The 139515-nt window shown below is 52.5% G+C and overlaps 6 protein-coding genes, 1 long non-coding RNA gene and 1 pseudogene across 11 annotated transcripts; 4 read left to right on the top strand and 4 right to left on the bottom strand.

Annotated features, from left to right (window-relative positions):
* The first annotated feature begins 5025 nt into the window (after positions 1-5025).
* On the top strand, positions 5026-12027 carry LOC100523670 (keratin, type II microfibrillar, component 7C). Its single transcript, XM_021091684.2, has 9 exons — positions 5026-5497; positions 7385-7593; positions 8652-8712; positions 8833-8928; positions 9492-9656; positions 9872-9997; positions 10242-10462; positions 11146-11177; positions 11651-12027. The coding sequence occupies exons 1-9, from the start codon at positions 5114-5116 to the stop codon at positions 11836-11838; spliced, it is 1482 nt and encodes a 493-aa protein (XP_020947343.1). The 5' UTR covers positions 5026-5113; the 3' UTR covers positions 11839-12027.
* A 4632-nt stretch (positions 12028-16659) lies between these two features.
* On the bottom strand, positions 16660-23672 carry LOC106507258 (keratin, type II cuticular Hb6). Its single transcript, XM_021091685.2, has 9 exons — positions 23238-23672; positions 22281-22489; positions 21539-21599; positions 20677-20772; positions 20286-20450; positions 19884-20009; positions 19420-19640; positions 17568-17599; positions 16660-17420 (listed from the first exon to the last, which is right to left on the bottom strand). The coding sequence occupies exons 1-9, from the start codon at positions 23604-23606 to the stop codon at positions 17239-17241; spliced, it is 1461 nt and encodes a 486-aa protein (XP_020947344.2). The 5' UTR covers positions 23607-23672; the 3' UTR covers positions 16660-17238.
* Positions 23673-33427: 9755 nt separating this feature from the next.
* Positions 33428-39121, top strand: LOC100523123 (keratin, type II cuticular Hb1). Its single transcript, XM_021091683.2, has 9 exons — positions 33428-34143; positions 34885-35093; positions 35775-35835; positions 36606-36701; positions 36926-37090; positions 37367-37492; positions 37736-37956; positions 38202-38233; positions 38504-39121. The coding sequence occupies exons 1-9, from the start codon at positions 33775-33777 to the stop codon at positions 38716-38718; spliced, it is 1494 nt and encodes a 497-aa protein (XP_020947342.2). The 5' UTR covers positions 33428-33774; the 3' UTR covers positions 38719-39121.
* A 7473-nt stretch (positions 39122-46594) lies between these two features.
* LOC100621024 (keratin, type II microfibrillar, component 7C-like) lies at positions 46595-52654 on the bottom strand. Of its 4 annotated transcripts, none has more exons than XM_084955782.1 (5): positions 52546-52654; positions 50613-50741; positions 48824-49044; positions 47801-47832; positions 46595-47309 (listed from the first exon to the last, which is right to left on the bottom strand). In XM_084955782.1, the coding sequence occupies exons 1-5, from the start codon at positions 52546-52548 to the stop codon at positions 47236-47238; spliced, it is 459 nt and encodes a 152-aa protein (XP_084811908.1). In that variant the 5' UTR covers positions 52549-52654; the 3' UTR covers positions 46595-47235. The 4 variants fall into 4 exon arrangements, with proteins under 4 accessions (XP_084811908.1, XP_084811906.1, XP_084811910.1 ...); XM_084955780.1 differs by having other exon boundaries at positions 46595-47097; positions 52546-52642; XM_084955784.1 differs by having other exon boundaries at positions 46595-47306; positions 52546-52633.
* Positions 52655-56218: 3564 nt separating this feature from the next.
* Positions 56219-62378, bottom strand: LOC100621639 (keratin, type II cuticular Hb6-like). Its single transcript, XM_003355394.4, has 9 exons — positions 61762-62378; positions 60920-61128; positions 59907-59967; positions 59445-59540; positions 59049-59213; positions 58658-58783; positions 58196-58416; positions 57307-57338; positions 56219-56742 (listed from the first exon to the last, which is right to left on the bottom strand). Exons 1-9 carry the CDS (start codon positions 62359-62361, stop codon positions 56630-56632), a joined length of 1623 nt encoding a protein of 540 aa, XP_003355442.3. The 5' UTR covers positions 62362-62378; the 3' UTR covers positions 56219-56629.
* Positions 62379-67570: 5192 nt separating this feature from the next.
* LOC100621844 (keratin, type II microfibrillar, component 7C) lies at positions 67571-75819 on the top strand. Its single transcript, XM_021091682.2, has 9 exons — positions 67571-68178; positions 70405-70613; positions 71469-71529; positions 72482-72577; positions 73059-73223; positions 73417-73542; positions 74278-74498; positions 74675-74706; positions 75209-75819. The coding sequence occupies exons 1-9, from the start codon at positions 67795-67797 to the stop codon at positions 75379-75381; spliced, it is 1467 nt and encodes a 488-aa protein (XP_020947341.2). The 5' UTR covers positions 67571-67794; the 3' UTR covers positions 75382-75819.
* A 1355-nt stretch (positions 75820-77174) lies between these two features.
* Positions 77175-92048, bottom strand: LOC100626722 (keratin, type II cytoskeletal 7). 2 transcript variants are annotated; one of them, XR_014803261.1, is made up of 9 exons: positions 91667-92048; positions 90030-90241; positions 87673-87733; positions 85693-86482; positions 84536-85649; positions 83390-83515; positions 80052-80272; positions 77859-77893; positions 77175-77490 (listed from the first exon to the last, which is right to left on the bottom strand). It is a non-coding gene; the product is annotated as a keratin, type II cytoskeletal 7 (long non-coding RNA). The 2 variants fall into 2 exon arrangements; XR_002343948.2 differs by having other exon boundaries at positions 84536-84700; positions 86387-86482.
* Positions 92049-100525: 8477 nt separating this feature from the next.
* Positions 100526-119409, top strand: LOC110260568 (thiol S-methyltransferase TMT1A-like; annotated as a pseudogene).
* The last annotated feature ends 20106 nt before the right edge of the window (positions 119410-139515 follow it).

The raw sequence follows: 139515 nt of genomic DNA, 5'->3' as shown, positions 1-139515 counted from the left end.
TTTTTTGTAATAGAGTCTTACGCTGTTCTCCACAAAGATCATACGCATACTTTGTTGCTATATCACAGCTTCTGCACTGTTTCTATCACTCTTGGGAATAGTATCTTCATTTTTCTTCTTATTTTCTAGTTGGTTGTCACTCATATGGAAAAACACTTTTGCAGTTCCCATTGTGGCTCAGGGGGTTAAGAATCCAGCACAGTGTCTGTGAGGATGTGGTTTTATCCCTGGCCTTGCTCAGTGAATGAAGGATCTGGCATTGCCACAAGCTGCAGCATAGGTCACAGAGGCCAGCAGTTATAGGCCAGCAGCTGTAGCTCCTATTCTACCCCTAGCCTGGGAACTTCCATATGCCAAATCTGCAGCCCTTAAAAAATAAAAGAAGAAAGAAAAACATTTTTAATTTGCTAAGCTGACATTGTAACTAGCAGCACTGCTCTACTCATCCTATTATTTCCAGAGTTTATTGGTTGATTTGTATTGGGGTTTCTCTGTAGCTCATCTCATTGTCTAGAAATAATGCCAGCCTTCTCTCTTCTCATAGTTGCATGTATGTCTTTTCCTGGCCAGGAATTCTGGCTTGTCAGGCATGGCATTGAAAGTGGGCATCCCTGACTTCCTCCCAGGCGTCACTGGATGAACGTCACTGGAAGTACATCCTTTAGGTCTGACGTCCTCTGAGCTCCACCAGTGCTGGTGGAGCTCATCCAGCCCTTTGCATAGTCCTGTGCTTTTCAGCCACTCTCCTCCTGGCAAAGGCTCCACCCTTCCGTTTTCCCTAACTTCTTCCTAAACTTCAAAACCCAGGTCAAGTCTGACCTTTCCTACAGAGCCTCCAGTGATGGCACCAGCTCACACTGCGCTCCTCCCCTGAAACAGACAAGGCTCACCCGGTGAGGAAATCGACAATCCCCAACTGCCTTGAAAAACCACTGCATCTACCACCCATTGAACTTGTACCTATTTACCCATCTACCCGACTAAGCGGTCAGCTCCTGGAGGACAGGGACAGTTGTGGAGTATGTGAAGATGCCACGTTTTATCAGCTCCAGTCCACAGGACTCAGTGTGTTCCAAGTTCAAGGCCAGAAGGCAAACCTGGAGGCAGCAAGGTTTTGGAGAACAAAGCAGGCAAAGGCGCAGCAGTCCCCGTCTTGGCTCGCAGGCGATGCAGGTTCACATTCCCCATTTCAGTCCACCCTCACGGAGGCCCAGGAAACCAATGTTCTAATCATCACATCGCAGACAAAGACACAAGGGACTCAGAAATGGACTCACTTGTCACGTAGTTAGTCGGAGCCAGAAATGGGATTTGCAGCCACACTGCCTGACTCTCAGATCCTCTATTTCACCGCAGCAGCCTCCCCACTTCCACGGCCAGACAGGCGGTAGACTGGCACAGCCCGGCCAGGACAGTCCTTTCAAACCCAGCGGTTCAACCTCCAGCAATTTATTTTAAAGAAATTAGTAGACGGAGGTCCCTTGGTGCCTCAGCAGTAATGAATCCGACTAGTATCCATGAGGATGCGGGTTCAATCCCTGGCCTCTCTCAGTAAGTTAAGAATTCGGCATCGCCATGAGCTGTGGTGTAGGTCACAGACGTGGCTCAGATCGGGTGTTGCAGTAGCTGTGGAATAGGACTGGCAGCTGCAGCTCCAACTCAACCCCTAGCCTGGGAACCTACAGCCTTCAAAAAAAAAAAAAAAGAAAGAAAGAAAGAAAGAAATTAGCAGATATGGGCGTGATCTATCTTTGAATGTTCACTACAGAGTTGTTTATCAAAAATCCATGAGGAAGAGACAAAAATCTCAAAGGTCCATGGATATTTAAGCAAGAAGAAATGACAAGTGTCAGGGCCTCCGAGGGTCAGAGGCCAGGCAGACCAGCAGGTGGCCACTTGAAAACCAGACAGTTATGAATAAGGCCCAGAGGTGCTCGCAGCTCCAGGGACAGAGGCAGGAATCTCAGCCCGGAGCTGCGGGCAGGTCATCATTCCAGGCAACAGGCCAGCCGTGTGAAGGTCGGTGCGCAGGCCTTGGCCCCTGAACAAGCCTGGGGCTCAGCTAGAGCCTTTATAGCCCACGGTGAGGGCAGGGGCCAATCCAGCCTGGAGCCCAGGTGGAAGGAGGCCGCCTGTCCGGCTGCTGCTCTCCCTTTGGCAGCTTCCTGTCTCCGTCTGTTTTCAAGGGGCTCATCCAGTCTCAGTTCTCTTTGTTCTGGGCCATTTACAAAGAGCTGTTCTGATTAAAGCTGGCTGAGGTGGCCATGATTGCTTTGTAATGCTGCCAGGCTGCTTTCTGCTCACACAAGGATGACACGTCCCAGCTGATGCTCACTGTCCCTTTGCATATCACCCAAACCAGTCATCTTGTCAGTGCACAGTCCTGGGAGGGGTGGGGGAGCCACCTCCCCCTCCAGACACTCACTTCATCCTCCCAACAGCCCAGCAGGCCTGGATGGCCATTCATATTTTACAGGTAAGGAACCTGTCCCAGGTCACAAAGCTAGTAAGGGGCCTTTTGATCGCCAGCGTTTGCCATCCCATCATCTCCCATCCGAACAGGAGCCTGGGCCCACTTGTGGCTCCCTCAACCCAAGGAGGTGGGTGTATCTACACAGAGACCCTCACTGAAGGGTCCAACTTGATACGGAGCCGCCTGGGTTGGGGCAGATGAGCAGGATCTGAGGACAGAGGCGCAATTACCAGGGCTTCATGGATGATGCGCCATCTTGCCCCCCTCAGCATCTGACTGGGAGTTAGTGCCACATAACCATTGAACTCACCGGGGGACCCTTCCAGATGCTCACCAGTTCCAGCTGAGACAAGAGAAGAGAAACGCCTGGTTCTCTCTTGGCAGATGTATGACCCAGCAAAGGCTGGGCATGAACGTACCCACCAGTCACAGAACTGGTCCAAAAATCGCAGCTGGAATCAGCCACCCCAGTGCCCCCAAGCCTGGTCTCCTCGTGTATCTCTCACACCAGAAGTCCCTGTCCTACAGCCCACAGCCATAGAATTCCCACCCCAGTCACAGGAGTCTGCAGACATCTTTCCATAGGGCTCAAGAGGAGGGGCTGGGAGGGTCCATATTTAGGATCTGAGTGGAGGTTAGCCAGCCCCCAGTGGCTCACCACAGCCCTCCCATCCCCCAGCCTCCCGGACCAGATGAGCCTGGGACATAACTGAGAGGCAGGAGGGAGGCCAAAAGGTGAGGCTCCGGGAGGAGGCCTGGAGGGCTATTTTTAGACCAGACCAAGTCAGCATTGGGCTGCAAGGCTGGTCAGGAGACAGGCCCATCAGAGGAGTCATCCCAAGTACAAAGACACACGCTTAGAAGGGTTTATGGGCTCAAATCCTCACGTCAGTGGAAGATCCTGGCTCGGCTCCACTGTCCACCCATCAAAGCCATCAGTGGTCCAAGCCCCAAGGGGAAGGGGCGGAGGAAGGGATCTTGACCTTCAGGACAGCTACACAAGCCCCCACCTCCACTCACCCCGAGGGTCCGGGGAGAGGCGAAAGTCACCATTTCAGGACCCAGGTAGCCTCCCCCCACCTCATCACTTTTCACCCTTCCCAGTGGGTGTGGACACACAGCCATCACTCAGCTTTCCTGCTGGGAACCCAGAGAACACCCACCCCCCCACATCAGACCCCAACTCAGCCTGGGCAGCAGGGGCCTCTCCCCCACCTGTGGCTTCTCCCCTGCCCCACTAGGCAAACGTTGGCACCCCCATGTGCATGCCACCCTCTCTTACGGAGCGAGGCAAGGGATCAAACCCGAATCCTCATGGATACTAGTCGGGTCCTGAACCCGCTGAGCCACAGTGGGAACGCCAAATAATTTTTTTTTTATTAGAAAAAAAAAAAAAGAAGAAGAAGAAGAATGTACGGAACAAATGAGGGAATGAGTGATGACACAGCCTAGTCCCCAAAGCAGAGTTGGACTCCTTTCCTGCCTCCCATCATTTCTATCCCTATCCCACCCAGTCTTCCTTAAACTCACCTCCAAGAAGTCTTCCCTGATTAATCCCTGTGGCTCTGCAGTATCTCATTCCCACTCCTGACCCCTGGCCCTCCAGCAGCAAAGCCCAGAACTCTGAAGAACAGCCCTGGTTCTCACCTGAACTCTCTGGCTCAGTTTCTTCCATGTCCCAGCAGGTGCCCCATGGCTCCTGTCTTCCTAGAAAACCCAAAGGACAGGGACCATGCTTCCTCCCAAATCTATCCCCCCACTCCCACCTCTGACTAGGCTCTGCGTAGGAACACGTTAGGAGAAGCTCATAGCGACGGTGAAGAAATGGACGTGCTTTAAGAGACAGAGAGTTCCCTTCGTGGCGCAGCAGCAGTGAATCCAACTAGGAACCAGGCAGGTTCAATCCCTGGCCTCGCTCAGTGGGTTAAGGACCCAGCGTTGCTGTGAGCTGTGGTACGGGTCACAGATGTGGCTTGGATCCTGCATTGCGGTGGCTGTGGTTGTCGCATAGGCTGGCATCTGTAGCTCCAATTGGACCCCTAGCCTGGGAATCTCCATATGCCCCGAGTGCGGTCCTAAAAAGAAAAAAAAAGAGAGAGAGAGAGAAAGAGAGAGACAGAAAGAGAGAGACAGAAAGGAAGACAAAGAAGCCCAGAGGTTGTTGTTTGGGACACTGCCCCCAACGTGGGACAGGTTAGCCCCTCTACTCCAAGGCCAGATCATAGGTCCAGGGCCATAGCCCAGCTTCCAGAAAAGGATTCGGAGACCAAGCTCCACCCAGGTCACTGCACCCATTCCCTGCACTCAGAGCACGGGGTCCACCTAGATGCTTCCAGGAGGTCTCCACTTCCAGGAGCAATGGGAGGGAGAGGCAATGAGGAAGCTCATAAAGGGCTTTGAAGATGAAAAAGGCCTGCAGCCAGGCTTGTTGACACAGCTACACTGAAAGGCAAGCGGGTTGACTCTTAAGAGGCCGGGGTGATGCCAAGCCAATAAAACGCAGCTATTGTCTCTTTGCTGCCCCTTTTACTGCCGGCTGCCCTGGTGCATAAAAGGGCCTGCCTCAGCCCAGGGAGCACAGGCCTTTAGCTCCGTCCTCTGCCAGCTTCTCCACTGTTCAGACACCTCCCTGTCTCCAGCATGACCTGTGGCTTCAGCTCCATGAGCTCTGGATTCAGCGGCCGTGCTTTCAGCTGCGCCTCAGCCTGCGGGCCCCGGCCTGGCCGCTGCTGCATCTCGGCCGCCCCCTACCGGGGCATCTCCTGCTACCGCGGCCTCACCGGGGGCTTTGGCAGCCGCAGCGTCGGCGGAGGCTTCCGCGCTGGCTCCTATGGCCGCAGCTTCGGGTACCGCTCTGGCGGCGTGGTCCGTCCCAGCCCGCCCTGCATCACCACCGTGTCCATCAACGAGTGCCTCCTCACGCCCCTCAACCTGGAGATCGACCCCAACGCCCAGTGTGTGAAGCAAGAGGAGAAGGAGCAGATCAAGTGTCTCAACAACAGGTTCGCCGCCTTCATTGACAAGGTGGGTGTCCTTGATCACACACTTCCTGAAGCCTACCTATGCTCAGGGCCCAGGCTGGGCATTGAGGAAGTCAGAGACAGACCTATAGCAGCTGTCCAGAGGGAGAGGCAGCCATACCTCTAGGACAGAGACAGAAAGACAGAAAGACAAGACTAGGGTCAAAAGCTGCCAGGTCTGATGGAGGACACACACTGAAAACACAGAAAGAGAGCTAAGGGTAGAACCTCTAGTGCCAAGAGTGACTATCTTATGAGCAAAGAGCTGCTATGTGGGTGTTCAACGCATCTGAAGCCAAACAACTGCTTACATGGCAAAGAGATGCTCCCTGTGCCCAGGGGTGGGCTGGTCAATGTGATGCTGAAAGACCTCCTGGCAGGAATCTCCTAGATCACACAGAGCAGCTTCTATACCAGTGGCGACTTGGCCACTGAGCAGGAACCAGAGCGGTCTGTCCAAGCCACTGTACCTGAGGCTCAGGATTCAGGGATGAGCAACAGACACGGTCTCCATTGTCTTGGGCCTCATGGGGAGGAAGGCAGCATGTTGTCTGGACATGGTTGAAACACCTGCAGCTGTTAGTGTCCAGCCCAAGTCTGCATCTGTCTTCATCAAATTCAGGCAACCACCACACAGCAGTGGTTTGAGGGGCCGAGGGAGAAGCCTTCACTGATGAAGAGGTTCTGGGGCCAGGGAAGGCTCTCCGGAGCCAACCTTGAAAGAAGTAACACTGGAGAGCCACCCATCAGGAAGGGCTGAAAAAAATCTGGAACTCCTAACAGCATGAGAAACCATGGATAGCACAAGAAAGGACTTACCAGGGATGTGACAAAGTTATCACACAAAGGGATCCAAATGGGGTGGAGGACCGACGTCATGGCAGGGAGATGGACATGAAATTTTCTTTGCACACAGTAATTATTACAGTAAGAGAAGTAGCACCCTGCCAGGCAGGAGATGAGTTTTTCTTCTGCCACTGTGAGGTCTCAGGCACTCAGGGAACCTCCCCAGGCCTTCAAGTCCTCATCTGTAAAAACGGAGGTTTGAAGCACACGACATCCCTGTACTAATAGTCCAAGCGTTTATTATTCTAATTGCACTGTTGTAGAGTTTTATTTTTTGTTTTTGTTTTGTTTTGTCTTTTGTCGTTTTAGGGCCACACCTGCAGCATATGTAGGCTCCCAGGCTAGGGGTCTAATCGGAGCTGCAGCCACCAGCCTACACCACAGCTACAGCCACAGCCACGCCAGATCCAAGCCGCATCTGCAACCTACACCACAGCTCCCGGCCATGCCAGATCCTCAACCCACTGAGCTAGGCTAGGGATCAAACCTGCAACCTCATGGTTCCTAGGCAGATTCGTTTCCGCTGCACCACAACAGGAACTCCTGTTGTAGAGTTTTAATAGTTGGCACATGCTTTACTTTTTCAACTTTTACGGTCTGCCTTTCTTAAATGGTTGACCTGTGCATTTGCACGCTGACAATCACACCTGTCTTAGAATAGTAACTGTTCAGCATATGCAGGTGCCCTTCTGTACCAGGGCTCATTAAACCCTCCTAGCGAAGTGAGCCCTCTGCACTGGGGTTAGGTGCTGGGCCCTTGGACACAATAGTAACAAGTGGCAGCAACGTCTGGGCTCAGCACGGCTTAGCTCTTTCCATGTCACCAGATACACTGCCTTAGAGGGGACGGAAATGAGCACACAGGAAGGACTTCCAGGTGAGCCGACCAAGCCTGAACGTGATTTTGAGAGAGGTGACATAAGCCTTGCCAGGGAGGACTCTGGGTCAGAGAGTCGGGGGCCTGTGGGTCCTGGTTCTGGGACCCCTGCTCCTTGCCCTCTGGTCCTGCAAGAAGAGATTCTCAGACTCTGCCTCTGGGCGGCAGGTGCGCTTCCTGGAGCAGCAGAACAAGCTGCTGGAGACCAAGCTGCAGTTCTACCAGAACCGCCAGTGCTGCGAGAGCAACCTGGAGCCGCTCTTCAATGGCTACATCGAGACGCTGAGGCGGGAGGCCGAGCTCGTGGAGGCCGACAGCGGGAGGCTGGCCTCCGAGCTCAACCACGTGCAGGAGGTGCTGGAGGGCTACAAGAAGAAGTGAGTGCAGGAAGGGGCCAGCTCTGGAAAGGGCTTGAAGGAGGCTCCCAGCACAGGGGCATGTCCAGACCTGTGGCTGGGTCTCTGCCTGAGGACGGGGAGGCAGAGACCTGCATCCCCTGCCTTTCCTTAAACCACATGGGTCCCCTGGGTGGGTCCTAGTTCCCTGGGGACAGACCTCACCTTGACTTTCTACCAGCAGGTCAGAGAAATGATGCTTGCTCCCTTTCTCCATCCTCCAGACCCTTCTCTCAGGACCCCAGAAAAATTAATCGTTCTGATCCCTATTGAGTCTAGCCCTCAAAGCCCTGACATTCTTCCTAAGTTCACTCTGTCACTCAGCTAACACTTTCTGAGCACCTCCCAGTACCAGCCAGGTGCTGGGCTGGATGCTAGCGATCCAGGGGCAAACGGTAGATTCAGTCCCTTCCTGATGGGGCTCACGGTCCCCTGGGAAGCAGGCGTAGCAGAGTCACAGACATAGACCTCCAGGTCTGATATGCTATGAAGGTGCACGCTGGGTGCTCTAAAGGAATCTGTTTTTGAGGGCTGATCAGCTTCCTTCAGTGATGCTCTCAGCCATCCCAGCCCACTGTGCTCCCCGCCTCTGGCTCTGACTCCTCTTGGCTAAGCGAGGAAGGGAATGACAGAAGGGAGATGCCGCTGCCTGTAGCTAAGCCAGGGGCAAGGAGTGGGGTCAGAGGAAAGGAAAATGGAGACCTGGGTGCAAAAAACAGGCACTTCCCGCACCCCAGGCACACACACATGCTCGTGCATGCACACACACTCACATACACACAGATCCTGCTCCCCCACCACACACACACACACACACCCACACTGAAAAGCTCAGAGGTGATGTGCAAGTGGCTAATTTAACTCTCCCATGTGACCTGGAGGCTGGACCAGCAGCCTGATTTCTTCGCGCCCCATTTCTCTCGGAGGTGGGCAGACCATCCAGGGAAGGGGCTGGGACTCAGGCTTGTCCGCGTGCCTGCTTCATGGCCAAGTTGAGAGCTGCTCAGGCAGACAGCTCCTGTTTTCCCCGCCCACCTCAGGTATGAAGAAGAAGTGGCACTTCGAGCTACTGCGGAGAATGAGTTTGTGGCTCTAAAGAAGGTGAGTGCCTGAGCCAAGCCCAGCCCTGAGCCCCTGGCCATCCTGTCCTCTCTGCCCGGCCACACTGCAGCCAAGCCCAAGAGCGCCTTTGAACCTCACACCCCCTTCAACCCCACACAGGACGTGGACTGCGCCTACATCCGCAAGTCAGACCTGGAGGCCAACGTGGAGGCCCTGGTCCAGGAGATCGACTTCCTGCGGCGACTGTATGAGGAGGTGAGCAGGCTTTGAGCCATAGCGGGCATCTCCCATCCCCTGCCTGGGCGTGGGAGCACAGGCGGAGGCTGGAGGGTTAGAAAGAGAAAGGAGAGGGAAGAAGGAAGGCAGAGGGACAGAATTAGTAGGGGGCAGGACAAGGCCATCGCTAGGACCACTGGGCCTTGGAAATCAGAATACAGACCCACAGCCTGGTTTCCCTGACCCAGCTTTTCTCTGGCAGCCAAAAGCCTTCCCTTTGGGTGGCTAGTCCAGGGGAACGGGAAGTGGGTCCCGACACACGGGTCTGGACCCCCAGAAAGTAGGTGCAGCATGCTGGCTGCAGGGACCCTGCTGAGGTGCAGGTGGCCGGAAGAACGCTCAAAGCAAGCATTTAAGAAGCAGTTGCATTTTCTTCGAAAGAGGACTTCTTACTTGTATAGAAAACCATGCAATTTCAGCAGAGGACTGACTGCTCCAAACCAGAGACTTTGGCTCCAGATGGACCCAAGAGATTATAGGCACCAGCAAGTGGGGAAAAGCCCAGATAACTTGCTTATTCTTCCTCTTTACTGCTTCCACAGGAGATCCGCGTTCTCCAAGCCCACATCTCAGACACCTCGGTCATTGTCAAGTTGGACAACAGCCGGGACCTGAACATGAATAACATCGTGGCGGAGATCAAGGCTCAGTATGATGACATCGCCAGCCGCAGCCGGGCCGAGGCTGAGAGCTGGTACCGCAGCAAGGCGAGTGGCCCAGGACACCTGCGTCCTGGTCATGACCGTGGGAGGAAGGCGAGGGGTATCTTTTGTCTGGGGATTCTGATTCCTAAGGATGGTAGGAGAAGGGCAGGCAGCTGTCAGGTTACAGTGGCAGGACAGGGTTGCCCTGTGTGGTGGCACAGGCTGAGCACTGTACCACCTACATCATCAGCCTCACAAACCTCTCTGCTTCCCCCCAGTGTGAGGAGATCAAGGCCACGGTGGTCCGGCACGGGGAGACCCTGCGCCGCACCAAGGAGGAGATCAACGAGCTGAACCGCATGATCCAGAGGCTGACGGCCGAGATCGAGAATGCCAAGTGCCAGGTAGGGGTCCCTGGAGGCCCACCCAGGCTCCCACAGCCCGTGTGCGCACAAATGGATCTCACCATTCATTCTCCAGCCCATGTGCATGACTAGGTGGTGGTCGCTCAGGGAGACCCATGTGATGAAGGGGAGAGGCCTGTTCCCGGGGTGATCCCTGCTGGCTGGGGAGAGCCTGGACACATCCAGGACGTGGGCACAGAGACCCAGGGACCACAACCCACCTTGTTCTCTTCTGGGCCCCCAGAACTCCAAGCTGGAGGCTGCCGTGGCTGAAGCTGAGCAGCAGGGCGAGGTGGCCCTCAACGATGCCAAGTGCAAGCTGGCGGAGCTGGAGGCCGCCCTGCAGAAGGCCAAGCAGGACATGGCCTGCCTGATCAAGGAGTACCAGGAGGTGCTGAACTCCAAGCTGGGTCTGGACATCGAGATCGCCACCTACCGGCGCCTGCTGGAGGGCGAGGAGCAGAGGTAGGGCCATCCCAGCTGCCCCAAGAATTCCTCTTGCATAGATCTGCCCACTTTCGATTTCTCTATACCCCAGTCTCAGTCCCAAGAACTGGCCCCAAGCTAGACTCTGGGGTCTTTGGAACCCACATCTCAAAAGACTAGAATTTGGTCATAGAATATAGCAAAGAAAGGAAGGTCAGTGCCACTATGTCCAGAGTCACTGAGAGCCCAGGGCCTTCCTAGGACTAGAACTTGGGTACTCTGCTTCTTGGGTAAGGACATCCTCAAATTATCCCATCCTCGGCTCTTGCAAGATCTACTACTCCCTGCCTAGTTTCTAGGCAACCACCCTGCCCTAGGGTGGGAAGGCTGGCCAAATTCTGATCCTGGCCTCGTTTCACTGCCCAAGAGAGAACCTCTCCCTTCCTAAAGCTGAGCCCATCCATGCATGGCATGTACAGTTGTTCCGGCCGTGCACTGCACAAAGGCATCTGGCTGAAGAGAATTTCAGCCTATACTCTGCTTGCCAAATATTGTCCTAGAATTGCTGTAACTGTCGGAAAGTCACTTTTTAAAAGTTACACGAAGGCATAAATATAGGCCAGAAATCGCCCTGAGATGATGCATCCCAGCTCCTGGGGGGAACGGGAGGATCTCATTCTGACCCATTTTCTCTTTCCTGTTTTCACCTTTTCTCCACTCAGGCTATGTGAAGGCATTGGAGCTGTGAATGTCTGTAAGTACCCTGAGCCCCGAAGAGGAAAATTCAAAGTTGGGCAAAAAGAATGCCCTTGGCTATGAGTATACAGAGATACTGGGAGGAGTGTTTCCAGTAATTTCCCCAGTAAATGGAAGCGGGCTGGTCATGCAGCAGGAGAGACTGAGGTTAGCTCATAGGAAGACCCTCACAGCACAGAAAGCGATTGGGAAGCAGCAAAGAATAGTATGTCCCTGAAGGAAGGGACCTCAGATGTCACCCTTGTATAGGTGAGGAAGCTGAAGCCCAGGGAGAGGAAGGGACTTGCCCAAGTTGGAAAAGCAGAGCCAGGGCCAGAACCCAGGCCTCAGGACTCCCGGGCTAAGGTTCCTTGCACACCTTCAGAAGTAGAACTGAAGGCCCTCTGAGTCTTTCCCAGGAGGGCTGGACAAATCAGAGAAGCCAAGGGTGCCCACCAGCTGGACCTCTTGACCCTGACCTTGTCTCTGCAGGTGTCAGCAGCTCCCGGGGCGGGGTCGTGTGCGGGGACCTCTGCGTGTCTGGCTCCCGGCCCGTGACGGGCAGCGTCTGCAGCGCCCCCTGCAGCGGGAACGTGGCAGTGAGCACCGGCTTGTGTGCGCCCTGCGGCCAGCTCAACACCACCTGCGGAGGGGGGTCCTGCGGCCTGGGGAGGTATTAGGCCGCCCCCATCCCCGGGGAGAGCCAGAGAGGCCCCTTCGATCCACCAGTCGTGCCACAGCCCCCACTGCCAGCTGAGAACAGCGGCTCCTTGGTAGATTTCCACCCGTGTTTCTGAGAATACATCACGGCATCCTTCGCATCAGCCACTCCTCAGTGCTTCTGGTCCCACTGGAACGGGTGCTGCCGGGGAAAGGACCCCTCCCTTCCTGGGTCTCCGCCCCTGGCCCCACCCAGGAAGAAGGGTTCTCCTTCCACGGAAAGAGCGCCGCTGGACCCCCTCCCCTAACTCTCTGGCCTCTTGTCCCCTGTTTTTCCAATAAACTGAGGGACCTGCTTTCTGTGGTGTGACATCCTGCTTTCTTGGAGTGACCCCCCTGCTGAGCACCCCAGGCACGGGAGGATGGCCTGAAGACTGGGGTGCTTCTGGCCTGCCCTCAACCCCTGCACTTGAAGGATGGGTTCCCAAACAGTGCCAGCCTCCCTTGGCCAGACAGTGCGACCTTCCACCTGTCACACTGTTGGTCTGAGGTAGCTGGGGATTTATTCCTCTGACTTGTTTTGAAGGGAACCAAAGGAAGTCATGGGATCTGCTGGAAGGCTGTGGGGGGGGGGGTTAGCCCCCTCTCCACCCCCACACCTTTTCTTGCCACATCTTCACCCTGCTCCACACACACACACACACACACACCCCACAGCAGCAACCACAAGCACCAACAGCCTCCTGAGGGGGCCACCCTGCGTCAGTCTGGACTCCACCCCACCCCATTCCCTCTGCTACCCAACAAACAAGGGCAGATGGGACCTTTGACATTGCCCTTCCCCCCATACACGCACCTCTTGTGCCCCTGGAACACCCTCCCCAGAAGCCCCGTGGCAGGTGAGGGGATCCCACCCATTCGCCTTCTCCACTGTCGTCCCACTCACTGCCCTCACCCCCGCCCCCGCCCCGGTACCCCGAGCTTCAGCTCCAAGGGTTCGATGGCCCCTGCCCCCTGCGTGGCCTGACCTTGCCTGTTCTCTGTCCAGGAAGTGTCTGCGGGCTCTCAGGAGGAAGGCCCTGAGGGGTCACAACCCCACTCTGGAAGCAGCAGCCCTGGAATGGCCCTCCCCCTCCCTCTCCTGGGCTGCCCATGACCTTCTCCCTGGTTTTTCGTGTCCCTGTGCCCAGCCCCAGCCCAGCCCCAGTGCTGCTCCTTCCTCAGGCCCTGAGCTTCCTACCCACTGTCTGAGGAGGACCCCCTCTCCTGGAGTTTCTAGGGTCCTCTCTGTTTGTCACCTAAGCCACTTCTGCTCCCCATTACCCTCCTCCTTCCCCTTCCTGAGCCCTGAGTCTCCAGCCTTTCCCTTCCTTGTTCTTCAGGCCAGGCCCTCGGCCTCCTTCTCTCACCCAGACGACCTCACCCTCAAGCATGAGCGTGCCCTGGGCTCCTGGGCTCACCTCTCTGCACACACGGCCCAGGCCATCACATCAGCCTCTTGCCTTCAGTAATAACAGCAGCAAGGATAATAAATAGCAATTTCTGGGTATTAATTGTGTGCCACACTGTACTCTAAACTTGGTATTGTCTCCCTGAATCCTCGGAAATGGCCCTGGCTTTTCCTCCTCTCAGAGACAAAGCCTGTCTCCCCTTCCCTTGAATCCGGCCAGCCCGGTGACTGCTCTGACCAATAGAATGTGGTGGAAGTGACATTCTGGGGCTTCTGCACCCAGGCCTCAACAGGACTGGCTGCATGGAGGAGAGCAGAGCCGCTGGCCACCACCCCCAGCTGAGCGAGCCCTCAATCGGTAGCCAGCATCAAATGTCAACCTTATGAGTGACAGCATGTGGACCTCCCAGAGCCCAGCCAACAGCATGAAGCACAAGAATCACTTGGTCAATCCGCGCAATGGTGCAAAATATTGTCGTTTTAAACCAGTTCTGTCTGGGGAGGTTTTCTCGTATGGTGCTGTTGCTGAACCACACTTGGGTCTGTTTGCCCACACACAGTAAAAGCCCAGCTACCAACACTGGGTTATGGTGAACGTAAGTGCCGTGTTTATTGCAGGACGCCAAGTAAGGAGACCTGGTAGCTAGTGCTAAACAGACCTGAACCCCTCTAAAGCTTTCCAAGGAAACGTTTTTAAAAACAGGGTGAGGGAGGAGGGTTTGGGGCTGTGCGATCAGTTCATGGACATTCTTCTGATTGGTTGGTGATGAGGTCATTGGGAGTCAATATCATCAGCCTTTGGGCTCCAACTGGTCTGGGGGCTGCGTGGTTGTGGGCAGAGTACAGTTAACTTCTTCCACCTGATGGGGGTTTCAGTACTTGCAAAACAGCTCAAACAGTAAGTCTCAGATTATCTATAGCCCTTGAGGAGGAGCTAAAGATCCTTGACTTTGTTTAATGGCTAAACTCTTGTTTTGTCTTGCTTGAGGGTTTTCCTTTCTTTCTGCATTTTCTCATTTCTCTGATTAATTTTACTCTTTGGAACCCGGAGAAGGCTTGGAGGCTGAAGTTTTTCTAGAGACGAGAGGCAGACAGGGGACATGGATGGGGGCAGGGGGTCCATGCTGGGAAGGCCCCAGAGGATCCTGCTTGGTTCCAGTATAGGAGTAGGTAGTGAAGGAGAAATTGGTACCTGGAAGTGGGATGCTACTCTAACAAAACCTAAAACCTATGATATTGATTTCAGGATCAGGCATCAGACAGACACAGGTGACCATTAGTGAAGGCTGGATGGACTATGAGAAAATTATTATTAGATGCTGGATAAAAGTGACCCATATTATGTAGTGGTAGAAAGTTTGGCAAAACTATTGCCTGTGGTTATATGGACGATAAAAAGGGCATCTAAAATTTGTGGATCTGTCTAAGGAGGTTTCCGGGCAGAGTGTTGAAAACACCCCTGGCGGAGTTCCATCATGGCTCAGTGGTTAACGAACCCACATCCATGAGCACACAGGTTCGATCCCTGGCCACATTCAGTGGGTTGAGCATCCAGTGTTGCCGAGGCTGTGGCATAGGCTGGCAGCTGCATCTCTGATTCAACGCCTAGCCTGGGAACTTCCGTATGCCTTGGGTGCAGCCCTAAATAGCAAAAAGAAAAAAAAAAGAAGAAAGGAAGGAAGGGAGGAAGGAAGATATCAGAGGAATATTGGAAAATATAGAAAATGTTAAATCAGAAACCACCCAGAAAGCTTTCAGCGCACAACATACCCTGCAACTTTCACAATAATGATAGTGCCCCACAAGAAACAAGTCACAAAAGACACACAAGAAAGAAAGAAAGAAGGAAAGAAAGAAAGAAAGAAAGAAAGAAAGAAAGAAAGAAAGAGAGAGAGAGAGGGAGGGAGAGAGAGAAAGAAGGAAGGAAAGAAAAGAAAGAAAGGAAGGAAGGAAGGAAGGAAGGAAGGAAGGAAGGAAGGAAGAAAGAAAGAAAGAAAGAAAGAAAGAAAGAAAGAAAGAAAGAAAGAAAGAAAGAAAGAAAGAAAGAAAGAAAGAAAGAAAGAAAGGAAGAAAGAAAGAAAGAAAGAAAGAAAGAAAGAAAGAAAGAAAGGGAAAGAAAGAAAAAGAAAGAAAGAAAACTGCCCAGTAAGCCCATCAAGTCAGGAGAAATAATAAAGCATTATTGTTTTAAGCCTCTAAATTTTGGAGTGATTTGTTATGTGCAATAGATATCTGAAACCCCTCCCTACAGCCCAGTAGATACCATTATTCCATTTTACAGATGTAGAAGCTAAAGCTCAGTGAGGGTCAGTGAACCTACCCACAATTACAGAGTTAGTAGGTGGCTGAACCAATATCCAAACATAGGTTGGTATTAACCAAACTCTTTTAAATACTTAATCTCACTTAGGGAGCCAGAGGAGACCTTAGGAATAGGGTCCAACATCCCTCATTCTAGAGCCAAAGAAACTGAAGCTCAGTGGGTAGAAGCAATTTGCCCAAGTCACACATTTAGGAAACAGCAGAGTCAGGACTCTGAATTACAAGCCTGGGTCACTTGACTCTCAACCCAAAGCTCTTCCTCTCCCTCAAGCTGTTGTCTCACATGCCTCCCTTCCATTCTCACCTTCCCCCATTTCCTGCCCTTCCCACCCCCCCCCCCGGGGGGGGATCACCTTGGTTGAGAAGACCTAGGGTACATCTGGCCACATCTAGAGTCATCTTTGGTTGTCACAATTGATTTTTTTTTTTTTTTTTTTTGTCTTTTTGCTATTTCTTGGGCCGCTCCCGCGGCATATGGAAGTTCCCAGGCTAGGGGTCTAATCGGAGCTATAGCCACATGCCTATGCCAGAGCCACAGCAACGCAGGATCCGAGCCGAGTCTGCAACCTACACCACAGCTCACGGCAACGCCGGATCCCTAACCCACTGAGTAAGGGCAGGGACTGAACCCACAACCTCATGGTTCCTAGTCGGATTCATTAACCACTGCGCCACGACGGGAACTCCCTGGTTGTCACAATTGAGATGCAGGGGTAATACAGGCACTTAGTGGGTAGAAGCCTGTGACACTATTAAACATCCTAAAATACATGACAGCCCCCCAACTAATACATCTCCAGCCCAAAATGTCAATAGCGTTGAAATTGAGAAACCTTAGTTTAGAGAAACGCATGACCATGCAAGGCAGGGAGGGACTCCCCCACCTCCATGGGTCTTCTCTTGTTTTCCCAAGGCTCAGGTTGCTCAAGGCCAGATGGGCAGCTTCTACTGCTGTCATTTCCCCCTTCTGAAAAATAATTAAATGAATGGAGAGGTCTTCAGGCAATCTCCGGCAGGGAGCACCTATCATAGGAGGGCCCTGGCATTTGCAAGACTCTGAGACACCAGGTTTGATTAGCTGCAATTAGTTTATTGGAAACAAAGAGTGAAACAAAGGCAAACAACCAGGCAGGCAGTTGAGTCACTGGCTTTTCAGAAGCTTCTGCAGGCATCCCTGGAAGGTGATGGTCTGCCCTCCCATGGGTCACGTGCCTCACAGAGGAAAACCACTGTCAGTGCTCCCCATCTCCATTCTCCAGGGACTAGCACATTCGCAGATTCCCAGGACATGCAGAAGGGGAGATTCGGTGGCCTTTCCTGTCTCCACGCTTAAGTGAATGGGTCAGGCAGGACCAATGAATCCAGCAAAAAACAAACAAACAAACAAACAAAAAAAAACAGAACTGGAAAAAAAAGATGAATCCTCAGGGCAAGAAAACAGCTACTAGGAAAGGTTACAGAAAGAGGCTAAGGGCACCCCAGCCTCCTCGGAGTTCAGGCGCTTGGGGGATGGCACACAGAGGGAGCAGGTGTGGAGGATGGGCAGAGAGTACCCATCTGGCCCCTGGTTCCGCAGAGGCAGGTGGTTCGTGGGACAGTGGGAGGGGTGTTCCAGTGGCGTGAGGTCTGGACTGGGCAGAGAGCGAGCCTAGCACCTCTTACAGCCCACGCTGCTGCTGACCACCGCGGAGCAGGGGCTGCAGGCGTTGGCGGTGCCCACCACCACGTTGGCGCTGCAGGGGGCGCTGCAGACGCTGGTGGTGACAGCAGGGGCAGCACCGGAGGCGCAGAGATCTCCGCAGACGATGCCACCTCGGGAGCTGCTGACGCCTGAATGGGGGCGGGGGCGCGGGAGAGGAGAGAACACGTTGAGATGCGGGTCAGGCACAGTCACAGCCAGGCGGCTGGGGGCAGCGGAAATGCCCCCTCCCCCAAGGCGCTGAGACCACCCTGCTGGAGAAGGGGGGGGTTACTTACAGACATTCACGGAGCCCACGCCTTCGCACAGCCTGCGGAAAGGAAAAAAGCGATCAGTGCCTGGGAAAAGCCGCTGGACCACACAGCCAAGGTGAAAGGGGAGGTCCCCCGCCTTCCCGCTGCGCATTTGGCCAGGGGAAGCATCGATGAGCCTTAGCCCGGTTACTGGTCACCATAGGGGTTCTGGAGACAGATGCCCTGGTGCTCCTGGCTCTCTACCCCTTATGAGCCGAGCAACCTCAGATGTGCTCTTCCTCAGCCTGCCTCCTCCTGGAGAAAATCCACTCCGCGATCTATTGTGAGGACAAACTCAAACGATGTGTGTGTGATGCCTGCCACACGACGCACGCTTCAGAAGCGGGAGCTGCTACTGTTTCTTTGGGTTCTGATTGACTTGTACATGCATCGGAGGGGCAGCAGATTGAAACTCCTGAATCTGGTTTGATTGGTGTCACTAAAAGGTGGGCTTCTGGACCACAGCAGTTTTTGTCTCTTCTTTTCCCCCTTGCAGAATCCACAGTGCCCTCCAATGATGCCTGGCTCAGGAAATAACTTGCATGAATGAATAAGGTGTTAGAACCCACTGAGAGCAGGCTCAGAGACTAGCTACACCAATTCCCTTACTTGACAGATAGAGAAGCGGAGGCCCAGAGAGAGGAAAATACCAATGCTAGAGGCAGGGCGATCACTCCAGCCACCTAACTCCACCCAGCCCGCCCTTCCTTTCCACACAACGCTGTCTCCTTAAGGAAAATACACGGAGGTCCTTCTGAGAGTCTGTGGCAAAGGGTTGTCAAAATCAGCTTCGGGATGAGGAGAATCTGCAGCCCCACCATCCACCAGCCCACGCCCGAGATTCCTAGAGAAGCCACACCATAGCCTCTGAGTTCACTCCAAGAACACTGCGGGGCGGAGGTAAGATGGCTCTGTTTCCAGTTCTATCTCCGTGTCTCTCCAAGGTCCAAACCCAGTCTTGAAAAACTGCCCCTGGAAGTCTTCACCGATGAAACACCCCAGGCCCGGCAAGCCCCAGCGCCTCCAAGTGCTCTGATGCAATCACATGAGTTTGTTGCGAGACTCACCATATGATCGCTTTGCTTCCAGCTACCAAACCTGTGTCCCCATCTCCCCAGGACAGAGGATGCTCCCCCTGCATCCTCACCCTCCACTCTGCTCTACCCAAGGCCAGGGGCCTGGCTGTATAAGAGACGAGGATGGCTCAGGGTGTGAGCTCCGGACTAACCCGGGGAAAGCAGCAAACACAGGAAGACAGCTGACCAGTGGGTCTCCTCCTGCCCCCCAAAGCAGTCAACAAGCAAAAACACCCAGAGTAAGGCATAGCTGTCTCCAGAGACTATTCCCCGCTGTCTGTCTACCCTTATTCCACGTGCTACAATGGAAACCACTTAGGGGCACTGTCTGTAGTTAGAATATATACATGTGTTCACTAGTGGTAGTGAAGCAGTCATTTGGGCATAAAGCTAAACTCTCAGGACTGGGACAAGGACCAGGACTGAGAGAGAGCTGGGATGCTGAGGGGCACGGGCAGTGAGGGCCCCAGAGGAAGGAGGCACTCTCACGGGAAGGTGGCCCCAAGCCGGACCCAGCTTCTCAAAAACAGCAATTACTATGGCCTTGACTACAGGGTTGGAGGAACAGATTTGCATAATCCCCCACCAGCATCCAGGTGGGCAGGAGAAACTTAAATGGAAGGCAGAAACATACCCGATGACATACTCAAATTGCCTGTCCATTAGCAGGATGGGAGGTTTGAGTCAAGTAGGGGTGTGAGGGTCACAGAGCACTGAGAACCCAGGCAGGGCTGGGAGAGGAATTTGGCAATAATACCCACCTCTGCTCCTCGCCCTCCAGCAGGCGCCGGTAGGTGGCGATCTCGATGTCCAGGCCCAGCTTGGAGTTCAGCACCTCCTGGTACTCCTTGATCAGGCAGGCCATGTCCTGCTTGGCCTTCTGCAGGGCGGCCTCCAGCTCCGCCAGCTTGCACTTGGCATCGTTGAGGGCCACCTCGCCCTGCTGCTCAGCTTCAGCCACGGCAGCCTCCAGCTTGGAGTTCTGGGGGCCCAGAAGAGAACAAGGTGGGTTGTGGTCCCTGGGTCTCTGTGCCCACGTCCTGGATGTGTCCAGGCTCTCCCCAGCCAGCAGGGATCACCCCGGAACAGACCTCTCCCCTTCATCACACGGGTCTCCCTGAGCGACCACCACCTAGTCACGCACATGGGCTGAAGAATGAATGGTGAGATCCATTTGGGCGCACACGGGCTGTGGGAGCCTGGGTGGGCCTCCAGGGACCCCTACCTGGCACTTGGCATTCTCGATCTCGGCCGTCAGCCTCTGGAACATGCGGTTCAGCTCGTTGATCTCCTCCTTGGTGCGGCGCAGGGTCTCCCCGTGCCGGACCACCGTGGCCTTGATCTCCTCACACTGGGGGAGGCAGAGGGGCCTGTGAGACTCAGGATGAGGCTTCCTACCCATTCAGGACACCACAGGTGTCACATTCAGGTGATGGTGCAGGCCGTACAGTGCTCACCTGTGCAATCGCACATGGCAGCCCCGTCCCGCACTATAACCTGACAGCTGCCTGCCCTTCTCCCACCAGCCCTAGGAATCAGAATCCCCAGTCAAAAGAGGCCTCGTTCATATGCCCCTCCCATCCCTGCCACTGCCGTGACGGGGACGCAGGTGTCCTGGGCCACTCGCCTTGCTGCGGTACCAGCTCTCAGCCTCGGCCCGGCTGCGGCTGGCGATGTCATCGTAGTGAGCCTTGATCTCCGCCACGATGTTATCCATGTTCAGGTCCCGGCTGTTGTCCAACTTGACAATGACCGAGGTGTCTGAGATGTGGGCTTGGAGGACGCGGATCTCCTGCAGATGGCGGGGGTGGAAGGATGCCAGGGGCTTGTTCACATCATGGCCTCACCCCCGCCTCCCCCAGTGTGGACCCAGCCTCCTCAGCCCTTCCCTGCCCCCCAGCCCTGCCCCCCTCTGACAGCCTCTCCCGCCCAGATCCCCGTCCAGCTGGGACCCCAGACCGACACGCGCTCTCGTCTAGGCCAGCTGCTGCTTTTCTGCCTGGACCACAACCGCTCACCTCCTCATACAGTCGCCGCAGGAAGTCGATCTCCTGGACCAGGGCCTCCACGTTGGCCTCCAGGTCTGACTTGCGGACGTAGGCGCAGTCCACGTCCTGGAAAGGTGGGCAGCGGCTTTGAACTCAGAGGTCCCCCGGGGATCATCACCTCAAACTCCTCTCTCTTCTCCCCCATGGCATGGAGGTGGGGCAGGGGGACCTCTCAGTGGTCCTCGTCCCTTCCCATCGCCAGACCCTCTGCCCTGCCCTGGAGGTCCGTCCCAGTCTACTCTCCTTCGGAGAACAAACCCCTCGAGCCTTGGAGACGGACCCAGCATTTCAGCCCCCACGTGAGACCTTTCCCCTCCCACCCAGCTCTCCTTCTTACCCTCCCCTGCACCAGGAAGCCTGCAGACCGGCGGACTCTTGTTCAGCCACCTTGACCCTTCCCTGTGCCCTAGCACTCCTCCAAAAGTCCACTCCTGGCTCTGTCCCATCCTGCCCCAGACCCCAGGACTATGCGCCCCCTCCTGGTCAGACTTCCTGCAAAGCTAGACAGCCACTGCCCCTCAGCAGAGAGGCTGAAGCTGCCACACCTCCAGGGGATGCCAGCCCCAGCCCCAGCCTCTGAAGCAGCACCCAACATCCCGAGGTCAACTCAGCCATCCTCCTGCCCCAGGGCAGGGGGCCAGTGGACCTTCCAAGGTGATTGCCCTTGGCAAAGCCCTAGCGAGCCCTTCGCAAGCTGATCTCTGGAATTTCCCATCGTGCCTCGGCAAGGTCACCGCACCCCACACGCAGCACGAGACCATGGGTCTTCCCAGCAGGAGCCCGGCATTCTCAGACCCCTCACGTGTGTGCGTCCCGATCCCGTGTCACTCACCTTCTTCAGAGCCACAAACTCATTCTCGGCTGTGGCCCTCAGGGCAACTTCCTCCTCATACCTGAGGCAGAAGGGGGCAGAGGGTGAGGTCAGGGAAGGGCGAGGGGCAATTTCAGCAACTTCTCAACCAGCCGGAGCCCTGGCAGCCCTGCCAGGTCCTCTCTGGTTGGGTCTGGGATGTGTCTGTGCTTCTCTCTCCGCTTTGAATTGGGGAGGGGGCAGTCTGTGGGGCTACTCCTCTGGGACCTCACAGCCCTGTTCCCAAGGCGGCTCTGAGGTCACCTCTGGGGGAAATAAGGACTCAGCCCCAGCCCCTGCTAGGAGTGGACACAGCACCTGGGGGGCACCGCAGCCCCGGCCTCCCCTCACCCAGCTCAGCTGTGGGAGGGCCTGGGAGTCCCAGAGGCCCTCAGTTAGGTCAGCACCTTGAACTTGGCAGCTCTGAGTGACACAGAGGCTCCTATCAGATCCAGGTGCTAAGGTGGGAGCCTGAGAGGCCAGGAGGAGAGAGCCTGGCAGACCGGAGGCCTCCCCGCTCTGAGAAGAGAAGCCCAAAGGAGGAGCGGTGGCTCCTGGGGGGTCACGGCCCTGCTCTCAGGCGTCTGGTCAACAACTGCGTGATGAGCACTCGACCTGGCCTGCAGGGTGCTCGCCCTTCTTGGAACTTCTTCTCTGGTCTCATCCAATGGGCTTTCACCCAAGTGCATTTCCTGAGCCCAGCATCACCCCTGGCCACACTCACTTCTTCTTGTAGCCCTCCAGCACCTCCTGCACGTGGTTGAGCTCGGAGGCCAGCCTCCCACTGTCGGCCTCCACGAGCTCGGCCTCCCGCCTCAGCGTCTCGATGTAGCCATTGAAGAGCGGCTCCAGGTTGCTCTCGCAGCACTGGCGGTTCTGGTAGAACTGCAGCTTGGTCTCCAGCAGCTTGTTCTGCTGCTCCAGGAAGCGCACCTGCCATTTGGGGTGGGAGGAGGGGTCAGTTGGTTCCTAGTGTCCCAAAGCCCATGGCGGGGGGGCGGGGGGGAGGTGAGGAGTGGGCTGGGGAGGGTGCTGATTGTTTTAAGACAAACCGCCAAACTGAGAGCTCCGCAGAGAGTAGATAGAGAGAAGCAGTGGGAGACAAGGCAACTTCTGGACTTCAGGATTGTGATCTCTGTTCAAATTTTCCAGCTCAGGAGTGAGAGCAAGGGGCCGGGAAAGATCATTCCTTGCTCTCAGCTGAACTGAATTATCCTGATCCATTGAGTCTGGGTGGCATGTTGGTTGGAGGTCTTTTTGCCTCTGACTCCACCATCAGTGCCCAGCCCGATTTGCGAATGGGTGGGTTCAGGTAAGGTGTGATCAAGGACACCCATCCAAAGGATGACCTGTGATCCGGTTCCTATTTCTTATGTGCATTCTTTGTGTCTTGTTTGCATGTGTGGCTTTCTTCCTCTGGCATGCCTTTCCAAGCCTTGTCCTTGTCTGTCTGTGGGGACTCTGCCCGTCTGGACAGAGGTTGTATATGATGACGGTGCTCTCATCAGGAGCCCCTGGCTCTGTACTCATTTCTCTGGTCGGTGTGTGCCCCGGATCTGTGTCCCTCGCCTCCATCAGCGTGGGAGCTCATCTGGACCCCATCTCTTCTGCGCCCTGACTACCCCCTCAGGGCCTGCCCAGGAAGGGAAGGTTCAGGAAGGGTGTGATGAAGGACACCCACCTTGTCAATGAAGGCGGCGAACCTGTTGTTGAGAAACTTGATCTGCTCCTTCTCCTCTTGCTTCACACACTGGGCGTTGGGGTCGATCTCCAGGTTGAGGGGCGTGAGGAGGCACTCGTTGATGGACACGGTGGTGATGCAGGGCGGGCTGGGACGGACCACGCCGCCAGAGCGGTACCCGAAGCTGCGGCCATAGGAGCCAGCGCGGAAGCCTCCGCCGACGCTGCGGCTGCCAAAGCCCCCCGTGAGGCCGCGGTAGCAGGAGATGCCCCGGTAGGGGGCGGCCGAGATGCAGCAGCGGCCTGCCCGAGGTACGCAGGCAGAGGTGCAGCTGAAGGTACGGCCAGCACAGTAAGATCCACAAGTCATGGTGCTCGTTTTGGGCACGGGAGGCTCTGAGGAGGGAGGCGTCGGCCTAATGGAGTGCACAGTGGAGGTGTTTACTTCTTCGACACCAGTCGGCTTTTTATACATGTGGGGAGCGTGACGTATCCCCGGGTTAGGAGCAATTAGACATATTTATGGGCTTCGGTTGTTTAACTGCTGTGGTGCCTTCCTCAATGCGTTTGATTGGGGGCCAGATGCGACCACATGTGGGCAGATGTTTACGGTCTTTTACCCGAAACTGCACGTTTTTGTCTTCAAAGAGCCAGCTCATCCTCCCCCACATCCACCGTATCCTCACCCTTCACAGCTGGCAAAACTCAGGATTTGGAGGATGGAGGAGCCGTGACTCAGGTTGGAAAGGGGGTGGGAGGCGGGGCTGTGGCTCCTCCCCACCCTCCCATTTGATGCTGTCACGCCGCTGTCCGTGGTGCTGATTGCACCGGCCCTGCACCACTGGGGGAGCATGAGATCAACAGATGATGTGGAACTTCAGGTGTGCTTGGTGATTTGCCTGGCAGCCATGGCCTCTTTCTGCATCTCAAAGCTCCGCACTTACACAGTCTACCACCTAATCACACATATGTCCCCAATGCCACCAGACCTGCTCCCAAATCCCTCACCTATACCCATCAACATATCCTCCATCCCCTCTCACTTTCTCTTTTTCCTCCCTCCCTCCCTCTCTCTCCCTCTCTCTCCCCTCACTTCCCCACCCACACATAGTGCACTCACATGCTGGCCTTTCCATCCAATCACACACACACACACACACACGTGCTCGTGTACATACTCATCTACCCCCAGTTGCACATAGACCAACTCATTAGACCTCTTGGTCAGCCTACGCTGAGAGGAGTTTCTCTCTTTCTTAGAGTCTCCTATGAGGCCTAAGGAGGCACACACTGGCTCAATGGCCTCAGAAATGTCCAACTATTTCCAACAAGTTTCCCAGGAACAATAGCATGACTGGATTTCACCTCAAGACACCATGTCTCCTCCAGAGCCCAGAAGGACCATCACTGTTGTAAATCTGTATAGCATTCAGCTCAGAATATAAGAGAATCATTCTACATAGAGCCATATGAGGACAGCATCCAGCCCCCTGCCATCACTTCCTTGAGCCTGTGCTGTTTTCTCTGCTATTGATACAAACCCTGCAACCCCCTTTCCTTTATGGCAGTTTGTCAGTATCCTTGAAAGATATCAGAACAGGTTTATATCGGTGTGTGCTATCCAGCCAGTGTGGATAGGTTTGGCCTTGAACCCGAAAGGGCTGGTTAGGAACCAAGGCTCTGTCTTAACTAGCTCTGTGTGATGGGACAAGGAATTTCACTCCTCTGGGAAATGAATTAAGCCTCTTTTTTACCAGGGCTTCCTTGGGGAATTGCAGAAATATGCACATGCTCAGTAAACTCCTGAGCACCATGTAGATATGCTTATTGGAATCATTAAAAAGCAGGAGGTTCTGGGGCTGCATTTTTTTTTTTGTCCTTTTAGGGCTATACCCATGGCATGTGGAGGTTCCCAAGCCACAGGTCCAGTTGGAGTTACAGCTGCTGGCCTATGCCACATCCACAGCAATGCCAGATCTGAACCACGTCTGTGACCTACACCACAGCTCACAGCAATGACAGATCCTTAACCCACTGAGCAAGGCCAGGGATTGAACCCACAACCTCATGGTTCCTAGTCAGATTTGTTTCTGCTGCACCATGACGGGTATTCCTGGGGCTGCATTTTTTTCAGAGTTCACATTGTGATTCAGCAATAGGAGCAACCAGAATTTTAAGGAAACCTATTAGGACAAAAATCAAGTAGAAGGGAAAATGGAAAATATCAGAGTGTTTCACATGTGGTAAAAATAACATTTCAGGACCTTTTTTTCAAAAATATATGACATGTATTATGTGTATATTTAGTCACTATGCAAAATAATTTCTTAATATAATTGAAACTAAAAAGTCTAAATATGTGACCTATCACTTAAGAATGCAGACCCAGATTCCAAACTACCTAGTTGCAAAGTCCAGCTCTGCCACTTTCTAGCCAAGTAAATTCTGGCAATGACTTAACCCCTTCATACCTCTTTTCGTGATTTGTAAAATAGTGATAAAGGTACCCACTTCATAAAGTTTTTATAAGGATTAAAAGAATTAATCCATGTAAAGCACTTAGAACAGAGCCTGGCATGTTCTAAGTACATGATCACATTACTAGTAGGGGCCACTGCTACTGCCACTGTAGTTATAGTGGCAGACTTGTTGGGGAGGTAGATGTAGGTGTTATTGTTGCTGCTGCTGCTCCTGTGGATGTATCAGCAGTTTTGATGGAATATACCTACCCACATCCCTAAACTGCTTATATGAAATTACCACTAATGGTGCCTCTCTTAAAGGACTAATAGAAGGACTGAATTTTAAAATATATGGACAGTGCTTAACACAACACCTGGCACATAATAAATGCTCAATAAATGTTATCCACCATTATTCTACCATGGGGGGAGGGCAGTCCAAGGGACAGGGAGAACTGGAGACCTTTGACTATGGTTACTTCCTTTATCCTGGAAAAGAACCTAAAATCAACTGTCCACCCTCAATCCCCACTCTAGCCTGTCTCCCCCAGGAAAGGCCCAATAAGAATCTCTCCTCTTAAGCAAAGAGGAAATGTCACCAATCCATGGGCAACCGCACTACTGGATGAAAAGAAAAGCTCGGACAGTCCTAAAAGTCTGTTATCTGAAATGATTTATCAATTTGTATTTCTCACTTGGGCTTAACCAACCGTCAGAAATCCTCAGCCAAAAATCCATGAGCCATAAATCAAGCTCATTCTTCTTGCTTTTTGCCTGATTCTGAAACCTCCCGATTGGTCAGTAGCTCAGGGATACCATGGAGTTGAAGGTAGGGGATATGACCTTGGTAATCCATCCGGGAATAATGGAATTCCAAAGAGGGCAAGAGAAGTCAGGCTGGACCAATGGAAGTTGGGTTTGAGGAAAAATCTGCCAGAAGGAGAGCAGGTATTTACGGTTTCCTAAGGAGGTTGCGTTATGTCTCCCACTGAGGGGAAACTTATGTAAAAGAGAAAACATTCTTTATTCTGGAGTGGCCGCCATGTTTGTGAAAACGGGTGAACCAAAAGGCCTCCTTATCTTGAAATCAGAGCCTCTTCTTTTAGACCAAGTAGGTCTTGTTTCAAGGGATGCCTGGAAAGAAGAGGTAGGTCAGGTGGTTTTAACATTGAGAAGTTCTTCCTTCAGTCCATCCTGTTCCTGTGAAGGATGTTTTAAGACAAATTCCCCAAGATAGACGGTGAATTAGACAAGACAACATCGTGTTGCTGGATTCAGGGATTCTGTGGTTGCTATGTCCCTGCAATATGCTGAACCCTGTCTTAATTTTGGATAGAGGGAGGGAGGCACTAAGAGGAGGAAAGAGACATGGATTCTGGAGCTCCTGATCTAATGGGGCAGACCCAGAAGTTCAGAAGTTCATGAGAAAGTCCAGACATCTGAAGAGGGCTGCCTTTCAGCTAGACCACCAGATGCTCAGGAAGACAAGTCCTACTGACAGTGCCTATTCTGGGGCGATGTCAAGTACAGCCAGACTGATGAGAAAGACAAGAAAGGCTCCCAGGAAAGGGTGAGGACAGGTTTCAGGAAGGCAGCAGGATGGACATTGTTGGTTTAAAAGATGTGCCTGGAGGTATTTCAGAGAGTGGATGGTAGGAGCCCTTGAGGGCCCTTGCAGAAGAGTAAAGGGTCATGAGCTGCTATGACAGTGGAGAGTCAGTTGAGACAGAGACCACAGAAGCAAGGCTCATGGCATTCTGCTCTGTGGTGACAGCCTGTGGACTCTACATCTGGAGAATATCAAAACTGTATTCTAGACTTGCAGATATCCAAGAGGTCATGACATTTCTACCCTGGAAGCACACGCTTTTTGTTCACAGAAAGCAGGTGCAAGGCCAGGTTCCAGTGAGGGAAATTGAGGGGTGAGGGCATGGCTATTCACATAACCCTTGGGCTGTTGTTAATCAGGGAGTTGACCTCAGATCCAGCTGCCACCAGGCAGCAGCACAGGGATTCGAGGAGAGCCTCACATCGGCCAAGAGAGCCTGGGACAGTGGCCAACTACCCGTGAGAACTCACCAGAGGACTGAGGGCCAAGGCTTTCATGGAGAGTCTGGCAGAGGATGAAGCCAGATTCAGGAGCTCCACCCTTGGTGAGGTCCCTTCTCATAAACAGGCTGAGCCCCTGGGCCTCCCCCAGCCATGTCCCTGCCCCGTGATGGTTCATTGTTTTAGAGCCAGAGCCAAGGTTGCCTACCTCTTGGATCAGTCTACACCTTGTCTTCAACTCTGTGTCCCTTCCCCCTTCAACCTCCTCCTCCCCTGCCCTTCCACCCCAGGAGTGTCCCCTGACCACCCTCCTCTCTGTCTGCTCCCTCTTTTTCCTCCACTATCTTCCACTTCCCTCCTCTCCCCTCTGTCTCCCCCAGTCTCCCCTCCCATTTTCCTTACCCCCAGCCAGTCTCTGTCCTTCTTCCCAGTGGCCCTGGAGAGTAATTGTCCAAGACCAAGCATCTTGTCCCTCCTTTTCTCTAGAAATCTACCTTCCATCCACTTCTCTCTTTCCTTCCTCAACCTTCCCCCATCTCTACTCTGGCCTGTGGCCTTCAGAATTCTTGCTTTTATTGGTCACCTCTCCCTACCATCCCCATCATCACTCAGGTCAAGGTCTTCACTTTGGTAAAGGGCACATCTGCTCACTTCGCCCTTCCTTCAGGCCCCAGCCAGGAACCTCTCCCCGCCCCCCAGGAATGGCCGCCCTCTGGTCTGCTTCATCTGGGCCCCACCCCATCCTACCAAAAAGCTTTGCATAGTTAATCTTCAAGCTTTGATGGCTCCATTACTCAGCACTTAATATGTAGCTGGTACTCATTTCATTCACACAACAAATATTTATTGAGCACCTACTATGTGCCAAGCCCTTGGACTATAGCCATGAACCAAATATTTGTACTCACTGGTGTGTTCAGGGTTTGCATTTTTATTCCTGATCTGGCTACATGTCAAGCTTTGCTCTTAGAACTGGAGGCTCCCAACAAACAAGGATAAGCTCTCCTCCAACCTCTGGTCCTGAACTCTGAGAGCACATTAAAGGGCTTGTACCCTGAAGAGGTACGGGATGAAGGCAATTAGTGAGTGTCTGCAAATGTGCCAAATATAAACCATCTACTATGTGGTGCTTTGATCGATGGCAGACAGTGAATAGGAGTGCAATGCAATGAGATTAAACTCATCCCTTACATTGGGATCAAACACAGCAGGCACTGAGGGCCAGCGCTGTCTCCAACGACACAAGCTGAGCAAATCTCTTAATCCTCTAGGCTTCAGTGTCCTCATCTGTAAAACTAGGATAATAACACCTGCCTCAGAAGGTAATCGTAACCATGAAATGCATTAATCCATGTGGGGTAATTAGAATATTTTCTGAAGATGAAAACAAACATCAAGAGATATTCTTTTTTTTTTTAGGGCTGCGCCCACAGCATATGAAGATTCCCAGGCTAGGGGTTGAATCAGAGCTGTACCCACTGGCCTACACTACAGCCACAGCAATGCCAGATCCTTAACCCAGTGAGCAAGGCCAGGGATCAAACCTGAGTCCTCATGGATGCTAGTCAGATTCATTTCTGCTGCGCCATGACGGGAACTCCAAAAGATATTCTTATATTTTAAGTTTGGAAGAATAATTATAAAACCATTTTCTATGCTAATCATATGCCACCTACATAATTTTTTTTAATAGCCACATACCGTAGAAAAACTCTTGCACAAATACACCAGAAGACATGGAGGAAAATGTTCACAGCAGCTCTGCATAATACAAACTCTGGAAACAACCATGAGGCCATCAGGGTAGAAAGATGAATAAACTGTGACCTATTCATACAGTGAGTACAATCCATAGTGAAAATGAACACAATACAGTTACGAGAGGCAACACCGAAGAAAAGAAACCAGAGATGAAAGAATACACACAATGTAATGGATTTTTATGCAGCTCAAAACCTGGAACACTAAATAGTGTATGATTTAGGGATGTGTTCCTTAGTCTTACAACTGTAAAGAAATGCAAGGGAATGATGCAACCCAAAAGCCCAGAGAGGAGCCATCCGTGGGTCAGGAGGGAAGGCGGTCCCGTGAGGACACGGCTCAGAGGGAGCTCCTGAGTTATACATATGTTCTATTTCTTCCCATAAATGGTAGACACACTACTGACACATTCTCTTCTGGGGGTGATATATTTCACAATAAGAGCAATTTTAACTTCCATTAAGTGCCCATTGCCAGAGCCAAGATAATAAAGTGGTGATTCTGCCAACCTCTCCCCTTACCTCTCCCCTTTCCCCACCACAAGCTTTTATTACTCCAAGAAAATCTACAGGGAGTTCTCATTGTGGCTAAATGAATGAAGAACCCAACCTAGTGTCTGTGAGGATGCAGCTTCCATCCCTGGCCTCTCCTGTGGGTCAAGGATCCAGCGTTGCCACAAGCTGTGACATAGGTTGCAGATATGGCTTGGATCCAGCATCGCTGTGGCTGCAGCATAGGCCAGCAGCTGCAACTTCAAGGTGACCCCTAGCCCCGGAACTTCCATATGCCACAGGTGCAGTCAGAAAAAGAAAATAAAATAAGAAAAAATAAAATCTACACATTAACTATCCTTTCATTTATTTATTTACTTATTTCTGGCCACACCTGCAGCATGTGGAAGCTCCCAGGCCAGGGACTGAATCCGAGCCATGGCCGCAACCTATGCCACAGCGACGGCAGTGTCGGATCCTTAACCCACTGAGCTGGGCCAGAGATTGAACCCGCGCCCACGCAGTGACCTGAGCTGCTGCAGTCAGATCCTTAACCCACCATGCCACAGTGGGAACTCCTTGACTGGGAAGTCCTTTTAGGTCTTTGAAAGGAGCAGACATTAATAATAGCAGAAGTTAAATAAAATGGGGTCACATTTGAATTTTTTAAATATCTTGTCCTAAATTGTTTCTTTGAAATTGCTTGGCAAGAGCCAGCCAAAAATAATTAGCTCGTGTTTATGAGTATCATGTTTATAGGGAGTAACACTGGTAGAAAACGCAAAGCGAGTGTGAGCTGCACTCTGACTCATGAGGCTTCTGCTTGGGGGATACCCAGCCAGCTGGCTGGGAGCACTACTGCTCCATGGTGGGCAGTGCCCAGTGGCAGATGAGGGCATAAAGGGCGTCAGAAGAGCTGGCCCAGCTCCCCAAACATATAAAGTGACCTCAGGAACCACGCCCTTCTCTGGGATGGCCAGATGGCTGACACAGTCCATGACCCCATGTCCGTCCTGTCACAAGGCCCCACTTCTGAATATTTTGCTCAGATACACTATTCTCTTCTCCTTCTTCCTTCTTTTCCCACCAACCCCATCCTCCCTCCTGCCCTAAGCTGCGCTACCCTAAGGCACAGCAGCTGCCAGCCATGGCATTTCACTTCTCTTCCCTGTACTTTAGGGGGTCACCTTCTTAGACCTGCTCTATTGGAATGAGGTGCGTCATGGGTACGTAGAACCCAGTACAATCTATCAGGGTACCTACAATATACCAGAGGTAAACAAATAACTAAAACTGCCCTTCTCCATCCCTCCCTTCAGTTCTCAGCCACAGGGCCCTGCAGTACTCCAGCCCTGAGCCACTCATTGCCCCGCGCCCCACGCATGCCCACTGGCCCGCCTGGTTCTAACCAGCCCAACCTCCTCTAACTCTACCCAACTTCCTTAGACTGACTCTCCCAACCTTCCATCCACAGATAAGCTCTCCCGAACAACTTTCTCCACCTCCCCCCCTTTTTTAGGGCCACACCCACAGCATATGGAGTTTCCCAGGCTAGGGGTGGAATCAGAGCAGCCTATGCCACAGCCACAGCAATGCCGGATCCAAGCCAGGTCTGCGACCTGCAGTGCAGCTCACGGCAAGGCCAGATCCTTAACCCCCTGAGTGGGGCCAGGAATTGAACCTGCATCCTCATGGATACTAATCAGGTTCATTACTGATGAGTCACACAATGGGATCTCCCTTTATCCCATTTCCCCTAGGAAATCTAGGGGTTGACATAGCCTGTAGGTGAGAAGGCATGGCATCTCCTGAGCTCCACGACTTACTAGCTAGGGGAATTTGGGCAAGTTATTTAACCTCTCTGTGTCTCAGTTTCCTCATCCGTAAAATGGAGATAATGATATATAGTTGATATGAGGATTAGAGATCATGTATGACATATAAGGATGGTCACATAGTAGACAGACAATGAAAAAAAAAAAAAATAGGACCTCTGTTGCCCTATAGAGTTCTTTCCAGTTGTAAAGGGGAAAGGTTCTCAAGTGATCCAATTTAGCCTCGCCAATAACAGGGCAAACTGACATTTTGTGCCTCCTTAGATGATATAAGAAGAGCTACATAGCATCATTGATGAAGAATTCTGCCCAAAAATGTTTCAGTTAAACCCAATCAAGCCTCTAGACCAGCGCTATCCAGTAGATGCTGGTGTGGTGGTGGAAAGGTTCCGCATCTGTGCTGTCCAGTAAAGTGGCCATTCTTCATGAGTGGCATGCGGCTAGATTTGGAATGTATTTCCTTTAATAATTAAAATGTCAATAGCCACATGTGCCTATTGGCGATCACATTGAACAGCCTAGCTCTAGACTACACTGCCAGTTTATAGAAAACACAGGATCGGACTTCTTGGATGGTCTAGGGGTTAGGATTTTGTGCTTTCACCGCAGTGGCCCGGGTTCAATCTCTGGTCTGGGAACTGAGATCTCACATCAAGCCACAGCACACCAAGGCCAAAACACAACAAAACAAAAAGATAGAGCCATATGTGAAATTATAGAAAAATCAGTTTTTTTAATTCATAGGAAAATTGGGAAATTTTAATATGGAATGGGTAGTAAAAGATTTATGGGGAGTTCCTGTCGTGGCTCAGTGATTAATGGATCCGACTAGGAACCATGAGGTTGCCAGTTCGATCCCCGGCCTTGCTCAGTGGGATAAGGATCCGGCATTGCCGTGAGCTGTGGTGTAGGTTGCAGACGTGGCTTGGATCCTGCATTGCTGTGTCTCTGGCGTAGGCTGGCAGCTACAGCTCCGATTAGACCCCTGGCCTGGGAACCTCCATATGCCGTGGCCCAAGAAATGGCAAAAAGACGGAAAAAAAAAAGATTCATGGCAATTATCATTTATTTTCGTGCATGTGAAAATGGTACTGTCCTTATTCTTAAGAAGTGCATGCCGAAGTATTTAGGGGTTATATTTCATGCTCTCTGTTATTGTCAAATAATTAGGCAAATGGGAAAAGCAAATATGGCACAAGGTTAACGGCTGAATCTAGGTTCCTGGGCAGAATCTATCAGGGAGGTTGTTATACAGGTACTATTCTTTCAGCATTTCTGTATAGTTGAAAATTCTCATGATAAAACCTGAAGAAGACATACAACACAAATAGTTAATAATCTACTGGCTGCTGGCCTGACAGGAGACGTCAGATGTAACTGAGAAGCCAAATGGACTATCTGGAGATGGAGGAAATATAGATGTATGTTATACTAACTAGCACCTTGGACAGTAATGGGATGAAATCATTGGTTGATACTGCAGTCGTTCCTAGGTCCCCCATTCTCACCCCCCACACACACAGGTCCCCAGCTTCTCCCACATCTGGCCTCCCTTCGCCTCCCCTTCACATGACCCCATTCCTCCCTCCCCAGCACTGCCCTGCCCTTCTCTGTCCAGGATCATCAGATGCGTTCATGCCAGGCTGGCAGGCACTTTGAAGATGAAACATGCTGAGTCCCCCTGTAGCCCAGGTATTGGCATCCTTTACACAGAGGAGGGTGCGGGCCACTCCACTATTAAAGCACATTCTAGAGAGGCGTTGGACCCAGCCAGCCACCCAAGCCCATAAAGCACAAATTGCCACAACCCCATCTGCATAGCCAAGCCCTTTCCAGATGAGCATAAATAGGACCGGGGCTCCTTCAGAGGCACATTGGAGTTTCCACAGGACTCCAGCTCTCCCATCCTGTGCTCTGCAACCCAAACACCCGGAAGAACCATGACCTGCAGATCAGGATTCAGCAGCCGCACCTTCAGCTGCGCCTCAGCCTGCGGGCCCCGGCCCGGCCGCTGCTGCATCTCGGCCGCCCCCTACCGGGGCATCTCCTGCTACCGCGGCCTCACCGGGGGCTTTGGCAGCCGCAGCGTCGGCGGAGGCTTCCGCGCTGGCTCCTATGGCCGCAGCTTCGGGTACCGCTCTGGCGGCGTGGTCCGTCCCAGCCCGCCCTGCATCACCACCGTGTCCATCAACGAGTGCCTCCTCACGCCCCTCAACCTGGAGATCGACCCCAACGCCCAGTGTGTGAAGCAAGAGGAGAAGGAGCAGATCAAGTTTCTCAACAACAGGTTCGCCGCCTTCATTGACAAGGTGGGTGTCCTTCATCACACCCTTCCTGAACCTTCCCTTCCTGGGCAGGCCCTGAGGGGGTAGTCAGGGCGCAGAAGAGATGGGGTCCAGATGAGCTCCCACGCTGATGGAGGCGAGGGACACAGATCCGGGGCACACACCGACCAGAGAAATGAGTACAGAGCCAGGGGCTCCTGATGAGAGCACCGTCATCATATACAACCTCTGTCCAGACGGGCAGAGTCCCCACAGACAGACAAGGACAAGGCTTGGAAAGGCATGCCAGAGGAAGAAAGCCACACATGCAAACAAGACACAAAGAATGCACATAAGAAATAGGAACCGGATCACAGGTCATCCTTTGGATGGGTGTCCTTGATCACACCTTACCTGAACCCACCCATTCGCAAATCGGGCTGGGCACTGATGGTGGAGTCAGAAGCAAAAAGACCTCTACCCGACATGCCACCCAGACTCAATGGGTCAGGATAATTCAGTTCAGCTGAGAGCAAGGAATGATCTTTCCCGGCCCCTTGCTCTCACTCCTAAGCTGGAAAATTTGAACAGAGATCACAATCCTGAAGTCCAGAAGTTGCCTTGTCTCCCACTGCTTCTCTCTATCTACTCTCTGCGGAGCTCTCAGTTTGGCGGTTTGTCTTAAAACAATCAGCACCCTCCCCAGCCCACTCCTCACCACCCCCCCCGCCATGGGCTTTGGGACACTAGGAGCCAACTGACCCCTCCTCCCACCCCAAATGGCAGGTGCGCTTCCTGGAGCAGCAGAACAAGCTGCTGGAGACCAAGCTGCAGTTCTACCAGAACCGCCAGTGCTGCGAGAGCAACCTGGAGCCGCTCTTCAATGGCTACATCGAGACGCTGAGGCGGGAGGCCGAGCTCGTGGAGGCCGACAGTGGGAGGCTGGCCTCCGAGCTCAACCACGTGCAGGAGGTGCTGGAGGGCTACAAGAAGAAGTGAGTGTGGCCAGGGGTGATGCTGGGCTCAGGAAATGCACTTGGGTGAAAGCCCATTGGATGAGACCAGAGAAGAAGTTCCAAGAAGGGCGAGCACCCTGCAGGCCAGGTCGAGTGCTCATCACGCAGTTGTTGACCAGACGCCTGAGAGCAGGGCCGTGACCCCCCAGGAGCCACCTCTCCTCCTTTGGGCTTCTCTTCTCAGAGCGGGGAGGCCTCCGGTCTGCCAGGCTCTCTCCTCCTGGCCTCTCAGGCTCCCACCTTAGCACCTGGATCTGATAGGAGCCTCTGTGTCACTCAGAGCTGCCAAGTTCAAGGTGCTGACCTAACTGAGGGCCTCTGGGACTCCCAGGCCCTCCCACAGCTGAGCTGGGTGAGGGGAGGCCGGGGCTGCGGTGCCCCCCAGGTGCTGTGTCCACTCCTAGCAGGGGCTGGGGCTGAGTCCTTATTTCCCCCAGAGGTGACCTCAGAGCCGCCTTGGGAACAGGGCTGTGAGGTCCCAGAGGAGTAGCCCCACAGACTGCCCCCTCCCCAATTCAAAGCGGAGAGAGAAGCACAGACACATCCCAGACCCAACCAGAGAGGACCCGGCAGGGCTGCCAGGGCTCCGGCTGGTTGAGAAGTTGCTAAAATTGCCCCTCGCCCTTCCCTGACCTCACCCTCTGCCCCCTTCTGCCTCAGGTATGAGGAGGAAGTTGCCCTGAGGGCCACGGCCGAGAATGAGTTTGTGGCTCTGAAGAAGGTGAGTGACACGGGATCAGGACGCACACACGTGAGGGGTCTGAGAATGCCGGGCTCCTGCTGGGAAGACCCATGGTCTCGAGCTCCGTCCGTGTGGGGTGCGGTGACCTTGCCGAGGCACGATGGGAAATTCCAGAGATCAGCTTGCGAAGGGCTCGCTAGGGCTTTGCCAAGGGCAATCACCTTGGAAGGTCCACTGGCCCCCTGCCCTGGGGCAGGAGGATGGCTGAGTTGACCTCGGGATGTTGGGTGCTGCTTCAGAGGCTGGGGCTGGGGCTGGCATCCCCTGGAGGCTTGGCGGCTTCAGGCTGTCTGCTGAGGGGCAGTTGCTGTCTAGCTTTGCAGGAAGTCTGACCAGGAGGGGGCGCATAGTCCTGGGGTCTGGGGCAGGATGGGACAGAGCCAGGAGTGGACTTTTGGAGGAGTGCTAGGGCACAGGGAAGGGTCAAGGTGGCTGAACAAGAGTCCGCCGGTCTGCAGGCTTCCTGGTGCAGGGGAGGGTAAGAAGGAGAGCTGGGTGGGAGGGGAAAGGTCTCACGTGGGGGCTGAAATGCTGGGTCCGTCTCCAAGGCTCGAGGGGTTTGTTCTCCGAAGGAGAGTAGACTGGGACGGACCTCCAGGGCAGGGCAGAGGGTCTGGCGATGGGAAGGGACGAGGACCACTGAGAGGTCCCCCTGCCCCACCTCCATGCCATGGGGGAGAAGAGAGAGGAGTTTGAGGTGATGATCCCCGGGGGACCTCTGAGTTCAAAGCCGCTGCCCACCTTTCCAGGACGTGGACTGCGCCTACGTCCGCAAGTCAGACCTGGAGGCCAACGTGGAGGCCCTGGTCCAGGAGATCGACTTCCTGCGGCGACTGTATGAGGAGGTGAGCGGTTGTGGTCCAGGCAGAAAAGCAGCAGCTGGCCTAGACGAGCGCGTGTTGGTCTGGGGTCCCAGCTGGACGGGGATCTGGGCGGGAGAGGCTGTCAGAAGGGGGCAGGGCTGGGGGGCAGGGAAGGGCTGAGGAGGCTGGGTCCACACTGGGGGAGGCGGGGGTGAGGCCATGATGTGAACAAGCCCCTGGCATCCTTCCACCCCCGCCATCTGCAGGAGATCCGCGTCCTCCAAGCCCACATCTCAGACACCTCGGTCATTGTCAAGTTGGACAACAGCCGGGACCTGAACATGGATAACATCGTGGCGGAGATCAAGGCTCACTACGATGACATCGCCAGCCGCAGCCGGGCCGAGGCTGAGAGCTGGTACCGCAGCAAGGCGAGTGGCCCAGGACACCTGCGTCCCCGTCACGGCAGTGGCAGGGATGGGAGGGGCATATGAACGAGGCCTCTTTTGACTGGGGATTCTGATTCCTAGGGCTGGTGGGAGAAGGGCAGGCAGCTGTCAGGTTATAGTGCGGGACGGGGCTGCCATGTGCGATTGCACAGGTGAGCACTGTACGGCCTGCACCATCACCTGAATGTGACACCTGTGGTGTCCTGAATGGGTAGGAAGCCTCATCCTGAGTCTCACAGGCCCCTCTGCCTCCCCCAGTGTGAGGAGATCAAGGCCACGGTGGTCCGGCACGGGGAGACCCTGCGCCGCACCAAGGAGGAGATCAACGAGCTGAACCGCATGTTCCAGAGGCTGACGGCCGAGATCGAGAATGCCAAGTGCCAGGTAGGGGTCCCTGGAGGCCCACCCAGGCTCCCACAGCCCGTGTGCGCCCAAATGGATCTCACCATTCATTCTTCAGCCCATGTGCATGACTAGGTGGTGGTCGCTCAGGGAGACCCTTGTGATGAAGGGGAGAGGCCTGTTCCGGGGTGATCCCTGCTGGCTGGGGAGAGCCTGGACACATCCAGGACGTGGGCACAGAGACCCAGGGACCACAACCCACCTTGTTCTCTTCTGGGCCCCCAGAACTCCAAGCTGGAGGCTGCCGTGGCTGAAGCTGAGCAGCAGGGCGAGGTGGCCCTCAACGATGCCAAGTGCAAGCTGGCGGAGCTGGAGGCCGCCCTGCAGAAGGCCAAGCAGGACATGGCCTGCCTGATCAAGGAGTACCAGGAGGTGCTGAACTCCAAGCTGGGCCTGGACATCGAGATCGCCACCTACCGGCGCCTGCTGGAGGGCGAGGAGCAGAGGTGAGCCATCCCATTCCCACCCTTTGCCCAAGCTCACCCTTGATCTTGGCTGCACTATCGCCCAAGGTCTGGGACAAACCCTTCGTTTATCACTTCGGGATAGGGTGGTAGTTTTGGAGGACTGTTCCTTCAGACCCTCTGCTTTTACTGTCTTGACCACGGCTGGACCTCATTTCTAGAATTTGTGGAGCTTGGTCTGCAACCCTGGCCATCACTCATGTTGCCTTTTTCCTCTTCCCTCTTAGGCTGTGTGAAGGTGTTGGCTCCGTGAATGTCTGTGAGTAACACAGGCCCTCCGTGGATGGATTTACTGGCTTCCTGTAAGGGATGGAAGGAGGGGGCTTAAAGATAAGAGTGCCTAAGACCTGCATATAAGAATGAGCTGGCATCACACGGGGAGGGATCTGGGGTCTGACAGCAGGAGAGGCCACAGCTTGGGACTAGAGAGACCCAGAGCTGTTAAGTAAAGATGCCTGGAGGGACCATCCCCAGGGAGGCGGGGGTCTCTACACTCCAAGAATTCTGACTCAGCCTTTGGGGTTCGCAGGTGTCAGCAGCTCCCGGGGCGGGGTCGTGTGCGGGGACCTCTGCGTGTCTGGCTCCCGGCCCGTGACGGGCAGCGTCTGCAGCGCCCCCTGCAGCGGGAACGTGGCAGTGAGCACCGGCCTGTGCGCGCCCTGCGGCCCCTGCAGTTCCGTCACGTCTTGTGGCCTGGGCACCGGCGGCGTGGGCTCCTGCACCAGCAACTGCCGCAAGTGTTAGGCGCCCCAACTCAGGCACGTCCCAGCACCTCTCAGGCGCGCAGCCCGCAAGCCCGCCCTGCCTGGCCGGGCCCCGCCCACCCCTGGGCGAAGCCAGCCCGGGGCTTCTTCTCTGGCACCTTGCAAAGTCCACCCCACTCCTGACCTCTCAAGCCTATGCTTGATCCCCTGTCCCTGGGCTGTGCGCCCGCGCTGGGAAAGGCTACCGTAGAAAGAAATCTCTTTGGCGCCCAAGGGAAGGACATCCCTGGGCAGGGAGGACCAGAACCAGGACCCTACCCTGGGCTGCCATGGGGACAATGGCCAAAGCCCCCACTCTGTCGCAGCATCTTCCCTTCCTCTTATGCCGTGTTCATCTCTTTCTTTATCTGTGCTTCCAATAAATCACTGTAGCCAACCCTGGACTTTGTCTGCACTTCTCTTATCCTTCTCAGGGCTCAGAGTTTGGGGGGTGGAGGTCCCCAAAGTCACATGGAGCAGAGAATCCCACCCCCCCAAATCTGGGGTCTCCACTCCAGTCCCCTGTCCCTCGGTTCACAGCAGTCTCAGATTTAGCCAAGCATTGCGCTGAATCACTACATCCTACAACTGTATCCCCACTTCCTTCACCAGATATCTTGCAGATGAAGAAATCAGAGCTCAGGGGCCCCAAGTAGATAGGACAGGGCCCCACACCTGAGTTCCGTGGCGCAGCTGGGATTTGAACTTCGCGTGCATATCTAGTGCTCATCTTACTTAATCCCACCTGCCTCCCAGAAGACAACTCTATGCATTTGTAAACTGATGGATAGATTCACCAGTCACTCAAAGCTTAAGGAAATATCACTCCTGGTTTTGGTGGGAAAGACTCATTCATGCCTGAGTCATTTATGAGAATTCTTTAAGGGGCGACTACATGAACATGACAAATTTTAAACAGCCTTTGATATGGCTACCTTTTTAAAAATAGAGTTCTTTGGGAGTTTGGAGAACTGCCATTAGCTGATAAATTGCCTCCAAGCTAGAAAACAGCAAGATTATGTGACATGCATACAGGTGAGCATGCAGACTCTGGAGCCAGACTGCCTGGATCCAAACATGGGCTCTGTTCCTAGCTGAGTGACTTTAGGCAACTGTCTTACCCTCTCTGTGCCTCAGTTTCCATATGTCTCCCATGAAAAATGATTTTTAAAAAAAGAGCACCTCTCTTTTTACCTCCTAGGGTTGTTGGGAGGCTTAAGGAATTTTATATATGTACAATATTTAGATGGCGCCTGCCACAAAATAATCCCAATACGTGTTTATCATCATAGGATTCTATTGTAGAAAGGAAAGCGCAAATCCTTCCAGGGACCAAGGCCATGGCCAGCCTCTCGTTACACTTCTATCTGTGATCAGAGATGGCAAGCCCATTGAGAGAGGTCCCCACATCTTCCAGGCCATCAAACTCCTTTATGCAGGCAATGCAGTCCCAACACTGATGAGGATCTTACGAGTGCTGGTGGGAGTGGGGAGATGGCCCCTCAGCTTCACTAAAGGTCAAGGAGAGTCCCTGAAGATACATCAGTACATAGAGTGAATCTCTAAGTTTCCAACTCCAGGCCCAGCAAACCGTAGCAGAAATGAAAGTCCCCATCCACGCCTCTAAGGGCAATAGACATAATTAAGAATATTGAGGAGGTCCCGTCGTGGTGCAGTGGTTAACGAATCCGATTAGGATCCATGAGGTTGTGGGTTCGGTCCCTGCCCTTGCTCAGTGGGTTAAAGATCCGGCGTTGCCATGAGCTATGGTGTAGGTTGCAGACACGGCTCGGATCCCCCGTTGCTATGGCTCTGGTATAGGCGGGTGGCTGCAGCTCCAATTAGACCCCTAGCCTGGGAACCTACATATGCCACGGGACGCCACCCTAGAAAAAGCAGAAAGACGAAAAAAAAAAAAAAAAAAAAAAAAAAGAATATTGACAGACCAGAAGTGAATGGCCTGAAAAGACACAGGCTCTTTTGAGGGGTAGGATTAATTCCAGGGCTCCTGGCCACCAACTTGTCCCCTCCACACCTCCAATGGAATTCGGAGGACAGAACCCTCGGAGAGTTCCAGAATATGCAACTGTTCTAACCAGCCCTCTGTGCTCTGACACCACACAGCTCAGAAACAGGCCCTGTCAGGAGAGCAGACCTGAGGCTCCAGAACCCACCATCCCTCCCCAGTTCAGAAGCCACCAGTCCTGAGGGATTTCTCAGCTCTGTCAACCGACCCTGCCCTCCCTGTATCACTAGTCTCACCAGCCCAGCTGGGCCTTCACTCTCTCACCCTCCCTCTGGCTCTGACCTCTGACCTTCTCTTTCCTACTCTGGCTCCACAATCCTCACCTCCCTCTGGGTTCCCACTCCTGGACAGGCTCAAGCAGAGCAGCAAGTATGAATGAATCACATCCATAACACCCGTGATGCTGAATGGTGAAGAAAATGAACCCCCCCCCCCCGCTGTGTGACCTTTAGCAAGTCACCTCCCCTCTCTGGGCCTCAATGTATTCTCTAGTGGGTGGGGGGCGGGAAGAGGAAATGCTTGGACTATGGCTAATGGCTGCTGAGTTCCCTTAGCCATTTAAAGCATTGTTATTCTTTTTTTTATTTTTATTTTTTAAAGAGTTTTATTTTTTCCATTATAGCTGGTTTACAGTGTTCTATTAATTTTCTACTGTACAGCAAAGTGACCCCATCACACATACATATACACATTCTTTTTCTCTCATTATCCTCCATCACGCTCCATCATGTGACTAGAGACAGTTCCCTGTGCTATACAGCAGGATTTCACTGCTAATCCATTCCAAAGGCAATCATTTGCCTCTATTGACCCCAGCTTCCCAGGCCACCCCACTCCCTCCCCCTCCCCCTTGGCAACCACGAGTCTGTTCTCCAAGTCCATGAGTTTCTTTTCTATGGAAAGATTCTTTTTATTCTTTTTTTTTTTAATTGAAGAATAGTTGATTCACAATGTTGTGTTTCAAGTGTACAGCAAAGTGATTCAGTTATATGTTTTTCCAGATTCTTTTCCATTATAGGTTTTTACAAGCTATTGAATACACTTCCCTGTGCTCTACAGTAAATCCTTGTTTTCTATTTTATATATACTAGGGGGCATCTGTTACTCCCAAACTCCCCACCCCACTCCCTCCTCCACCTTTCCCCTTTGGGAACCATGTTTGTTTCCTGTGTGAGTCTTTCTCTTTTGTAAATAATTCATTTGTGTCATCTTCTCATTTTTTAAAGTTTTATTGAAATATAGTTGATTTACAAGGTTGCGGTCATTTCTTCTGTAAGAAACATTTTTTTGTCTTTTGTCTTTTGTCTCTTTAGGGCTGCACCTGCAGCATATGGAGGTTCCCAGGCTAGAGGTCGAATTGGAGCTGTAGCTGCTGGCCTACGACGCAGCCATAGTAAGACAGGATCCGAGCCACGTGTGCGACCTACACCACAGCTCAGAGCAATGCTGGATCCTTAACCCACTGAGCGAGGCCAAGGATGGAACCCACATCCTCATGCATACTAGTTAGGTTCGTTAACCACTGAGCCATGACGAGAACTTCATATTCTTCTTTCTCGTGTAATTTCTTTGCTGTATAATAAAGTGATTCCGTTATGCATATACACACCCATTCTCTTTCAGAGTCTTTTCCCTCATAGATGATCACAGAATATTGGGTAGAGTTCTCTGTACTATACAGCAGGTCGCCGTTGGCCAAATATTCCAGATACCTCAGTGTGCACTTGCCAATCCCAAACCCCCAGTCCACCCCTCCTCCCCTGTCCCCTTTGATAACTGTAAGTCTTTCAAAGTCTGTGAGTCTGTTTCTGTTTTGCAAATAAGTCCATTTGTATCCTTTTCTTAGACTCCACATATGTAATATCATATGATATTTGTCTTTCTCTGACTTAGTATGATAATCTCTAGGTCCACCTATGTTGCTGCAGATGGCACTATTTTGTTTCATTCCTTTTTATGGCTGAGTAGTATTCCACTGTGTATATGTACCACATCTTCTTTATCTGCTCACTCATGGACATTTAGGTTGCTTCCATGTCTTGACTGCCATAAATAGGGAATGTTATAGGACTCTTAAGGAGAAGTGGGACAGGACGAGAACCGAGAGGGAAGTAGGGAGCCCAGGTGCCACACACTGTGTTGTGTGCACATTATTTGTATCTTCATCAAGCACAACTCACTGTCTCTAGGCTACTGGGAGTTTCGGAAGGGAATGATGGGCTCCAGGTGCCTGATCGCACACATTTGGGCACCTGTGTGGAAACATGTACGTGTATGGGTGACTGTGGGGGTTCTAATATGATGTGATATTGTGTGTGAATGTCTACCTCTGTGTACATGTGTGAAGAGAGTTTTGTGGGTACATGCGGGTATGGTGCAATGTGAGGACACAAGTGGACCTGTGCTGGTGAGATGGGGTCACAGATGGAGAACTGGGCTCCGGCGGGACTGGTGATGTCAAGTCTTGCTGAGGGTCACCCTGGGGAGATGCCCTTGGCTAGGGAACCCTAGCTCCAAGCCTTGGACTCCCCAAACTACACCGCCTGTCCTGTAATTACTGTAGCTCCTACTTTAAGTTCAGAGCCTTCTTAAAAAGTGCTCAAAATCCTTCCCAAGAACTCCAGTAAATGAAAACTTAATTACAATGTTTACTATGTTTTAAGCGTATGGTAATACATTTAATTCTGGAACAATCCTATGACCGGGGCTATTCTTGTTTTACAGATAAACTGTAATGCAGGGGGGTTAAGAAGGGAGGAAAAATAAAAGGGATAAGTGAATCTCCACCAGTTAGATCTGGAGAGGATGAGACTGAGGCCCAGAACTAGACCAAAGTAACAGCAAGACTGGGAACAGAACCTGGGTCCTTCCTTTTTATTTTGGTCCAGACAGGTTGATATATTGCACCTAGCAGCACATTTAGATGCATTGAGAAATTCCCAAGGGGGCTTCCTAGAATGACACATGTTAATAGTGGAAGAATAGGGCCCAATTCCTAGACCCTCGGTCCCTTCATCCCTACTACGTGGCAGGCTCTGGAGACGGATGGCTGAAATAGGTCACGGTCCTTGAGGGGCTCAAATAAAGACTCAAACACAGTTGATAGGGATGGAGTAGGCACAGGTAGTTTTAGAAGTCCCAGTAGAGGATCATAGATAGAGAGGGAAATCTAGGGGACTTTGGGAGGTCACTATAAGTTAATAAACTGCTCAAAAAAGCCATCAGAACAAGGCAGGCTTGCTTGACTAGTGGAGGGGTGACAATTGCCTCAGGTCGTTGGATGGGGGATGGAATGAGGTTTGCATTCAGATTCAAACCAAGGGCAGGATGATTTGAATACACTCCTTACCAGACTAAGGAGGAGCCACTACTCCCAGAGAGGAAGAGGCAGGCTTTCCCAACCCCCACTCCCCTTGGAGGATAAAACGGTAGCCCACTGGATCCGCCTCGCCTGCCCCCTGGCATCTCACAAGCGTCCTATCCTAATACATCTATTTCTTGCCTATCACTTTGTCTTTTGCTGAATTCCTTCTGCACAGAGGCATAAAGAACCTCAACCTCAGTAAGTCCAGACATCGGGTGAGGGCTAATTTAAAACACGGGTTCAAGTCCCAAGCCATGTTCTGGCTAGGTTCAGGCTGTTAGTGCTGTCAGTTTCACAGTGAAGTCGCATCCAACCCTTTAAGCGCTGCTATCAAGTGTGAGGCAGGCGTGGTGAGCCAACAGGGCTGATCCCTTGGGGTCCCCTTTCGCTGAGAAGCGATGACTGAACGGGTAACATCCCTCCACGCTTCAGAAGTCACCCTGACTCACAAAGCTTGTCCATGGGCGTGGACTGACTCTCCAGTCGTGGCCTGGAAGGTTGCCTGTGGCCCAGGAAGTCACTCAGAAAATTGGTCCCCAAACCGCAAACATTGCTGGTGGCCCACGTGGCCCTGGCCCAGCAAGAACCTCAAACCTGACCCCATGACCCTTGGGATCTCCCGGGAGGACATCAGGACTGTGTATTTGGAAAGAAGACATGTGGCCCATGACCGATCCATGACGGGTCCCCGGTGATGCTCGATGCAGCAGGCTCACCATCACTCCTGCCTACAGCTCTGGGGGGCGGGGGTATTTCCTTCTGCGCTTCCCCCAAAGTTCCTTTGTTCACATCACCAGCACAGCAGGAGCTGAGAAAACCTGAACTTGAATATCAGGGACTGTCGTTAAGTCCTCGAAAAATGCAGGGAACACCAAATCCAACTGAAACAAGCTTCTAGAGGAGCAGCTCTGCTTTCAGGCAGCTGCTTTACATTGGGGCGGGGGTAGGGGGGGGAGGTTGGGAAAAAAACATTTATACCCTTGGTGTTGGTCAGATTGGATCAAATGGGACTGGTGTGAGTTCAGTAGGCCCATGTCCCCTACCCCTCAGGTGGGTGGCAGCCTGCCCAGCCAAGTTCTGGTCCCATTCCTCTTGCATGAGACTGCTCTCTTTATCCAGGAAGGGGGCCTTTTGGGTACCTGGTCTCTGGGCAGAGACCCAAGAGAACACAGCAGACACCCTGGCACTAGCGAACCTTAAAAGGTAAAGCCGAGGCCTCGGGCCAATGACGAACCTTCGCTCCACCCAGGGACACAGAAAGCAGGAACCATTGTTCCCCAGATGCTTCAGTGATGTAATCCTTTTTGCAACAGAAAAGAATGTGAGCTCCCTGAATGGAGGCTTCTCTCAGACACCCAGCCTCTCCCTGGCCACACTCCCCCACAAACTGGCCCACCTTCTGCTCACCCAAAGTCCAGCTTCCTTGAGAAAACTCAAACTACACCAGAGACCTGGGAGTAGAAGCAGAGCTGGATCCTCTGACTCCAAAGCTCATGCCTTCCTCTGCCATGCTCTATGGTTCTGTTGCTTCCAGCCCAATGTCCCATCACTTGTTCAGCTAAAACCGGGGCCATGCTATTGTTTTGATTTCCTCCAGCCCCCATCTTCGAGGGCCATTGGCCCCTGGGCATGTCCTCAAATGCCCCTGCCAGGGCAGCAGCGGGAGGTTCCCCTTCACCTCCATCTCACTGTGTTTCTTTCTTCCTTTCTTTTTGTCTTTTTAGGGCCGCACCTGCGGCATATGGAGGTTCCCAGGCTAGGGGTCTAACAGGAGCTACAGCTGCCGACCTACACCTCAGCCACAGCAACACCAGATCCCAGCTGCGTCTGTGACCTGCACCACAGCTCACGGCAATGCCGGATCCTTAACCCACTGGGCGAGGTCAGGGATCGAACCCACAACCTCATGGTTCCTAGTCGGATTCGTTTCTGCTGTGCCACGACGGGAACTCCTCACTGTATTTCTTTCTGGTCCATTTCCTGGTTTCTGACCTGCCTCCCCACCAGAGCACCATCTTCAGAGGGGCCGGGACTGGAGTGTCTTGTCCACCAAGGGCTATGCCTGACCCTCAGGGGACCAGTCTGTGCCTGTGGAGTGGCCTGTGAGTGGCTGAATGAATGCGGTTCTCAGCAACTCTGCCAAGAACGGCCACCTGTGGACCCGTCCTGGGAATAAGTCCACCCTCATGCATGATGTCACCCCTTCCTTCCCTTTTACCAGGTGCGCGCTCTCTCTCTCTCTCTCTCTCTCTCTCATACACACACACACACACACACACACACACACACACCCAACTTCTAAGATGCTGGTTCTCTGATGCCACTGTAAACTGAAATCATGTGGACCCACATATTCCAAGGGGAGGGCTGCTTCCTGGTAGTGTTCCCCCTTTTCTCTCCCCTCCCCCAAATCAAACCAGCTTTGTCTTTACTCTGAGGATAAATAGCCTGAGGAATCCAGGCACAAACAGCCCGCAGGCTCCATCCTTCCACCGCACAACTTTTTATTGCAAAGGAGGAGTCTCAGGAAAAGGGGCGGAGGAGGGAGGTGTTCCAAGGGGCGGGGTGCTGGCTCCGGGTAAGTCACACGCCATGCCTCCCAGTGGCACAGCGTCCAGCCAGTCCCTGCGTTGGGGACGAGTCTGTCATGGTCCATTAAACTACATTCCAAGACTTTCCACTCTGGGGCGGGGGACAAGAGGGAGAGGTGAGGCCAGGACCAGCACCGTGGGAGGGGGTGTCTGAGACACAGGGCCAAATCTTTGGGGCAGAAGCTAGGGTTCCTTGACTTCTCCGGGGCTGGGCGGCAGAGGTTCAGCATCTCGGGGAGCCGCTGCAGCCGCAGCCCGCGACACAGCCGGGGGAGCTGCAGAGCGCGCAGCCGCCGCCAGGGGCGCTCGTGTCCAGGGCGCCGGGGCCTGTTCCAGGCGGCAGGAGGCTGGCAGACCCCGAGGCTGAGGGCGACCCGCCGGTGGGAGCGCTGCCCGGGGCTGAGCGAAGAGCGATTATCGGAGGAGGAAAACCCCTTCTTCCCTGCTGCCCGCGCCGCCCCAGAAGACAGGCATACAGAGATGCAGAGAACCTCCTTCGCCGCGGGAGACAGATGTGCAAACTCTCCAAAATGATAGCTACACAGAAGTCATCCCCCAAGAAACAAACTCAGCGACCCCCTCCTCCCTGACGTGAGATACAGACTCTCCTGCTGGGACAAACCAAAACAACTTCCTCAGGACACATCAACAGATGCTCCCCACCAAGAGCAGACCACAGAACCACCTCTGCCAACATACATAAACACAAAAAGTCACCCCCACGTAAAGAAACAGCCCCCCACCCCCACTCCCGCCAAGAAAGGGGGACACCCGGGAGGAGGGGAGCTGGAATAAGATTTGACCCCTCTACGGAAAAAAAAAAAAGGAGTTCCCGTTGTAGCTCAGGGGAAACGAATCTGACGAGCATCCATGAGGAGGAAGGTTCCATCCCCGGCCTCCCTCAGTGGGTTAAGGATCCAGCGTTGCCGTGAGCTATGGTGTAGGTCACAGAAGCAGCTGGGATCTGGTGTTGCTGTGGCATAGGCCAGTGGCCAGAGCTCCTTGCTCCTTCCATATGCCGTGGGTTCGGCCCTAAAAAGACAAAAAAAAAAAAAAAAGAGGTTTGACCCCTCTGACCCAAGTTACTCCATTTTTTACTTACTGATGCTCTGTGCCCCAAGTCCCAGACCAAGCCTGCAGGGAAGAGAAAGCGGGTGAGGGGATCCAGCTACTAAGCAGAATGTTTTCCATTCTCCAAAACAAAACCCTCCTGGGCCTCTCCGCACAGGCAGAAATCCTACCCGCCTGCAAGCTGTTTGGTTCTCTCAGGTCGCCTCAGCCCTTTGGAGCAAAGACTCCTTCCAGATGTTTAAACTCAACCCTTCCTGCCATCAATCCAAATAACTCGCTTTTATTGATGAATTCTTGGAGAAAGGAGAAGGCAGAAGGCCTACAACTGTCTTTGGCCTCAACTTATCTTGAAATTAGAGACCAGAAGGGGCCGTTTTGAAGGAGAGGACAGAGGCCATAGGTCAGTTGGCTGGAGAGGATTGTTCAAGCCTCACCCAGTCACTTTCTAGCTGTGTGTCCTGGAGGTGGTCCTTTACTCTCGGAGACTCAGTTTCTTCATCTGTAAAATGGGGATCAGAGCACCTCCTTCCCAGGGTTTTGTGCAGCATAAAGGAGACACTCCGTGCAGCAGGTCTGTTGCATGGGGGGTTCCCTTTGCCTCCCCTCGGCCTGGTGGGCCCAGGTGGAATGGGCAACCCTTGAGTCCCTACCTGCCTAAGGTTAAAAGCCAGGCCCTACCTGTTGCCATAAACCCTGCCTCCCTCAGGTCTGGGGCAGAGGGGCAGCGTTGAGGAGAAGGCATCTCACACTGGGGACCTTCCTCCCTCCCTAGCCAGCCCTCGGTCCCCGCAATTGTTTCCACAGACAAATGAGCCCCTGCTCTCTGATCTTGACTTTGTGAGTGGCCCTATTCCAGGTGCCAAGGGTTCTTACTAGATGGGAACTTTTGTCTAAAGGGCTGTACGGTGCAGGGGGGAGAACTAGCTCCAAAACAAAGCCCTAGATCCCCAGGTCACCTCTCCCCACCCCTCTGCAGCTGGTAAAGTCCCAAGCGGGGCCCTTCCTGTGCCCTCGCACCCCTCACCTCCACATCTGAAGCACCGCCCACCCTCACCTGCTCTCCTCGCTCTCCAGCAGCTTGCGGTAAGTGGCGATCTCAAAATCCAGGCCCAGCCTGACAATCATGAGCTCCTGGTACTCACGCAGCTGCCGCACCATGTCCTGCTTGGCCCGCTGCAAGGCGGCCTCCAGCCAGGCCAGCTTGCTCTTGGCACTGCCTGAGGCACCCTCCTCCTGCAGAGCTGGGGGGTCCTTGCCTCTCTCTGCTTCGCAGGGCTGGGGGCGAAGGGCAGACCATAGACAGGAGGACGTCCTTGGCGCTCCCCTCTCCCCGCTCGAGGATCCAGACCTTTCTCGGGGGATGGAGAGCCAAGGAGGGATTAGAGATCGTTGTGAGACGTGAGCATGCCTGTTCTGAAGGGTGTGTCTGTGTGTCTGCCCCGCTTCCAGCGGGGAGGTTGGGGGCCAGCCGTCTGGGGTGGCTGAGAGCCTGTTGCCTCTAATTTCATGACACGTCTGAAATGAGCTAGGGTCCAGGAAGCAGCATGTGTTTCTTAGCATATCGTGCTAACATGCTGACATGGGATTATTGTTTCACTGGGGAAACTAACAGGAAGAGTCTCCTTTCCTCACAAGAGACTAGAATTTGCGGTCTCTGGGGGGAGATAATAATAATAAAGTCTTGCCTTGATGACATGTGTGGGCTGCTTAGGAAGCCAGTGGGAAATCAGAGCGGCTGGAAGGGACATGGAACCATGGTGGTCCACCCACCCGCTCTGCCATCCCCAGGAATCTGGACAGCTATGGGTCCCTGGAGAAGGGAGGACCCCCCGAGAATATCCCACAGAGCCTGAGACACTTGTATCTGCAGAAAACAATATCAGACCGGGAGCAGAACACCTTCCCTCTGCCAGGTGGAGCACAGGCGAGCGGGCCTTGACAGAGAGGGCGGCTGGCAGGAAAGAGAGGAGGTTGAGAGGGAGAGAGGTCGAGAGAAAAGCAAGCATGCATGTGGGAATCTCTTCTTTCTAAGACCTAAAGCCTGGGTCCTGGACACAAATGCTTACAGAGTCTCGCCAGAGGCATAAAAAATTAATGCCAAATGTATATGCTAATATTATCCAGCTCCACAAAGAAATATACACACTCTCCTTTTCCTGAAATTACAAGGACCTCTTTCGTATTTTCAGTTCTCTCCTTTCTTACCTTAGAGAGAGACAGACCTAGGTCCAGAGCCTTTTCTGTCTTACAAAGATAACAGTACCAGCCACGGTGATGACAGATGGCAAAGACACCTCTGCCTTGGTGTCAAGGGATGCAATTTGGAGCAGTGGGGACTGCGGCGCTCAAAAGAAGCATGTCCCCAGGGTGCGGATGACAGAGAAGACAGAGACCTCTCTTCTCTCACCACATGTTACCATGGGGGATCATAGTGTAAGAGCGCCAGCTCTGCAGGTTCTCAGAGAGAACCCAGAAAACTGCATTTCTAGAGGAAAATCTTGCCATTCCTGAAGGTGGGCTCAAATGTCATGCTGTGTAGGACCCACAAAACATACGCACGTAAAAGTGTGCATGCCTGTAAGAAGCAAAATACTAACAAGCATGCGTCCTTAGAGATATGTACCTACGTGTTAATTACTTACCCACAGGACACACAGAGGGTCCTGGGCAAACGTAAGCATGATGCACACAGGCAGCCACAGGCTCTTTCTTGCAAAGAGACAGTCTATCCATTTATTCCAAAGGATGGGGGTGGGGTGGGGGGTAGGAGGTCTAGTCTAGCCACCCTAAATAGTGGACACGCTCCTACCATCGCCACCCCGCTGTCCCCTCTTCCCCCTCACCTGGCTCTTGGTGCTGTCCACCTCCACCGTCAGCCGCTGGATGGCCTGGTTAAGCCTGTTCAGCTCCTCCTTGCTGTGTTGTCTCAGGCTCTGCATGTGCTTCTGTGCAGTTGTCTTTATCTCCTCGCACTGTGGGGCGGGGCCAGCAGCATGAGGGGCGGGTTCAGGGAGATCAGGAGAGCGGCACGGGGCCAGCAAGACCATTCCAGTCCCGGCCCACCTGCCTTCTCGCCTGGGCAGATCATTTAACGATCAGGGCCTCTGTTCCTCCATCTGTAATATGGGGGTGATCATCTTTCCCATCCCCAAGGGTTGCTGAGAGAAAGGATGAGCTTGCCGGGCATAGGGGCAGGTGGGCCACCAGGCCTGGAGATGCCAAAGGTAGCATAAACTCAGCCACAAAGGGCAGTAGTCCTTTGTAACAGGGGTAACCGTCTATTGAGTCATTGGACTGAAAATCACACAGGTTTAGCCCAGACATAAGAACAGTTAACTCTTGGAGTTACCATCATGGCGCAGTGGTTAATGAATCCGACTAGGAACCATGAGGTTGTGGGTTCGATCCCTGGCCTTGCTCAGTGGGTTAAGGATCCGTCATTGCCGTGAGCTGCGGTGTAGGTTGCAGACGCGGCTCGGATTCCGAGTTGCTGTGGCTCTGGCGTAGGCCGGTGGCTATGGCTCCGATTAGACCCCTAGCCTGGGAACCTCCGAATGCTGCAGGAGCGGCCTGAGAAAAAGGCAAAAAGACGAAAACAAACAAACAAACAAAAAAACAAAAAAAAAGCTCACTCTGAGGACGGGGCCTCCCCTCCCTGGGGGCTTTGTTACCTCACCTTGTCACAATTGCAGTTAACTCTAGAAAATCAATTATTGTCCTTTCCCACATAGGATCATCTAAATGGTTACAAAAGCTCAGTAATAATTCCTAATTTTAAAAATACTTTTGTTGTTGGTTTTTAGGGCCACCCTCGAGGCAGATGGAAGTTTCCAGGCTAAATTGGTCAAATTGGAGCATTAGCTGCCAGCCTACATCATAGCCACAGCCACTCGGGGTCCAAGCCACGTCTGCAACCTACACCACAGCTCACAGCAACTCCAGATCCCTAACCCACTGAGCGAGGCCAGGGATCAAACCTGCATCCTCATGGGCCCTAGGCAGGTTCGTTGACTACTGAGCCACGAAGGGAACTCCTAACAATGAGGAAACTCTCCTAACTTGATGTTGCCTATTAATCAGTGAAAAGGGGTCCAGATTCTGGCTCCTTCCCCAAACCTAAGGCCACTATGGGAAGTGCTGTCTACAGGGGACCAAAATCAGGGGGTCTTTTCCCTTCCTGCACCTTGTCTGCTCATGCCAACCCCTGACCAGCCAGGCACAGTGATGATGCTTTCAAAGTGCCTTACACACTCCAAAGTCTCTTCCCTACACTGTCCCTCTCACTGGGGCTCACGTCCACCTGCGAAGGAAGCCAGGTAGATGCTACAGTCTCTGTTATTCTCCCTGGGGCAAGCCGATGCTCATTACAACCACCGTGCAAGGCAGGAGGGAGCCACAGGGTCATGCGTGACCCTGCCCGTCAGCAGCTGAGCCAGGCTGTGTCCAAAGCCCGTGCACTTTGCTCTACACCCTGGTGAACAGATCCAGCCACACACGCACACCCCTCAACCCAGAGCACAGGAACCCTTCACGCCAGCCCAGTGCAAATGTCCTTCCAAGGCAGATGAGGTGGCGGCGAATGGACAAAAACAGATGACAAAACTTCACCTCCCACCCATCCCTGCCTCTTCCCACTCCCCATCTTTTCCTGCCCCTTCTTCCCCAAAGGTGAAGACACAGCAGACAAGTTTGTGTCCCGCTGGGTCCAAAAGATCTGGGTGGAGTCCAAGACCCCTCACCCCGTGTGAGCCAGGGAGCCCCATGGACAAGTCTCACCATGATGAACGGAGCTGGTGTCTCCTCCGACCGCCTCTGGGACCCGAAGCTTGGCTCTAGCCTAAGGAGCTCCCAGAATGCTCACTCTGAGGACGGGGCCTCCCCTCCCTGGGGGCTTTGTGACCTCACCTTGTCACAATTGCAGGGTTCTAATGGGGGATGGCGAGGCCCATCCCCTGAGCCCAGATGGGAAGGTGGTGGTCTCTGGGCTGGAATGGGCCTGGAAGGAAGGAGAGGGAGGAGAGGCAGAGGGGAGGAAAGGGTGCTTCAAGTGGGGGAACGCGTGGAGCTGAGGAGTTTGGGCTTATGGAGTGGGCAGTAGGGAGCCATAGAAGGTGCATGAAAGCAGCCCAGCAGCCCGGCGTGTGGTGATGCAATTTAGGAAAGCCTGTCTGGTAACAGTGTGGAGGACAGATAAATAAATAAATAGTGACAATAATAAAACAAACCTTGTGGGAGCTCCTGTTGTGGTGCAGCGGAAACGAATCAAACTAGTATCCATGAGGATGTGGGTTTGATCCCCAGCCTTGCTTAGTGGGTTAAAGATCTGGCATTGCCGTGAGCTGTGGTATAGGCCACAGATGTGGCTCGGGTCTGGCATTGCAGTGGCTCTGGCGTAGGCCGGCATCTGCAGCTCTAGTTCAACCCATAGCCTGGGAATGCCAAGGGTGTGGCCTTAAAAAGCAAAAAAATAAATAACACAAAACCTTGTTTACCCACCAGTACCTTCAACGGCCCCTTCTGATCATGGCAATTTCCCCTCTCTGACCCCACCCAAGCTCCAAAGTAGCCACTACCCTGGGTTTTTGTGTTAAGCACTCCCTTGCTTTTCCCTATTGTGTCATGAGAATCCCCCAAAATTATTTTGCCTACTGGTAAGCTTTCTATAAATAGAATTACCTGTGCCTTTCTATGACTTGTTTTTTCCTCCTCAATGTTCTGCTTGTGAGATTCATCCATTTTGATGCATGTAGCTTTCAGTTATTTTTCAGTGTTGTATCGTATTCCAGTGTATGATTATTTCTCCATTCTACTAGGGATATGCACATGTGTGCTTAACAAACAATGCTGTTACAAACTTTTCGGTATATCTGCTAGTATACGTTAGCAAGAGGTTCCTTAGGATACTGGCTGTCAAACTTTTTTTTAACCGCAACTCTCACTGTCTGACTGACTTCACTTAGCATGATAATTTCTAGGTCCATCCATGTTGCTGCAAATGCCTTTATGTCTTTCCTTTCAATGGATGAGTAATATTCCATTGTGTATATGTACTGCATCTTCTTTATCCACTCCTTTGTTCCCCATTTGTCTCATGTGGTTTTTGTTCTCTAATGTTCCTTTCCTACCTTCCCTTGAGTTAATCAAATGTTTTTAAAGATTTGATATAACTTATGCTATTGGCTTTTAGCAATATTTTATCTTTCATTATAATAAATGCATTTAATTTTAGTGATTGCTCTAGAGCTAAAAAATATGCACCCTTAATTTGCCAAATTCTATTTAGAGTTCCTTCACTACTTCACCCTTCACAACAGTACAATTGTAATTGCTGCCATATCTTTTACGTCCACACGCATTACGAACAATGTCATTAATTTTGCTTTAAACAGCCAGTTGACTGGTAAGGAAATTATGAAAAAATACTGTTTCATATTTACTCACTTTTTTTCTATTTCCAGTGTTCTTTATCTTTCATGGGATCCAAAATTCAGTCTGGTGTCATTTCTTTCCAGTCCGAAGAATCTCATTTACCATCCTTTGTACTGCAGTGATTCACTCATTTTACTTTTGTCTTTAGGAAATGTCTTTACTTCACCTTTGTTTTTTTTGGGTTTTTCTTTTCTTTTTTTTTTTTTTTTGCTATTTCTTTGGGCCGCTCCCGCGGCATATGGAAGTTCCCAGGCTAGGGGTCAAATCAGAGCTGTAGCTACCGGCCTACGCCAGAGCCACAGCAACGCTGGATCCGAGCCGCGTCTGCAACCTACACCACAGCTCACGGCAACGCGGGATCGTTAACCCACTGAGCAAGGGCAGGGACCGAACCCGCAACCTCATGGTTCCTAGTCGGATTCGTCAACCACTGCGCCACGACGGGAACTCCACTTCACCTTTGTTTTGAACGACATTTTTGCCAGTTAAAGAATTCTGGGTTTATTGTTGTCTGGCTCTGTTGTTTCTGATAAGGGGCCACAGTGATTATTATTATTCCCCTGTATATCATGTGTCTTTTTTTTTTTCTAACTTTTTTCCTTCAGTTTTCAGGATTTTCACTATGATATACCCATGTATGGTACTGTATTTCCTGTGCTTGGGGCCCTAAGATCTTGGATTTTAAGTTGATGTTTTCATCAAATATGAGTAATGATCCCTTAATATGTTTTTCCACCTCATTCTGGTGCTTTTCCTTCTTGGATACCTATTGATACAGACGCTAAATGATCCTTCAATGTTTTCTTCCCTGTCGTTTGGATTGGAAAGTTCTATTCATCTGTCTTCAAGATCACTGACCCTATCTTCTGATATCTTCATTTGTTGTTAAGCCCATTCATTGACGTTTTCACTTCAGTTGTACTTTTCAATTCTAGAATCTCCATTTTGTTCTTTTTTATATCTTCTCTTCTTCCATTACTCATTAAGATTATATATTCTTTAAGATTTTGAACATATTTGTATTAGCTGCATTTAACTCTTCATTTGCTAAATCCAATACCTGGGCCATTTGGGGCTCCATTTTTATTGATTTCTCTTTCATATATTCCATTTATTTCTCTGCATTGCATTCCAGGCAATTTCTTCAGATTTATCTGCCAACTTACTCTCTCTTTAATTAGGTCTAATGTGTTGTTTAGATGTCCACTGGGTTTTTAATATAATTAGTATAGTTTACATTTCTAGAAATCTGTTTGATTCTTTTTCAAATCAGCCTATTACCTTTTTTAGAAAGCTCTTACTCCTCAGTTATATTTTAATACCCTCTTTTTTTGAACATATGGAACACATCTCTTTTTTTCCGGCTCTACTTAATTCCGGTATCTGTCATCTTCCTGGGGATGATTCTGGCTTGGAATGCTTCTGCTCAGTCTCATTTATGATGGCATCTTGTCCCACATTTCATGGTTTTTTATTAATTGTGAGCTTGCTTTTGTTAGAACACTCTCTGGACTAATTCCTGAAAGCCTGGGTTTTTAAGAGAAGATCTGCATTTGCTTTTGCCAGATTTGGGGGAGAACTGCCAACCTGGACTCATTTTAAACTATGTTCTCACGTTAAGTATTGTAGGTATTTGCCCCCCCCACCGCCAACCCCCCCCACACACACCCCATGTGAACTCCAGCCAGGACCTGTATGAGGGCAAACCTTGTTATGGTTATCTGGGAAAAGTTTTCTCTCCTTTACCCAAAGCCAAGGTCAAGACAGGCATTTTCCTTCTTCTCTCTTCACAGATGTTTTTCCTGCTTCCCTTAGGATTGTCCCAACTTTCTATTAGGGACATTGCCTCCAATTCTCCCTTCCACAGGCCTAGGCGTTATGCCCTGTCCCCTGACCACAGTGGGCTTCCCTTCCACCCACTGACTACCAGGGACCAAAAGATGCCCCCACCAGGTTGAATGCCTTCTGGAGGCCCCACCCACCTGCTCTGGACCTGAAATAATGGACAGAAAGATGCACATGCGTGATAGCAACTAGGTGACTTTATTTTAAGCATGGGTAGCAAGGAGGGAACGAAGCTTTAGGAAAGGAAAGGAAGAATAAGAATGCAAAGGGAAGGAAGTAGGGGGCGGGGAACGGGGGCTGAGGGGCTGTCCTCTTCATGGGCTCAGGCAGCCCAGAATCCTCAAACAGAATACATCCATGGGTCACTCGTCCCAGCAGCCTTTCTCAGCCTGAGGGAGGCAGGCAACAAAGAGGGGGGATTCCCACACATCAGTAAATAAAAAGTGGACAGTAGGAAAGATGGGTAGGGGGAGAACCAGCAGTTGCACCCCTGCCCTGGGCTGCGCATGGTAGGGTTGGGCAGCTGGACTCCTCCAGGAGGGAGAGATGGACTGGGGGCTTGGGTGCATCCTCAAGTCCTGCCAACTTAACACTTCTTAGAGCTGCTGCCACAGGCTGCTATTCCACGGGACCTGATGCCACAGGTACGAGTAGCTGAGAGGTCCTCACAGACGACTCCACCCCTGGAGCTGCTCACACCTGCACGGGGACAATAATGATAAGTCAGAACCTTCAGGGGTGGAAAGGTGCTGGTCCCAAACACAACTCCCTCCCTACCAGCCAAGAGCACTCAGGAGCATGGCTCTGGCTCACCCACATCTCCCAGGAGAAAGACCATAAGCTTCCCTGTGATCTGTCTTTGGAACTTCCACCCTCACTGGAAGGGAGTCCAGCTTCTGGTTCAACCTCAGTCCCTTAATCTATTTTTCTGTTGCTGATTTCAGGAGGATCTCTCTGGGAACAACCACACTGCTGAACTACTTGTTTTGATCCAGAAAAGTGTTCGATTTCTGGGGCATGGACAAGTGTGTTTGGACAGGGGGAAAGGCAGAGCTCCCTACGATGGGAGAAATCAGACTGACGCTCTGACATGTCTGGAATGAGGAATTACTCGTCACTCACGACCTGCCACCCAGCTCCCTCTTTGTAACCGTGTGGCTGGAGATGGAGTCCCTCTCCCTGGATCTCTCCATCCTTAGAGCTAAAACATTCTTCCCACAATCTTAACGGCAGTGTCTCCCCTTCAGGGCCAGGATTACTCACTGATGTTCACAGCGCCGATGCCTTCACACAGCCTGATGCGGGAAAGAAAAGGTCAGCATTAGGACTGGGCATTAGTTCCTGACAATGATCCCAGAGTCACGTGGTCACCAGCTCTGAACCCAGTCCCCTAAGGAGCCACCCAAGTCCCTCCCCAGAAGGTCAGAGAAGATCTGGGGTCCAATACCCACAAAGGCTTAGCATCTCCCCAACCTTGTCACAAGAGAACACAAGGGCCAGGTACTCCCAGATCCTTCTGGGAAGTGGAACCTGCCAAAATGCTGCAGGACACGGAGATCTCTCTGCCTGCCCCCCGATTTGCCTCCCCACCCCTACTGACTGGCTCTACCATCTTGAACAACTCAGTCTCCCCCGGGCCGTGGGTTTTCCATCTCTCTTTAATGGAAATGTGTTATTCTATTTGCCCTTTCAGTTTAAGGCCGTTATTATTCTCCCCCCTAACCAAACCAACAGGGTTCTGGCACTAGCTCCCACCAGTTCGCGGAGTCTGTGTTGCACATTTCCGGCCAACTGAAGTTGGCTAGACGTCATCACAGTGGGAGCTTAAGATCAGCCATGATAGAAGTATTTATACCACTGAAATCAGCAACTATTATGAATTGGAGACTTTTCTTCAGAGAGTCAGCTCTTAAGCCAGCAAACCATTGTGCCTAACTAAGTTTTGTACATAAGTTTATTGGAAATCAGGCAGTGGACCTCAACGAAGACAATTCTCCTGAGGCTCTCCTCAAGTCAGGGAAAGGTCCAGAAAGGGTTACAAGATGGGAGCAGAAGAAGAAATGGGGGGCTGGGGAACTAATGGAGGAAATTTTAAAAAAAAATTGATTTATGCAAATAAGGTTCTGGCTCCAGCTGAGCTGGCTGTACCCACCTCTGCTCCTCGCCCTCCAGCAGGCGCCGGTAGGTGGCAATCTCGATGTCCAGAGCCAGCTTGGAACTCATCACCTCCTGGTACTCCTTGAGCAGGAAGGCCATGTCCTGCTTGGCCTTCTGCAGGGCCGCCTCCAGCTCAGTCAGCTTGTAGCGGGCATCATTGAGGGCCGCCTGGCCCTGCTGCTCAGCCTGGGACACAGCAGCCTCCAGCTTGGAGTTCTGGGGGCCCAGAAGAGAACAAGGTGGGTTATGGTCCCTGGGTCTCTGTGCCCATGTCCTGGATGTGTCCAGTCTGTCTACCCAGCAGGGATCACCCCAGTAACAGGCCTCACCCCTTCATCACGAGGGTGTCCAGGATTGGCCACCACCTAGTCATGCACATGGGCTGGAGAATGAATGGTGAGATCCATTTGGGCGCACACGCCCGTGAAACCCTGGGTGGACCTCCAACAACCCCTACCTGGCGCTTGGCATTCTCGATCTCGGCCGTCAGCCTCTGGATCACGCGGTTCAGCTCGTTGATCTCCTCCTTGGTGCGGCGCAGGGTCTCCCCGTGCTGGACCACCGTGGCCTTGATCTCCTCATACTGAGGGGAAGCAGAGAGGTTTGTGAGGCTCAGGGAGGGACTTCCTCCCACTGAGGACACCACAGATGATAATGCAGGTTGTACAGTGCTCAGCCTGTGCAACCACACATGGCAGCCTCGCCTTTACATCCCAACCTGAGAGCTCTTAACATTTTACTCACCCTCCTTACGGATCAAAATCCCCAAACAAAGAAGCCTTTTCTAACATATACTTTGAATCCCTCCCACCACCAGGTCGAGGAGGCAGGTGGCCTGGGCCACTCACCTTGGTGCGGTACCAGCTCTCAGCCTCAGCCCGACTACGGCTGGCAATGTCATCATAGTGAGCCTTGATCTCAGCAATAATAGAGTCCATGTTCAGGTCCCGGCTGTTGTCCATCTTGACAATGACCAAAGTATCTGAGATGTGGGCTTGAAGGACTCTGATCTCCTGTGGAGCCAAGAGCCATTCACATTACATATACGATCCAGAACCAAGGAGATCAGAGTTCACCTCTCCCTTTACACACACACACACACACACACACACACACACACACACACACAACTGCCATTTCCAAAGCCCTTGGGCCTGCAGACCCCTCTGCCCATTTCCTCTGTGCACAGGTTGGCCTGGGACTCAGCAAGGAGGGCTGCGTCATGTCTTCCCTCTGGAGCTCACCTCCTCATAGAGGGTCTTCAGGAAGCCCACCTCCTCCGCCAGGCTCTGAGCGTTGGCCTTCAGATCTGCCTTCTGCACGCTGAGACTGTTAACCTCCTGGAGACACAAAATACACGGCAGTCGCTAATCATGGCAGAGGCTTTCCAGGGAGCTCCGCCTCCCCCAGCCCAACCAGAAAAGCCCCCAGTCCCATTCCCAGCCCCGCAAAGCAAGTCAAGGGCATAGATCCAGAAGTCAAGGGTCTGGGAACGAAGGTCTCCCATCAATTAGCAAATGTCATATGTGACTTTGGAAAGTCCTTCCACCTCTCCGGACTTCTCCATAAAGGAAGAGCCAGAGAACTCCTGCCAGATCCATCTTCCGGGGTGTGAGAAGGAAGATGCCCTCCAGGGAGTGGAAGAAGATCTGAGCTTATGAACTGAAGCAGGGCTGCCAGACTCCCAGGCTGCTAGACCCGCTCACCTGCTTGATTCTGACAAACTCATTCTCCGCCGTGGTCCTCAGGGCGACCTCCTCTTCATACCTCCACAAGAGAAGAGGATTTGGAAAAAGGGAAGTTATTCAGAGACTGGACTAGGGATGGAAAAGAGGCGGGTCCGAGCTGACCCATCACACCCCTTCCCCAGGGTGTCCCAAAGAGCCCTCTTGCCTATTTCCCTCTCCCCAGGTCTGAAACATCTCTCTCACCCACCTCCCTGATAGTACATTTCTCTAAAGTAAACATGGTTCATTTTCAAGATCTTGGTTTTGTTATTACTCGAATATAGTAAGCTGGTTGCCTGAACGTAGATCTGGAAAGGCAGATGGAATTAGTAACTTAAACCACTGGGTATGGGAGTTCCTGTCCTGGCAAAGTGATAACAAACCCGACTAGGATCTGTGAGGATGCGGGTTTGATCCCTGGCCTCACTCAGAGGGTTAAGGATCTGGTGTTGCCATGAGCTGTGGTATAGGTTTCAGACGCGGCTCGGATCCCACGTTGCTATGATTGTGGCGTAGGCTGGTAGCTACAGCTCTGACTTGACCCCTAGCCTGGGAACTTCCATTTCCCATGGGTGCAGCCCTTAAAAAAAAAAGGCAAAAAACAAAAACAAAAAAACCCACAGACAAACCAGTAGGCATGAACAGTGGAGCAGGGCTCAGTCATTTCTTTGTACCCCCAGTACCCAGCACAATAAAGGAATGCAGGTGCTCAGAACAGGTGTATGTGATGGATGGATGGATGGATGGATGGATGGATGGATGGATGGGGATGTGGTCCCTATCCTAAGAAGTTCATGCAATGGAGAAAGGCTCTTTGTGAGGTTTCAGCCCCTTTTCTCTTCTGTGTCTTCCTGTCACTGCCATTAAAGCTGCTAAAAGCACAAAGTGGCTTAATGAAGAGAGAAGTTTCTATGGTCAGCATGCTCAGTGGCTCCCCAGTTGTCATGTCACACCACACTTCTGAGAGAAGTGGACCTTCCCCGCCAACTCACTTCTTCTTGTAGCCCTCCAGCACCTCGTGCACGTGGTTGAGTTCGGAGGCCAGCCTCCCACTGTCGGCCTCCACGCGCTCGGCCTCCCGCCTCAGCGTCTCAATGTAGCCATTGAACAGTGGCTCCAGGTTGCTCTCACAGCACTTGCGGTTCTGGAAGAACTGCAGCTTGGTCTCCAGCAGCTTGTTCTGCTGCTCCAGGAAGCGCACCTGCCGCCAGAGGAACAGCCATCCAGTCAGCCCTAATTCCAGCATCCTGCAGGATCCGTTCCCACCCCCAGCTTCCAAACCAGCCCTTTCCTCCCCTCCCAACAGACACCCAAGGGCCTTTCTCTATCATTTGAAATGGCTGCAGGTATTATTCCAAGTGTCCTATGATCGAGTGGAGAAGTCCTTTCTCATGCTTGGCCTCACTGTGCCAGGGATCAGAATCTCCTCCAGACTGACAAAGCTTTGCCCTGGGAACCCTTCCCTGGCTAACTCTCCCGAGTATTTAAGGCAGGATGAAGGATGACCCTGTGGTCCTGTTTCTACATCTTAGGTGCCTTTCTTGTGTGCTATATGTGTATGTGTGTGTCCTTCTCCCTCTGCAGCAGTCCCAAGCCCATCCTTGTCTGTCTGTGGGGACTCTGTCTGTCTGGACAGAGGTTGCATATGGTAACAGTGCTCTCATCAGGAGCCTCTATTCTATACTCATCTCTCTGTATCTATCTGTGCCCTGTGCCCATCTCTTCCATCAGCCTGAGCACTCACCTGGACCCCATCTCTCCTGCCCCCTGACTACCTTTTAAGTGCCTACCAAGGAAAGGAAGGTTCAGGAAAGGCGTGATCAAGGACACCCACCTTGTCAATGAAGGCAGCGAACCTGCTGTTGAGAATTTTGATCTGCTCCTTCTCCTCTTGCTTCACGGACTGGGCATTGTGGTCGATCTCCAGGTTAAGGGGCGCGAGGAGGCTCTCATTGATGGACACGGTGGTGATGCAGGGCGGGCTGGGACGGACCACGCCACCCGAGCGGTACCCGAAGCTGCGGCCACTGGAGCCAGCGCGGAAGCCTCCGCCGACGCTGCGGCTGCCAAAGCCCCCGGTGAGGCCGCGGTAGCAGGAGACGCCTCGGTAGGGGGCAGCCGTGATGCAGCAGCGGCCCGGCCGGGGCCCAGAAGCCGAGGTGCAGCTGAATCTCTGAGTGGTCACACAGGAGCTGGATTTGCAGACTCCACTACGGGAGCTAAGGCAAGACGATCCACAGGTCATGGTGATTCTGGGCTGGAGGAGATGAAGCCAGAGGAAGGAGAGAAGCAGTTTGACTTCTCCCTCACTGCCCGTCCCTTTTATAAGCCCAGACACCTGGGCTGCCCGCCTTGCCACGCGGAGTGGGCTTCTTGTCACCTTTATGGGCTTGGGGAATTTCTCATTCATTTCTCCTCTCTCATGGGATAACATCGAGATGGAGCTTTGGAAAATCCTAGACTCAGGCAACTCTGAAGCTCTGGCAGCATTTTTTCCACAGTTGAGAGCCAAGGAGTCAAGGTCAGCCAAGGCCTGGGGACTCTGCAATTTGCGAGGTAATTAAAGAGAAATGGGGAAGCCGTGGCGGGAGGATTTCTTTCCGGCACTCAGCTGGAATTATCACCTCCATCTTTCAGTTTGGGTCTCAAGATGAGCTGAGACCAGGGACAAAGGACAAGCCATCCTGAGGATCAGAGATGGGTGGAGGGGCTCTTAGAGAGGAAGAGTCTTCCGGGGGCTTCGCGGCAGGGACTCGGGGGACAATTCTTTTTTTTTTTTTCTTTTTGCCATTTTCTTGGGCCACTCTCGCAGCATATGGAGGTTCCCAGGCTAGGGGTCTAATTGGAGCCGTAGCCACTGGCCTATACCAGAGCCACAGCAACTCGGGATCTAAGCCGCATCTGCGACCTACACTACAACTCACGGCAACACCGGATCCTTAACCCACTGAGCAAGGCCAGGGATCAAACCCGCAACCTCATGGTTCCTAGTCGGATTCGTTAACCACTGCACCACAATGGGTACTCCTCCGGGGACAATTCTTCAAAGCAACCTATAACACTTAACCCTTAGCATGGCCAGAGGGACATGGTGTTTACTCCCACCAAAGCATGGAAAAGTCCATCACACACCAACAAATTATTTGTTCAGCCACTTTGGGCTACAGGATCCAGGAAGTTGTTGGATGTGTGTGAGCAGTGTGGGGTGAGCGCTTCAAATAAGTGAATTCCTACAAGCCCCAACCTGTCTACCCACCTCCATCCCTCTTCATATGTCTTCAAGATTCCTCACCCCCGGAATTCCTGTCGTGGCTCAGCAGTAATGAACCCAACTTGTATCTATGAGGACGTGGGTTCAATCCCTGGCCTCACTCCATGGATTAAGGATCTGGCATTGCCATGAACTGTGGTATAGGTTACAGACACAGCTCGGATCCAGCTTTGCTGTGCTTGTGGTGCAGGTCAGCGGCTGCAGCTCCAATTCAACCCCTAGCCTGGAAACTTCCATATGTTGGAGTGCAGGCCCTAAAAAGCAAAAAAAAAAAAAAAAAAAAAAAAGATTCCTCACCCCCACCCAAGGCAGAATCTCTCTACCAACTAGACCATAAGCACAAGGCCACATTCCCCAAACACTTTCTAAGGGCCGCCTGTTTTCTGGGGCACTTTCAGAAGAGCTTCTCCAATAAGCTCTGAGCCTGGACAGAGTGGTGGGATTTGGGGTCCCAGCCAGGAGAGCCTCAGTGTGCGGGAGGCCCGGGGTCCCAGACCCGGAAGAGGAGGCTGGCCCAGGGTGGGAGTTGGGGGAGTGGGGAGACGGGGATGTTACCAGGACAGGTACCTGGGCCAATGGGCCATAGAGGGGAAACAACAACAACAATAATAATATCAGCTAATATTTATTGACTGCTTACTATGTCCCAAGCACTGTAGAAATGTTTTACGTACACACCAGACTTTCTCCTCACCACCTCCCTGGGCAAGTTTTATTACCTCCATTCTAGATATAAAGGAAGCTGAGGCTCAGAGAGGTTATGGAACTTTTCACCCAGATTGTAAGAGGCAAAGCCCAGGCTTAAACCCCAGTGGGTCTGATGCTAGAAACACTTTGACCACTGGACCACGGAGCAAAAGGAAAAGTGTCTCTGAAATGGGCAAGTTGATGTTCTAGATGTTTCCCAAGGATGCCTTGCGTTACCAAAAGTAGACACACACACACACACACACACACACACCCTCCATATACCAGCCCCACGTCCCATTCACTCTGACACACCTGAGTATGGCCCTTCCCAGGTCAAGCACTTCTGGTGCTCGGCTCGACATTCTAAGCCTGTGCAGCCACCATACCCACCAGTGACCCCAGCCTGTCTCCTTTCCCCCGCCCTCATCCTTCCCCTGGTTTTCAGCCGGCTCGGACTGCCCGCCAGCTGTTCCTCCCACATCCCCTGCCTCCCTGGCTTTGCATCTTGGTGTCCACCATTCCCTCTGCCTGAATCCTCCTCCCCTCTCTTATCTCCATGCATCCAACTCGTCACCATTAGCCCCAGACAAACGGTCATCTCCTCCAAGGAACCTGCCCTGACCTCTTGCCCCCAAGGCCCTGAACTGAAGGCTCCCCTTCCCACTGAGCCTCTCTGGTGTGAGGCTCCTGCATTAGAGCCAGGCCCCCTGCAGCCTCATATTAAGGCCCTTCTGGGGGTGCCTGCCCTGCCTGGGGACTGCAGAGTCCTTGGGATCTGGGCCTGCTTCCTGCTGGGGACCTATTTGCTCCCTGTCTTGAATTGGGCCCAGGGGCCCACGGGGAGGTACAGGAGAGACATGACAGCAAGGGAGAGCAATAGTTTTTCATCCATAGACTGGCGGACTGGAGATAAAGGGGGCAAGGGAATGGTTTCTGGAAGATGGGGCCAAGAATGGAGCAGCCCTCCCCTTCCCCAGCACTGCAACCACTCACCCTCTCTCCGGGGGAAGCCTGTCCTTGATTGCACCTGAAATCTCTCATGTTTTTTTTTTTTTTCTTTTTAGGGCCACACCCAAGGCATATAGAGGTTCCCAGGCTAGGGGTCAAATTGGGGTGCAGCTGCCGGCCTACACCACAGCCATAGCCATGCCAGATTTGAGCCACATCTGTGACCTACACAGCCACTCACGGCAATGCCAGATCCTTAACACACTGGGCAGATCCAGGGATCGAACATACATCCTCCTGGATACAGGTCAGTTTCATTACCGCTGAACCTGGGACTGAAATCTCTCAGTTTACAACGGGAACTGAAATCCCTCATGCTTTAGCCCATTTCTCCCCACTGGGTTTCTAGAATAATAACAGGGACACCAGGGACCAAGTGGCCCTGAGGCTGGGTCAGGGATTACCACTGACAGGTGGGGGGCCGCTGTGCTCTAGCTGTCAAACCTTTCAATTCCATCCACTTTGGACTGTGCTCTTAGAGGGCATAACTCAGCCTGCAGCCTTCTGGTCTCTCTGGACTTTTTTTTTTTTTTTTTTTTTTTTTTTTGTCTTTTTGCCTTTTCTAGGGCCACTCCTGTGGCATATAGAGGTTCCCAGCTAGGGGTCCAATTGGAGCTGTAGCTGCTGGCCTACACCGCAGCCACAGCAACACCGGATCCTTCACCCACTGAGCGAGGCCAGGAATCAAACCAGCAACCTCACGATTCCCAGTCGGATTCGTTAACCACTGTGCCACAACAGGAACTCCTGATCTCTCTGGACTTTAAATGTACTTAATTATCAGCACGAACAAAGGCTGATAATTAGCCTCCCCATTGATTGTGATAGTGCAGAAATTCTACTCCGTCCACCCACCAAGATCCAGAAGGAGTTCCAAGCGAGCATTATGTAAGTGCCTCCATAAGTCTAATTTAAATCCTCCGTGCTTCAATGTAAGTCCAGTTCCTCTTATGAGAGAGGTACTAAGGGAAGGCTATTCCCTTAAGAAAATTGGAGTAGGAGTTCCTATTGTGGCTCAGTGGTAACAAACCCAACTAGTATCCATGAGAACTCGGGTTCCATCCCTGGCCTCGCTCAATGGGTTAAGGATCCAGTGCTGCTGTGAGCTGTGGTGTAGCTCGCAGACAAGGCTCAGACCTCACATTGCTGTGGCTGTGGCATAGGCTGGTAGTTGTAGCTCTGATTTGACCCCTAGCCTGGGAATTTCCATATGCCACAGGTACAGCCCTAAAAAGAAAAGAAAAAAAAAATGGAGTAGAAATTCTAAAAATGCTGAAGCCATTAGTCAGATGACTGGTCACCCCAGGTGGAGCTGGGAGTGGAAGCCCAGACACTGTGGAGTTGGGTCCATCTTCCGTCAAGGATGGTACTAAGTTTGTGCTGAAACCCCTGCAAAATCAAAGCTGAACAAAAGGGATTCAGGTCCACAAGAGGGTCGGGAAAGACGGCAAAGGGGGCAGTGAGCCAATCCCTAGAAATGGGATGCCAGGCAGCCAAAGCCGGGCACTGACCACAGTGACCTCTGGGTTCCAGGATTTAATTACCCCTTGCACAATAACAACTCACACTTAAAAGCAAAGGAAGCTAAGGGTGACTTGCATGTTTCTCTTTAATGCTGGCTGCTGAGTTCACACTCTCCTTTCCTCTGTCTTTAATTGAATGCATAATTAACTTCTATTATGATGGGTTATAGCCTTCCAGGGTTGGTGGCCCTGACCAAGCATCATTTGAGAGGAAGGCTTTGGCTCACACTGATTTTTCTAAGACCTCAAAGCCTCATAATCTGGTCTCCTGCCCCCAGGAGGAATTTAACCCTCACTCAGTTCCCGAGACTCAGACCCTGGGAGGGGAGGGATGGGAGCCTCCTTTCAGATTCTGACTCTGCCCCTCTATGGAGCCTTCTATGCCTGACCTTAAACAAGTCACCGGACAATTCTTCCTGATCAGGTAAACAGGCACAACAACACTGACCTCAGAAGAAGGCCCTGGGAGTTAGATGAGATAATGGATAATAATGCATGATATTGTTGGTACCCCACAAATGCAACCTCCCTTCCCCTCCCCCAAGCAGAGCGGAGAAGGACGTGGGGGATGAGGGGGAAGGACTGGACCTTTCTAGGAGAGGAGAAGGGAGCTGAGTCCTGAGAAGGAGAGAAGAGAAAGTTTTTGCCCCAAGGAAAACAGAATGAATGGCAAATTAATAACAGTAGAATAAATAGAACAAACAAACAAACATTTATGGAGTTCTTATTAAGTGCTAGGTAGGGCCCTAAACGCTTTCCTGTCCCTTGTGCCACTACGTCTTCCCAACAACTATGGAAACTATTACGATCCCTGTTTTGCATATGAAGAAACTGAGGCTCAGAAAGGTTATTCGCCTGCCCAAGGTCATGGAAAGAATTTCTGAGACTGACTCTAAGATGCCTTCCCTTCAACACACACACACACATAACACACGTGCCCCCACACCATGCGAAGACGCACAGGTAACTAAGACCAAGGCTTCCCAGCCTGCAGGGCGGTGGCGCCGGCTGGGACCGAAGTGACGGCCGGGTGTGCCCAGCTGCCCAGCGTGGGGCTAAAACCAACCCGCGCTACCCGGCCGACTCCCGGCCAAGGGGCGCAGGGGGCCCGCCCCGATCCCGCCGCCCACGGCCCGCGGAGCTGACCATGCGCTTCCTGGCCCCATAAAGCGCGGGCAGGAGGCGAACGCCGTTTTATGGAGTTGGCCGGGCGGCCGGACTAGCTTTGTTTCTCGGCTCGCAGAGATGCGAGGCCCGACCTCCAAGCTCGTAAACGGGCTGGCCGCGCGCTCCCTCCCCCGGTCTGCCGGCCCGATATAAGGCTCAGCGCCGGTGTCGGGGTCCAGCCGCCTGCTGCCGCCGCCGCCGCCGCACCATGTCCTGCCTCTCCTCCCGCCTTGGCGCCCCCTTCGGGGTCCGATCCTTCAGCTGCGCCTCAGCCTGCGGGCCCCGGCCCGGCCGCTGCTGCATCTCGGCCGCCCCCTACCGGGGCATCTCCTGCTACCGCGGCCTCACCGGGGGCTTTAGCAGCCGCAGCGTCGGCGGAGGCTTCCGCGCTGGCTCCGGTGGCCGCAGCTTCGGGTACCGCTCTGGCGGCGTGGTCCGTCCCAGCCCGCCCTGCATCACCACCGTGTCCATCAACGAGTGCCTCCTCACGCCCCTCAACCTGGAGATCGACCCCAACGCCCAGTGTGTGAAGCAAGAGGAGAAGGAGCAGATCAAGTTTCTCAACAACAGGTTCGCCGCCTTCATTGACAAGGTGGGTGTCCTTCATCACACCCTTCCTGAACCTTCCCTTCCTGGGCAGGCCCTGAGGGGGTAGTCAGGGCGCAGAAGAGATGGGGTCCAGATGAGCTCCCACGCTGATGGAGGCGAGGGACACAGATCCGGGGCACACACCGACCAGAGAAATGAGTACAGAGCCAGGGGCTCCTGATGAGAGCACCGTCATCATATACAACCTCTGTCCGGACGGGCAGAGTCCCCACAGGCAAGATGAATATCCTTGATCCCACCCATCCTGAGCCTGGAAGTCCTGGGAGGACCTGAGAACTTCCAGACCAGTCTCTCTTAGAAATGGGGTATGGGGACTGCTGATATTTTAAGTGCTATTGGTAGGTGGTCCATTAAAGCATTAAATAACATTCCAACACCTGATGAGAAAATTCATCTCTTTTAGTTTGTTTTTAATCCTTAAGATGAAATGGAGACCATCTCATTGGGTACATTAATATGTCTTTCATATCCCTCTCCTACTTGTGACTTTCATGCTTTTAATAAAAGAGAGCAAGGCTCAGCTTCAGAACTGTCTGGGACAGTAGGCTCAGCTAGAATGTCATGCTTTCTTATTTCCTCTTATGTATGCCTACTGACACTGGTTTTACACCTATGATGGTTACATAGTTACCCCTTTAGTCCCACTTACGTGTGAATGCTTTAAAAAAAATCCATTTATACATAAATCACAAGGAAACAAGTCCAAGGGGATGGCAAAATTCTGAAGTCAGCCCATGAAGGGCTCATGCTTGAGAATCACTGCTACCAGTGCAGCCGTTTGAGCGCACACGGTGGACAGAGACCTAGAAGGGGACAGGGACACAGGGCAAGGCCTGCCCAAGGGCCCCCTGACAATGGGTGGCAGAGCAGAACTCCAAACCCAGACTCTCTCTAGGTCCCTGGGGCTAGAGGGTCCAAAGCCGAGGGCCCAGCCGCCCCACTGGCCTCCAGCAGGATCTGGTCCGCCTCAGCAGCTGCTGCATCCCCAGTGTGCTGGCGCTCAGACCCGCAAAAGACGGCCAGGGAGTGTGGGAGAAAGCATCCTGGCCCACAGGCAGGAAGCCCAGCTCTGCCTCCAGTTTCTCCACGGATTCTCTGGATGACACTGGACAGGGGCTTCCCCTCTCGGCCCCAGAGTTTCCCCACACCAGAGCTGTACGTGGTGCCATGTGTGAGCTGGCCATGACTTTGAAAGGAAATGTGGGGATCACGACAGCCATGAGACTCCTCTGCTCAAGCCCTGTCAGCTGAGAGCACCTAAAATGACCCCCCATAATATCTGCAGTTCCCATTCCCCATTTCTGGAAGTTCCAACCGGGGACTTGCCAGCTGCTCTCACCGAGCTGGATGAAAAGGGACCAGCGCTAAAAGGCAAGGTAACGTCTCAACGCCGGGGAAAACCAGAGGCCAGGGAGCCTGGTCCTATTTGCTGATGTCCTTTCTGGCCAGCTCAGGGATTGTTGCCGGCACCTCTCTCCAGGTTGAATGATTTCTGGGAAAGGCTTGTCTGCTGTCTTTTCCTGCAGGCGCCACTGTCCCTATTTTCCAAAATCTTCCCCCAGTCACACCACCCGCCTGGCATCCAGACACACAGGAGTGTCCAGCACAGGAGTTTAGGCCACTTTAGACCACGCCTCCCCTGCCTCCTCAGACCCCAGTCATCCCGCTTAGTGAGCCACTGCCCTCACCAAGCTCCCCAGCCAGGGAGCCCTTCCCACTGTGGCAATCCATGCAAACACCTACTCAACAAGCTCCAGGCTGGCCCCTGAGGACAAGGATAAATAAGCCATAGGCCCCGTCCTGGGGAAGCTTGCAGCAAAAGGTTCGATTCCTCCTCTATGCCTCCCAACTCTGCTCTATAGCCCTTTCCTCCAGGAAGCCTTCCCTGATTGTCACTACCCTTGAGCCCTCACCATCCCCCCATCCCAACCCAGCACCACCCTTAGGCCCCTTGGTTTCTCACTCCTCCCATCCAGGACCACCTGGACAGACCCTCACTCAGGCCCGAACAAGCTGTCATGAAACAGGGATTTTCTTTTTTTTTTTTTTTTCTTTTTGCTGCCTCCTCAGGCCGGGAGAGCTCAGCTGGGGCTGTGCCATCCACCCCTTGCCTCTGCAGGCCTCATTGCTCTGTCTCACTCTGCCTGCTCTCTGAGGAGGGCTGGGGAGGCAGGCACCTCACGCTGAGCTTCTCCTGCCTCTACACCAGGTGCGCTTCCTGGAGCAGCAGAACAAGCTGCTGGAGACCAAGCTGCAGTTCTACCAGAACCGCCAGTGCTGCGAGAGCAACCTGGAGCCGCTCTTCAATGGCTACATCGAGACGCTGAGGCGGGAGGCCGAGCTCGTGGAGGCCGACAGCGGGAGGCTGGCCTCCGAGCTCAACCACGTGCAGGAGGTGCTGGAGGGCTACAAGAAGAAGTGAGTGCATCAGAGAGGAGGGTGTGGAGAAAGGAAATAGGGTTAAGTCAAAGCAGGATGGATTGGGGCTAGACCACAGGAAGAACTTTCCACCAGGAGGAAGACAGTGACAGGAAGCCTTTGGGGAAGTTTTTTCTTTTCTGGGATGGGAATTTAAGCATGGGAGAGCCTCTGAGCTGCTCCAGCGACCTCATCATTATGTATTTATTTCATTTTAATTTATCAAACATGTACTGAGCATCTACTCTAGGCTCCAGGTGTTGTGTTGGGCCCTGAGGTGGGGCGGGGGCAAGAAAGTAAGCAGGACAGGAAAGGGTGGCACCAGACCTAGGGCAGGGATTCCCCCCTGCCCGAGGGAATTGCAATTCAGAAGCTGAGAGGAGGCCCACAGAAATGTGCCGGGCACCACCCTGCCCACATCAGAAATGCGTGTCCCTAAAACAGGAAGGGCAGCGGGGGATGTAGTTGGTTTCAGTGCCCAGAGGAAAGGGATGGACATTTTTTTTTTTTGTCTTTTTTTTTAAGGCTGCACCCTCAGCATATGAAGGTTCCCAGGCTAGGGGTCAAATCAGAGCTGCAGCTGCCAGCCTACACCACAGCCACAGCAATGCCGGATCCTTAACCCACTGAGCAAGGCCAGGGATCAAACCCGTTTCCTCATGGATCCTAGTTGGGCGGGCTCATTAACCACTGAGCCACGATGAGAACTCCAGCATGGACATTTTTTGATTCTATGACTACATCCAAAAATCCAGTTCCTAGAATGTTTGTCTAGCCTTCCTTCTCTTTTTTTCTCTTCAAATCTCAGCCTATGGAAATTCAAGCCACTGAAACTTGTGCCCTTTTTGTCCCCAGGTATGAAGAGGAGGTGGCACTGAGGGCCACCGCCGAGAATGAATTTGTGGCTCTGAAGAAGGTGAGTGACCCCAGAACAGACATCCTACGACTCAGCACCAAGGACAGAGGCAGGAGTGCGCCCTCTGTAATTCAGAGAGGCTGAGCCACTCCCCCAGAATCACACAGCCCAACCTCTCCCCTTTTCCTTTTCCCAAATGCCCCAGTGCTCCCTGGGTGGCTCTAGACATCTGGGTACACTGCCTGCTTCAAGCAGGGCACTCTTCCCCCATCCAAGGTAACTCCCATCTGGCCAGTGATTTCCCACATCCTTCCGCCCTGTGCCTCCATTAATTTTTGTGAATGGGAGAGCACATGAACGCTAGTGATGCCTGCATCCTCGGGCTGGGCAAGTTAGGAAATGCTGGCGTGAACAGTGCCGTTGCTCACTCACCTCTTGGACTTGACAGGGCAGAGCCACCATCGGTGTGCTGAGACTCAGAGGTCAAGGGTCTCGCCCTGAGTCACGGGCTCGGGGCCAGTGATGATCCCAGAAACTTCTCCTCCTCCCCCTCCTCTTCCCCCTCCCGCTCCACCTCCTTCTTCTTTTTTGTGTTCCCTGGAGCCCAGGATCAAGCCCATGCCACAGCAGGAACCCAAACCATAGCAGTGACAATGCTGAGTCCTTAACAGCTAGCACACCAGGGAACTCTCTGGAGACCTCTTCTTCTAAGCCCGGATCTCTAGATTTCTTTCCATGAGATTCTAGAGCAGAGAGGGGTGGAGCATCATTAGAACTGAGCCATTTTACACTAGATCCTAAGTTTCATGGTAGTGCAAGATGTGGATTCTAGAGGGAAGATCCCAATGGAGCCCAGAGGAAGTGTCTGGAAACGCTGGGGCCCCTTCCCTTACCCAGACCTGCTCCTGACCCCTTGAACTTCACCAACGCCATGACACCAGCTAAGGAAGGTCCAGGGATTGTGCTCAGCCTGATGGGAGAGTGAGACTCCAGGGCCACCCTCTCCTTTTAGGATGTGGACTGCGCCTACGTGCAGAAATCAGACCTGGAGGCCAACGTGGAGGCCCTGACCCAGGAGATCGACTTCCTGCGGCGACTGTATGAGGAGGTGAGGGACCACGGAGCAGCAGGAAGCAAGGAGGATGGGAGTTAGACATTGGAAAGGACTGCCACCATTTGGTTTCCGGGTGAGGGACGACAGAGCAGAGTTGAGAGACCCAAGGCAGGGTTACCCACAGAAGGTGAAGAAACACAGTTTGATGTCTTATCTGCCATGCCCAGACAAGCTGGTGTTCCTGGTTACCATGGTGACAGTGATCAAAAGTAGTAAATCCTGGTCCTAGACCCAAAGGATGGAGAGAGGAGGCCCTGACAGCCAGACTCAGACTGGGCTCCTTTCATCCTTGGGTTCTGGGCCTGAGGAGCATTGAGAGGATCCGGGGTTGAGAGGAGGTGTCACCTTTGAGTGGGGGCTTCAGACAGTGAGGTGGTGGAGGAAGGAGGGGGAGGGGACAGGGAAGGACCCTGAGAGAGCAGGCTACCAGCAGTTGGGCTGAGTCAAGAAGCTCTTACCACCACCCCCACCCCAGGAGCTCCGAGTCCTCCACGCTCACATCTCAGACACCTCCGTCATCGTCAAGATGGACAACAGCCGGGACCTGGACATGAACAACATTGTCGCCGAGATCAAGGCTCAGTATGATGACATCGCCAGCCGCAGCCGGGCCGAGGCTGAGTCCTGGTACCGCAGCAAGGTGAGTGGCCCAGTGCCCCGTTCCCAGAACAGGGATGCTAAAAGCTAAAAGCATTGTGGGAGGGATGCTAAAAGGGCTTCGGCCTCTGTCTGTGTGGGATGGACAAAGGAGGGCAGGCAGCTCTCGGGATGGGATGGCGGATGTGTGCTGTGTGGCTCCACGGGATGACATAAGCCTCTCTGCTTCCCTCCAGTGTGAGGAGATCAAGGCCACGGTGGTCCGGCACGGAGAGACCCTGCGCCGCACCAAGGAGGAGATCAATGAGCTGAACCGCATGATCCAGAGGCTGACGGCCGAGATCGAGAATGCCAAGTGCCAGGTACGGGAGCTTGGCCCACCTCTCAGTGTAGAAAGAGAACAGAATTGGCCTGCAGCAGGGGGGTTTAAGTCAGGCACCTTGCCAGAGTGTGGGAAAAGGAATGAACATCATACTTTAGGCCAGCCCCCTCCATGGAAAATGCTCTCCATTCCTGCTGAATATGGGGTTGGGGGAGAGGTATGAAGGGGAATGGAAGGACCAGGGCCTTCATGGTCTGAGGGGCAGAATAGGGCAGAAGAAATAGTGCCAGCCTCAGGGGCAGGAATCCCGGGCTCTCAAACCAGCCCTGCCACTAGCTCACCATGTGATTTGGGGAAGCATTTCTTTTCTTTGGCCCATTGTTCTAGACTGATGATCATACGCTCAGGTGTCACTCAGGTTAGTGAGTGAAGCGGGCTGTACCCAAGGCCCTAGGGCATGGTAAGCTGGAAAGCACAAAGGGCAGATCCGCCTCAGATCCAGATGAGGCAGGCGCTACAGAAATGCAGGTCCAGTGTGCCCAGATCCTCTGATTTTTTTTTTCAAGAGAAGCCAGGCATCTGGACTTTTATGTTAAATTTCAAAAATTAAAGACACTGTGTCAGCATTCCCCGGGAGCACGAATTTGCAACCTCTGACTTAACAAATGAGTAAGGCCCCTTCTTCCTCTGACAGTCAGTGGTCTGTGCATACCTGGCCTCTGACCCACACAGAATCCAGAACAGGGAGCCTTAATAACCTTCCCTTGTCCCCCAGAACTCCAAGCTGGAGGCTGCCGTGGCTGAAGCTGAGCAGCAGGGCCAGGTGGCCCTCAACGATGCCAAGTGCAAGCTGGCGGAGCTGGAGGCCGCCCTGCAGAAGGCCAAGCAGGACATGGCCTGCCTGATCAAGGAGTATCAGGAGGTGCTGAACTCCAAGCTGGGCCTGGACATCGAGATCGCCACCTACTGGCGCCTGCTGGAGGGCGAGGAGCAGAGGTGGGTACCACTCCTGAGGAATGTCTCTACATCCTCCAACCTGTGCTTTGAGCCAGGAGCTTATTTGCATATCATTTACATTAAATTTGCATCCAGATGGCTTGGAGGAGGGCATTTGCAAGTTCTGCTTCCCCCCACCCCTGAACTAATTTTTGTCCCTTTGCTCTCCCCACAAGGTTGTGTGAGGGCGTTGGCGCTGTGAATGTCTGTAAGTAATCTGTACTGTGGGGTCTGAAACAAAGTCTTGGGCTTCCTGGTGGGCCGACTTTTTCTTAAAGGGCCAAACAGTAAATATTTTAGGTTTGTGGGTCATGCGGCCTCTGCTCAATTTGTCCTTGTGCTGGGAAAGCAGCTACAGCCATAGGGATACTTAACAAATACAACTTCATTTACAAAAACAGGAGGCCAGCATGGGCCCCCAGTTTCCGACCCTGAAAGGAAGGGGAGGGATGCGGCCATGAGTGATTCTGATCATGTAAATGGCTGTTTCTGCATATAAGGAGGGCCCGGGCTAACAGTTTATCAAGGATGCTTGAGGTTAGACTGCAGAAGAATTACGCATTGAGGGTGTTTGAGGGGAAAAGAGGAATAGAAATGGAGAGAAGGAGCTCTGAGCAGGGGGTCTGGGGAAGGGAGGCACTCTGGCCAGCAGGCACGGGCCACTGGCGACCAGTTCACATGGGGACTAATCTCTGTCCTCCCCGCGGCAGGTGTCAGCAGCTCCCGGGGCGGGGTCGTGTGCGGGGACCTCTGCGTGTCCGGCTCCCGGCCCGTGACGGGCAGCGTCTGTAGCGCCCCCTGCAGCGGGAACGTGGCAGTGAGCACCGGCCTGTGCGCTCCCTGCGGCCAGACCAGCTGCAGCCGCTCAGTGCGGTTAGCGTAGAGCCTCCGGGTTTGTAATGCACCGCTCCACCAGCCAACCCTCCCTGCCTCTGGCGGCGGTCCCGGAGCTCCGAAGCCCCTGGACTTGCGGCGCAAGGGCTGGGGAACCGACCTGCCTGATCTGCCCCAACTACTGCGTTCCCTTCCTGCATCTTTCTTCCACTTCGACTCTCCACTTCTTCTGGGGAGAAACGGGCTCCTCGCTGCGCAGGTCTGGTAGCTCCCTCCATCCTCAAGAGTCTGAACAACTTGTTTCCTAGAACCCTGAGCGAAGAGCCAACCCTGACTCAGGCTGCTCCGGGGGCTTGGACGCCTGTGGCTTCTAAGGGACAGATTGGTCCCAGAGCCCCTCTAATGTGGACCTGCGCGCCCTCTCCCTCTCTCTCTCTCCTTTGTGCTCCGTCTCCAAGTTTCCAATAAAGCTCCTGGGTCCTAAAAACTGTGCTCCAAGAATCTCCCTACACACGTTGGTGCCTGCAGCAGGTGGCCTTGCGGCTCGGTTTTCGCCACCTTCCAAGGCAACAAAGGAGCGGTTCTCAGCAAGGAAAGAGGGCTGTCTCGGAGGCACCCTGCCCCTAGAGCCACACTGGAGGGTGCAGGGGGAACACAGACACCCAGGTCCCAAAACCCAAACACAGAGAAGCACGAGGAGCTGGAAGGGAAGAGAGAAGGGCTTCGGGGAGGATCCTCAGCCAGAAGGAGAAGAGCCAGGCTTCCCTGACATCTTCCGTGGGGACCCCATCACTTGAGGATGCTAGGACACCAGTAGTCTCCTTCCTCCACTCCCTCACTCCACCCTCACCCCACACATAAAATTTCCCTGACGATGGGATCAAGCAACTTCACCTCCTCCCAAAAGCAAACACTCTTGAGATGGTCCCCCAGCCCCCCAACATACCACCGTCATCACTTCAGGGGGGTCCGGACAGAGACCTCCCACCTCCCCGGTACCCATCATATGTGCTGCTCTCCCCAAGCACAGACCTCAGGACACCCCCTACACACACAGACACCCAGACCCCACATCAGAGACCTTGACACATACAGATGCCCCATCAGACACAGACTTAACACCCAGATGTCTTCCCCCGACCCCCCATTCCCACCCTCAGGGATCCAGATACACAGCCCGCCCCTCTGCCCGCAGACCTAGGCACAGAGTCCCCCCACCAGGGATCTAGAGTCTGGAACCCTCCCCCCACTCACCCTATACCCCTCCCAAACACACACAGACCTCCTCCCACCCCCACAGACTCTGGGGCCCCCAGAGCCCCCTCCAAGACCCCCCCCCCCACACACACACACACGCACACACGGTCCAAGGCCCCAGGGCCTGGCAGATCCGGCACCAGGAAGGGCTGAGGGTGGCTGATATTCAAGTTGGCTGCTCAACCCGAAACCCAGGCCTGGGGCAGCTAAATGTTTGTGGCCATCTCACCACTGCGGAATGTTCTTTCACTGACAGCACAGGGCATGGGGGGAGGGGCGGGGGAGGGTTTGTGTGCAAACAGCCCTCCCACCACCTCAGCAGGAGAGGACTCTAAGCGCCCACTTCCCCGCAAAGCCAGAACTTCTGGGAGTTTCTGGGCTTCTTCCAGAGAGGAGCTGGAATCAGCCCCAGCCCTGGGAGGGGGCCAAGGCCTCACTATGGATGAGAACCGAGTTCCTTAGAGCAGCACCCTATGTCACCACTGTGCTCTCCCAGCTCCCAGGGCAGACACTGTGCTCTCCAGAGCCCCGAACCCCACGGCCCCCACCACCACTTTCCAAGCCTAACAAAGCCAGGACACCAGCTGCTGGGCATGGGGCCCACCCAGGCCTCAGAAAGGGGCTGCTTTATTGAAAGCTGTTCTGACATCACTTTTCAGACTGCTTCTCAGTCTTGGGACCAGGGATGGGAGTCCTCTTGTGACAATGGGGGCAAGTGGTACAGGTCTCCCCACACCCAGGGCTCAGTTGTGGGTGTTCCTGCCAGTGGCAGATGTGGTCCTAAAGGAATAGCTCTTGAGGGTCCCAGGCCCTCCACCGCTGGAGAATCTCAGGGCGTTGCTGCCCATGGTTCCCCCGAAGCTCAGCCGGCTGCCAGCGCCACCCGTGGAGTTCACCACAGCTGAGAGAGAGGGGAGGAGGCCCCATGAGCTGGGAGGCCCACCACCCAAGGCCCCACACTCCCGCCGGAGCTGCCCCGTCTCCTCCCCCACTCCCACCCCCTCCCCTTCCACCAGCATCCGGGGGCCAGTCCAGAAGGAGCCTCTCCACACCGCACCCCCCCACACACACACACAACTCTGCCCTCTTGCATGGCTTCCCTGGGCTGCTGAGCCCGGCTGGATGGGGGCTCCGGGGCCCCTGCTGAAAACTGTTAAAGGGAAGGGGCCTCTGGCCTCCATAAGGCTGGGCCTTCAGGCCAATGCACCATCCAACCGACCCTGCCTTGTCTGGACAGCACAGGTGATGCGCCCGCAGCCGGGGACTTACAGATGTTCACGGCTCCCACTCCATCTCCAGTCAGCCTGTGGGCAGAGGAGAGCAGAGACCTGTGAGGGTGGCTGTCTCTGAGCACCGGAGGAAGCGCCCCCCACCCTTCCATCCAGGCCCCACGCAGGACCGATTTCCTTCCCCCCTCCCCTGTGACAACATGAGGAGTGGAGGCGTTCCCGTTGTGGCTCAGCGCTAACAAACCCAATTGGTATCCATGAGGACACATGTTCGATCCCTGGCCTTGCTCAGTGGGTTAAGGATCCGGCGTTGCTGTGAACTGTGGTGTAGGTCACAGGTGCAGCTCAGATCCCATGCTGCTGTGGCTGTGGTGTAGACCAGCAGCTGCAGCTCTGATTCAACCCCTAGCCTGGGAACTTCCATATGCCGCAGGTGCAGCCCTAAAAACCAAAAAAAAAAAAAAAAAAAAAAAAAAAAAATATGCGGAGTGGGTTTCCTTTGTGGCTCAGGGAGTTAAAGATCTGATGGTGTCACTGCTATGGCTCCGGTTACAGCTGTGGTGAGGGTTCGATCCCTGGCCTAGGAACATCCCCATGCCAAAATAAAGAAAAATAAAATGTGGGGTGAGGAGAGGGGTTCATTTAGGCCCTCCGACCTCCTGGCTACGTGTCCTCAGGATGTCTCAGAGCCTCCAATTCCTTACCGATAATGAGGTCTAACTCAGTACCAACCTCACAGGGTTGTTTGTGAGGGTTAAACAACATAACTTACCTAAAGCCCTGGGCACACAGGATTCGGTCAATGGCAGCTGCTCTTATTGTTTATGCAGATGGCTGCCTTGCCTTAAGGGGTCATAAAATCCCCAAAGAAGGCTGCGGCTTATTGATTCCTGAATCTCGAGCCCCTAACATGAGGTCTGGCGCATACTAATTACTTAATATGTGTTGAAATAATTAGTGAATCATTGACTGAGTGAATTCAGCTCCAGCAGAGATGGGGGGGGAGAAAGAGGGATGGGGGGGTGGCTTTAAGCAGCCTGAGGGGCTGAAACAGGTCTTGCACTGGAAATTAAAAATCCATCTGAGACAGCTGGGTGTGTTTGTTTGGTGACTCACTGCCTAACGGTCACCAAGCCCTTGGCCTTGGGGATGAGTTTACTCAACAGGGGGAGAGGAGGCTTCAATTTATGGAGGCAGTGAGGGAAGTTCAGTGGCCTCCGAAGCCCCAGGTCTAGGAAGGAGGCGAAACAAAAGCCAAGGGCAAGAGATGGGGACGCTGGGACGTTTCCAGATGTCTTATCTGTGGATGGAATGAATTCACCAATCCATCAAGGTACGAATGAAGATCCAACTTCCTGGACATAAGTTTTATGTCTTTCGTGAAGAATTCCCTGTAAGATGAACCCAGCCAAGCTTCATCTCAGGCTGCAGGTGAGTATGCAAATTTCTCTGGGGACAGGGAAAATGTACGTCCTCCACCACATTCAGTCAATTCCACATGACCTGGCCCTCAATTACATAGTGACAAGCAGCCTGTTGCCATGGAAGATGCTTGGACCACGAATCAGCAGAACTTGACTGCACACTGGCCTTGTCCCCTCCATTAATAAAACTAACCACAGTTTCCCCTCTGTAAACTAAGGGGTCAGCACTACCTGACTTGCTTACCTGAAGTGTTCTGAGGATCAAATTAGATGACCCTGGAGTTCCCATCGTGGCTCAGCGGTAATGAACCCAACTGGTATCCACGAGGACTCAGGTTCGATCCCTGGCCTCATTCAGTGGGTTAAGGATCCAGCGTTGCCATGAGCTGTGGTTTAGGTCACAGATGCGGCTCAAATCTGGCATTACTGTGGCTGTGGGGTAGGCCAGCAGCTGCAGCTCTGATTCAACTCCTAGCCAGGGAACTTCCATATACCATGGGTATGGCCCTAAAAAGACCAAAAAAAAAAAAAAAAAGAAGAAGAAGAAGAAACAAATAAGATGACCCTAGTAATGGCCCCACCCATGAAAGCGCAACTATTACTCCAACTTTCCCACTAGCTTTATGCCATATGGCCTTTCCTTCTAGAAAGTCAGCTCATCAAGGGCAAGGAAGCAAGCGTCAACTGTGCCTTCCCTGCACTTCCCACCCCCAGTGCCCCGTGGACGAGGATACACAGGAAATGCCTGCTGATGGATGCATGTCAAGCCCCAGGCCCCTCAGAGCCCGAGCCAGTTTCTGTGTCCTCACCGGCTCTCCTCGCCCTCCAGCAGCTTGCGGTAGGTGGCGATCTCGATGTCCAGGGCCAGCTTGACGTTCATGAGCTCCTGGTACTCGCGCAGCTGCCTGGCCATGTCCTGCTTGGCCCGCTGCAGGGCGGCCTCCAGCTCCTCCTGCTTGGCGCGAGCATCCTTGAGGGCCAGCTCCCCACGGTCCTCAGCTTCGGCGATGGCGGCCTCCAACTTAGCACGCTGCGGGGAGAAGTGCGGCTGTGAGCTGGGGGGCAGGCCTCACCAGTCACTGCCTTCCCGCCTCCCCGTCCTGCAGTGAGCACCTGGGCAACTTGCGCACGGTGGCTTCAGTGGCACCAGAGAATCCCAAGGGTTTAAAGCACGGGTTTGGATACCCGATGCCTAGGTCCCAATTCTGGCTCTGCCACTTACAAGCCGTGGAATTGATCTTGGATGAATCAACCCGCTAAGTCAAAGTCTCCTCTTTCTAAAATAGCAGTAATTGGAATTCCCGTTGTGGCGCAGCGGAAATGAATCCGACTAGGATCCATGAGGATGCAGGTTCGATCCCTGGCCTCCCTCAAGGGGTAAAGGATCTGGTGTTGCCATGAGCTGTGGTCTAGGTCAAAGACGCGTCTCGGCGTTGCTGTGGCTGTGGTGTAGGCCGGCAGCTGTAGCTCCAAGTGGACCCCTAGCCTGGGAACTTCCATATCCTGTGGGTACGGCCCTAAAAAGACCAAAAAAAAAAAAAAAAAAAAAAACAATAATCACAGTATAGATAGGTAGATAGAGATATTGCAAGTAATTAAATGAAATTACACACAAGTCCTTGGCACAGTGTCTAGCATACAGTAAGCATTTAATAAATGCCATTATGATTTACTAATAAATCTTATCGCCCATCCAACCCCCAGTTGGAGGAGCTCCAAGGCTGTGGGATCCTAATTCAGTCCTCAAGTTTCAGGTCGTTGACCAGAACCAAAACCACCTTCAAAAGAGGAACTGGTTGGGAACAGGCTCAGAACAGGGAAACTTGGAGCACAGAGATGCTGCTTGGAAGCCCCAGATCAAAATGCCTAATCAACACCCACCCCCCAGGAGTGGGCAGGGGTGGTCTGATTCACAGCCTGAGCAGCAGGGGCCACGTCCAGCCTGGCCTTAGTCTTCCCTCTCGTGTGGCCCAACCCCCACAAGCGAAGACTGTATGTCCTGGGCCTCCTCTGGTTCAGCTCCGAGGGCCACCATCCCTGTCCTCCAGCCCAGCGCTTCTCCTCCTTCCTTCTCACACCCCTCCTCAGCCCTCAGATCCTCTTGCCTCAGCACACGCACTCTGCCTCTCTGCCCAATGCCCCCAGGCTCGCCCAGGAGGCTGGCTGATGCCCTCTGCCCCCATCCACGGGTCAGCATCCTCCTCTGTCACAGTGGTGCCCCCTTGGCAGTGCCACTCTGAGCCTCTCCACGGTGGTAGACTTCCAGCGTTGGGGCCTGACTCTGCCCTGCTGTGTGAGATGAGAACCGGATGTGGCAGAAGCTTCAGGGGTTTGGGAAACTGCCATTCATTATTCTGTCCCTCCCCTCCTGGCCTGGTCGCTGGCTCACGGCACCAGTGACTCAAGGCCCTGCATCTGGGCCAGGAGGCAGCCTCCGCCCTCGCCCTCATGTAAACAGGGCTGCAGGGCTCCAAGGGGAGGGCCTTTCTGGGTAGATCAGCCTGTATCCCATCCCTGGGCTCATCTGGAAATAAGCCCTCTGAAGCTGCAGCAGTCATCAGCTCCCCTCTCTCCCTCCCCACGGCGGACACCTGCTCAGGTTTAGCTACCCCTTGACCCCCACGCCTTGGCCAAGGCTTGGGGGACCCTTCCTCATCAATGCCCCCCACCCCAGCTTCACAGCACCTCCTCCCAAATGACCTCTCTCTGAGACCTGAGCCCTGACCATATGCCAGGTGTTGAGAAGGGAGGAGCTAGGAACCAGACCCCAGACCGGGGGTCTCTGTTTTAAAGGCATTTTTTTTTTTTTTTTTTTTTTTTTTTGCTTTCTAGGGCCACACCCACAGTATATGGAGGTTCCCAGGCTAAGCGTCAAACCAGAGCTATAACTGCCAGCCTACACCACAGCCACAGCAATGCAGGATCTGAGCCGTGTCTGCGACCTACACCACAGCTCACGGCAATGCCAGATCTTTAACCCACTGAGTGAAGCCAGGGATCGAACCCTCATCCTCAGGAATACTAGCGGGGTTCATTACCACTGAGCCACGACGGGAACTCCAATATATTTTAAGGCATTTTTAATATTCCAGTGGAGGTGGGCGGCAGTATTTATTTATACCTAATGAATATGATTTATCTAATAAGTCAATCCTAAATTAATCAAACAGAAAATGTCAGAGAGTGAGAGGTGTTTTCGGGAAGCTCACACAGCCTGCTGAGGGAGTGGCGGGGTGATTGAGGGAGCCATCTCTGGGAAGAGGTCTCTTGTCCTAAACCCCGGGACTAAGAGAGGGGCCGCCATGGGCAGAGCTGGGAGAACTGCATTCCAGGTAGAGGGAATGCCGAGTGCCAAGGTCCCGAAGCAAGAAGATGTTTAGCAAAAAAAAAAAAAAAAAAGGAGTTTCCACCATGGCGCAGTGGTTAACGAATCCAACTAGGAACCATGAGATTGCAGGTTCGATCCCTGCCTTGCTCAGTAGGTTAACGATCTGGCATTGCCATGAGCTGTGGTATAGGTTGCAGACGCGGCTCGGATCCTGCATTGCTGTGGCTCTGGCGTGGGCTGGCAGCTACAGCTCCAATTCGACCCCTAGCCTGGGAACCTCCGTATGCCGCAGGAGTGGCCCAAGAAATGGCAAAAGGACAAAAAAAAAAAAAAAAAAAAAAAAAAAAAAAAAAAAAAGATATTTGGCAAATGTAAGCTCCAGGAAGCAGCAAGAGGAAGCAGTGGGGAGTGGGGGAGGCACACTGGGAGCCACAGTGAGGGACTCTGCCAGCCTCCGGCCCATCGCACCCAAGTACACTTTTGCACCCAGAGGCAGGTGCAAGGAGAGGGCTCAGTATCGATGTGGTCATGAATGATGGTTCTAGTCTGGCCAGCCATCCCAAGGCTTCCTCCACAGGAATTCGTGTCCTCCCTTGGGCCAAACCAGGACCTGGCCAAGGACATTTTGTCCTGGAGAGCTCACAAGTGGGCCTGATAGACTTGACTGTACCAGCCTTGGCCGCCAGGGTGGCAGCAGGAGGGCTGACACCCTCGGCCCTCCCCTCCCCTTCCCCACTCCCCAGCCTCCTGCTCCTCATCCCGAGCTGGGCCCCAGCTGGCTGCCCTTCACCTGCCCCAGGGAGGAGGGCTGGTGCCCACCTGGTTCTTAATGTTGTCGATCTCCGCCTGCAGCCTCTGGACGGCTCGGTTCATCTCCGCAATCTCATTCCGGGTATTCCGGAGGTCGTCCCCGTGCTTTCCAGCCTGGGCCTGGAGGGTCTCAAACTGGAGGGGCCACAAAGAGAAGTATGGCGGGGGGTGGGCCATGCGTACAGGTACCTCGTCTTCGCTGCACCCAATGATGCCCCCAGGTTCTGAGTGACAAGCCCTCCCAGCTTATCTTCCCTCCCTGGGAAGCTCCAGGTGGGGCTGGGGACAGGGTGGACAAGGATGGCTCCCCAGGCCCATCCCCCTGACCCCAGGGCTCTTCACATTCGCATGGTGTCCTGATGCTGGAGGATCCGTGGAAGTCTGAGACCCTCACCTGTTAACCCCTTTGTCAGAGCCTCCCATTTCACAGATGAGGAGAACGAGTCCCAGAGGACAGAAGGGACTGCCCGAGGGTCACGGAACAAGTCTGAACCCAGCCATCCTCACTGGCATTACCTGTGTCCTCGCATGTCCCTAGCTCTGCAGAGACATCACTTCTCCGCTGCTTTTAATCCCCACCTGAGACCCCCTCCCCCAGGACGCTGTTACCCCACCCCTGCCCCTGCCCACTCCCTCAGCACCTGCACCCACCCAGTGCCTGCAATGAAGATGTTTGGCAGGTGTGAGCCCGTGGACCCAGGATCCAACCCTTGCTCCTCCGTCTACTAGATGCGTGGAATTAGACAAGCTACTTAACCTCCCACTGCCTCCGTTTCCTCATCTGTAAAAGGGGGATAATAATAGTACCCACCTAATAAAGCTTTTCTGTGCTTTATGTGAGTCAATACAGGTATAACATCTGAAACACTGCCTCTCACGGTGCATACTCACCAACTATCAGCTGTAATAATCATTAATCCATGTCCATTTCCCCCGTCCTGTCCCCCCATCAGGCTCAACTCTGTCCCTGCGCAGGAACCTGGCCTTCTCGTCCTCTTCTTCCCAGGACCCTGGAGACCACCACACACTTGAACTCTGTGTCTGTCAGCACAGGGGTGCTCAGGCCCCCAAGGCTTGAGACAGGGTGAGGAGTAGGGGAAGCCGCCACCAAGGACTCTGCCAGGAAGAGAAAATAGATCCCCAGGGGCCACACACCTTGGTCTGGTACCAGGCCTCGGCCTCGGCCCGGCTGCGGTTGGCTATCTCCTCGTATTGGGCCTTGACCTCGGCAATGATGCCGTCCAGGTCCAGGGAGCGGCTATTGTCCATGGAGAGGACCACGGAGGTGTCCGAGACCTTGGACTGCAGCTCTTTCAACTCCTGTAGGGACCAGACAGAACCTCGGGATGTGGGGCATGACCCATCCCTGTCCCCACACCCATCCTGGGATTCCCTGCACTCTAGGGAAAGGAAAAGGGAGATGAGGCAGAGTGGGAGGGAGTCATCAGGCACTGAGGCGACACAGACCGAGCACCTTCTAAACAGCCGCCCAGCCCTGGCTCCCAGAAAGGACCCATTAGCACCTTTTCAAATCAAAGAGTCTGGCGGGGTTACAGCAGACAAATAAGTGACAGAGGGGTTCCGGTCTCAGTGGCTCAGTGGTAACGAACCCGACTAGTATCCATGAGGATGAGGGTTTGATCCCTGGCCTCATTCAGTGGGTTAAGGATCCAGTGTTGCTGTGAGCTGTGCTGTAGGTCACAGATGCAGCTTGGATCGCACGTGGCTGTGGCTGTGGCTGTGGTGTAGGCCAGCAGCTGCAGCTCCGATTCAACCCCTAGCCTGGGAAGCTTCATATGCCACGGGTGCGGCCCTAAAAAAAGACCAAAAGAAAAAAAAAAGTGACAGAGTATAGCAAATTGTGGCAGCTCCTGGCTACGAGGTGGTATTGGGGTTGAGCTCTATTGTGCAGGGGATCGTTAGGGATGGGTCTGACTTATTTTATGTCACATTCACCCCATCACGGCGAACTCTGCCGCCTTGAACACTGATGATACAGCCGTATATATGAACGGGAATTGAACCCATGGTATACCATTACATGAAAAAGGTATGATTCTATTTTATTAAATATATATCTTTCTATATAACTCTATGTGTAGATATGCACAGAAAAAAGTCTAAAAAGTAGATAACAAGATGATAAGAGTAGGTATAGGAGACCTGTTTTCAATTTTATGCGTTTCTTAGTTTTCTTGAGTTTTTTGCAATGAGTATGTATTTCTCTCATAATAAGAGGAAAAAATGTGTATACATGTATATATGCACACTCGCTTATGTATGTAACATGTGATAGACATATGGAGACCCACCCTGAGACCAGAAGTGCCCAAAATCAGCCTCCAGGATCCAGCCCCTGAAATTAACGCGCGTGGGAATTCTCCCAGGGAAGCTCCTGGAGGCTAGATGTTCAGGCAAAGACCAGCTTGAAGAGAAATGAGAACTGGTCTGTAATTAGCCTCACGTTCCAGACCAGCCATGATTGGCCATCCTATCTCCTGTCTAAAGTCAGAGGCACACACTGATGGAATGAAAAGGTTTTAAAATCCCTGTAAGGGAAAGGAGCGAGAAGCCCGGGACAGGGCTAGGATGAGTGGAGAGAAGGAGACAGGGTGGCAGCAGACAAAGTGGCTGGGTGGTGGCACTCCAGTCACTCCTGACTCGGGCTCCCCTGCCAGCCTACCCAGTCCACCTGTGAACCCTGTCACAGCCGGGATCCCTTCATCAGCCTCCTGGTTTCCTCCAGCCCCTCCCAGTTCCCCTTCCTGGAAAATGGTCATCCCAAGTCTCGGAAAGGCCAATTTTGACGGACCCCACCCTGCTGTGCTGCCCTAGCTCCTCCTGAACTCCTCACCCATCATAGATTCCTGAATCCAGAATGAATAAAGAGCAGGATCGACTCCCTACGCACAGCCAGACTGACCCTGAGGCGGGGGGTAGACCAGATGGCCCGGTGGTTAGGCTGTGTAGGACACGGTGTCTCTCCCCCACCCCTGAGATCCTCACCTCCTCGTAGAGGGTCCTGAGGAAGCTGATCTCATCATTCAGGGCGTCCACCTTGGCCTCCAACTCCACCTTGTTCATGTAGGCGATATCCACATCCTGGGAGGGGCGGTGGCAGAAAGGGGACGAGGGACAGCATGTCCTCAGTAAGAGAAACACCAAGCAGGGGTGGAGCAAACTAGCACTGTCCGACCCCCAGGACCAAACACTACTGCCCAACAAGAGACATACAAAGTCCTCCAGGCTGCCTGATAGGCCCTGGGCAGGAAGCGCCCGCCACTGGACCCACCCAGGCTGAGACGGGCGTCATCCCCACACCTCACCCGGACCGCAGATGCCTTCTCAGCACTGCTGCCTGGAGCAGCCCGAAGCCCCAAACCTAGCACTTCACCAGTTCCTAAAGGCTTTGGTGGTTGAGACGTACCCCCGGCTCTGCCACCTCCTAGCTCTACAACCTTGACCAAATCGCTTCAACTCGATGAGCCTCAACTTCTCATCAGTCAAATAGGAGAGCATGAAATCACTCAGACTCCAGGACACGGCTCCCAGAGATGGAAACTCTCTGGCCTAAATGTGTAGCTTGCCGCATGGGTGATACAAGGCAGGCAGGCCACAGATAACACCGCCGGTCCAGAGGATGTGGTCTTTCCCTGTGGCTAAGCTCCTGTGGCGGGCTCACCCTTGAACCTCCAAGGAACCAAACCAGTACGCTGGGAAAGGTTTCTGTGGAGGGGCCAGGAACCCTGAGTGAGTGTGCTTTGAATTAGAATCTTAAGCCCCTCAAAGATATTCCTAAGGCCTTCCCACCTCAGCTTGCATACCTCCAGGGATGAGGAGCTCACTCTGCCTCAAGGCAGCCCATCCCATTCATTTAGCAAATATTTCAGGTCTGCCATGTGTCACCCTTGTCTGTAATGAAAGGTTCTGTGATTGAGCTCTTCCTGATTTAGGGTTGAAATCACCCTTTCTAGCCTCCATCCTCGAGTCTTAATTCTAACCCTTCCAGAAACAAGTGTAGTGACTCGCCAGACACACACATAAATACACACACAGACATGCTCGCACGTACACACACACACACACACACTCACACACACACACACAACAGGATGTGCTATGAGGGCCTGACTTCCAGATCTCTCCTTCTCCCAGCCCAGCACTCCCTTCTTGGAGATGCCAGCCAGACCTTGAACTCGGGTTCCCTCTAGCTGCTCAGGTGAGAGGCATGTAGTCTCCTGTCCCTTGTGTTTTCAAACGGTGTTCCCCACCCTGCCTGTCTGGCCCCTCACCTTCTTCAGCACCACGAACTCATTCTCAGCAGCCGTGCGATGGTTAATTTCATCTTCATACCTGTGGCACAGAAGGGGAGCAGAGTGTTGGTGCAGCTTTGCCTCCGTCCTAACCTATCTGCCCTGCATGACCTTTGCTCCTAATGCATGCCTAAAAAAACAGGTGTCAGCTACAAAACAAAATGTCCTGGACTTTTCTTTCTTTCTTTCTTTTCTTTTTTTTTTTTTGTCACACCTGTGGCATGTGGAAGTTCCCAAGCTGAGGATCAAACCCAAGCCACAGCAGCCACCTGACCCAGAGCAGTGACAACACCTGATCCTTAACCTGTGGCACCACCAGGGAACTCCCCTAACTTTTCCATAGGGTTCTTCCTGGGGCTTTGAATCTTGGCATGGGATGGGGGTGGGGGAGCAGGGAACAGGTGTGAATTAAAGGACAAAGGCTGCCTACACTGGGCGTGAGAAAGCAAATAACAGCCATGCTTACAGACCACTACATAAGGGCCGGCACTGTAAAGTGCTTCCCATATATTCGCTCATTTCATCCTCACAACGATCCGATCCGATCCGATAACAACAGTGCTGTGACTCACAGGGAGAGGAAGAGAGGCACAGAAAGCCCAAGCACTCTGCCTGGTCACTAAGCTCCTGAGTGGTAAAGCCCAGACGTGAAGCCTGGCGGTCCAAGTCCTGAGTCCACACCATAACCACTACTCAGTCCCACCCCCTGAGGGTGAAGAAGGAGCCTGAAAAGAGGAACCTTGTGGACTCAGAAAGGGGGAAGAACCAGGTCCCAAGTAGGGGGTCAGGCCCCCATCTCCACCCCGGCAGCCCCCCCGCCCATCCCTCTTTCTCCCAAGGAGCCTGCCCCCTGCCTGTAGGTGGACATCAGCAGAGCAGATCACAGAGGAAGCCAGCAGGTGGGCCTGACCCAGGATTTACGTGAGGACCCAAAATAGGTTTCAGAAACGAAAACACAGCCATGTCCATGAGGTTCTGGAGAGCAGCAGGAGCAAGGTGGGGCAACGTCAGTGGGGAGCAGGATGCTGGGGCAGGCAGAGGCCCCCCAGGAGCTCAGACCCCCAAAGTCCACTCCCCCCCACAGCCTCTAGAATTGTCAGGAAAACATCCGCCAGGCCATCTGTCCACGCTTCTGCACTGCTGGTCCCAGAGAGGGTGCAGATGGGAGCTCCCTGGGCGCCTGCACTCAAGGGCCCTCCCAGCATCCCCTTATCCTCTTCCAGCTCTTCCTTCCTCCTCCCCCATCCCACCCAGGGCTCAACCTGGCTCCCCAGGAAAGTGCTCTGCTGGATGGGCTCTGGGGGTGGGGATGAGTGGGGGATGGGGGGAGACACAAGCACACCTGCCAGCAGGGGCTCACTGGTTGCCCCAGGCCCTCCCCGCCCTGCACCTGTCTGGTTCCACCTGCCCTGGGATTAATCTTGTTGATTGTTGCCCTAGGGAAGTGGGGGGGTGGGGGGAGAGGCCTTTGTTTGTTCTACCTCCAGTCAGAGCCAGTGTCCAGCTTAGTCATACACCCCCAGGCAGTGCCCAGAGCTCATCACCCTCAGTGCCCACCAGTCAGGCTGTCCACCCCAAGCCTCGGGCTTTGGTTTCTATTCAGTGAGAACAGAGAGTTCAGCAGGCACCTCAAAGGCTTGGGCTTAAGACCCTTTCTTCCTGGCATCCGCACTTCCTGCCCCTCTTAACAGCCTCCTTTCTGGCTCCTGCCCTGGGCAGACCCAGCCCCCAGCCCTGGCACCCCCTTCCCTCGCTCACAAGGACCAGGCTTTCATCCCTTCCCTCCATCCCAAGTAACTTCTCTCCATCCCAAGTCAGCTCCCTGTCTCCTCCCAGGAGTCAGGGGCCCAAAAACAAGCCCTAGAATTCTCAGCGATCTGCTAGAGAATCTCGATCAAGTCCCTGAAACTCTCTGGACCCTAAGTCTTCATCAGGGAAAAAAAAAAAAAAAATGGAGCTGGCCCAGAACCATCTGAGAGTTGTGCAAGTTCTGACGCACGTGTGTCACAGGACACCTTTCACCCTGCCCTCTCCTGGGCCTTGATCAGGCTCCCAAAGGGAACAGTGCAGATCAGGGCTGGTTTGAGATCCGTCACCCTGGGAGTAAGTCAGGAGAAAAGACCAGAATGACTTGGAAACAGCCCCCAGAGACAAAGAGGAAAGCGGAGAGGCAGGGGACAGTTTAGTCAAGACCTTCCCTTCCTGGAGTCCTTGCACGAAGCAGCTGCACCCTCTGACCTCTGACCTCTGACCCAGAGAGGAGTTGCAAAGAGTAAGCTGAGAGGGGCACACTGGCCCAGGGCGTGGATCCCCCCAGTCGCACCGGGGTACAGTACTTATTCTTGAAGTCTTCCACGATGTCCTGCGTGCTCCGAAGCTCCGCCTCCAGGCGGCCCCCATCCAGCTGCAGTGCTTCAAGCTGCTTCCGCAGGCCAGCAATCTGGGCCTCAAAGATGCCAGGAAGGCGGCTGCTCTTGGTCGACTTCTGCTCCTGCAGCAGCGCCCACTTGGTCTCCAGCAGCTTGTTCTGCTGCTCCAGGAACCGCACCTAGAAGGGGCAGGGGAGCAGGAAACTCATGAGGGGCAGACCTGCCCCCTCTCAGCGGAGCTGGGAGGGTCTCCAGCCACTCAGCAGAGTCTGCGCTCCCACTGCCTCTGTTCCCACCCTGGGTCCTCAGCCCTTGCCCTCTCTTCCAGGAAGCCCACCCTGAATAGGCCTGTCCTCCAGGCCTCTGCTCAAGTGTCTCAGGGTGTGTCCAGGGCTCAGGTCACTGTTGTGTCCCTGTGCTGGTGCTTTCGGGTCTCTTCCCTCCTCCGCTCCCCATCTGGTCACCAGTGATGGTCTCATCTCCCTCTCTGAAGGGCTGCCCTCTTCCTGTCTGCGTTCTTGAACCTGTCTTGGCCTCTTTCCTTTCAGGCTGGGACCTCATCTCATCATCTCTCAGTAGCCTCTCTCCCCTTCCCTCTTCCTCCAACAAGACCTCAGGACAGGATGCTAGAATCAAGTCAGTGTAAAAGGAGCCCCTCCGGAAGACCAGTATAACTGGGGGTGGGAAGCGAGCCTCCTCAAAACCAGCAGCTCAGGGAGCAGGACCTGGGGGCTGCTGCTCGGCAGCCGCTGGAGGAACCTGGGCCTGGCGCTTCCTGCAGAGGCTGCAGCGGAACCTGAAGATTGTGTAAGGTCTGGAGGGCGAGGAGAGGAGGACACAGGGGGCCAGGGAATCAGAGAGGTACACAGAGGCAGGACAGGGAAAGCCTGCTCCATGCCCAGGGAGGAGACCTTGGCCAGAGGGGACCCTCAGTTCCTGGGTCCAGCCCCACGAGTCTGCCCCTCCCCCCCTGCCTCCATCCCCCAACACCTTTGGGACCTAAACAGCCAGGAAAAATACCTCCTAAATGGCCCTCCCCAGAGCCCTTAGTGTCCCCAGATGGGCTATCTCCAAGGTCAGGTATAACCTCCCCTGTAAGCATGGAAAGGCGGATGGAAGACCAGGTAGGTGTGGCAGAAGGACCCAGGAGCCTCTCTGCCTCCAGCCCTTTATTTCCAGCATCTGCTGGAGAGTAGCTCCCGGGGAGGGGTGTCACCCTTCCCCATCTCTGACTCCACACAGCCAATTGGCAGAGAAAGGGGCCCAGAGAAAGAAGTCCTGGCCCTGGTGTCTGGAACTCGCAACCTGAGTCTGGTGACAAAAGCGGCACAAGAACTCCAGTGGAATCACAGACACAGCCGGCCAGGGCAGCGGGAGAGACCCATCGCACATTCTGAGAGGAAAAAGCAGGATGATTTGGGCAGCTTGCCGAAAGAGAGGGACAAGAGTCACAGGGTGCTTGGGCACGGTACGGTCCCTGATTTTAGCAGGAAGAGAGCCCGCACCAGCCCTCGCAGCCCTCCCAGCGCGCTTAGCCCGTGTGCGTCAGGGCGCGGCGCCTGCTGCCGCCTGGAGCCTGGCTCCGGGCCGCGCTCCAGGCTCACCTTGTCGATGAACGAGGCGAACTTGTTGTTGAGGGTCTTGATCTGCTCCCGCTCCTCCTGGCGCACCTGCTGGATGGAGGGGTCGATGTCCACCTGCAGCGGGGTCAGCAGGTTCTGATTGATGGTGACCTCGCGGATGCCCGCGCCCACGGGGGCCCCATAGGATGAGCGCACGGCCACGCGCGGCCGCGAGGCGCTCAGGCCGTAGAGGCTGCTGCTGCTGCTGCTGCCCAAGCCACCGAGGCGCGCTGAGCTCAGGCGCCCCTGGGTGCCGCGCCCCGGGAAGGCGGCCGAGCGCGAGCTGAAGACCTGGGAGCTGAAGTGGACGGACATGCTGGCTGTGCGGGCTGGACTGAGCGGCAGGCGACAGAGGGCCGAACTCGCTGACCTCTGGGAGACTGGCCACTTTTATCCGCTAGGCGCGGGGCGGATCGGCTTACACAGGTAGGGGCGGGGCTGGCCGCCGGCCACCTTTCTCTGCCTGCCGGCCCCTCCCCGGGCCGCACTTCCGCCCTCCGCCGAGGCCCAGGCTTTCGGTCCAAGCCGGAACCGTCCAGAGTATGGAGGAGGGTCATAGGCGCCCAGATTCCTTGATGCCGGCAGACGCGGAGAGCGGCAGGAGACAGCGGTGCCAGCCATCTGAAGCTCAGTCAGGGAAGGCTTCCTGGAGGAGGAGTGGGGACGTGGTAAAGAATATCCAGATTCCTGAGAAAGAGCAGAAAGATCGGGCGGTGAAAGATTGGGGAAAGTGGGAGTTCCTGTCGTGGCTCGTTGGTTAACGAATCTGACTAGCATCTATGAGGACACAGGTTCGATCCCTGGCCTCCATCAGTGGGTTAAGGATCCAGCGTTGCTGTGAGCTGTGGTGTAAGTCGCAGACTCTGCTCGGATCCTGCTTTGCTGTGGCTGTGGCATAGGCCAGCAGCTACATCTCCAATGTGACCCCTAGCCTGGGACTCTCCATATGCTGTGGGTACAGCCCTAAAAACCAAAAAGAAAAAGAAAAATGCAGCTCGGATCCTGCATTGCTGTGGCTATAGTGCAGGCCGGCAGATGCAGCTCTGATTCAAACCCTAGCCTGGGAACTTCCATATGCTGCAAGTGTGGCCCTAAAAAGCAAAAAATAATAATAATAAAAAAATTTAAAAAAAAAAAAGATTGGCAGGACAAAATGTTCTAGTCCAGAAATCAACCCCAGTGCCCTGAAAACCAGGAAGGCAATCCCTGACAGCCTGCCTCCCAAGTCCAGCTCCTCCTTGAGAGGTCAGCTCCATTCTTGAGTAAGCTAACCCCAAGGTGGGCCTGGCCACATGCCCCCACATCCCATTTCCACACAGAAACTAGGCCAGGTGGGGCCCAAACCCCACCCCCTTCCTCCCCACTCTGATCAGCATCTGAAACGCAAAGGCCTCTGGCAATGGATGGGTCCCCCTGGACCTGCACTTGCCCCCACCCCAAAGCACATTCCTGTCCACTTATTTTATTTGTCCTCCCAGAGGAAAGGACACCCCTGTGTATCTGGGACACTTTGTGTGAATGTCTATTCACTGCTGTGTTGTACACACCTGCAGGCCCCTGGGCTTGGCTGTGGGTGTTTATATATGTGTGTGCATGTCTGTGAACGTGTGTGCGTTTACATATGTGTGTGCATGTCTGTGAATGTACACACAAGTGGGAGTCTATATTCTGGGGGCAGGGGAAGCACAGGTGCACACTTGTGTACTCACACTGTGCACAGGCTTGCATGTACATTCCAACTCTCCTCCCCATCCCTCACCCCTGCCATTGTCCTATATAAAGGTCCCCAGCTCTCATCATCTCCTCCGCTGGAAGCCACCACCAAACAGTTCTCAGCAGTGCAAACTCAGCCCAAGATGGGCCTTAAATGTACTGGAACAGGGAATGCCGGACCGAGGCTGCTAAGTGCAGGTCTCACTTCCCGGTAGCCTCGGGCCATGTGCCGCACCCTCTGCATGACCCTACCCCTACTTTAGCTAAGCTCTAGGGGCAGCCTGAGGACCCCCCCGGAAAGAGCTGACAGGACTGACAGCTTTCGCCCACGTCTTTCTAGCCCCACCCAGGGAGCTGGCCAGGTTGTTCACCTTAGACGGTCAAGGCGACGTGCGGGCTCATTGTTAAAATGGCTCATCGTGCTGACCTCGCAAATAAAGTAAGAGAAGAGCACAGTGACCCATGAGATGGACCGCCTTGCTCAAGTGACATCCTAATTTCGCCACTGGTGCCTACTTTGCCAAGACGATGAGACCCCCCCCCCCCGACCATGGGACCCTGCACACCTCCAGCTTTCTCAAGATTATGAGACCACCCTACCCTGAGACACCTCCGACTCTCTCAAGACTATGTGACCACCAGAGTCCAGCTGCAGGCAAAAGAGAAACTAACCTCCCCCCAGGGAATCCAATCGCCCATGCGTGGGGTACAAGAAGGACCTGCCAGAAGCGCGGAGGGTGGGGGGGGGCTCTTCTCAAGGGTATCCTTACCCTTTAATAAATTTCCTTCTCTTTGCCCGAACACCCGGCTCGTTGGCTTTTTCTTCTCCGCACTCACCTTACACAGACCAAGCCCTTGGGGGCATCGTCTGGAGGAGGTTGGGGGGGAACACCCTTCCTGGTTTCCATTTCGGCCACACCAGGAGGACCAGCCGGCAGCAGCCACTCCTCAGTGATCGCACTGGAGACCCCCCCTCCCCTCCCTCTCCTCCATAAAGGTATTGGGACAGCTCACGCCAGAGGCCACGAGGATGCCCGAGGAGACCTTCAGTGTGTCTGCTGCAGGATGTGTGTGTGTGTGTGTGTGTGTGTGTGTGTGTGTATCTAAGAGAGAGAGAGATTTACCCTGGAATTCTCACTTGCAGCTTGAAGAGCATACAGATTTCCTGGCGCAGCAGTGGTATCTGTAATATGGAGAGAAAGTTCAAAACGGAGGACCTGGAGTTCCCGTCGTGGCGCAGTGGTTAACGAATCCGACTAGGAACTATGAGGTTGCAGGTTCGGTCCCTGCCCTTGCTCAGTGGGTTAACGATCCGGCGTTGCCATGAGCTGTGGTGTAGGTTGCAGACGTGGCTCGGATCCCGCGTTGCTGTGGCTCTGGCGTAGGCTGGCAGCTACAGCTCCGATTAGACCCCTAGCCTGGGAACCTCCATATGCCGTAGGATCGGCCCAAAGAAATAGCAAAAAGACAAAAAAAAAAACAAAAACAAAAACGGAGGACCTGAAATCAGCCGTATCATCAAGATCCCACCCAGGCTCCAGACACGATTCCAGCTGACCAAACAAACAGGAAACACAGACTCCAGCACAGATGAAGGCTCCAGGACCAAGATACTTTAACGAGCTGTTAAACCTCTAAATGAACAGAGTCAAAAGGGCTGTCAGTGGAAACGAGGCTGACTAGCATCCATGAGGACGAAGGTTGGAACCCTGGCCTTGCTCAGTGGGTTAAGGATCCAGCGTTGCCGTGAGCTGTGGTGTAGGTCACAGACACAGTTGGGACCTGCGTTGCTGTGGCTGAGGTATAGGCCGGCAGCTACAGCTCTGATTGGACCCCTAGCCTGGGAACCTCCATATGCCGAGGGTGTGGTTGTAAAAAGACCAAAAAAAAAAAAAAAAAAAAAAATCACACTTAATGGCCTACATCTTCCTTCTCCGTTTCCCAAGCCCCCTTCCCCTTTCTCCTGGAGACTATGCGACATACTATGTGACCTATCACATGAAACCCTAACTATAAAAAAGCCCTTGCCCCAATAGCAGGGGGTCCTGAGTGCTCTCTGATCAGTGCTCCCGGACATTCTGTTGGTGGATAAACCTGCTTGTGATCTCACTGCTCCAAACTCTGTTTCTCTCACCTCTACCCTCCTAACCCTGGGGATCCCACTCCTCCCTGCCCCCAACCTCCAAGCAGGCAAAAGAGACCAATCGTTTAATCTCCATCCCCTCACCCACTACCACGTACACACACACATACATAGACACCGCATCACTCACATATCCATGCACACCCACACACTCATTACACATACACACTGTCACACACACACACACACACACACACACGCACATACCACATCACTCATGCAAACACAAGCACACACACGTACACATGACACAGTCACATGCAAATTCACATGCACACATACACATTCACACACACACACATTCCAAAGTCCTTACCCCTCAGCACTCACACTCGAATCTTTTTCCCACTACCTCCCACCCCCAGCCTCCTAGCCCTCTGCCCCCTAAACCCACCCAAGTTCCACAGCTGGTCCCTCTTTGCACCTCCACCTGCACCCCCCGCCCCCACAACTTGAGCCTGCCCAGGAGGCTATGCCCTGCCCATTCCAGGAATTCTTCTCACTGACCCCCCACCCCCCAACACTGCCCCCTTAGAGCCTGGCCTGGGAAACCTTCAGCCGGGCAATGCTGGTGACCCTGAGCAAGTCATTGCCCCTCCTTGGGCCACAGTTTCTCCACCAAAGGTGAGATCCCCAGGTTCCTGGAGAGAGGGAGCTGGGAGGACCCTGCCAAGAAGAAAAGTTCTGCAGGCTTTTCAGGCCCAGGACGCAGCCTCACCTCCGGCCACATTTCCCCATTCCAGAGCTGCCCGGGATCCGCCCCTCACCTCTCCATCCCCCCGCCAAGCCTTCCGGGCAGCTCCAGCCCTGCCCAGGCTCCTCCTGTTGCTCCAGGCCCAGGCCAGAACCGTGAGCCCGTGGGGTGCCAGGCCGCCCGCACAAACATCCCCTGGAGGACTTACAAGGGGCTGTTGACACCGAGAGGCTGAGGACCATCAAAGTCCTGCCCCCCTAGAGTGCCCCGTTCAGTGGGTCACCTACGCTCAGTCTCCCACAGGCCCATGCTTTCAGCTGGCCTCACAGAGAACCCCTTCGAAGATTCAGGGTAGACTCTTGAGATGAATTAATTCTCCAAACCTTTCCTAGTTGTCCTTTCCCACTTTAGACACTTACTCCCATCTCTGCGTGTTTTCTCTCTCAATCTCTCTCTCTCTCTCTGTGTTTCTCTCTCGCTCTCTCTCTCTCTCACACACACACACACACCCCTACGTGCCATGCACCCTCACCTATCCTCCCACTACCCTCCTGGCCTCCCCTACACCTCTGGACCCAGAGCTATGAACAAACAAACAGCCCCAGGTTCTCAGCCCCGCTTGGTTTCACTCATCCTGCTCAGACGTCATGGTCCTGCAGCCCTCGCAGGTGGTTCCCTCCTGAGAGCTGGGAGAGACCGTCTTTCCAGCTCTGGCAGCACTTGCAGATCCATTATTTATTGTCCATGCCCTAAAAACACCTCCTCAGATTCCTAAAGACAAAAAAAAAAATGTTTAAGGCATAATTTGTTTTCATTATCTTGGAATTCCAAAGATTGCAATCATAACAAAAGCCATTTAACATTTCCGCATGGAATGTAATACTTTATAAACAAAGTCAAATGATGAAACACAAGGAAGCAATGTATATGCCAGCCAACAGGCTACTTTCCAAGAGAGACAAATCCGTAAGAAAAAGATAAGCCTGAAGAAAAGTGGGCAATAGACACCGATAAATATCAGCCAGTGTTTATAGAGCACTTGCTTTTTTTTTTTTTTTTTTTGTCTTTTTAGGGCCGCACCTGCCGCATATGGAGGTTCCCAGGCTAGGGGTCGAATCGGAGCTACAGCGGACTGCCTACGCCACAGGCGCAGCCACTAGGGATCCCAGCCTCGTCTGTGACCTACATCACAGCTCAGAGCAATACCAGATCCTCAACCCACTGAGCGAGGCCAGGAATCGAACCCACATCTTCATGGATCCTAGCCAGCCTCATTTCCCCTGCGCCACAATGGGAACTCCCAACAGAGCACTTACTTTACATGCAACTGGCCCTGCTCCAAGCATTTCGCTTAGCATAGGTTATTATCCCATTTTAAGAGAGGAAACTGAGGCACAATGAATTTAAGTAAATGGCTCATGGTCACATGGCTAGTGTGTAGAAAAGCCAGGATTTGAACTTTGGCAATTTGAACCACTAGGTTACTACAAAAAAAGAAAAGACACAAGATCAAATAGCCAATATGGAAAAAAAAAAAAAAAGATGCTCAACTTCACCCAAATTGAAGAAATACATCAAGAATAGCAATAAAAAGCTATTTGCTTTTGTTAACTTATGAAAGACTAAATAGTTCGGGAAGTGTTGGGGAGTATGTGGGTGACCAAAAGTTGTGTCCTTTGTTTGTGGAGTCATCCATTGGCACTTTCTCTTAGAGGGGAGGTTGGCAATAGCTATCAAAATTAAAAACATTTGGGGAGTTCCCATCATGGCTCAGCGGTAACAAACCCGACTAGTATCCATGAGGACGAGGGTTCAATCCCTGGCCTCCCTCAGTGGGTTAAGGATCCAGCATTGCTGTGAGCTGTGGTGTAGGTCACAAGTACGTTTGGGTAGGGGGGAGAAGGTAACAGAGTTTTTAATCAGAGAGCGTGGATTTTCTCAGTGACCCATTGTTGAGAGTGAGGTGTAGGGTACAGGGTGGGGAGGAGGAAGAAAATAAAGCAATAGCAACCAGGGGGACCCGGAGAGGGTGTTGAACAAAAGCAGAGAGAAGAGCTTAGCGAAAAGAGGATGTAGCTGAGCCTGGGGGCTGTGAGTCGGTGGTGAGCCCGGGTCTTGAGGATCTGGTTTTCTTCATGATGCTTTGCAGTTTAGAGCAGAGAAGGTCAGCCTTCAGGCTCAACAGGACTCGGAGTTTATCCAGCTGGAGGAAACTGAAGGGTAGGGGTCAGAGTGGGAGGGGTCCAAGCTGCAAAAGCAAGTGGGGGGCAGAAAACGGAACAATTGCAATCAGGCCTGGGGATGTTGGTACAGCCAAAGAACCCATCTGCTGAGAGTGAGAGATTTATGAATGGTGTGAGATCAGAGTTTGAGACATTGGAGCAGTTTAGGGTCTAGAGAGGGGCCATGAGCAGAGACAAGAGAAAGAGATGGATGTGAAAGTCACTGGAACTGAGGAGCTAAAGAATGATTAAATTAAGATGTTGAGTGATGTTGGGTCACGTGATGTTGGGTCACATGACTGGAGATGAGGGGGCCAGGGTGGAAAGGGGCACCAGGAACCAGGTGCCAGAGTTCTTGGTGAGTGTGAGGGAGCGGCTGGGGGACAGGAGGTGACCGTAGGGCCCACAGGGACAGGGTAGACATGATACAGCTGCTGGCATGAGCATCCTGGGATTTTTAAAAATAATGGAGATTTGTGCAATCGATATATAAAGGTAAGGAGTTCCCTTGTAGCTCAGGGGGTCAAGAAATAGATGCAGTATCATGAGGAAGTGGATTTGACCCTGGCCTCGCTCAGTGGATTAAGGATCCCATGTTGCTGCAAGCTGTTGCAGATGTGGCTTCGGATCTGGCATTGCTCTCACTGTGGCATAGGCCCCAGCTGCAGCTCCAATCTGACCCTCAGCCCCCCACTGATGGACCCTTATGTTGGTTCCTGGCAGCAGAGACCACATGTATGTGTGCACTTTTGGTGAGAATATCTGTAGGATAAGTTCCTGGCAGTGGAAATACTTAGTCAAGAACAAAGTGTATTCATCCCTTTGTTTATTGGGGCAAAGACTTTCATTTTTTTAAGGTGAAGTTTTTAATATTCCTTTTTTTTTTTTTTTTTTTTGGCTCTGCCTGTGGTATGCAGAAGATCCCAGTGATCTCAGGGATCAAAACCTTGCCAGAGCAGTGACAATGCCTGACCCTTAACCCACTGAGTCACCAGGGAACTCCCAAATGTCTTTTAAAAAAATTTTTTTTCTTGTCTTTTTAGAGCCGCACCAGTGGCTTATGGAAGTTCCCAGGCTAGGGGTCCAATTGGAGCTGGAGCTGCTGGCCATTTTCTGCCCCCCTCCAGTTCAATCTTTCTTTTGCAGCTTGGACTCCCTGGACCCCTCCCACTCTGATCCCCTACCCTTCAGTCTCCTCCAGCGGGATATATCCCCAGCCCTGTTGAGCCTGAAGGCTGACCTTCCCTGCTCTAAACTGCAAAGCATCATGAAGAAAACCAGATCCTCAAGACCCGGGCTCACCACCGACTCACAGCCCCCAGGCTCAGCTACATCCTCTTTTCTGCTAAGCTCTTCTTTCTGCTTTTGTTCAACACCCTCTCCGGGTCCCCCTGGTTGCTATTGCAACGTTTCTTTATTTTCTTCCTACTCCCCACCCTGTACCTTACACCTCACTCTCAACAATGGGTCACTGAGAAAATCCACGCTCTCTGATTAAAAACTCTCTTACCTTCTCCCCGCTACCCAAACGTACACCTCTCCACCCATCTTTTCTCTGTCCCTCCAGGATCTGAAGTCAGATTGACTCTCCCCCTGTACCCTGGATGCCAGCCTCCCTCATCTCCTCAGTTACTGGATTCCGTTTCATGGCCACCACTTCCAACACTGTCACCCTCTCTTTCTCCCCTCCCCCTCCCCTCTCTCTGACTGCCTTCCTATTTTTTTCTGCCTGCACATTCACTGGAGCTGTAGGGGTGGAAGCCAAACATCAGTGGGCTGAGGTTTGAATGGGGTGAGGAAACAGAAAGAGTGACGCCAAACACAGCTTCGAAAGGAGTTCAGCCGTAAGAGGAAGTGAGATGGGAAATTAGCTAGAATGGAAAGCCAACTAAAGGAAAGGATTATTGTAGAATATGAGACTTGAGCAGCCAGGTAGGCAGAGGAGGAGAAAGGCTACAAAGAAAGATGTTAAATGTGAGAGGGGGTGAAGCTAAATCAGGGAGTAGGTGGGATGAGGGTGGAGCATCCCGCCCTGGTGTAGAAGAGAAACACTTCTGTCTATGGCAGGAATGAGCGAAGGGGTGGACAAGGAGCTAGATCTTCAAAGGTGGGCAGAGGAGGCTAGTTCACAGAAGTTTCTACAGACTCTTAAGAGAATGGCTGCTTCGGCTTCCAGAACATTCTATGGGGCTATTCTGACCAAACCCTCTGCCTGGTCATCCTATGCATGTATTTTCTCTGATCTCAGCCCATGTGACAGTGACTCTCCCTCGAAGAGATCAGCAGTCTCGGGGAAACCTTGCAGCCCCAGGTGAAAGGTGAGGACTCTGACTCAGGCTGCCACTTCCCAGCTACAAGACCTTACAGCTGCCCTTTCTGAGACTCAGTTTCTTCTTCTGTGAAATGGGTACGTAGCAGTGTCTGTCTCACGAGCTCTTTTAAGTATGGAAGAAGATAGCGTAGGAAATGTACTTGAAGATACAATAAATGGGATCTGTTGCTGGTGTTGAAATGATTGTGGCATCAAACATTTTCTCCTGGCAATTCCCACCCTCCTTTTCTGGTAGGAGCCCAAGGGGACTGGGACTTGAGACACCACTTCCCTTGATCTGCACCATTGATGACATGGTGCTACTGGGGGGTGTTCCATTACCTGTGGTGGTGCCACCACCCCAGACCCGGCTCCCAGCCCCCATGCCCTGGTTCTTCCCTCTCTTTCCTGCACGCTGCCCGGGCAGTCTTCACCCACCTTCTCTTCCCTTTCATCTGCATCCTGGCATTTCCCAAGTACCAGCTGGACTTTCTGGGCATGTGGAACTGGATATGCCAAAAAATGGCTCCCCTACTTCTTGGCGAGGTTCCGTGTGATATACAATGAACAGATAGTGAGCAAGAAGCGGGAGCTCTTCAGCAACCTGCAGGAGTTCGCTGGCCCCTCTGGGAAGCTCTCCCTGCTGGAGCTGGGCTGCGGCACTGGGACCAACTTCAAGTTCTACCCCCCTGGATGCCGGGTGGCCTGTGTTGATCCCAACCCCAACTTTGAGAGGTTCTTGATCAAGAGCATTGCCGAGAACCGACACCTGCAGTTTGAGCGCTTCGTGGTGTCGACCGGGGAGGACATGCACCAGGTGGTGGACGGCTCCTTGGATGTGGTGGTTTGCACCCTGGTCCTGTGCTCCGTGAAGAATCAGGATCGGGTCCTCCAGGAAGTGTGCAGAGTGCTGAGACCAGTGAGTATGGGGCGTGAGAGGGGAGAGACCCTTTTCACATGCGCTAAGGCTGCATAGACACCCATAGGCTTCAAGCAGGGCTCCCACTGGCCTTGGGCAAGTCACTTCACTGCTTCCTTTAGTCACTGATTGATTCAACAAACATTTAGATAATGTCGACTCTGTGCAACAATGAAATATTTCCGGGGTGAGAAATGCGTCTCAGAGGGTAAAATGACCTGCCCCGCCAAGACAGGTGGCTCACAAGATGACAAGAGATGCAACTAAAATCCGGACACCCTAACTTCTATGTTATGAAAGCCTAGACCAGAGGTCTTCTCACCAAGCCACACCTCTAGTGGATACCAACCCAGGGTCACCCAAGTCCCATCACAGAGTCCAATTTTCTAAAGAGGAAGACAATGAATCCCCCAGGGGGCTGCCTTCCGCAATAAATGAGAACGTGTAAGTACACAGAGAGCCGTCTTCATTTATAGCGTTATGTCCTTCATTTTTTATCTTGGGGCCTCAGGGGTTATCTACATACCATTCCTCGAGCAATAGTCATCAGTCATTTGTAGAAAATGAACAAATATGCTGGGAAATAAAGGGAGAGTCAGGGCAGAACAATTTCTCCAAAGACTTTGCAGATGGTATCACCATGCATTTTTGACCGCTGTTTACTTTTCAGAGTTTCTTACTTCCCTGTCTTTGATTTTAAAGGCAATTAATCAATGTGTCCTACTTGTTTAAAAGAATTCAAGGGAGTTCCCGTCGTGGCGCAGTGGTTAACGAATCCAACCAGGAACCATGAGGTTGCGGGTTCGGTCCCTGCCCTTGCTCAGTGGGTTAAGGATCCAGCGTTGCCATGAGCTGTGGTGTGGGTCGCAGACGTAGCTCGGATCTTGCATTGCTGTGGCTCTGGTGTAGGCCGGTGACTACAGCTCCGATTCGACCCCTAGCCTGGGAACCTCCATATGCCACGGGAGCGGCTCAAGAAAAGACAATAAATAAATAAATAAATAAATAAATAAATAAATAAATAAATAAATAAAATAAAAGAATTCAAAACTTAAAGAAGAACTAAGAAGAGAAAATGAAAGTTCTCCCTTTACTTCCCTAAATGCCACTCCCCCACCTGTCCCCAGAGGTCACTATGTTAATAGATATACCTCTGGTTCTTTTTTTTTTTTCTTTTTAGGGCTGCACCTGTGGCACATGGAACTTCCCGGGCTAGGGGTTGAATCAGAGCTGTAGCTGTCAGCCTAAGCCACAACCACAGCAACACTAGATCCTTAACCCACTGAGTGAGGCCAGGGATCAAACCCACATCCTCATGGATACTAGTCAGGTTCATTACCACTGAGCCACAGTGGGAACTCCAGTTTTCAGTTGGAAGGTTTTCATTGTCTTCTAGTTGTTAATATTCCTCCTAACAAGTTTGAAGTCATTCTGCTTCTAGATTCTGGTTTGTTTGTTTTTTTTCTTTCTTTCTTTCTTTTTAAGGCCACACCTGCAGCATGCAATTTCCCAGGCTAAAGGTCAAATCAGAGCTGCAGCTGAGGCCTGCATTACAGCCACGGCAACACCAGATTCAAGCCACATCTCCCCTACAATGCAGCTTACAGTAATACAGGATCTGAAATCCACTGAGCAAAGCCCAAGGATCAAACCAGCATCTTCACAGAGACAAGTTTGGATGCTTAACCTGCTGAGCCACATCAGAAAATCCTGATTCTAGATTCTTTATGTGAAACTTTTTTCTCCTCTCTATCAGTGTGTAGAATCCTCTCTTCCCCAGTAAAACGGCTTGATGACATCTGTCAGAGGTTTCGTGGTCCGTTTTGATCTGCAAACTCATGTCCTTCAGTTAGGGACATTTTTCTGGGATTATTTCTTTTATTTTTTTTTCCTCATATTTCTCTTTCTCACTTTCTGGGCTTCTTATTTAAATGCTGGACCTGTTGAACTTGTCTGCTAATTGTCTTATCTTTGATCTCCGATTCCCCACATCTTTATCCTCTCTACTTCCAAGGCCTTCTTCATATTCTTTATATTCTCTTCAAAATGATTTCTAAAGTTTTCATTTCTGCTATCCTAGTTTTAATTTCAAGGGCTGATTTTTTTCTGACTATGCCTTTTCTATTGCATCCTGTTCTTGTTTCAAGGATGAAATATCATCTCTTTCTCTTGGAAAATATTAATAAAAGGGAGAGCTTTTTCTTTTAATATTTTCATCTCCCTACTTAGTCTCTGCTTCCTCCAGATTTTTTTTTTTTTCCTGTTTCTTGTCTGAGCATCAGTGTTTGTGTTGGAGGAGGTTCTTCTCAAATGACAGATGACAGTCAGTCCATGGCTGATTATTCACATTTCCAGGGGCAGCCCTAAGAGTGCCATGAGCATGGATGAAACATGTTCGTGCCAGGCTTCTCTAGAGTGAGCCAGCTCAGCTGTACACGTGGAGAGATCCCAGTGTCAGTGTTTGGGTCTTTCCTTTGCACTGGCCAGAAAAATCTTTCAAATCCCCTAGCCGCATCTCTAAGCCTGACTTCTAGCATTCTGGAAATCAGTTGAGAGAAGAGAGAGGACTGGTGATCTCAGCATTTTGTCGTAAACTTTCTCTCATTCCCCACACTTTCACTAAGGCGTCTATATCCTACTATGCCTCGTTATAAAGGCCCTCTGTTCCACCATCTCCAGAGAATAAGCCAGAAGTCCCCTGCCAAGGTGCAGGGGGAATAGCGTCTCCCTATTCTGAATGGGGGAGGGGATTCCAAGGTCCAATGGCTTATTAAATAAACTTCAGCCAATCTTCCAGGTTTTTTTAAAATCAACTTTATTGAAGCACAATTTGCATACAATAAAATGCATCCATTTTAAGGCTACAACTGGATCTGTTTTGATGTATGTACACATTCACACAGTCATGTATGAAGATTTAGACATACCTATTACCTCTAAAGGGTAAAGAAAAATATAGACATATTATAAAATAAAGATATAGACATACCTATTACCCCTAAAGGGTTCCCTTGTGTCTCTTTATAATCAATCCACAACTCTAGACCCCAAGCCGACACTCATCTCTGTCACTATAAATAGATGTGTCTCTTCTAGAATTTCACATAATAGAAGTATATAGTAAGTATTCTTTAGTGCCTCGTTTCTTTGGCATTTAACATAAATTTAACATAAAAATTTAACATAAGTTTTTATTTCTTTTTGTTGCTGAGCGGCATTCCATCGTACGGATATCGCACAGTCTATACCTTTTATAGACGTTTGAGTTTGTTCCCAGTTTGGGGTTATTTTGAACACCTGATATGAATGCCCTTGTACGTGCATTTTTATGGACATTCTGTTTCATTTCTCTTGGGTAAATAAATACCTAGATGTGGAATTACTGGGTCATAAGTAAATCTATGTTTAACTTTAGAAATGGCAATGTGGTTTTCCAGAGTGGTTATGCAATTTTACTTTTTTACCAGCAACAAATGAACATTCTAGTTGCCCCACACAGTCACTAATACTTGATATTATCAGTAATTCTAATGAGAGTTTGGTGGATCTCATGGTGGTCTTAATTTGATTTCTCTAATAGCAATAACATTAAGCATCTTTTCATGTGCATGTTGGCCATTCGTGCATCTTATTCTGTGACGTGTATGAGCAAATATTTTATCCATTTTTAAATTAAGCTATTTGTCTTCCTACTGCATTGTAAGTGTTCTTTCTATATTCTTCATTCAAGTCCATTGTCAAACGTATTAATTATGAATATTTACTATCAAGTTGGCTCAACTTCTCATTTTCTTTTTTTGTCTTTTTTTTTTTTTTTTTTTTTGTCTTTTTTATTTTAGAGCCCGCAGCATATGGAGATTTCAGGCTAGGGGGTCCAATCGGAGCTGTAGCTGCCAGCCTATGGCACAGCCACAGCAATGCCAGACCCGAGCCACATCTGTGACCTACACCACAACTCATGGAAATGCTGGATCCTCAACCCACTGAGCGAGGCCTGGAATTGAACCTGTGTCCTCATGGACGCTAGTCAGATTCATTTCCACTGAGCCACAATGGGAACTCCATCAACCTTTCATTTTCTTAATTGTGTCTTTTGAAAAGAAAAAGGTTGTGGACCTGGCATCGTCCCTGCTATGGCTCGGGTCACTGCTGTGGTACAGGTTTTGTTTGTTTGTTTTTTGTTTTTATTTTTTGAGGGCCACATATGCAGTATGTGGAGGTTCCCGGGCTAGGGAATGGACCGGAGCTGCAGCTGCCTGACTACACCACAGCCACAGCAACTTGAGACCGGAGTCTGTGATCTACACCACAGCTCACGGCAACACCAGATCCTTAACCCGCTGAGCAAGGCCAGGGATCAAACCCAAATCCTCATGGATACTAGTCAGGTTCTTTAACCACTGAGCCACAGTGGAAACTTCTACCATGCAGGTTGATCCCTGGCCTAGGAACTTCCATATGCTGCAAGTGTGGCAAAAAAGGAAGGAAGGAAGGAAGGAAGGAAGGAAGGAAGGAAGGAAGGAAGGAAGGAAGGAAGGAAGGAAGGAAGGAAGGAAGGAAAGAAGAAAAAGGGTTTGTTTTGATAAAGTCCAATTTATCATTTTTTTTTCTTTTATGCTTCATGCTTTTTGTGCCTTAGCAAAGAACGCTCTCTCTACCCCAAAGCTTATGTTTTCTTCCAGAAGTTATATAGTTTCAGCTTTTATGTCAATCTCTATGATCCACTTACAGTTAATTCTTGTATGTAGCATTGAGTTCTCCTTTTTCTTTGTTTTTACATTTTTTCTTTTTTCTTTTCTTTTCTTTTTTCTTTCTTTTTTTTGGGGGGGGGGGTTGGTTTTTTTTGTTTGTTTTCCAGCCTCCTCTGGGGCATATGGAAGTTCCTGTGCCAGGGACTGAATCTGAGCTGGAGCTGCAACCTATGTCACAACTATAGCAACACCAGATCCTTAACCCACTGAACCACATCGGGAACTCCAAAGTTGTGTTGTTTTGCTTTGTTCTGTTTTTTGGCTACCCTACAGAGTATGGAGTTCCTGGGCCAGAGTTTTTTGTTTTTTTTTTTTTTTTTTTAATAGATATCCAGTTCTTCAAGGACCATTTGTTGAAAAGACTATTCTTTCTCCACGGAATTGCCTTTTTGCCTTTGTCAAATATCAACTGACCATATATGCGTGGGTCTATTTTTTTCTTTTTTTTTTTTTCTTTTTTTTTTTTTGTCCTTTTGCCATTTCTTGGGCCGCTCCCGCGGCATATGGAGGTTCCCAGCCTAGGGGTCCAATCGGAGCTGAGCTGCCAGCCTACGCCAGAGCCACAGCAACGCGGGATCCGAGCCACGTCTGCAACCTATACCACAGCTCATGGCAACGCCGGATCGTTAACCCACTGAGCAAGGGTAGGGATCGAACCCGCAACCTCATGGTTCCTAGTCGGATACGTTAACCACTGCGCCACGACGGGAACTCCTGTGTGGGTCTATTTTTAGATTCTGTTGGTCTATGTGTCCATCCTTTTGTCAATATCCCACTGTCTTAATTACTATAGCTTTATATTAAGTCTTGGAATTTGGTAGCATAAGTCCTCCAACATTAAGCTCTGTTAGGGTGAATTTAGAGTAGTCTTTACTCTGGACAAGCTTGGGCTTTCCACCTAAGCCCTTCTGGGGTCTCTCCCAAGTGCCCCAAGTGTTGATTATGGACTCTTTTCTCTGATTTGCAACTTGGGGGAGCTCTGGGAATTTTTCGGCTGACAACTCCCCAGTCTTTCTTTGCTTAACCTCACGGTGTGACACTCAACACGTATGATGTATGAGTCATTATTCGCCCATGGACTCAAGGAGAAGCCAGGCAGATTTCTGAAGCTCTGTGAGGCTCCCTTCTTTCTCCCAGCTTGCTTCAGGTTCAACTTTCTTGGGTCTAAATAGTGAATTTAAAAACCTACAGTTCTCCTCCTCTGTGTCTCCGTTACTCGTTACACTTCGCTTGTGACACTTCTGGTCACGCCGAATGTGTGTGTGGTGCAATGCCATCCAGGTGTCTTACAATTTAACTCAATTCCAACACTTATCTAGATGTCAGAGATGGGGACAGAAATGGGGTCAGATCTCACAGGTGAAGGGCTCAGTCTCACAAGATTGTCCCCGCTCTTCAGTCACCAATCACAAGTGCAGCTTGTCAGGTGTGCTTCCGATTGGCTCTCAATCTGACATTCCCACAACCCCCACTTCAGGTTCCATTAATTTGCTAGAGTGACTCACAGAACTTGGGGAAACATTATTTATGTTAAACAGTTCTAATTTAAGGATATGATAAAGGATACAGAGGGACAGCTGGACGAAGAAATATATGGGGCAAGCTGTGAGAGGGTCCCAAGACTAGGAGTTCCTGTCTCCGTGGAGTTGAGTTGCATCACGCCACCAGCCCCATCCGTGGATGTGTTTAGCAATTTGGAAGTCCCCCAACCCCCCTTCTCTTGGGATTTTATGGAGACTTCCTCACATAGGCAAGATCAATTTTTTATAGAGATTTTTATATTCTCCATTATAGCTGATTTACAGTGTTCTGTCAATTTTCTACTGCACAGCAAGGTCACCCAATCACACGTACATGTATATATTCTTTTTTCTTACATTATCATGCTCCATCACAAGTGACCAGACCTAGTTCCCAGTGCTATACAACAGAATCCCATTGCTTATCCATTCCAAAGGCAATAGTTTGCAGGCATGATCAATGATTAACCCCATTTCCAGACTCTCTCCCCTCTCTGGAAGATGGGGGGGGGTGGGCTGAAAATTTCAAGCTTCTAATCATGGCTTACCGTCCTGGAGCCCACCCCACAAAGAACAAAATACTCTTACCACTCAGGAATTTACAAGCATTTTAGGAGCCCTGGGTCAGGGACCGGGTCAAAGATCAAAAATTAGGACAAAAGATGCTCATCAGGTTCTTATCAGTTAGGGAATGACAGGGGTTTGAGGAGCTCTGTGCTCCTAAATGGGAGGTTGGGGGCAGAGATCAATATAGATTTTTCTATTATTTCACTATTAGTTACAACTTGTTTTACTTTCTAGCTTCAATTCTCTCCCTTGCTGTTTTCTTTGCCTTGTAGACAATCAGTTTTGCTGTAACATAATATATGCATTCCTAAAAAAAAAAAAAATCATGATACAGTGTGTACACCAACTATACCTCAATTAAAAAAAAAATTTTTTTAATCACATACTATGCAAAGTCATGCAACAAAACCACAGAGCTTATGGAAGGGAAAGGGGGGTTAGAGGCACAATATTCAAAAGTGTCATCAGTGACCCACTAAAAAAAGATAGAAGCCCAATCAAAACAGTAGCACAGTTTTACCCACATTAAATGGTTAAGAAATGCATAGGATAGGGGGTGGGGTGATGGATTGGGGCTTTGGGATGGAAATGCTATAAAATTGAGTTGTGATGATCGCTGTGCAACTATAAATGTAATAAAATTCATTGAGAAAAACACCAACAAGAAATTAAAAAAAAAAAAAGCAAAACGGCCTTTTATTTTGATGCACAGAATGGGATTTTTGCTTCTTCCCTTAGAGTTGTTGCATTTTTTTAACTCTCTACATTAATTTCCTTTGTGTATTTTAACTCGTGTACATGTGCTATTTTTACAGCTGCGAAATTTTAATAAAAGGCAACATATTTTAAAAGGCAAAAAAAAAAAAGAAAGAAAGAAATGCATAAGAACGACAATACAGAAAGCATTTTACCTGGAAAAAGACGATGTTTGCTTGCGGACCTGGGCACCCGAAGGGGCTGCAGCTTGTGCGTTGTGAAGTTCTTGCGCGTTATGTTATATGTTATGATGTTATGTTACGTTACGTTACGTTACGTTACGTTACGTTACGTTACGTTATGTTATTAGGAGGAGGGTCACCGGAAATCTGATAGAAAGTTGTGGCACCTAATGTGGATGGGGGTGGGTCGTGAACGGACACAGCTGGTAGATGTCGGAGTCAGGTGCGCTGTGTGTATTTCTACCTGGTTCAGTTATCTGCAGTCACCCGGGTTCCTCACACCCCAAACTGTGCCTGAGCAAATGTGACGGTCACATCAGGCTCAGATTGTTCCCTAACATGGCAATCGTGTGGAAATGAATTCTCATTTTCCAAACAACCAACTGGTATTTGTATCCAAACAAACCTCACTGCAGTTTTAGTAGATTTGGGAGGGAAGCAGAGGTAAATACGTGTGTTCAAGCTTCCATATTTATTTCTTTACACGAGTGAGTCCCCCAAGTAGACAGGGGGACCTTCTGGGGTAAGGACTGGTGACTCTCCATTTCCCCACTGTCTGGCTCAGCATCTGACCCTCATTAGGGACTAACGAATCTTGGGGGAATAGAGTTGAAATGAAAGTTGTTCTGTGGCCTTCTAATGCATTTATGAATTTATGAAGACAGACTATTTGTGTAATTTTTTTTTTTTTTTTTTTGTCTTTTTGCCTTTCCTTGAGCCATTCCCACAGCATGTAGAGGTTGCCAGGCTAGGGATCTAATCGGAGCTGTAGCCACCAGCCTAGGTCAGAGCCGCAGCAACACGGGATCCGAGCCATGTCTTTGACCCACACCACAGCTGGATCCTTAACCCACTGAGCAAGACCAGATATCGAACCCGCAACCTAATGGTTCCTAGTCAGATTCGTTAACCACTGAGCCACGATGGGAACGCCCGAAGACAGACAATTTAAAACAGATTCCCATCTCCAGGAGATGCCCTTATCTTCGTGGAACACATAGCAGCTGAATGCTCTTGCTGGAATTTCTCCAGTCAGCAGTTCCTCAGCCCAGCCAGACCCTTCTTACTTAAAACCTGTCAACAAAGCCAGAATGTTCTGGAAGGAGCTGCTTTCTCTCAGCCAACATTACAGCTCCCGCACGCCCACTGGCCAGGGAGCTATCTCCTCCTCATACCTCTGAGTACACAGAACTAAAAAGAAAGCATGTGGGCACTGTCAGGGCCTTTGCACCCCAGGGGTTCAGGACCTGCCCTTTCTCAGTCAGGTGCCAATAGGTTAAAAATAGTCACAGTGACAGGAACAGAAGGAATTCAATGCAAAGAATTGTTAACCGGATAGAGGGTTATTCACTGGGTGACTGAAAGAGAGCCCTAAGACATGGCACAGAACTGGCACTGACCAAAGTGAATGCTAGATCGAGGGCTCAGGGAACAAAGGGGTGAGGTTAGAAGTGTTAAAACTCAGGACTTTACAGGAGTGGCCCCTGAGACGCTGAACCCCGGGGAGGAGGCGCGGCTTGCCTGGCCCTGGTACCTCCAGGGGGAGGCACAGTGAAGCTGATTTATTCTTCAAGGTCTGGGAAAACTGCCAACTGGATTCAGCTGCTGCTATGGGAAGACACTGCTGCTGCCAGGGTGAAGGCGCAAGGCTGGGGCCCTGCAGCGGGACAGGAAACCCACAGAAAGCAAATACCGTGCAGTCACCTTCTGGCGCCCCCTACTGGCAGATCCTAGCAGCCCCAACTGGCAAAACCAAGTCTCACCACTCACATTGGAGCTGGGACACAATAACTGCCACACCTATCAACTGGGAATCCCATCGACCCCGCATCACATTTTTCCTGAACTGACTAAACCAACCCATTGTTCTGGCATTTGCCCCCACATCACCCCTCAGGCTTTCAGGGAGGGCATCTCCCCCACAGCCTCTAAAGCAATCAGCTTAGTCATTAATTTGAATTAATTGAGATGCTTTGATGTTGGTTTTCTGACCTAGTTGCACAATAAAAATATCTTTCTTATCTTCCATTCCCACCATCGATCTTAGTAAACAGCAGGTAGTCCTTATGCGTTCCTTGAATAAAAACACACATGTGCTCAAATAGATGCTGATGAATCAAGATAAAGTCTTTTGCCTTCTAAAAGGCTCTCTCTTTTTTTTGTTTGGTTTTTTGTTTGTTTGTTTTTTAGGTTCTTTTCTTTAAGCGATAATATGCCAAGGTCATTTCACTGTGGCATTCAAATTAGGTCAACCTTTTAGAAAACTATTAGCAAAAAACCATATCCATGAAAATGTTCATTAAGGCTGGGGGTGGTGATTGAGATGGGGGGGGCAGAAGCCCACACATCCTGCAACAGGATGAAAATCAGAGTTATGGGCATTTTATTCAAGTTTGAGACACATAATTGACCTCACTTGTAGTGGGAAGGAATATAGACTACTGCCTCAGCTGTTGCAAAAATCAGAGCTATGGAACTAATGTTTTATTATGGAAAAATAGTACTTCTCTTTAGGGAGGCTCATACCAAACCAAAATTTGGAGTCAATGATACCTGGGTTCCAATCCTAGCTCAACTGCTTATTAGAAGTGTACCTTTTAAGTCTCCCTGAGTCTCAGTTTCTTTATCTCTAATATGAGGAAAAGACTTACTTTGCAAGGTACATTAAGGATTCAATGAGAAAGAGAAATTGACCTGTAAAGAGCCTGGCACATACTAGGTATTTCACAAGTGGTAAGTGTTTTTACTGTTGCCTCAAGTAAACATGCAGATGGGAAGTGTAGCAACATTACAGCTATAATTGCATTTAAAAGAAAACTGATGCACTGGGGAGAAAGCTGAAAGGAGGTACACAAAATTACTGAATAATGGTTGGATTTGAGTGGTAAAATCATGGATGATTTTTCTCTTCTGTTTTCCAAATACTCATCATGCAGTTCTGTTGTTGTTGTTGTTTTGTTTCGTTTTGTTTTGTTTTGTTTTTTGGTTTGTTTGTTTTCTTTTTAGGGCTGCACCTGCAGCATATGGACGTTCCCAGGCTAGGGGTCAAATTGGAGCTATAACTGCTGGCTTAGACCCCAGCCATAGCAATGTGGCATCTGAGCCACATCTGCAAACTACACCACAGCTCACAGCATCTCCGGATCCTTAACCCAATGAGTGAGGCCAGGAATCAAAACCACATCCTCATGGATACTAGTCAGGTTCATTACCACTGAGCCACAATGAGAACTCCCAGTTTGGAATACTTAAAATAGCAAAACAAAAATCTTTTTTAAGGACAAGTTTTGAGAAAAACCTCCAAAGATTAGGGAAAGTAACAATTCATTGGTCAATAAAAAGTCCAAAATGGTGCCTGCCTGTCTGCCTATAAAATTCAGCCCCAATGCTACTAGGTGAGGCCAAAGAAAGCAGGCATCCATACCAGAGAGCAATGGGGCAGGCCCGAGGGTTCTTGTCCCCACAGAGAAGAGGGCATCTGTGCTGGGGACAGTGGCTACAAGGGGACGTGATGGAAGGGAGAAAAATAGAATGAACCATGCAGTGTTGGGATTTGTACTGAAAATATAAGTGTAGGGAGTTCCCATTGTGACTCAGTGGGTTAAGAACACAACTAGTATCCATGAGGAGTCAATCCCTGGCCTTGCTCGGTAGATTAAGGATCTGGTGTTGCTTGCGGCTGTGCCATAGGCGTAGATGCGGCTTGGATCCTGCATTGCTGTGGCTGTGGTGTAGGCCGGCAGCTGCAGCTCTGATTCAACCCCTAGCCTGGGAACTTCCATAGGCCATGAGCGCAGCTGTAAAAAAGAAAAAAAAAAAAATAAGTAAATAAAAATAACTGGGTGGATTTTTTTGCGGGGGGGTGGGGGGGCACATCCGGGGCATATGGAGGTTCCCAGGCTAGGGATCAAATCCAAGCTATAGCTGACGGCCTACGCCACAGCCACAGCAATGCCAGATCCAAGCCTCGTCTTTGAACTACACCACAGCTCACAGCAACGAGGCATCCTTAACCCACTGAGCGAGGCCAGGGATCGAACCTGCTTCCTCTTGGATACTAGTCAGATTCACTTCCACTGAGCCATGGGGGGAACTCCTCAATGGGTACATTTTTTTAAAAAAGAAATAAAGTATAGGTGTAGACTCATGGCCTTCAAATTAAATTAAAATGCATAGAGAGTTGTGTATATGTGTGTACATGTACATATACATATATAGATGTGTATTCCCTACTTGTCTCCACTGATGCCTCAGAGTCAATAAAATATTTTGCTTACTCAAACTGTATCATATATTTCCATTAAAATTCTTATTATTTCCATGTGGTCCACCACCTGAGCAGGTTTTGCCATCACTGGTCTAGAAAGTTAAAGCTTGAATACAACATCCTGTACCTGGCTTAAGAGTTGGAAAATTACTGACAACATTTCCAAAACTATGAGCATACCTAGTGCCCACATCTTGGTTTCTAAATACCATTCTCCACTAAAAGAAACTAAGTTTCCTTGGAGAAATGACTAATGCTAAGGCTGGGCCAGATAAATCACAGGACCAGTCAGGACTATCTTGTTCCAGATGATTTGGAAGTGCCAAAAGAATGGAGGGCATATATACATATCAAGAAGACAGAGAAGCCAGCTTGAAGGTGTTCCCACTGGCCAAGGCTGAGACAATCTGAGCCTCAAAATAAATAACCAAGAAAATGGGAATCCCTGAGTCTATATTAACATGAATGAATGAATGAATGAATGAATGAAAAAGAGAAAGGTTTTTTTTCATGCAGAAGATGCCAACTAAGAAATATAGACGTAATTGTGGATTTGGCAACCATCACAGGACTAATTAAGCCAAGAAACATCAGCGATGCCAGGCTAGTGGGTGGGAGTTTGGTGGGGTTCGGGATATTTACATGGTCTCCAAGTGTCTCTCTACAAAGTGCATTTTCATTACAGATGGGAAAAGAAAGTAATTTACAGTGGAGGAACCTGGCAGACTCTTATCAAAGTCAACAACACCAGTAATGGGACACACTGAAATCCTGATAGGATGCAGGAAGATAAGAACACAGCATCAGAGTTCCTGCTGTGGCGCAGCGGAAATGCATCCGACTAGGAACCATGAGGTTGGGAGTTTGATCCCTGGCCTCGATCAGGGAACGGTTAGGGATCCACCATTGCCGTGAGCTGTGGTGTAGGTCGCAGACGCGGCTCGGATCCCATGTTGCTGTGGCTCTGGCGTAGACTGGACACTACAGCTCCGATTGGACCCCTAGCCTGGGAACCTCCATATGCCCCAGGTGCAGCCCTCAAAAAGACAAAAAGACCAAGAAATAAAAATGAACACAGCATCATTTCTGTACTACTTCTGCCCAAAATGCATAACCTCAATCCAATCATGAGGAAACATTAGACAAACGCAAATCGAGAGTCATTCTACAAAATAACTGGCTTGTTATCGTCCTCAAAATGTCAAGATCATGAAAATCAAGCCTGAAGAAATGTTCCAGAGCAGAAGAGATGAAGACATGACGCCCAAATGCAACCACACGATTTGGAACCAGATGCTTTCCCTACAAAGGTTACGATTGAGAGAACAGGTAAAATCTGAATGGGGTCTGAGGATTAGGACTGATCTAATCAGCACTAATCTGGCTTTGGTGGCTCTCATGGGGCTGAGTGACAGAGAGAGAGAATGACCTCATTCATAGGAAACACACCTTAAAGTATTTGAGGAGTGAGGTGGACTTCAGGTCAGCAACTTACTCTCAAAGGGTCAGAAGAGAAAAAAAAAAGGGGGGGGTTTTCATTCTCTTCTTACATCTTTCCAATATGAATAAGAAATGATTCAAACGAAAATAAAGTTCAAAAAGTTTATTTTGGCGGTAGCCAAAAGTTCTGACTCTTTATCTCCCAGAAAACAAAGGCTGCAGCCAGTTTGGTCGGCCAAACCTGTTCATCTTGATGGTTGGGGACAGACTGGCAGGCGTGGGCTGGGCAAACAGCTCTCTGTACAAAGGATCAGGATCAGAGGCTGGGCCTGGGAGGCCTGGGCTGACACCTTCGGCCATGGCTTAAGCAAGGAACCTCTCAGCACTGAACACTTAGGAAATGCTCAGAAGTTTATGGCCTCTGGGACTTGGGGTAGGACCAAGCCCCCTCCGTTCAGATCCTGAAGGCTCAGAGAAGCCTGGGGAAAGGAGATGGAGAAGGAGAGGAAGATAGGATGGCCTTGGATTTCTTGTATTGTCACACGGATGATGCAATACATATGTTTTCCATCCACAAAAATCACCAAACTCGGGAGCTCCCATCGTGGCTCTGCAGTGATGAATCCAACTAGTATCCATGAGGATGCGGGTTCAGGGATCAAACAGGTGGGTTAAGGATCCGGTGTTGCCATGAGCTGTGGTGTAGGTCACAGCCTCGGCTCAGATCTGGCATTGCTATGGCTGTGGTGCAGGCTGGCAGCTGCAGCTCAGATTTGACCCCTAGCCTGAGAACTTCCATATGCCTTGGGTGTGACCCTAAAAAGACAAAAAAAAAAAAAAAATCACCAAACTCTGTGGTCCTTGGATCTCTGTGCCATTTTCCCAGTGTTGAGTCCCCAGCAGAAGAGGCAGGGTTCTCCTGGTGCAAGAACCAGGGCAGCCAGGAAAGGGCTGCCTTGGTCACAGGTTCCAGTGGCCAGTCACTGAGGATTTGTGAGGTTTTGGGGCTTTTTCCATTCAGCAAAGTTGCTGCTTCATTTTTTGCATATTTTAACAGGTTTGATGTTTTCCCTGAGATAGTTCTGCAAATTTCAAGAATGGAAAAGACACACATGTTTGTCGATGCATATCTCCTCCATGCAATGCTGAACAGCTATAAGGCAGGAACTGTGCAAAGTCAAGCTCAAGTAGCCCTATTTTATCCACACACTCCCTGTTCCTAATAAGGGCTGGGCCACATCCAGTGCTGGGTGAATGTTTTCTTTCTCTGTGTGTTTGTGGACTGCATGTGATTTAATGGACTTTTTTTGCATGCCTAGGTGTCAGAGATAAGTCCCATCACCACACAACTTCCCTCCATTTTTCCATCTGCAAAGACTCTCTGATGCTTCTCATCCCAAGTGACACATTGCATGTGAATGTCTAGAGTGGTGTGTTTAGTTACTGAGGGATGAGTAAGCCATGGTTATCTGCCCTAAAGAAACCAGCAAGGTCCCAGCTCCAGAGAAGCAATGGCTCCTAGAGATAAGCAGCCAGGCACTGGGGCAAGAAAATACTCATCTCCATCTAAGCCCACCCAACATATGTGTGCTGTCCATTGTGCTGAACAATCGCAGTTTGCAAAGACAGGCAAGGACAGACCCCCTGCCCAGAGAGTCGGGGCTGTAGGAGAGAGTTCAATGTGGGAATTTCCACATCTCAGATGTTCACCAAAGCCTAGAGAACATTCATCTAGGTCTTCATTGGAGACCACTGAACTCTAGATGAAGAAGGAAGGCTCTCAGGGAAACAAGACAGGGCTCTGGGCTTGGCAAGCTGGATTCAGGAGCTCTGATGGAGGTGAGACCATCTCCAGGCTGAGCCCAGCCCCAGGGCCAGAGGCCCCGCCCCCAGCAGCAACAGTAGCAGCTTCTAGGGCTTCGCTGGGTCCTTTTCAGGACGTTCTATGACAGAGCCCATGTCAACAACGTCTCCAGCCCACAGACCTCAGGGTGCTTGGTTCAGCCCCAGGGTCCTGTCTTCGCAGCTCCTGAGATCCAGTTACAATGCAACGGGCATTGCATCCTGATAAGGTAGCAGTCAGGCACGTGCCTGCTCCTGCCTGGGTCCAGCATCTGACCCCACTATGACCTCCTTCTTCCCAGACTTGGGCTTGACTCATGCTTCCAGAATGGGAACCTGAGGATTCCTGCTACCCCGCGGTAGCTGACTCATAGCTGGTCTGGAGGTAGCTTTGGAAGGGGCTTGGAGCAGCTGTCAGCTCTCAGGGAGGAGACACCATCATTTTCTGAGTATCTGTCATGTGCCAAGCACCAGGCACACCACCACATTTCATCAGTACAAGGACTCTGTGGAGTCATTCCTAGAAAGGAGGAAAGTGGGGTTCATAAAGGATCATGCACTGAGCCAGCCACTCACTTGTCCTTGAGGGACTCCCCGGGGCCAGCCAGCCCCGCCCCTGGGAACCACCACTGCTTCATTCGTTCCTCCAGCCAGTATTTATTGAGGGCTTCCTGCCCTCTGCTTTGTGGCCACTCAGTCCCTGAGGGCAGCCTGCTGGAGACCCCCTAGCTCACCGGGAGGAGCCAGGCTTGGTTGGGAAAAGGGTCCACCAAGGTGTCCCAACTCCTGGTTGGCTGGCTGCCTCGGAGGCTGGGGAGGGGTCCTTGGCTGGGACTAGGGCATCAGTGGGGCAGTGGGCCCCCGCACCCAACAGGTGCTTCAGAGCAGAAAATGCGCATGCTCTCCCAGGCTTCAGCCCGAAGTGGGTGGGCAGTCACATTTTGCAAAGACAGGGAAGGACAGCCTACTCGCTGGGAAAGGCGGACTACTCTCATTCCTGTGGTTTCAGGTGTCTGGGTGATGTCAGGCCTGAGTGATGCGTGGGTCTCACTACGTCTGGGGCCCGATGCGGGTGGAGGCATTTCTTTAAAAGCATATAAATCACTAACTACTTCCCTTTTCAGCCCAGCCCCACCCAGGCCCAGGAGGAGTCATTCCACAAATACACAAAGACAGCTTCCCCCCCCTCCCCCACCCTCCGAGCTGCTCACATGTGTCCATGGCACTGAAAATCCAAAGAGTCACCCTCCCGTGGGTCCCCTGTGCCCCCACTGCTGTGATAACATGTACACACACCAACCAAACTCACAGGCAGCTGGGCTGTCTTGAACACACAGGTGCATGCTGGGAGCAGCCCCCCCAAACTTACACTTACACAGGCACACGCACACTGATGTGTCCTCCTGCAACACCCATGCTCTCTGGTGTCCCCAGGCACAGATGAGCTCCTGGCTATCAGAGCCCCCTCAAGCTCTGCCAGTTCCATGGTCACGTGTTCACATGCACCTGTATACAAAGGGCTTACACTTCAGCAACAGTCTTCAGTAGCCCACAATCCATACATACACACACACACACACACACACACACACACACACACACACACATACACGTCATGCGCTCTACATGGACACAGACACACTCCAATCACACACCCACACCAGACACACACGTGCATGTGTGAATGAAAGGCTAGGCCCAAGTCTCTACACACCTTCACACAGTCACACACACCCCACACAAACAGGTGTGATTTTCAGGATGTCGGGGTGAGGATGTGAGCCTGCAGGGAGCCTAAGCCGGCAGGAAGCCGCAATCCCCAACCTCACCACCAGGGGCCGCTGTCCAGGCCAAAGCGCCCGCTCATCTGCAGGGACAGAGCTGGCCTCGGGCACCCGACCGTCTTCCTTCAGGAGAAGAGGGGCAAACTGGAAATAAGATAGCCCCGCATGTTCTGAAATGTGTGGGGTGACCTCCCACCGAGTGGACAGGAGCTCCAAGAGAGGAGGATGAGTGGGGGCAAGTGGAAGAGAACCATGGGAACAAGGAGCAGATGCGAGAAGGAAGATGAGGTGGTCCTGGAAGAATCGGGAGACAGGGAGGGACTGGGGAAAAAGAAGAGAGAAATGGGGGGTGGGGATGGAAAGGATGGTGCCAGAGGTGGGGAGGAAATGAGAGGGAGGAGTCAAGGCACGTGCGTGAGAGATGAGAAGAAGAGACGGGAAAGCGGCTCTGAAGACAGTGCAAGGAGGCCGAGAGTGCCTTTTCCGGGACCAGGACAGGGGTGGCGATTTCCTAGGCTGACTGGACCACCCTCCCCCTGCCCCCAGCTGCAGCAAGCCCCGGGGCTGTACTCTGCCTTGGCTCCTTGGCCAGCCCCAACCTGCCACCTGCCTGACACTCACATGAGGTCGACTTACAATAAGACTCAGGTGGCATGTGGCAGGTGGCAGGTGGCAGGGGAGGGGGCCCTGGAGAGAGGACCTCTCTCGCCCCCACTCACCCAGCTGCTCTCCTGGAGTGTGGAGAAAGCTAGGGACCCCGAGACAGAGCTGGAAGTTTGCCTTGTTGCTAGAATCCCTCCCACCCGCCGCTGCAGGTGGGCCTATTGCCTCCTGCTCAGGGCTCTGTGGAGTCAGAAGGCAAACCATAAAATGCTAAGACAAGGAGACTTTCCAAGCTATGCGAGTCCTGGATTATCACTTTATGCTTATGCCATCAGCCCATCTTCCCTGTCATCCCAGCCCTGGAGGGCTTGGTCCCACTCTCACAAGATCAGGTGGTGAGCTCAGAAAGCTGGAAGGTTCTGAGAGAGAAGCTCAGATTACAGAGGAGCAAAGGAGGCCATGGGCCTGGGGTCCTGACCACCAACTCTGCACCATGGACACTCCCATAAGCCCCATTCCCCCTGCCTCCCCACCCCAGAGCACTCTGAGAACTTAGCATCATGCCCAGAGCCCACCTCGGGCCATTTTGCCACAGATTCTGCCTCTTCCAACTTCTGTGCCCCAGAACTCAGGCCCCCATGGAAGACACATGACTGTCTATTGGTCAGATACTCTGAGTGGCAGGGAGAAAAGTGTCATGCTGTCCATTTTTCAGATGAGACCACTGAGGTTCAGAGAGGTGGCATGCTCTCTCTGAGGGCCCATGGAGCAGACTCGCACTTGAAGCCCAAAGAGAAGAGGTGGCTGAGTCAAGGCCATAGCCGGGGCTCTGGCCTGCCCTTCCTTCATAAGGCATAAAAGCTTCAGCCTCATGCCTCAATCTTCCCCTTCCAGCAGAGCCCTGACTCAACCCCTGCCCCTGTTTCCCACACCCCCCACACCTCAACTCCTCGCTCCAAACCAACACACCCTCTCCACAGTCACCCCCACCTCCTCCCCTGCCCAGGAGCGTGCCAGCCGCCTCACCGTCTCCTCCGTGAAACCCGAAGTCAGACCACCCCATCCTTCCTCATTCCCAGAGGGCCTCAGCCCTGCATCCAACCACATCTCTCCTCTGTTCCTCGCTTAAAAACCCTTTGGTGGCTTCCCCCTCCCCTCGAGATATAGCATTCACTGCTGCGCATGGCATTCAAGACCCCTGCAAACTTCTCTGATCTTAATGGCCATCATTACTAAGTCCACAATAACAAATGCTGGCGAGGGTGTGGAGAAAAGGGAACCCTCCTGCACTCTTGGTGGAAATATAAATTGGTACAACCACTATGCAGAACAGTATGGAGGTGCCTTAGAAAAATGAATATAGAACGACCATACGAGGAGTTCCCATTGTGGCTCAGTGGTTAACGAATCCAACTAGAAACCATGAGGTAGCGGGTTCAATCCCTGGCCTTGCTCAGTGGGTTAAGGATCCGGCATTGCCGTGAGCTGTGGCATAGGTCACAGATGTGGCTCACATCCTGCATTGCTGCGGCTCTGGCATAGGCTAGTGCCTATAGCTCTGATTAGACCCCTAGCCTGGGAATCTCCATATACCACGGGAGTGGCCCTAGAAAAGGCAAAAAGACAAAAAAAAAAAAAAAAAGAAGAAGAAAAGAAAAAAAGAACTACCATATGATCCAGCAATCCCACTCCTGGGCATATATCCTGACAAAGCTTTCATTCAAAAAGATACATGCACCCCAATGTTCACTGCAGCACTATTCACAATAGCCAAGACATGGAAACAACCTAAATGTCCATCAACAGATGACTGGATTAAGAAGATGTAGTATATATGTACAATGAAATACTACTCAGCCTTAAAAACAACAAAATAATGCCACTTGCAGCAACATGGATGCAACTAGAGATTCTCATACTAAGTGAAGTAAATCAGAAAGAGAAAGACAAATGTCATATCATATCGCTTATGTATGGACTCTAAACTACAGCCCAGATGAAGCTATCTACAGAACAGAAACAGGCTCACAGACATGGAGAACAGACTCATGGTTGCCAAGGGGAGGGGGAGAGAGTGGGATGCACTGGGCGTTTGAGGTTAGCAGATGCAAATTACATTTAGAACAGATAAGCAATGAGGTCCTGCCAAACAGCACAGGGAACTATAACCAGTCTCGTGGGATAGACTATGATGGAAGATAATGTAAGGGAATGTATATACATATGTATGATTGGGTCACTTTGCTGTACAGCAGAAATTGGGAGAACATTGGAAATCAAGTATAATATTTTTCTCTTTTTAGGGCCACACCCATGGCATATGGAGGTTCCCAGGCTAAGGGTCCAATCAGAACTGTAGCCACCAGCCTACACCACAGCCACGGCAACTCGTGATCCGAGCCGCCTCTGTGACCTACATCACAGCTCAGGGCAACACTGGATCCTTAACCCACTGAGCGAGGCCAGGGATCGAACCTGCATCCTTATGGATGCTAGTCGGGTTCATTAACCGCTGAGCCACGACAGGATCTCCTAAATCAACTGTAATTTTTTTTTTAATTCTTGGGGTTTTTTTGTTTTGTTTTTTGTCTTTTTGCCTTTTCTAGGGCCACTCCCACGGCACACGGAGGTTCCCAGGCTAGGGGTCTAATCAGAGCTGTAGCTGCCGGCCAACCTACACCACAATTCATGGCAATATCAGATCCTTAACCCGCTGAGCAAGGCCAGGGATCGAACCCACAACATCATGGTTCCTAGTCAGATTTGTTAACCACTGAGCCACGACGGGAATTCCTAAAAAACGATTTAAACGTTTCTGATCTCATCTTCACCTACTCCCCCACCACCCCATCGCCCATTTGCTCTCTAACCACCCAGCTGCTTTCAGATCCTGGCTCAGCCTCCGGGCTCACCTCTGTCTTACCCCACGGAGCCTCACACCATTCACCGTGGGTCAACTGCCACCCTCAGAGCTCCCGTAGCCCCCCACCCCCGTGCTCTCCCCAGACGCCTGTCTGAATCCCCCTCTACACAGGCAGGACCCAGCCAATCTCTGCGAAATGATTATCCTCAGTACCTGGCTTCTAGTAGGTGTTTTATAATTGGCTGGTCATGATTAGACATTTTTGTTGTTATTATTAAATGAGAATTGCAGTGTTTATTTCAGATTCTCTCTTTCATTTTTTTCTTTTTTTTTCACACCTGCAGAATCTAGAAGATCCTAGGACAGTAATCAAACCTGCACCACAGCAGCAACCAGAGCCACAGCAGTGAAAACACAGGCGCCTTCAAGTTCCTATCGTTGCTCAGCAGGTGAAGAACCCAACTCGTATCCATGAGGACACATGTTCGATCCCTGGCCTTGCTCAATGGGTTAAGGATCTGGCATGCTGTGGCTGTGGCATAGTCTGGCAGCTGCAGCTGATTCGACCCCTAGCCTGGGAACCTCCATATGCCCTGGGCGGAGCCCTAAAAAGACCAAAAAAATAAAAATAATACACAGGAGACTTAACCCTTTAGGCCACCAGAGAACTCACAGACTGTGTTTCAATGAGGGAGTCTCTGGTTCCCCTCTCCACCCCTCTCCACAAGTGCAGGCCAAGGAGATGCTCAGGGAGGTGGGGGGGCTGGCATAGCTAACAGTTTCCCCTCCGCACCCCCCATCCCATGCTCCCTCCCTGGGCACTGCACCTGCCCGTCTCCACAGTGCTCATAAGGGGCAGCAGACTCACTGCAGTCTGGGGCCCCAAGACGCTGTATCCCTCAAGGCACTGCATCCCTAAAGACATGGCATCCCTCAAGGCACTGCAACCCTGGGAGAAATGACTCAACAGGCCAGTGAGGAAAGTGGGTAAAACATCTTATCAACACGAAGCTCCCTGTCACCTTAATCTTCTCTACAAGGGCGACAGGTGGCCAGGAAGGCCTGAGGCAGCACCACCCCCGCCCCTCCACCTGCCTGCAGATCTCTGGGACCTCTGCAGAGCCACCCAGAAGCTCCAAACTACATCCCTCTCCCCAGCAGCTTTCCCAGCTCCGTCACTTCCTGGAGCAGCTAGAGCAGGGAGACGATGCTTGTGGACCCTGACCTTGGGAAGCTTCCAAGCTGCAAAGTAAAAAAGTGATTCTGTCACCCGGGGACCAGGTGGACCCAGGAACAAAGCCAGGCCAGGATGCAGTGGACACGTGCTGGGTGGGGGGTGATGACAACAGCCGCAATGATGGCTCCTCCTCATTAAGCACTTACTAAGGGCAAGACTCCAAGCTGAGCAATTTATAGATGTTTTCTCAGTTAATCCTCCCCCTTCATCCATGAAGTAGATATAATTCTTATTTTACAGACTGAAAGAAGAAGCTCAGAGAGATCTAGCAATCTGTACACCATCACACAGCTGAACAGTGGAAGAGCTGCAATGCAAATCCAGATCCACCAATTCCAAAGCCCATCACCTTTCCACCTTGCATCGTGGCCACCCCCAAACTTGCAGATGGGGATTTGTTACTTCCCTCCCCAAAGGCTCCCCGCCGCCGCCAATAGCATAATCTCTCCCCGCTGAGGCACCGCACAATCTGGCCCCTGCCTGCCCTTGGCCACCACCCGGCCCACACCCACCACACCTCGGATGGCAGACTTGCCGTTTTCCAAGTCCAGCCCTCTAAGCTTCACTTCCGCGGTTCACTCAGGCTCAAACGCCTGTCCCATTTTACAGATGAGAAAACAGAGGATTAAGAATGTTAAGTAACTAGCCCAAGGTTACAGCGTCAGGAAGTAATTGACCCTGGTTAGAACGCGGGTCATTAGAGCATCAAGTAATAAAGCGTTCGTTTGTGTTACAGACAATTAGGGAATCAGCAGGACATGCTGCCAATGGTGCAGAAGGAGGTAGGGGAGAGGGACCAGGTTGGTTCCAGAGTGAAGGAGGGTCAGGCTGGGCCTCCGGGAAAGACAGGATCTGGATGGGCGAACTTGAGAGAGGAAATTCCAAGAAACGCACAGACAAGAGAAAAAAAGAGACAGACAGAGAGGCTGGTCAGAATTAGGGAGGCGAGATACATAGCAGAAAGGGCGGTGTCATGGGGAGGCCCGCAGTGTCGTTCGAATTGCTCTGTGACCCTGAGCAGGGCCCTTCCCTCTCTGGGGAGTTACCTGGTCCATAAATGAAGGATAGATGAGCCCTGATGGTTTCTGGGGTCCCACCTGGCCCTGCATCCTAGGCGTCTCCTAGGTATGTGGCCACTGAGCCTTGAAACACAGGATCTGACCCCAGACCCACTGACGTGGGACACAGGCTTGGATACCAAGAGCAGACAGGGGCCAGCAGCCCACATGGCATCGGACAGGGCACCACGAGCTTGGCCCCACTTACATGCAGGATGGACCGTGCACCCCTCTTCTCCACGCATCTGTGCTGTACGTGTGGACTCACCAGAAGGGGTCCAGTTCTGGGGAAGGCGGAACACAGGGGTGAATGCGGGCTCCCAGGCCAGGTACAGGTCATGCCTGGCATGAACTGAAAGGCCAGACCCCAGCTCCTCCTCAGGGAAGGGAAAGGAATGGGGGTCCCAGAAGAAGGAGCAGAGAAAACATCCTGAGAGTGATGGTGAGTGGCCCGCCCAACTGGAGGACATTTGGGGAACAGGAATGGTCCCCAACCTAGACAGTGCTGCACCCAAACATAGAGTACATTCCAGACCATTCGTAAAGGGGACTTTCTCCCTTGGGTGCCTGTGGTCCGATAACACAGAGACTCTGGAGGGTTCGGAACCTGCCAGGCAGAAAATGCATCACTACAGACTGAGGACACACGTATGTGAGCACACGCGTGCACGCACACCCAAACCCCTGCACAAAGACCCCCAAGTCAGGTCGCCCTTCCCCCCATCTCCAGACCAAGCCCTTCAAACTGCACTCCCTCCCCAGGGTCCACGCCCCTCACGTGCCAGTGACACGCACGTCAGACGGTCTTGCTGTCTCACCTTGAGCCCTCTCGCTGATGCACCTGCTTCTTTCTGACTCAAGAGGTGCCAAACACGGAGTCCCCTCGTGACTCAGTGGTTAACGAATCCGACTAGGTACCACGAGGTCTCGGGTTCGATCCCTGGCCTTGCTCAGTGGGTTAAGGATCCGGCGTTGCCGTGAGCTGTGGTGTAGGTTGCAGACGTGGCTCAGATCTGGTGTTGCTGTGACACTGGCGGATGCTGGCGGCTACAGCTCCAATTAGACCCCTGGCCTGGGAATCTGCATGTGCCACGGGTGGGGCCCTAGAAAAGGCAAAAAGACAAAAAAAAAAAAGAGGTGCCAAACAGAAACAGGCCCACCCACCTCTGTGTGGCTGAATTCCACCCTCTGGACCGTGAACTCACCTCTTATCTTTCTACCTCGTCGCTGTCCATCTCTCACCCACAAGAACCCTGTCTTATTTACCACTGAGCGCTAAACGGGGAGACGAGCAAGCCCTTGGGAGCCTGCATGGTCCCCAGGTGTCCACCTCACTGGACCCTTACCATGTATCAAGGAGCTGGAGATTCCAGGGCAAGTGCCTCTCCTCCACTTACTGGCTGTGAAACCTTAATCGGAGTTTCCACATTCTACAAGCTCATGGTAAAGATTGTATAAGAACTGCCTGCAGAGTGCTTAGCACAGCAGGACACAGCATAAACCCTCAGTGAGAACAGCTCCACTTATTCATATGTGTCCTTAATTATCCCACCATCCTGTCTCTAGAGCGGGAAGTCCCCCCTGAAGTCTAATCTCAAGCATTCATGCTATGGTATGAACCAGTGCCCACCTTTGTTGGAGCCTGGGGACCAAACTGGATGAGGCTATCCTGGTTGGTTGGAAGAGCCACCTCCCTGGAAGGGGACGAGGCCAGGAGGGAGATTATGGAGGCGCCAGGCCCAGGACTCTGCCATGCACCTGCCACGGCTCCAGCGGAGATCTAAGGGCCTGCCAACTTACCCCGCCCCATGATCTCATGGCTGCTTGTGCCAGGCGCTGGCTCAGGGAGCAGGGACTGACAGCAGGAACTAGGCACAGAGCCCAAGGACAAGAAGGCGGGAAGACAGAGAGGGCCAACAACAGAGCTGTCCCCAGGGGGCTCAGACTCGAGGTCCCTCGAGCCTCCGTGTGCAAACTTTGGCTAGCAACACCCCCATCTCGGCTCTTCCCAGGCCCCCTCCAACTGCCTTCCCCTCCCCAATGGACAATGGACAAGGGGGCAAGAGCCTCCTTCTTCCTCCCTCCCCAAGGGTCAGACTCTCCATTTGCATCTTTTTCCACTTCTCTCTGCTCCACATCGCTGGCCATGAACAGGATGAACTGTTCCAAAGCCTGGAGAGTTTGCTGGGCAAGAGACTGAGCGTCAAATACTGTCACTGCTGAGGCTACCACACGCACGCATCTGACTGCCAGTGAAAAAGGACTATGAGTCCCCAAATAGATGCCTCCGTCCTACTTTCCAGGCATCCCTAGAGGTGAGGAGAGACCAGGTGGCGACCCTAGTCCCAAGGTTCTCCTGTGTCTTGATCCTCAACTCCTCCCCCAAGACGCCCCTCCCCAGGAGCTCCCCTCCACCCACCGCGAAATCCACCTCTGGGGTCGAGAGACCCCTCCACCAAGCCCAGGCGGGACAGGCTGCAGCTCCTAGAGTCAGCACAGGGGCACCTGGTGGAAACCGCAGGCCTGGGAGTGAAGCATCACCTGCTGGGCCATCAGAGGCCCCACTCACCTCCGGATTCAAAGGTGAAGCCCTCTGCCTGGGCAGACAGCTCTGATCCTTGGGGGGCTCTTTCTGCTCCCCAGCTCCATCTCACCTCAGCCAGGCTCCTCCTGCACTCCTCCCTGTCCCTGCCAGGGAGCCCCAGCCAGCCCTAAGCCTTCTAACTCCGCAGGGAATCTGCCCCTCTTCCTCCTCAACCACCGACCAGCACTGGTGCCCAACACATGTCTGATGTCCCCGCCTTGGACTGCGACCTGGGATGTGCCAGTCACCCTCCAGGGAACACCTCGAAAACCAGGGCAGTGCCTCTCCCTCAAATCCTGGTTCTATCCCCACTCCCACCATCTAGCCTCTCCTTCCCAGCTCCCGGCCCTCCAGGTCCTTCTCTGTAGAGGAAGGGGGTACAGTAGGGCCCCTCCCATTCAGAAGCTCTCGAATCTGAGGGTTCTCTCCACTGCTCCAGGCTCAACCCGAAGCAGCCAAGCATGGAGACTGGCTAACGACAGGCTTGCGGTCCTCCCTGTGGGTGCCCAGCCCCTGAGAAGGATGGGCAGGAAGCCCTGTGAGCATCCTTCCTCCATGTCTCAGAATCTCCCTCAGCCTCCCAGAGGCCCATGCTCCTCCCTCGTCTCTTTCCCCAGACAGCCCAAGAAAAGACCCCTGGACTGTCCCCAGGCCAAAACTCAGCCGAACTCCCTGGAGAGGAGGACTTGGCCCAAGGCCACACCACCTCTCCATGTCATTTCTAAGTGGCACTAAGTGGGCTGGGCCGGTGTGTCTGGATAATCCCCACCCAGGAGGCAGGGCAAATTCCCAGGGTACCAGATCACTGCACCAAGACTCTGGGGCACGGCTCCTTGGGACTGGCTGACTCCAGAATGATGCGGCTGGGACGCTAGGTGCCTGCTGCTCCTGCCTCCCCCACCCCAAGGGAAGCTTCGTCCCTCTTCTAGCTGTCTTCCATGCCACCTCCTCCAGGAAGCCTTCCCAGACAACCCTACCCAACTCTTTCCACCGCTTATTCCGCATCCCCTAGGCACCGAGATCCCAAGTTCTCCCTGTAGTCAGTTGCGCTTGTTTATATGGAGCCGTGCAAATGTTCTCATAAAGTTGTCAGTGTCACGGTCATCACTAGTTATGAGTCCTGGTGTTAATTAAGCCCATTTTGCTAGAGGATTAGTCCCTGCCCTTAAGGAGTGCCAAGAAAGACTGAAATCTAAGTCACATCTCTCTTCTTGCAATTTTTTCTCCTCTTAATAATCAAGCAGTCTCACTGATGAAACTCCCAAAAATGGGCAGCGTCTTCCCACGGCCAAGTTCTTTGCCTTCATTGCCAGGGAGGCCCTGACGAGGGGGTCTCGGAGCAGGAATCTCTGGGGAGTACCTGGAAGAGGTCAGCTCTTCCTCAAGGGAAGCTTCTTTCTTGGGATCGCTGCAAACCCTTCCCTCTTCCTGGCCTCTGGAACCAGGCTGAGAGCTAAAGCAGGGTCCTTCAGGGAAGGGATTGAATCTCAGCTCTTTCCCCCCACCCCCCACCCTTTTAAGGCTGCACCTGTAGCATGTAGAGGTTCCGGGACCAGGCGTCGAATTGGAGCCACAACTGCCAGCCTACACCACAGCCAGGGCAATGTGGGATCTGAGCCACATCTGTGAACTGTGATGCAGCTCACAGCAACGCCGGATCCTTAACCCACCGAGAGAGGCCAGGGATCAAACTTGCATCCTCGGGGACACTGTGTCATGTTCTTAACTGAGCCACAACAGGAAGTCCTATTCTCACCTCTCACGCTCACTAATCGTGTGGATTTATTTTAGAGCTCTGGACCTTGATTGCCCTATCTGTAAAATGGGCACAACAGTAAGAACACTTGAAGAGGGTGGTAAAAACTGGAGTTGACTATGGAAATCAAGCTGAAGGAGCCGGTCCCCCTTTTGCAGAGGATGCTGCAAATCACTTCAAGGTCACACAACTAGGTCCAGGGCTGCATTCATCACACCCTTCCGTGTGTCCCTACTGAAACCAAGCAGAGGACTAAGCTTATCTGCTGATCTAGATAAACGTATGGTAGGAGGAGGCAGACTTCTAAGTGGGAAACATCAAGAGGATGGAGCAAGTTCAAAGCTGTAAGAAGAGAACATGAACAAATTGCCCAGAGCTCACACTAAGGGGCCAACAGCCCCTCCCCAGCATCTCCTTCTGAGTCCAGAAAGCTCTTTTAACTTTATTTCAATAATAAAAGACATTTTGGGGAGTTCCCATCGTGGCACAGCAGAAACGAATCCTACTAGGAACCATGAGGTTGAAGGTTCAATCCCTGGCCTTGCTCAGTGGATTAAGAATCTGGCATTGCCGTGAGCTCTGGTGTAGGTTGCAGATGCGGCTCAGATCTGGCTTTGCTGTGGCTCTGGCATAGGCCTGTGGCAACAGTTCCAATTAGACCCCTAGCCTGGGAACCTCCATATGCCACAGGTGCAGCCCTAAATAAATAAATAAATAAATAAAATAAAAAGACATTTTGGTAGGGTCGGTGAAAGGGATGGCTTGCCCTGGATACTTCAAATTCCTGGGCTTCCCTAGACCCCCTCCCACCCAGGGTCAACCCCAAACCAAAGCTTCTTGGACATAGACAGGCTTCCTCAGAGGAGCTATCTTCATTTATAGAGATGAGGGGGGTTTGCAAGGTAGACTCCTGTCTACAGGAGCTAATGCAAGTCTGGCTGCCAGAGGTCAAGGTCATCTTGTGGGGCGGAGCAGCAGGCACCAATGTCTGGCCCAGGCAGCAGGTGCCCCGTGCGGCCAGCGATGGCGGGCAGGACCCAGAGCCGGGTCTTCCTGCCCAGAAATGCCATCAGCCTGCTGCAATTCCCAGCCCACACCGCGCACCCAAAGTGCTGCGGGGGAGGATGGGATTTTTCTTCTCCCCACCCCCACCGACACCCCAGTGGGAAATGTGTTGAGCTCGTCAACATCTCTCTGGCCATGGGCCCAGGGCTCCTGTGGCTCCTAAATGATGGGGCAGAAGCCAGGTCATTAGGCAAGGGAGACTGTCATTAGGGCAGGTGATGCCACCGCCGCACAGACAATGGCAAACAGTCATTAGCGGCTGTGTCACTGGGTGAGGCAATGCTGGTGATGCGAGCGGGGAGCCACCCCTCCCCCAACCCAGCTCACGCGCACTGGCACACTCACCTGTGCACACACACTAAAGAGAAAGCAGGCAATGCACACACCCTGGCATTCGTTCACTCACAAATGGAAGTGTGAGTAGATATACCTGCACACTCACATTCTCGCCCACTCCTGTGTTCACACACATGCACAGGGGCTGAAGAGACACATGGCCCATCGGGGCCCACAGGATCTGGAATGCCCCCCCCCACACACACACACACACACACACACGCACACGCACACACGCACATCAGAAGAGGGTGGCCCCCCGCCTCCCTCCACAACCAGGTGCCCATACACACAGGTGTCAACCTCTGCCTTGAAAGGGACACACAGACCTCCGGGGGCCTCAGAGGAAAGAGACTTCAGACACGCTGTCCCATCCCCACCCACTCCCTGCTTCAAAGGGGTGGCACCCAGGACAGAGAAAACACACAGAGCGCAGAAGCAGTTGGGCTATGCGGGCCCTAAGCGGGGAGACCACGTCAGTTTAGCACTGCAGCCCCCTCCGCACCCCTAAAGCCTGGCACAGGCCCCGCCCTCCTTGAACCTCCAGGGAACGGCTACTGGGGGTAGGTGTCTAAGCATTCCGCCGCCCCCCAGCAGGAGAGAGCCAGGAAGGGGAGGCTGGGATCAGAGGAGGAGAGAAGCGCCTGAAATTCAGCCTCTGTCCCACCTTTGAATCTTCCCTCCCACACTCCTCACCAGTTGGCTTTCCTGCCTCATGCTGGGGGGGCAGGATCTCAGTTCAGAAAGAGGCGGGGGGCCGTCCCGGAGGGTGGTGGGCAGAGCCCAGCCATCAGCCAGGTAAGGAAGACAGAGGCAGGAGGCAGGCTGCGTTCAGATCCCAGCCACACAACCTGCTGGGTGTATTCATTTCCTGCCACTGCTGTAACCATGAACTTGGTATCTTAAAACAACATAATTTCATTCTTACAGTGGGGAGCTTAGACGACCAAAATGAGTCTCAACGGCTTACAGCAAGGTGCCAGCAGGGCTGCCCCCCTTCTGAAGGTGCTGGAGGAAGATCGTTTCCCAGCTTCTAGAGGCCGCCCACCCTCCTCGGTCCCCTACCATCTTCAGAGCAACAGCCGATGGAGTCTTCACGAAGGCACTCTTCTGGCGCCCTCTTCCCCTTTTAAAAGGACCCTTATGATTACATTGGGCCCACCCAGATAATTCCTGATGATCCCTCCATCTCAAGAGCCTTGGAGTTCCCGTTGTGGCTCAGCAGGTTAAGAACCCGACGAGTATCCATGAGGATACAGGTTCGATCCCTGGCCTCCCTCAGTGGGTTAAGGATCCAGCGTTGCCGTGATATAGGTCGCAGACACGGCTGGGGCCCTTGTGTTGCTGTGGCTGAGATTTGATCCCTAGCCTGGGAACATCCATATGCCACAGGTGCAGCCCTAAAAAAAAAAAAGAGCCTTAACTTGTTTTTGTTGACAAAGCCTACTGCCATGTAAGGTAACATATTCACAGGCTCTGGGAGTTGGGACATTTGTCAGGGCAGGGGGGCGGCCCTTTATTATGTCTACCATACCGGGTGACCCTGAACAAGTCATTTAACTTCCCAGAGCCTCAGCATTTTCAACTGCAATCTAGATATAATTTCTACCGCATGGGTGGTCCTGGGAATTTAGACAATGGCATGGGAGTTCCCATCATGACGCAGCAGAAACAAATCCGAATGGGAACCATGAGGTTGCGGGTTCGATCCCTGGCCTAGGTTAAGGATCTGGCATTGCCATGAGCTTCGGTGTAGGTGGCACACGCAGCTTGGATCCAGCATGGCTGTGCCGCTGGCGTAGGCTGGTGGCTACAGCTCCACTTCAACCCCTAGCCTGGGAACCTCCAAATGCCACGGGTATGGCCCTAAAAAGACAAAAAGACCAAAAAAAGAAAGAAAAAAGAAAGAAAGTGGCATGAATGAGAAGCGCTGTGTCTGCAGGAGAAGCTGGGTGAGGAAGCTCAGAGGCTAGCAGGGAGGGGGCTGCTGTGGGCTGGGAGGGGGTGTGTGTGTCTCTGAGGGTCCCCAGATCTGGGCAGCCTGAGGCCCTTCCAGGAGGGAACAGCTTCCTGTGGCTGTGGGCACACACATTTGCAGTGACCTGGGATGGGGCAGCAGGGCAGGGCTGGGACATGCTCCCTGCTTATTTCTGCCTTCCGCTCTCTCATCTGCTGCCATCTGTTTGTAGGGGCCCGGGGCCAGCGGGCAGCCAGGAGACCCAGACCAGGCTGCTATTACCCTGCTAAGTGCAACTTGCAGAACGATGACCCTGGGAGATAAATCCCACGTAGAGGAATCGCCTGCTGGAAAACACTCATTAGTCCCCAGGCTTGCCCAGCACTCTTTGCCCACTCAGGAGGCAACAGGGCACCGCAGAGAGGAGCTGAGGTCATCAGATTCCCACTAGCCAGTCCCGCTCCATCCAGCAGCCCTGACAGAGGTGATGGGGGTGGGGGTGGGGAGTCAGGGCACAGCCCGGCACTCTGCTCCCTCTGCTTCTCACCCCACCTCCCCTCCCCCAAACCTCCCTGGCCTGTCCCCACCCCAGCTCTTCCCAACCTCCCCCCCAAGAACCTCAGAGCTCAACTCAGGATCTAAGGCCCCAGTAGTATGAGGAAGCCTGGGCCAGGGCGCTGCTTTTACAGGCAGAAGGTCCAGGTACCGATCCCACGCTTCTGCACGGTGAGGGTGCAAAGATGCTCAGCCGGCCGAGCAGTGTTGGGGAGACAAATTCAGGTCACCTACTGAGCACTTTTTGTAAGCCTAGGTACTAATTTGAGTTATGGAGACATAACTTCCTCTTCTCCCTGAGACATGGTGGCCGGGGCTGGCCACATGGGGGACTCCCCACATGTCATGGCATTGGCATCAGGAGATCCCCCAACAGGAGGAAGGAGGTGGAGGGATGGAGAGGGAGGGAGCCACTTCTAGTTCTGAGGCAGGATGCTGCCCAATTCTTGAATCACCTAATAAAGCCCGTTAGATCTTCAATTAAAAAATTAAAAAAAGATGGAGAGGGAGAGGACACACCTGCCTGCACATGGTCCTGATAAATAGGTGCTGAGTGCTTATTGCTCAACCCCGGAGCTCCTTCTGTATGCCAGGCACCATGCTCCATGCTATGGATACAAAGATGAAAGACCATCAGAGTTCCCATTGTGGCTCAGGGGGTTAAGAACCCAAGGGGTATCCATAAGGTTTCAAGTTCTATCCCCGGCCCCACTCGGTGAGTTACGGATCGGGCGTTGCTGTGAGCTGTGGTGTAGGTCACAGACATAGCTCGGATGCGGTGTTGCTGTGGCTATGACATAGGCCAGCAGCTGCAGCTCCCATTCAATCCCTAGCCTGGGAATCTCCATATGCTGCAGGTGTGGCCCTAAAAAGACACACACACACACACACAAAGATGAAAGACTATAAGCCACCATCGCTCCAGCAGCAGTTCTCGAGGTCCATCCTGAGAGCCTCCTGTGCGCCTGATATGGGCACTGGGGACCCCTGATGAGGGAGACATCCTTGCATGGGGGGTGGGCTGCATCCACCTGGCTGCATCTCCCCTGGTCTGGCTGGCCTGTGTCAGCTGGTGCGGTGCCAGGTGCTACCCTGGGCTGCGGCCACCCTGGCAGGCCCGCAGAGGCCGGGCACTGATCACGCCACAGGCAGAAGAATATGGTTTCGGTCTATTATCAGGGCAGATAAAGCAGCAGCTGAAGCTCGGGGAGTGGTTTGGGCTTCTACAAATAAGCAGCTCCAGATGCCCTACCGCTCCCCCAGCCTGCCTTTGTCAGCCACCCCGGCCTTCCAGTTTTTCTTTGTTCCTCTCCGAAAGCAGCCCCAGGGAGAGGGTCACCTCCTAACCAGCCATGGGCGCTGTCAGGAAGGGAAGAGGGAGGAGGCCAGAACCAGCTGGGCAGCTGGCCTGGAGGTGGGGGCTGGATGGACAGAGAGTGCCGACTTCAGAAAGCACTGGACTGGGAGGCAGAGGGCCCAGGAACACAGGGACAATCCCCAGGTTTGTCTTTGGACAAACCTCACTGATCTTTGGATGTGCCCCCACTGCTCGGCACGCAAACAGGTGCCCAGGAGAGGTGCGGAGAGCACTTCCTGAAGGCAGGTACAAATGGCAGGGGCAGGTAAGATGGGCTGGTTTCCCCACTGACCAGGATCTCAAGCATGCAGGGACTCAGTGGAGGAGAAACTGGGTCCCCAGATCATGTCTAATAGGGAAGGGCACTGGAGGAAAGAGACCCTTGCCTAAGAGAGCCATAGAAACGGGTGCCAAGGGAGCTCCCTGCTGGTCGAGGGGTTAGGACTTGGCTTTCACAGCTGTGGCCCAGGTTCATCCCAGGGAACTGAGATGCCACATCAAGCTGCTGCATGTCGAGGCGAAGAAGAGGAAGAAGAAGGAAGGAAGAGGAAGGGAGGGTGAAAGCAAGAAGAAAGGACACAGGGCCAAGTAATAGAGGACACATCATGTGTTGATTCAACAACTATTTTGTGCGCACCTACTATGTGTCAGTGGTTACGGAAGAGTGGACACAACCAAGTCCTGCCACTATGGAAGCTGCTTTTGAGAGCTCTCTCCCTCAAAGGACAGGGGATGTAGCTATCTGGGAAGACTTCCTAGAGGAAGGGAGCAGGCGGGCTGGCTGAGCGGCCAGCATGAAGGCTCAGAGGCAGCCAGGAGGTAAGGGCGTGGGGGAGGGAAGAAGAAGCCCCGTGTCTGTGCTGCCGCTGGGCCTCCCTGCGAGGCGGCGAGCAGTCTGCGGAAGTGGGGCGCTCCCCCCCAGTTTCCCTTTGTGCAATCCTCCTTCCTGCCCCTCTCCACCCAGAAGCAGGCCTGGCAACCCTGCCGAGATGCCACTGGCATGAACCCAGCGCCCACACAGCTGGTTACAGGCTGGGGTTCCTGGGCTAAGCAGGGCCTTCCCTACACCTGGACCAGGGGACCTACCCCCATGTGCCCCTCCCTTGGGTTCTGCATGGGGGGACAAGGACCTGGGGGGCTTATGGCTTGGCCCCTGTCCTACCCCCAAGGCATGCCTGACCAAACTCTAAGTCCAGTAGGGCTTCTGCCAGCTTAGGGAGGCTTCCTCCTGCCTCTGTCTTTTGCAAGGAGAACCATCAGTCTCACCCACCTAAGGCATCTGACTATGCCCAGAGGGCGTCAGGGTTCCCACCCAGTGCCAAGCAGGAACCAAAGGGGAGAGATGCCAGGTCTCTGGGAGTCCACGTGTGGTGGGAAATGAGACACCCCAGGCAGAGGACACAGCCTGAACCACGGCTGGGCCCAACCCGGTCAGCCCAGCTCAGCCTGGCAAGAAGGCGGCCAGGTCTTTTAGGGGAGGGGTCCCAGAGCCGCCTCCAAAGAGGGGGTGTCTCCCCATCCTGACTCACTTGGCAGCCCGCCTGGGGTCTGTCCCTCTCCACCATCCGAAGTGCCCGGTGTTATACCCCGCATTGCTAATACCCTATAACAAGTGCCCCACGTGGAAGGGGGTGGCCTTTTGCTCACTCCAGAAGGAAATCACCATCAAGCACCCACTATGTGCCAGGCGTGGGGCCAGGCCCTGGGACACCAGGGGAACAAAACCACCCCATGCTCACAGAGTTTCGCAGGGGAGGCGGGCACAAGTAAACAACCAACAGCAAATAGCTACAAATTGGGCTAAGTGCTGCGAAGACAGGAAAGTGTAATTAGCCTCTGCTTACCTCTCCCTGGGCCCCAGAGGCCTGCCCTCATTATCGGATGCCCACACCTGCCTGACCTCCCCAGCACGCTGCGTGGCTAAGGACCTTGGATCACACTGGAAACCACCGGGTACCTGGCATAATGAGCAGATTGACCATAGTCTGAGGAACATATGTTGAACCAAACTGGAAAAAGAATTTTGTTTTTCTTTTTTGGCTGCCCTGCGGCATATGGAGCTTCCGGGCCAGGGATCAGGTCTGAGCTGCAGTTGCGAACTAAGCCACAGTTGCGGCAATGCCGGATCCTTAACCCACTGTGTGGGGCCAGGGATTGAACCTGCATCCCAGAGCTCCTAAGACACCACCAATCCTGTTGAACCACAGCGGGAACTCGTGGAAAAAAAATTTTTAATAAAAAAATTTAGGAGTTCCCTTCATGGTGCAGCAGAAACAAATCCGACTAGGAACCATGAGGTTGTGGGTTCGATCCCTGGCCTTGCTCAGTGGGTTAAAGATCCGGCATTGCCGTGAGCTGTGGTGTAGGTCGCAGACGCAGCTCAGATCCCTCATTGCTGTGGCTGGCAGCTACAGCTCCAATGAGACCCCCTAGCCTGGGAACCTCCATATGCCTCAGGTGTGGCCCTAAGAAGACAAAAAGACAAAAAAAAAATTTAATCATCCAGTACAACCTAATTTTATAAGCCACTGAGTCTCAGAGAAGCCAAGCATTTGGCTCCAAACCACACAGCTGGTGAGTAGCAGAGCCCAGACCAGAAATCGGCTCTGCCACCACCCCATGCAACCCTCTAGTCTATCCAGACAAGTTCACAGCCTCCAGGGATCTGCAGTGTCCAGGGATCTGCAACCTCCTGGCCCCTCTCAGAGGTCTTTTTTGCAGATCAGCACTGGCCAATAGAATTGTACCTGGGCATGGAAATGCCCGTATCTGCGCTGCCCAACACGGATACATGACATCACTCACGTGACACACTCAGGTTCAGGGAAATGGGGCCAGGCTGGTGGGGGTGGGCCCGGGCAGGGGCTATGGCCAGAACGAGAGTATGAGAAGATGAGACACAGAGAGGAAGAGCGGCAGCAGGTGCAAAGGATTTTGTTTGACATTCCAAAGAATCTTCTAGAATTTAATCCACCAAGAGCTGCTGAAGGACTTTATGGAAAGGGATGAATTGCTTGGATTTCAGGCTTCCTGGTCCTCCCAAGACACCACTGCTCCTCTGTGCGCCATAGCACCTCTGACACCAGTCACATTGGCTCTCATCATTGTCACCATCCCAAAAGGACAGTTTCTCACCCCACAGCTCTTGTGACTATCTTAGCCTGGGACAACCTTCTCTTTCCTTCCCGGACTACTCTCCCTCTTCCTTTAAGCCTTTGCTCACCACCCCCTCTGGAAAGGCACCCAGATACTTTTGCCCAGGTCAGTGCCTCTCCGTGTCTCCACAGCCTGCCTGCTACACAGAGGAAGCTTCAAAGGCACTGTTTTCATTTCTCCATCCTTGTGGTTAGTCTTCCTTTCTCGGCCCTGGCCCTTCCCAAGCCTACTCTCAGCTCCCCAGTCCCCAGCTCTGGGCCCTCAGAAATCCTTTTCATGTAGTTCCCGCTCTGGTGCAATGGGATCAGGGGCGTCTCTACAGCGCCAAGGACAAAGATTTAATCCCAGCCTCACACCAGGGCTTAAAGGATCGGGCATTGCAACAGCTGTGGTGTAGGTCGAAATTGCAGCTCAGATCTGATCCCTGGCCCCAGAACTCCATGTACCACAAGGTGGCCCAAAATGAAAAAAGAAAAAGAAATTCTTTTCACCCAGCCATGGGCTGCTCGAAGGGAGAGGGCCCTGACCAGGTGAGGGCATAGGTGTGGATGTGCATTTTGGAGAGAGGAGAAGAGACGGAGCAGGAACTTGAGCAGGTTCATCTGGGAAGCTTCCCAGAGGAGTCGCCTTCCCATTGTGCCCTGGAGTCTCCCCTGCCCAGAGTCCCTGACTGTCTCCCCAAGAGCCACGTCCCGCCCCAGAGCCCCAACCAGGCTGGGGTGTCCTCCCTGGGACATTCATCCAGCAGCTATGCATTTGCTGTCATGTGCCACAGGGCAGGACTTGAGCCAAATAGGGAAAGGGCACAGACGACACGCTGAAACTGTGACACAGGGATGCCATTCCTGTAAGGCCATTCAGCCAGGCGACAGCGGCCCACCCAGATGCCTCACCTCTCCCAGGACTGAGAGACGGAGGAGTCCTGGGCCAGGTAGGCAGGGAGGCAAGAAAGAAGAGGTGGGTGGGAGAGAGATCGGTGGTGGGAAGTAGTGACATAGAGAGAGAAATAGAAGGACGGAGGAAGCAGAGGAAATGAGAAAACACACCACGTTGCTTCTTTGAGGACTTTTTTTTTTTTTTTTTGGTCTTTCTAGGGCCACACCCATAGCATATGGAGGTTCCTAGGCCAGTGGTCCAATCGGAGCTGTAGCTGCTGGCCTATACCACAGCCACAGCAATACCAGATCTGAGCTGCATCTACAACCTATACCACAGCTCACGGCAACACCAGATCCTTAACCCACTGCGCAAGGCCAGGGATCGAACCTGCAACCTCATTGTTCCTAGTCGGATGCGTTAACCACTGAGCCATGACAGGGACTCCATTTGAGGACATTTTTGAGCAACCCAAGCCTTCCCCATTCTCACCTCCAGCCAGCCCTTGCCCCTCTCCTGGCTTTCTCTGCCTTCTGGTTAATCACGATTGCCTCCCTTCATCAATTACAGAGGACTAGAGGCAAAGATGTGGGCTCCAGGTGAAAAGAAGGAGATGGAGATTCCTGTCATTGGGGTGTGTAAGGACCAACCAGGACAGGGCTCCAGAATCCCCAAGGGGCACAAGATGCCATCTGCAGCTCAGGTCACCCAAGCTCATGCCCCGCCAGAAGCCCCCAGCAGGTTTGTCTGTGGGTCTCTTGAAGAGGGGCTGGAAGGCTGCCCAGGTACCCAAAAACCCCCCAGAGAGACTGAAAATGTCACCCACCTTCCATCTTCCCCCTCCCAACACCTGCCAGGCTTCCTGCTCTCCGGGGGCCTGAACCCCGAGGAGTTTAGACTCCATAGCAAGGCCAGGAGAGGGTCATGAAAAGGTCCTCAGTGAAGGGGGAGAGGCCGGGGCCTGTGCAGTGGGCCCCCAAGGATGCCAATTCAGGGGTGATGGGAGGTCTAGGCAAAGGGAGGGGAAGGAAGGAGGAAGGGTGGAGGAGGGGGCGCAGATGCTTCCCTGGAGGTATGTTTGTTTGGGGCTTTTTTGCTGCTCTTCCTGTTCGGCAGCCAGAGTTGTGACAATCAAAGACACCTCTATGACTGTGCCCAAGGGAGACGGCTGGGCCAGCAAGGAAGCAGGTGGGACCACAGCCCTGGCCTCATCACCACCAGAGGTTAGTGTGCCCTCCACCCTCCAAGAAGCCAGGCCACCCGCAAGGAAGGCCACCCAGTGCTCGGGCCCCAGAAAATGGTCCTGCAAGGCCAGTT

The sequence above is a fragment of the Sus scrofa genome, chromosome 5 (assembly GCF_054392235.1).
Source record: "Sus scrofa isolate SSC_HxYL_T2T_F1_AM1 chromosome 5, Sscrofa_HxYL_maternal_Yorkshire_Landrace_v2.0, whole genome shotgun sequence".
Classification (NCBI taxonomy): domain Eukaryota; kingdom Metazoa; phylum Chordata; class Mammalia; order Artiodactyla; family Suidae; genus Sus; species Sus scrofa.
Note: the sequence above shows the minus strand (reverse complement) of the source record. Positions and strands in the feature narration are given on the sequence as shown.

Coding starts and splice junctions, on each gene's coding strand:
- LOC100621639 (XM_003355394.4), bottom strand. CDS start 62,361: ATGTTATCCCATGAGAGAGGAGAAATGAATGAGAAATTCCCCAAGCCC. Junction 59,968..60,919: donor CTGGAGGGCTACAAGAAGAA/GTGAGTTGGCGG, acceptor TCTCTTGTGGAG/GTATGAAGAGGAGGTCGCCC. Junction 58,784..59,048: donor AGAGCTGGTACCGCACCAAG/GTGAGTGGCCCA, acceptor GCTTCCCCTCAG/TATGAGGAGATCAAGGCCAC.
- LOC100621024 (XM_084955780.1), bottom strand. Junction 49,045..50,612: donor TGGACAGCACCAAGAGCCAG/GTGAGGGGGAAG, acceptor CTTCGCCCCCAG/CCCTGCGAAGCAGAGAGAGG. Junction 47,098..47,800: donor ACTTGGGGCACAGAGCATCA/GTAAGTAAAAAA, acceptor CTCTTCGCTCAG/CCCCGGGCAGCGCTCCCACC.
- LOC100523123 (XM_021091683.2), top strand. CDS start 33,775: ATGACCTGCAGATCAGGATTCAGCAGCCGCACCTTCAGCTGCGCCTCA. Junction 34,144..34,884: donor TCGCCGCCTTCATTGACAAG/GTGGGTGTCCTT, acceptor CCCAAATGGCAG/GTGCGCTTCCTGGAGCAGCA. Junction 37,957..38,201: donor CTGGAGGGCGAGGAGCAGAG/GTGAGCCATCCC, acceptor CTTCCCTCTTAG/GCTGTGTGAAGGTGTTGGCT.
- LOC100621844 (XM_021091682.2), top strand. CDS start 67,795: ATGTCCTGCCTCTCCTCCCGCCTTGGCGCCCCCTTCGGGGTCCGATCC. Junction 70,614..71,468: donor CTGGAGGGCTACAAGAAGAA/GTGAGTGCATCA, acceptor TTTTGTCCCCAG/GTATGAAGAGGAGGTGGCAC. Junction 74,707..75,208: donor CGTTGGCGCTGTGAATGTCT/GTAAGTAATCTG, acceptor TCCCCGCGGCAG/GTGTCAGCAGCTCCCGGGGC.
- LOC106507258 (XM_021091685.2), bottom strand. CDS start 23,606: ATGACTTGTGGATCTTACTGTGCTGGCCGTACCTTCAGCTGCACCTCT. Junction 17,600..19,419: donor CTGGAGGGCGAGGAGCAGAG/GTGGGTATTATT, acceptor TCCTTTCCGCAG/GCTGTGCGAAGGCGTGGGCT. Junction 17,421..17,567: donor CGTGGGCTCCGTGAATGTCT/GTAAGTAACCCC, acceptor GCCCCCATTCAG/GCGTCAGCAGCTCCCGAGGT.
- LOC100523670 (XM_021091684.2), top strand. CDS start 5,114: ATGACCTGTGGCTTCAGCTCCATGAGCTCTGGATTCAGCGGCCGTGCT. Junction 10,463..11,145: donor CTGGAGGGCGAGGAGCAGAG/GTAGGGCCATCC, acceptor TTCTCCACTCAG/GCTATGTGAAGGCATTGGAG. Junction 11,178..11,650: donor CATTGGAGCTGTGAATGTCT/GTAAGTACCCTG, acceptor TTGTCTCTGCAG/GTGTCAGCAGCTCCCGGGGC.